At 41.0% G+C, this 144,179-nt stretch overlaps 1 protein-coding gene across 5 annotated transcripts; it reads right to left on the bottom strand.

Annotated features, from left to right (window-relative positions):
* Nucleotides 1–32,206: 32,206 nt before the first annotated feature.
* LPAR1 (lysophosphatidic acid receptor 1) lies at nucleotides 32,207–101,491 on the bottom strand. Of its 5 annotated transcripts, none has more exons than XM_079331667.1 (4): nucleotides 101,194–101,491; nucleotides 76,384–76,549; nucleotides 63,392–64,139; nucleotides 32,207–33,184 (listed from the first exon to the last, which is right to left on the bottom strand). In XM_079331667.1, exons 2-4 carry the CDS (start codon nucleotides 76,438–76,440, stop codon nucleotides 32,883–32,885), a joined length of 1,107 nt encoding a protein of 368 aa, XP_079187793.1. In that variant the 5' UTR covers nucleotides 76,441–76,549; nucleotides 101,194–101,491; the 3' UTR covers nucleotides 32,207–32,882. The 5 variants fall into 5 exon arrangements, with proteins under 5 accessions (XP_079187793.1, XP_079187797.1, XP_079187796.1 ...); XM_079331671.1 differs by lacking the exon at nucleotides 101,194–101,491 and adding an exon at nucleotides 100,849–100,869; XM_079331670.1 differs by lacking the exon at nucleotides 101,194–101,491 and adding an exon at nucleotides 100,584–100,676.
* Between the last annotated feature and the right edge of the window lie 42,688 nt (nucleotides 101,492–144,179).

Here is a 144,179-nt window from a genome sequence, read left to right as displayed (position 1 = left end):
TAAAGCAGTCCTAACTTCAAAGCAGCAACATTGAAGAACAGGAGGGCTTTGGTTATTGTGAAGATGGGGAACTTCCCGTGGCTGGCTGTGAACAGATGGGATAATGTGAGATTGCTACACGGAAAGTGCAGCAAGGCACAGGGCATTCCTCAGCTGAGGAGCACACCATTTTCCTGAGGGATATAATACCAGGTGTATTCTGTCCCATACCAGATTCACTCAGATTTGGTTGAGATTTATTTACAGTACTTTGTTATTTTTTCTTCTGTTCTGGAATACAATGAGACTTCTTGATGCTTGCAGTCCAAGACCCTGAACTCTCCAGACCTTGTGCTCTTCTCAAGGCAAGCAGCAGGATAACCCTACTCCCTTACCCTTTCTCCCAGCAATGCATCATTTTCATCAGATCCCAGTGTCCAGGTAGGTGCCTGCTTGTGGAGCAGGGCAGCACTAGCAAACAAGAATGTTTCCACACCTCTTACAGTCGTGAAGGTTTTACCCCTGCACAGAGCAGCACTATCCCCACCCTGGGTGGGTAACTGACCTGCAATACAGGTGCAAGTCTTTATGGGGTTGGGAGGCTGCATTTTGTTTGGAAAGAGCTCCTGGAGAGGACTGTACAAAATGTTCAGATCAAAACTTCCAGCAATGAAAAGCTACCCAGGTTTGGGTGTCATTACTGGCCTCGATGATGTGTGCCAGGAGGATCTGCATGCCGCCAGGCTGCTGAATGGCTGCATTTCAAGAGAAATTGCTCTGATTTATAGCTCGGTGTCAGTAGCACATTGCAGTCCAGCAGCTGTGGACTGGCAGGGGAATGGACAAGACGACTTGGTATTGGTATGTCTTTCATGTGTGATTGTCAAGTCAACAGCAAAGCATTTTAATGATCTGTCCTCTCATTAATCTCAGACATGAAAAACTGTGACTGTCTGGAAACCAGGTGACACCTGTCTAGACAAAACAATAAACTTTTTGGCGAATCTATTTCACTGTGCACTGCACCACATAGAGACACAACACCAGGATACTTATACATTATGCTGAACAGGATTGCTGTTTTTTGCTAACAATATGGACTATTGCCCCAAGTCTATGGGACAGAAGAGCATCTGATTTAGCTTGAGCGAGATAAATTGTGTCAATGAGAGGGACACTCTGCCTATTTGGAAGCATACCCTGATTCAGCAAGACTTGCACAAATATTTTTCTTGGACAGTTACTATGCAGTCAAGTAGCTGCTACTACACATTTGCCCTTTTTTGCTGATCTAGACAAAGGATTATCTGTTAGCAAGAAGTTTTTAAAAATAATTTGAGATAAAATGCTACATTAAATTCTTACACGTGCGATAACAATATCTCTATCTACACTAAGAAATATTCACAGTTCATCCTTTTGGAACTCTGAGATCCTCTTTGCCTTCACTGGCAACTCTAACTTTACTCAAAGATTAGTGGGGCTGATAATTATTCGCTGCATCTGCTAACACTGAAATGAAGGGGCTTCCAATGATCTTCAAAACAAGGATGCAAAATATCATACACAGGGCACAATTATATTCACATGAGGCTACAGATGCCAAAGTATGAACACATTTAAAGAAAAAGAAAACACAACAGATTACACTACTTCTTATGGGAGAGGCCTGTCATTACATTTGATGATTTCAATGCTTTGTACTACAGTTTTCTAGAGCATTTTTGAGGAATAAAGAGAAAAAAACCCCTACTTTATGGATGTAGGTATAACCTAAACTGGTCCTTCTCTTAGACCATCTGCTGACAACAGCTGGAGTCATGGTACCAAATATCTGTCCTTCTGATACCTGGTTTACTGCTCCTATTCTAAGATTCCTTTGCAGAAAGGCCTGTAAAATCTGGACTCAGATCACAGCTATCTCTTACTCTTTGGTAAAAAAAAATAAATCAAAGAATCAATGAAATCAAAGGATTATCTTTGTTCTGGCCTTGCCATTGGCATGTAACTGGATAAAAATTTCTGTTTCCTTGTAGTTTTTTAGTTTCTCTTGGATAATGCTTATAACACTTCTGAACCAAAACCTGAGCATCCTTTGATGGACAATTGTCTGTGTGCACCTGCAGGGCAAAAAGGATCAGAACAAACTCCCTGTGCAGCTCAGAATTTTGCAAATCACTGACTGTGTCAATGACTTTTGACCAAGTTTGCAGCTGAGAGAGATGAACAGTATCCAACGTTGAAGGGAAATAACTGAAAGGCATAAGGAAAAATAGACCAGATGTCAAGCTCATCTGCAGAGGAAGCTTCCAGAGACTGAAGCCTCTACAGCTGTACACAGTACCTACACTTTAGTTGGGATCGCTAACCCTGAGATCCCATGGTGGCAGCTGGGATTGTATACAGACATTTTACAACTTAAAATCATGAACACCTGTGTTTGGAACCCTCGTCTCTGAGCAAGCCATGGGGAAATATGTGCTGACAGGTGAATGCACACTCCACTGGATTCTGAAGTCCATATCTGTCCCTAAGACAATGCCTCCACTGACCTGATTTGGTTGCACACATCACAGGATCATGTAATATTCTTCCTGCAGATTTGGCAATGCCATAACTTGTAAGACACCAGCACAATATCAGCAGCAGTACTTCTTAGCAAGTGCTCTTTCTGTCTAGTCACTAGCAACCCTTAGTTCCCAGCTTTAAATGATTGCAGCCAAATGCAGTTCTTTCGGTTCCAAACCTTGAAGCCATTGACCTAAGCAGCTGGCTGCCTTGTGTCTTCTGGGGCAGTCTTTTTCCAAAGAAACTCGTGATTCATCTGCAGATGGCTCCCTAAATCAGCAGGCAGCTCCACCCACAGTCAAGAAAACTCACAATCCCAGTGCTTGCTGCCCCAGCAAGGATGTGAACTCCAGGGCTGGCATTAACCTCTCTACATTTTCAGAAACTTCTTGCTGTTTGTTTCAGGCCCAATGCTTGGCTGGGTGGCAAGAAGGAGAAAGACTTATGGGACGCACTGTTCTCCATGGTGGGAGTTTGTGTTGCTGAGACACTGTGATATTGCAGGACAATATCCACAAGGCACCCCAGGATGGGTGTGACTTCTTTTGGGATAGCTTTTCCGTCTTTCTCATGAACACAATTTGTCCCAGCCAGGCAGCAGCAAGCATGTTGACGCTGTTACTGAGTAACAGACATGGTGGGATGCAGCAGGGATAATTTCCTGATCTGCTCCATTTCCTGGGGAAGGAAAAGTGGGGCAGAAGTATAAGACTAATTCTTCACCCTTCCCTGCATTGTTAGTGTTGCTTGCTGGCCCTTGAAGTTGAGCTTCCCATGATTTTGGCACTATCATGAGAAACTGACTTTTTCAGAACACGTGTGAAAATGCCAGCCTCGCTTATGACAACAAAGTTTTTGTAATATCAACAGTTACGCAAGGCAAAGATTTATAACACCTATGCTGCTGTAAATAAGGACAGTTTTGATCACATAACACAGTTTTTTGAGTTGCTGCAAGTTCATGCTGGAGTTATATAAGAATGACCTGTTCTTGACCTCCCCTGGCAGTTTCCCACATGCAATTAGAGATCTTCTGGTGACAAACATGTGATTGGATCCAAACAATTTGGCAAATTCCAGATATAGAAATTTCTGGTAAGCTGACATTCCAAACAGCCTGATGCTGCCCGAGGCACATCTTCCAGATGTAAAATTTTGGTGGCAGACAGACAAAGAAAATTTCCTTTCTCCCTCTTTTCTCTTTCCACTTGTTTCGGAGTAATTTCATAAAAAAAGAGCCTTCTGGTAGCCCCTGCCTGGCTGAATTAATAGCTTACAGCAAGCTCTGGAAGTGCCCTTCCTATGAAGTTTGTCTCTTTAAAAATTAAGTGCATATTTCAATAAGGCAAAAATGTCATTTTTGCCATTTGCCACCTACAGCAGTACAAATTCATGCTATGAGTCTCCCAAGCCAAAATGAGAGGAGGGCATTGGAAGTCCTCTGCCTCCTAATGCTTGCAACACAGCTTGTTTTATGCCTCTTTGTTTTTCCCCCTCAATCAGTGCAGTGGAGGGAGAGAAAAGGGGAAAAACAAAGAGACATTAAATTCCTTGCTAGGTTCCATAGTTGTCACCCAAACCTGCAGTGTTGGGAAGGGGAATGCTGTAACTTGTGGCTCCAATCAGGCCAACCATCAGCCCCAGGACTTACTTGAAGGCCAGTCCAAGGGCCACCAAAAGTAGAATGCCAGCCCAGTCCCATGGGAGACCCAGCTGACAACAGGTGCTGGGACCATTGAGATCACAGCATTGTCAAGGTTGGAAAAGACCTCTAAGATCATTGAGTTCCACTTATTTTACCCTTAGTTTTACCGACATTCCTGAACAAGCAAATGTGTGGCCTTAGAACCATGGTGAGCTGCTCAACAATATTCAGGGAAGCACACTTCTGTCTAGAAATCATTTTCCTAACTCTGTCCAAACAAAGACATCAAATTTACACCAACAGTAGCATAATGGAAATTTTGTGAGACCCACCACATCCAACTCATTATTTAAGGCTCATACAAAATGAGATCATCTGCCTGTTGGTGAGCAAGGAGAGACTCTCTGCTCCTATTGTGAATGGATTGAGAACAAGATACTAATTAATCCCTATTGTGTATTTTGTACGAGCTTCTGAGAGCTGCTATGAAGTCAATAAGTGAGAATACTTAAGCAAGCTTGCCCTAAGGTTGTGTGCTGTTTATCTCTTTCTGAGCACAAAAGTTCATTATTTGACAGAGACTTACCTATAAACATCTGACAAGGAACAAAATCAAAACCCTTATTGCCAAACAGGATAGTTCTCTGAAACAGGTTCAGCCATGTCCTTCACCCTGCTTTGGGTAAAATACAGACAAAAATATTTTATGTATCATTACAACTGTTACATTTGGTGTAATGGGTCTGATCCAGCTTTCATTCAAGACAGTTGAACAATTCCCATTGACCTCCCTTAGGGGATGGCTACACTTCGCAGCCAGCTCTAGATAAGTTAAAGACAAATTTGAACATTCCGAAAGCAATAAGGAATGCTGTAATAGCTGCTTTTCCCTTGTATTTGCATTTAGTTCAAGATAAAAAATGCACCTGAACCTTTATTTGAGAATTTATTTAACAAAAAATTAAGCCCTTAGAAAATACTTTCATGAGCTCCTTTTTCCAGCAATAAAAAAACTTTGTCCAGAGAGATACTTTATAAATCAGTTAAACTGAAACTGTGCTAAAATAGTATTTGGGAAACTGAGGCAGAGGGTGAAGATATCATTCCTTTTTTCATTCTAACATATATCACTTTAATGGCTGTTCCCTGGCTTTCTCTGATAAAGCAGTGACAAATTTCTGCAGTTGTTCTGGCGCACAAAGAATTAATGGAAAAAAATTAATACTGCTGGAGGGGTTGCACAACAGCGAGTTATACAGGAGTAAAGAGTAAAGGGCTGGGAATGTGATAACAGTTTGTAGAGTTCAGGAAGTGTGTGTCTATATTTTAGGGGATGCTGGACTGCCAAAATATGCACACACAAATCACACCTAAAAAATATGCTGCCACAACAGAGGCAAGAGCACAGAATATTTTTTTGGGGAGGAGAATAAAATCAGAAAATCTGTTGACTCTCTTGGCGGCAGGGAGGCCTTGCAGAGAGACCTTGAGAAATTAGAGGGCTGGGCAATCATCAGCTGTATGAAGTCCAACAAGGGACAGTGCCATATTCTGCACCTGGGATAGGACAACCCAGGATTTATAGACAGAACTGGGAACAAAAAGCTGGAAGCAGAAATGAGTACAGGAAAGGGACCTGGGGATCCTGGTTGAAGTTGAGCATGAGCCAACAGTGTCCTGGCAGCCAGGAGGGCCAAGAGTGTCCTGGGGAGCATCAGGCACAGCAGCACAGCCGGGCAAGGGAGGGGATTGTCCTGCTCTGCTCTGAGCTGGGGCAGCCTCACCTCCAGTGCTGGGGGCAGCTCTGGGTGACACAACACAAAAAAGACATTGAGCTGTCAGAGAGTGTCCAAAGGAGGCCATGAGGATGTGAAGGGTTTGGAGGGGAAGCCGTGTGAGGAGTGGCTGAGGACGCTTGATCTGTTCAGCCTGGAGGAGACTGAGGAGAGACCTCAATGCAGTCACAACTTCTTGTGAGGGAACAGGAGGGGCAGATCTCTGCTCTGTGGTGACAGGGACAGGACCAAAGGGAATGGGTTGTCAGGGAAGGTGTAGGTTGGGTAATAGAAAAAATTCTTTCCCCAGAGAGTGGTTGGGCACTGGAACAGGCTCCCAGGGAAATGGTCACAGTGGCGTTTGGACAATGCACTTGAGTGAGTTGTGGGACTTGGGGATGGTGCTGTGCCATTGGTGATGGCCAGGAGATTGATGATCCTTGTGAGTCCCAAATTAACATTCTGTGAAAAGCAACAGTCATGAGGAAGAGCTGGCTGAAGGTCATTTAACAGCTCCTTCAGTTCAGTTCTCCTTGAACGCTGTGTGAGGGAGATAAAACTGACTCTTGGCTAGCTGATATTGCTTCCAGGCAGGGAACAGAAAAGGTTTCCAGCCTTTATTTCATGCTTTGTTTCTGGACCACAGTTCTCTTTGCCTGCACATTTAGAGTGTCTTTGTGTGTGCTCTCAAACTTGTGGCAAGGTCTGCCAACTCAAGCAGTCTCAGGCCACACACAACATCTATGGACTCTTAGAAACAACAGCCTTTGCACATCAGGGCAGGGAATTAGGTCATAAATATTTACAAGGTTGTCAGTAACAGAACTATTAGCAAAACAGTTTTGATCAGAATGGGGCAAATGAGGCTTCAGAATGCCTGACTAATCTAGTCTGGGAGTTGCCCAGAAAAATAATTTTTGAGCATAACTTAAGCAGTTTTTCTCCCCCTGCCTCACAAACAAAGTACTAGTGTACATTGCAGGATGGCTGCAAAATCCAGTTCTGCTCAATATATGAAACTCAAGGCTGTATTTTTTAATTCATTAGTAAGTATACTTTTTTTTTCAGAGAGACTAAATAACTTCTCCCCATAATCTCACATGTTGTTGGAAGCCGAACCTCCATACATCAACTTGATCATGAGCCAGAGTTACAGTTCACACAGCCCTGGCCTCAACTCAGGCCAGTGCCAACAGGAGAGAGCTAAACATCACTCCAGTGTCCTGACTCACTGACCTGCTTCCTAGTGAGAAGACACAGACATGTCTAGGGTCTTCTGCAGGGGTACATGCTGCTCTCACCCTTCTCTTGGTAGTGGGATCCAGGGATGTACCAGCAAGGTGCTGCTGCCTGTGGATGAGTGCTTGGTCCTAATCTCCCTTGGAGCTCCTGCAGACATATCACACCTGCAGACAATCAAACCTGTGAAGGCTATTCTGGCATTTGCCAAAACAAAAATTCACTACTGCAAACTGGCACCCATCCTTGTCTGAAGGAAGCAACTGGCACTCTTGGAAGACAGACTCTTGGAAAAGGTAATGTCTTTGTAATAATTTAAAGAGATTTTTTTCAAAGAGGTCAGGGATTTTTTAGTAGTAATATGGTGTTGATATACAGGAAGCTGTTGGTGTTAGGGTGTTCTTCTGGTTAGGATTTTTCTATTTTAAATGGACCCTGGTAAAAGATGTGAAGGCTAAGCACAATGTTTTGAGCACCACCAGGGCATAGAAAGGAAAAGATGAGCCACAGTGGATGGGTATGAGACTGTAGCATATGAGGAAATGACAGGGTTGATATGATGATCATTCTTTTCCACATTCAAGTCACCTGAGCCACAAACAGAACCCATCTGGGAGTATGGGCTAGATTGGCCTGCAGCAAGCTCAGCAACAGGCATTGAACAAAACTTGGAACTTCTAGTTTGGTGAGAAGTCCACATCTTTGTGAGACCAAGAAAAGCCTGAAGCCTATGTATAATGCACAGAGCTGAATTGTATTCTGTTTATATTATATACAATTATATTTCCAGTTATTTCTCTTCTGCTTCTTCCTTCTCTTCTACTCCTTCCTTTTGGCCCAGTATGTGGCATCAGCTTAGGCCTTTTTGTAACTGGCATATTTTGGGGCAATGCTCTGAGTATATCCCTGGAGCACAGAAGGCTATAATGATTTAACAATGGTATTTGCTAATTAAGCACTCTCACTGAGACTCTCGAAACTATGGTCTACTTTCTTGTTCTCCCTCCCATTCTCCCTCCCTCTACAGGTGGCTATATTGAGAACTGGAGGCACAAAAGGTTGAGATAAGAACAATTTACTGGAAACAGCAGTGAGATAGGAAAATAAACCACAACAGCAACAATACTAATGGCAGAGGGTGCAAGAAAGAGGCAAACGACCCACAGGGAAACATCTCAGCAATACCTGACCACTACCTGCACCCACCTGGCAGGGACCCCTTCTCCTGGGAACAGACCCCGAAACCCTCTTCTCCTGGCAATGATATGAAGCGATATAGAATAATCTCCAGATCCTATCCATGCCTCCTCGTGGCTACTGAAAAAAATTGATCCTGTCCTGGCTGGAAATAGGATTAAAATTCCATCCACATAGACTTAATTTGGGATTAGGTATTAAAGGTAAGCTTTTTTGGAGAGAGCCTGGCTCTTATTTTGTTTTATTCCAGCATTCATACTTCATGTATCTGTGACCTCAGTAAAGTGTGGGAACAGGAATCAAGAAGCAATGGTATATTTGGTATATTTTATCCACTAGGTATTCAAGAAAGTAATTATGTGTCTCAAGCTGTGGCTAATGTTCAAGGAGTTTTTTGGTCAGTACTTCTGCACTTCATCGGATCTATGTGGAAAGATTCTGAAATTCCACTCTTTTTGCTGGTTGATTTGGCAGTCAACTCTCTTCATAGATACATGAAAAGGTGTGAAAAGAAGCAATTTTGTTAACTTTTCTGTGGCTCTTGCAAGACACAGAAATTCAAGGCGTTTTACACCTTTTAAGGTGTACTGGGAACAAAAGGACCATGCCAATAGAAGCTGAAAATCATGAGTCCTGCTTAATTTTTTCTGTCCATGCACTCTGAGAAATTTTTGAAACCTCACTACACTTCCTATCTGCAACCTGCTGTGAGAGAACGACATACACATTTCACTAGGGACCACATGAGCAGCTCTGATATCCAGAGAGATGAGACAAGATGAGAGACAGGCCAGGTGTTTCCAGAGCCTTTCATGCAACAGGAATGGAGGCAGGCAATACAAAATTTCAGATTTTTACCAAAGAGGACAATAGTTTACTTGATGCTGCCCATACTGTCTACTCAAAATGGCTACTCTCAAAAATCATGGTGCTGGCAGCTCTCTTATCCTATCAGATGCTGCAGAGGTGAACATCTGCAGGGCATGTTCATAACATAGCTGAAGTAATGGCATGCAGTTCTCTATCTTCCATGGACAACCCTCCAGGCTGGAGTGAGTCCTAGGAGCATGACAGTCACTGGCACCTCCACTGAAATCTTGTGTTTCAAAGCTGTGAGCACACTCTGCTTACTCTAATCTCATGGTAAATTACAGAGACTGTCCATGACTGCTCTATATGTGGTCAGGAGGTTCTATGAAGATGCTGAATAAAGAAACAGACTCTAGCATGTTCTTTTTACATCTCTTGATTTGTCTTATACTACAAAATTCAAATTATTTGACATAATAATAACATACTATACATAAAATACAGAAGTGGGGGACTGAGACCACAAATTTAATTTGTTCATAAATTTGAAAGTAGAACAAATAATGAAAAATTGTTATGATTAAAAAACTCCTGCAATGTTTTGCAAAAATCAATGCCACAGAATGAAAGGACTCTCTAGAGTGCTACTCCTTCTTTGATGAGTAATAGAAGAAAAAATACCACTAGTTTTAATCAGACTCAGTCTTCTGAAATAGAGATAGAGGCATTTTAAGGTTTTTCCTGAATAGAGATCAGGTCTGTATCCAGTATGTACTTCTTTTCCAGAATTCTTGCAAAGAGAAATATGAGACCATATATGTGAAAGATAAAACTAGATGTCTGAGGAAAAGCCACAGTGCTTGCAACTTTGCATTCTGCTTTGCAAAAATAAGTGGTATCTGTAAGTGAGATATGCACTTTCTTCAAGACATAGAAAATAATTTAAAGTGCTTTTCTGACAGGCTGTAAAAGGTGTATGACTCAATGACTAAACTCTGCCTTTATATTATACTTCAAAATATCACTTTTTCCTCATCGCTGGCCTCAATTCTACTCAGCAAAACAAATAAATGCATGTTTGATTTCAACCTGTGCTCAGACACTTTGCTAGAGCAGTACAGAGCCTTACCTCATGGTAGAATCTGACCTATGCGGTGGCAATATAGGTTCTATTTAAGGCTATATTGCTAAGAGGATACTTTCTATTAAAAAATCTAAGAAATAATGGGTAGAGGTAAGGGTCCTTAGATGACAACCTGGTGTCACTTAAGCCTCATGTCTTCATTCTGCAGCAGTAATGGGCACTGACTTCCCAAAAGAGAATGAACTGGTCTTCAGCCAGTGCTTTTCTCTGATTAAATCTACAGAATGTAGATGAAGCCTGTGCTGCATTTCTGAAATGCTTCCATTACAGGTTGAGTGTATGTAATTTATGAAGTCTCCCACTTTGTCAGCAGGCGAAAACTCAGGAAGGCACAGGAGCCCTGCCTACCCTTTCATTCACATGTACCTGGTCATGCTCTTTCCAACTTCTTTTTTTTTTTTCCAGCGAAGATCCCACATAAATTTCTGGCTGAGGTCCTGCTACAGGTGGGAGAGAAACTCTCCCCTAAAGACATGATCTTCCTGCATTATTCAGTGCAAAAAAAAGTGCCTTTCCCTGTCCAGCTCATAAAGCTCTTGAGCTCCTGCAGTCAGAACTGTGAAAAGAACAAGGTCTTGAAGTCCTTGTTTGCCAGGTCCCATCTGTGGCCAAGTGGTGGCTGTCATGCCAGAGAAGGGTCACAACCTTTGTGACATTACATGCCTCGAAAAATGGGCAGTGTCTTTTGAGCAGAGGAAGTACATTTCCCAGAGGGATACACTATGTCTCATGCCATAAAAGATGGAAGCTGCTGCAGAGCTTTGGCTGTGGAAGTGCTTGTGTTTGCAGCTCTGGATGCCCTCTAGTCCTCAGCTCCCCAGCCAAGGGAGACTTATGAATAAACAATTAAACAATATTGCTGGGGTGAATTTTCCAGGAGTTCCATAAAACACTGTGGTCAGTTGAAAACAAAACAAGGCCCAATCCTTGGCAGCAGATGCTCAGGACTTCAGACCACTGAACTTGAGCTGAGCCAAAATAAATCCCAAGGGGCAACAATAAGTCATCAACCTCCATTCCAAACAATAGTTTCCTTCAGATTATCCACTTCTGTATTGTTAGGGCTTTAGTGTCAAAGTCCTAAAGAAAGCCATCTCTCAGACGAGAGGTCAGAAAAGATTCTACAAAAGTAGTAGACACCTCTTCACCTCTCATAGTGTTCTGGACCACACACTACTGCAAGTTATGGGCATGTCTCCAAAAAGAGGAGAGGAAACTTTGGTGATGCTGCTAGCTACAAACTTCAAAACTTTGCAGCTATTACCTTAAGAAAATAAGTAGTAAATGCCTCCTCTGCAAGCTGTAGAGAGTGTCCCAAGTCAGTATCTTAGGAAAATTGTCTGCTACCCCGTTGCAAATCCTCTGAATATGAAGGCAAAGATAGTCTGTCCACAAACAATTCTGCAAAGGTATGAGTCAGGGAGACTTATATTTGACACTACAGACTACCACAGAGGTTCCATTGATGCAGGAAAGTGCAAAGAAGTGGTTTAAAAACACAGATTGGGCCTCTCTGGGCAGTTTGTGAAACATGGCCATTCAGTTCACTGTAGGCTACAGGGGACCTGAGTGATCAGAGATTAATTGTGATAGGGCAAAAAGCAGGTGAAAGAGTAGAACAAAGCAACTTCCCCATCTAGTTTCAAACATAAGCATCCCTGTTTTTTTCAATTTCAGATTACAAATTCTGCAAATGCTGGTTTGAAGTCTGAGTCTGGAGATACACTCTGAACCATTCTGTAGCTGATATGATTATGCTGGGAAAATTCTAGAGGAGGGACAAGCAAAAGTGCCCAAAAGTCATTGTTTTAAACTATAAATAGCTTCTAATGCAATGCCACAACTTCTGGATGTTTGAGTCTAGAGCTATTGCTAAGCTTTGATACCAAAGCAATTCACTCATTCACTTCAAACAATATGCAACAAGCAGAGTCATTGCTGCTCAAAGATTGTGCTGCCCATCACAACCAGAGACATACCTGTACACCACATGGTTTTAACGCCAACTTTCACATCACAGATTTTTAATGTCTCCACATATTCCCTCACTAGATCTATTGGTTTGAATATACTGTTACACAATATTCATTAAACACGGATAGTTATGTCAAAACAGCCATCCATATGAAATTACAAAATGCTGAAGAAAGAGGCTGCCAAGGATCAAAAACAAAGAGGTGACATAACTGCTTTGTGAAGATCAGAAAAAGCATTTATATATGCATTTATTTTCTTATCAGATGATTGAGTGAATCAGAAACTATATTAAGTTAGTGTCAAAATTAAATATTATATATGATTTTAAAAGATGTAACAAGGTCACATGCACAATGGCAACCTGAATTTCTGGATTTACATAGCATGATTGAGTTAGAATGATACAAAAGTAAAAAGCAGAAAATAAGAAGGAAGTCCTTAGGGCTATTGCAGCAAACCCTGAAGGACTGAAACTTCGTTCTTTCCAGAATGGTGCAGAAATGAGTGTGCTTGATCTCTGATATGTGTGTCATTTTCAGCTTCACGCAAGCTGGGAATATCACAGAGACCTACTGTTTCAATTTATTTCACTCCATCAATTAAAAATATTAATAAAAAAGAAACCAACTATTTTTTATTCTGAATGTAATGAAGACCTGGAGATGTTGAAAATGTTGATGCCATGCCAGAAAGGACCTTATTTCAGCAAAAGGGTCTGGTCAAGACCTGACTTCAAGGTCCTTGGGCCCAAACTTGTGTCTAATATTTATCAAGTGCAAACAGATAACTTCATGGTAGCAGTGCCAAGAGAGGTGAAAAATAACAGGATAAGTTCCTGGTGAAAATGGAAAATGGCTGAAAGTATGTGTGCACGTATCAAATGAATATCTTCTTTTGACTCTTCTCCACCTCTTGCCTAAGGCTAAAATAATTCAATGATCCAACTAACAAGTGGATCCCCACTGTCTTACAGTGACAAAAACCATAGGCATCTTTATTCAGATGGTCTTACTTAAAAGATAAGCCATCCAGGGACAGTTTTTAAAGGCTGTGTTGCAAAATAATCAAACTAATGTATTAAACACCTTAAGAAAATGCAGAACTGGCAAACTTCACTCAGGCACTCACCATATGTTTTCAAAGGCAAACTAAAAAGACACATATCTTCCTTGACAAAAGCCAGCAGCTGTATTGCCACCTGTATGCATTGCAACAAGTCTGCACAAGAATGTCACAGTCAATCTTCTACTTTGCTTTGCACTCTGCTTCTCCTGCACAACACGAAAATGAAACAAAAGGAACAAAGTGAAATTCAGAGATATAAGCAAAGAGTGGCAACATATTGAAACTACATGGACTCTGAAAGGGCAAATAGCCCTATTCCACTGGGCACTCTAACATGGCAAATGGCTCAGGATTTCTATTATTTTATTACAATCAGATCCCATATGAGGGCTGGATCATCTATCCTGAGCGGCTTGCTGCTTCATGCTTTTTAGCCTTTTTTTGTAAAAATGATTTTTTTAATTCCACTTCAGGCTCCTCCTTTTGCTTTTGCTGGTGTAGTTTAGTTTCTGACAGCAAGAGCAAGCATGCTAATGCATGGCATTTAACCATGGTGCAAGCTGGATCTCCACCCAAGAAGCTTGTTGGCAAAATACCAGCTTTCTCAACACATAGATCACACCAATCTGCATAATTTTCCTGCTGATGTGGATGGAGCAGCATCTATGGGGAAAGGAGAGAAGGGAGAAAGCACTACTGTTTCTGAGTTCTTCAGGCCCTGAAGTACTATACAAAGAAAAACTTAACTGACAAAAATAAAAAAACCAAAAAAGCCCCAAAACCAACAATAACAAAAAAAAACCCCAAATGAAACCAAACCAGCAAAATCCATCGTGTTCTCATGTATCCCCATGATTTCCAGGTGCTGATCCATTTAAAGCCCATGAAGACTACAGGGTGATATGTGACCAACTGGGGCTGTGGGAAGTAGCAGGGGCAATGTGAAGCTGACATGTCAGAGGCTCACTTTTCAAGGTTTCTGTGTACAGATGACCCAGACACGGATCATGAGTGACACACAGTGGAGGGGTCTGTGAGCAGAGAGGGGATGCAGCTGGAAAAAAAGCAGAAAAGCATGCAAAACTAGAGAAAAACCACGTTGTGCAGGACCATTGCACAGCCATGCACCCACATAGTGCTCCTGGGCTTTCATGAGAGTAAATAAAGGAGAAGGAAACAGAAAGGGAAGAAACACCAACACATTTCTCAAGACAAATTTTAGCTGAGAAAAAATGATATAGTAAAACAGGCACTTTTCTTTATACCCTATAGTTATATATAAGGCAAGTTGGAGGGAAAAACCTCCCCTTTTATGCTGTCCTAAGAGCACCAAGCACACATTTTCTTCCAAGTTTCATCCCTTGTGCCAAGCTTTGCTCTTAACCTCTCCCTGCCCAAAGTGAGTCTTTCCTTGCCAGCTGAGTCCTTAGTACTCTGCTATGCTAATTCAAGATGGTTACTGGTTAAAAACTCCACCCAGCTGTACAGAGAAAAAAGTGGAAACTAGCTTACCCCCAAACACCTCTTCATGAGGTTTCCACTGAATGTTTTCTAATAACCTGAACTTGTGTGCAGAAAATTTGACTTTCTAATTGTATTACGGGGTTTTTCCTAACTTTGTGAGCCAAGCTATTAAAACTACCATGTTGCCTTATTTTCTGCTCTTCCCTTCTGTGAAAGCAAACAGGTGGTTTTTACTTTACTGCAGAACAGTAAGCACAAACCAGGGTAAATTTAAGAAGTTAGTCAGAGTACAGATACATTTTCCAGGGCCAGGGCAGGTGGTTTTGTCATCTGGAGGAGTGCATCATCTGCTGTTTCTAGTGCCTGGCAGGCACAGGGCCTCACCCATCTTGGCTCTGACTTCTGAATTGCAACTGTCTGAAAACATCCCATCCTTGCTATCTGTCCATGAATCTGAGCCTATTTCTTCTCTTGATGGAAAAAAAAAAAAATCTACTTTTAAAATAACAGGGGGTTTGAGACTGATTCTGCCTTCTTTGATCAGTGTAAGTTGTACTTTACTTGCAGAACATCTCTGAAATCTGTGAATCATGTAATGAGTTCCAGTGAAGCAGAAGCAATGATTATTTGTTGCAAAACAGGGACTTTTGTAACAAAACAGGGACTTTCGTAGACGGAGAAGGGTTAGAAATTAAATATAGATCATAGTTTTCATGGAGACTTTTATAAAAATGGCTTTGAAAAGGTCATTATTAGGTGCTTAATAGATTGCCCTAATGACTGCTAATGAATTTTTAAGGAGTCCAAAGGGTAGTGGGTTACCTCTAGTCTTTATTTATTTCATAGTTGAAATCCTTCATGACATGTTACACATGAAACATTTGAAATCTTGCCTTAACAAATAATAAATATTTTCCAATATAATTTCCATCCAAGATATAACTGGAATTGCTCTGCAGTGCATGATGCCCTTCCTGTCTGATGGGTGGATATTTAGAATACTAAATTTATAGGATAGGTCTATGCTACTAGGATGACTTGCCTTTCCTGTCATCTTCTTCAGGATAAAACTTTATCTTTCAGAAACTGAAGAGTGACTTTGATGGGGTTGTGCTGATTAATAGGAATTGTGGGAGTAACTCTGTAGCAATTTTTCATCAAAAGTAATGGTAGTTATTACCAAATCTGCTAATGATTTCCTATGGTTTTAATTTCAAGGCATGTGACTGCTAGGAGAGATTTGGTATGAGGTAATTTTATTTTTTCCCTTTAGAATCGCTTTGGGAATAATTTTTCATCTTTGCATGTGGTTGTACCACTGCAACGTGATAAAATTCCCATACCAGTTCTTTGCTCAGAAAATTTATTTCTTACTAACAGACCTCTGTGACTAGCCAAAAATTCATCCCAGGACAGTTTCATGGAAAACAGTTGCCAGCTCAAAGAATTTTGATTCATTAACCAGACTGCTGATAGGAACTGGGTTGGGAATAGTCTTTAATGAGCTGTACAAAGTAATGCTGGGACTTTCCCTGTGATTTGAACAGTCTCTGTGTGCATGCAGCCACTCATTTTCTGCCTGTGACTATGCAGTGACCCCATACCTGCCACTCAGACTAGGTGGGACTCTTTGCCTAGGTCAGTTAAATGTTCTTTCAGTCCCACTAAAATCAGTACAATTGGTGGTCATAGATCAATGGGTCTAATAAATGGGAAGATATTTATATTACCATTTATACATCTGTTTTTATTTCTGCTGCTGCATCTTTGTTAATAGCATACAGCTACAGAAGATAAATGCTTATGCGATGCATAAGGGAGAAATTTAATACATAAAAAAAGAAAAAAAAATACCGGGGAAAAAGGGGAAAAAACAGCCAGGAAATGCATATCTATTCTGTGTCTTTCCAAAATCAAACTGCTCCCCAAAGTCCCGACTTTGTTTCCTCCAGCAAGATTATTTCAAGTTGTGGCATCCAGAGTGCATCAGAAAATATCTTGCCTGATTCAAGTCTTCTCTGATGCAAAAGACAGTTTTGTAATTGAATCAGAGTCCTTGGAGGAGTAACCGTCTATTTGTTCGAAAGCATTTTAAAGGGCTTAGCAACAGAGTGAGACAGAATCTCACATGTGACAATCCACATCACTGAGTATGCAGCTGATGAGTTTAACATGCCATTTCTCTGACAGCACAAATTTTCTCTTGCTTTAAGATGCAAGGATAGGCAGAAAAGAGCCTCCCAGACACTTCTTTCTGTAGGGTAGGCTCATTTAGGATAAAAGCCTGTATAATTTTGCAATGTCAAAGCTTTTATTTCTTCCTGCTGAGCAAATCCTGGAAACATATCCTTCAACCCTAACTTAAGGGGTCTAAATTTGCTGCAAAAGTCTTGGTGGTATGCAAGAGTTCTCTGTAAAGTCAGGACTCTGTGGTCTAGGTGACCCAGAAGCATTCAGGAAATAGAATAACTTTGTCCTATATTTATGAAAACATGCAACAGATGTGGGAAACAAGAGGCATATAAGCATATTTTCAGGGAGACAAGTGCAGTTAATTTGTTGAGAGCTGTCATTGGAAGACCACCTTCTGGAGCTGTGTTTCTTCCTAGATTGTGTTAACTGCTTTTGCTCTTCTTACAGCCTTTGGACAAAAGGATTGAATATTCCTGACAAATTGTGCTTGGGACAGTCAGAGCTACAAATGTGAGGTTTTTTCATGAGACTAAGAGTTGAGCTCAAAACAGAGAGATGTTAAAGTTAATGTGAAATGCAAAGTTAAGTGAAATTTTAAATGAAAGTTCTGAAAGATAGAAAATTTGAGCTCATCTTCAGGTTCTGCTCTTGCAGGTAGTATGACACAGAAATAGAAGAAATTTTCTGATGGAAAGTAACCTGAAAGAGTCCTGATCAAAGCAAGTAATCAACAGAGAGTAGAACTGACTGGCAGAGTATAAGTGAATCAGGAAGCACTTGGATGAGAAGCATGGTCAAAGAAAAATGAAGAGATGGAGAGATGAAGAAGGAAGAGCCTTGTGGCAACAAGGCTGAAGCAATCAACATCTCCAGCTGATGGAAAATTAGGAATTCTTAGTTTTTAAGGAAGAGACTTTGCTTCTGCAGTGGTCAAACAAAGTTCTAGCAGCCTGGAGTTAAGTTTAGCAGCCTGGAGTCATTACAAGCAGTGAGATTTTTCCAGACCACCTCTAGACTTCTATAGGAGAAAGGTCCCTTAATACACCCTTTCTTGCAAGAATCCATCCTACAAGAATTTCTACTAATTCCTTGGCCATTATATTGCTGAAATATATATTTTCCAGCTACAGGAAGATACTTGTCAATATGAGCAGACCCAAGAAGTGGGATAGTTTTTTACAGCACATCTTACAATGTCTATGATGCTTTGTGCAGTTTCTTCAGGAACACGTTTTGATTAATTTAAGATCATTTAGAAGATAGACTACATGATTAATCTGCCTGTTCTGGATGCAGAGCTGAGGTATGCAATGTCAGTGGATTTCCATATTCCCATTTCACCACAGAGAGATGGCAGCTGTGGATAAAGAGATCCTTCTGTGCCAGCATACAAAGTTTGATCTGTTTCTCCCAAGGTCCACAGTCATCCTGCAGGGGTGGGATCAATACAGTTCTGTAAAGTGCTTTGAGGCCCTCTGGCATGCAAGAACTTCTTGGTGGAAGATGGTGACATTTTCTACTTGCTTCACCAATGTTTATTTTTTCCTCTGAGGTGTCCCATGATAGATGCCTGCCTGCTTTCCCAGGTCTGCTGGTGGCTCTGATTTCAGTTGGGTTCACAAGCACTTCCTGGCCACTGGTGTTTGGGTTGTGTCAGTATGTGCGTTAAAAGCTATTTCCATCCCATAGTAGTTGATGAATGATACTCTTAACAAACAAATTCTTTGTACTGGTTTTGCTGTTTTCCTCACCTGTAGTGGCATTCTAGCACCAATTTCAGATACAGGGTATTGCCAAATCTTATGGGAAAAGACACCTCTGAAATCATGAGGAAGTTGTTTTAAACAACTGTATGAAAGAAACATTTTCCCGGCTGAAAACTGTGTGCACTGTATTGGAATATCCAAAAGCAGTCGTTCTCAAACTTCTTTGTAGTGACACTACTGCCTGGATCAGAGAGAAATCCTCCATCTATACAGGCTGCACTTTCAGTTTCCATTTCCTCTTTATAGGTCCCACACTTCCCTTTTCCAAAAATTTCTTCCTTCCTACTGTTAACACCTCTCCATACTGTGGATGTTGTCATGACATCCCTTTCCTAGAGCCATCGTTCGGCTAAGTTCCCTCCTTACCACAACAACCATGAGTTCTCATTCACAAAAATAATAGGAAATGCAGTCAGTGCTCCTGACATGTCTGTGCTAAAGTATGATGGATCATTTCTGGAAAGACCTCCAGCAGCCCGTCCTCATTCAACTGCGATATTTCTGTTTACTCTGTCAAGTTTGCTGGTTTTTACTTCAGAGTTTGCTGAAGGCAACTCATTACACAGCTTTGCCTCCTCAGCCCTTCTGCTGCAGCTGGAGATGGGAGTGGCACATTCTGGGATTTGTAAGGGCTGGTGATGTATGGGAACCAGCCTTCTAATTCCTACAAATAATTCTCAGAGGCCAGAAATTCTAGGTTTTTCTAAAGATGATCCATCTTTTTGCCTGAAGCTGTGAGCATTCTTCAGCTGATTAAGATCATCCTTTTTGACCAATAAAGCATAGACCAAAAGTATCCTTGAGACAGTCTCCTATACATTCCCTAAGCTTACCTCTCTCCACACCACCCCATGGCCTCTGTTTATAATAAACATCACAGTATAGTGAGGATTTTCACACGAGGGAGTGAGTCACCCCTCAGCAGATCCAAACCTTTGGAACTGACTCCTGAGAGCTGCTCACCACACCACATGGTCAAACTGAGGTGAGGAAGGAACTTACATGCCATACACTGCATCTGTATTTCTGGTTGTGCTTCTTTTCAGTTTACTTTTGGATGCTGACTTATTTGCTGAAAAATAAATACCTTAAAGAAATTTACTGTGTACCCGTGCAAAATTTATTTTAGGAGGCCATCTGGCTATGTAGCAGATAAAAAACAAGTGAATATCAAACTTAATGGTAAATAGTGTTATCTCAGGTAATTTTAGATTTCTAGTAGACAAACACCTTTGAAAAGCTGAAAAGCAAATACATTTCTATAGTCAAGTTCTATGAACACATTGTTTTAAATGTTTACAATATATAAAAACAACTACAGGAAAAGCAGGTAGTTCTGCTTACTCTGAAACCTACCTTTCATAATATCTACAGTGCCTCCATCTCTTGCCAAGGGTGCCACCATGTTGCTGGGTCTCCAACCCATGCTTGCTTGCTTCCCCAAAGAGGATAAAGTACCAGGGAACAGGCATTATCCCCACTGGATGTTGATCACTACCTGATTTCAGGACTCCAGGTTTTTTTTGACAACCATTCCAGAGTCTGAAAAGTCTCCAAAATGGTTATGCTATGAGTGGCCCACAGCTGCTGGTGGCAGTTTTGGAGGAGATTGTGAAGTAGGGTGGGAATGTTTCTCTGTGCTTGTTTAAAATTCTCAACGGTTGTGATAAATTTAGCAATAATTCTATCTAAAATAATGTGGAAGGGTTTTCTTTGGAAATTTCAGCTTCTGCATAGGTATTATTTCAAACTACAGACTTCATCTTTACCTTTAAAAAAAATCCAAATTATTATGAGGGTAATGATTAGGATAGTAGGAAATTCAGGATCCAGGCCAACACTCACCCAGCTACATGAGTGACCCACACCCATGCTTGTGCCTTCCTCAGTCTGATCACTTGCTGCCACAGAGCTCAGAGTCTTAATACCAGTCATTGGTACAGGGAAAGTTCTCCCTTGTCATGAATACTGGTATGGACTTTGGTCTTTGTTTTTATTTTCATGAGTTTTCATAGATTAGAAAGGCAGGTATAACTCCTGCTTTAAAAGGTATGGTAGAGAGTGCCCAGGTTTTGATCTTGGTGTTTTTTCTGATTGCAACAGGATCATCTGGCATTTCCAGAGAAATGAGACAAGATCATCACCATGTGGGAAATAGTAACACCACTTCCTGTATTTCATCTCAGTAGTTCTGTAAATAGCTTAAAAGATCTGTTTTAGTAGGAATTTAAACTTGTGACAATTGATTTTTCCATGGTATGCCATCTGAAAACAGTGCAAACACGTTAATGATTTTATTGCAGAAGTAGTTCCCACCTGTGCACTGAACATTGCAGCAAATTTGATAAAGAATTTATAAAAAAGAAATGCTATTTTTCTTCCTAAAAAGGGCCACTGGCCTGTCTGAAGAGCATTTGTGTGACCAAATGGACAAATAAGCTAATAAAGTAGACAAGAATTGTGCATTCCAGTCAAACCCCTGGTGTGGTGCCTTCTTTTCTGCTGCCAGGAAGATATCCAAGGACTGAGTGGGTATTGACATGCTGAACATTCTTAACATCCCATACAAATGCTTGGTGCTAGACAATATGGGAAACTCTGTGCTGGCTTCACCCGCTGGAACCATTGGTGAGACTCCTGCTTCCTTCCAAGGCAAGGATATTCCCACCCCAAAGTCCCTGAAATGAGCAAGACTTTCATTGCATCACATTTAGTGTCCTGGGAGAAGGTAGTAGACGTCTGGATTCAATGATATTGCAAAACAACTTAAATGAGAAGGCTTTCATGTGCCCTGAGACCATTAGAATTTCATAATTTCAGTTATGCTAGAAGGAATTTCCTTCCAATAGCACCAACCTTGTCTGTCTGGGATGCCTCATTTACATTCAGTTATGTTTGCACTTGCAGAGGAAAATCCTTTCTGTCTTTTTGTATATTGCTACAGAGAGACAAAGGCACTCTGTCAGGAGGCTTATTTTGGGCAACTCTATTACCTTCCTTCTGAAGTTAATTGTTACTACAAAATTCAGCAGGAGAGTGTCAGGTTGATTGTTTCAGCAAAACAAAGCTGTGGCCATGGCCTTGGCACTGGTGTGGGAAGCAAGGGGAGGAAAGAAATAAGTCCAACTGAACTAAACACAACAGGAAACTGGGGCTGGCAGCTGGATGGCTTGGCCTCCATCCCACAAAGAGTGTGGTGGAAATCAGTCCCAGTGAGCTTGCAGATGGTACACAGAGGGTCAGTTTGACATGGTCACCAGAGCCCTTTTTTCCCCATTTCATCTTAATATTTATGAATGAAAATTCTTGGTTGCCCCTGGAGTATCACAATGCCTGAAAGGACCATAACCCCAGGGGAGAAAACCAGGGAAAATTCAGATAATGTTTTTTCATAGTGATGTGGATTCATGCTCCCATCCAGCAGCCATCTCACCCGCTAGTGAGCTTGATCCTGTAGGTTCCAGCCACGATCCTCCATAATGGATCTCTTGTTAACCTGCTTCTGCTCTAACAAATGCTGCTCTGTGTTTCAGTCATACTTTGGAGTTGAATGTCTCTGCTCCCTGTTTTTCAGGTAAAGCCCATTCCTTTATTTCTCTCCTCCCAAGCACCACAGGCTCCCCTTCAACACCACTCCACAGGCCTACATGGTCCCATTGATTTTCCATAAACTTCCTCAGCAGCTGCAATGGTCTGGGTTTGTTTAAATTATAAACCTGCTGACTAACTCAACTCTTCCAGGTTTTCAGGAAACACAGCCATTTCCTGATGGACTCTACTTCAGCATCCTACTTTTCAGCAGATCCTTTGATGGGTTCCTCATTTACAGGCCTGCAGAAAATCAAGCTTAGCGGCCCATTAGTTTTCTGTCTGTGGTTCAGCAAAGCTTAATCACAAGGAGTTTTTCACCTTTACATTTAATCTATTAATTTAATTTTTTTCTACAATTCTCCTTTTAGTTTATAATCTCGTAACATATATTTTGCTTTCTTCCTTCATTACTACTTTTTGGTGTCCAATTGCTTTCTTATGTAATTCTATCTTTCTTGTCCAAGCTCTCCTCCAAGAATGAGGTAAAAAGATTACCTAACAGCTCACACCCGAGTTGACAGTGAGTCAGTTGGGTGACAGAATGGCTTGAGTCCTTGGGGTGCAGAAATGGCCTCATTTGGTAATGGAAATGTTTTCCCATGAACACATTCATTTATTTCTCTGGGTTCTGTAAAAACACATTACCAAGAGGTATTTCCCATAGTGTATAGCTCATGGTGGAAAGGTAGCAAAGGGCATAAATCTAATGCCCCTTACTGAAATGGAAAACTTAAATACTGAGGGCTAATTGCCTAGTTGTATATAACGTGTGGCAGGGCCAGGCATAATTTCTATGTTCGAATTCTTGGCACAATATTTTATTCATCTGGCTGTATTTTCTCTTTCTTTAGATTATTGCATGCATTTACTGACGGTGTCCTTGGTCTCTGGATTAGAGGCAGACCAGAAGCAACGGCAAGGGGTGGCACAGAGTCTGGGCTGCAGCATCATATCATGTAAAAGCCTTGTGCATCTGCAATGAGCCCCAGCAGAGGGGCTGGGGCCAGAGCCACAGCCCTCCTCAGCACAGTGCTCCACCGCTGACTGTGGGGGAAAATCCAGCCGCAAATGGGCTGGGCATGATTAGGGAAGAAAGAGGAGGAGGAGGAGGAGGCAGAAGCCCACCCAGACTGGTGGTGGGAATGCAAAGGTTCTGGAGCTTTATTGATGGACAATTCTTTGATGAATGACTGGATCTGCTTTGTTTTTCATAGTATGCTTGACTTGCACACAGTATTAACTAACAAAATATGGGGTTTCTTACTAAAATCAAATGTATGTCACCGCTAGTTCATAGCGCACAACATGGCTTCATTGTAAATTTATACACTGTGTAATTTTTTTTTTTTTCCACTCTTAATGGAAAACACACTGTTTTGTTTGGACCATCTCCAGGTGTCTCAGTTATGGAGTTACTCACTGAAGGTGAAGCATGTGGGAGGTTGCTTTAAGAAACATTACTAGTAAAGTCACTTACTCTGAATATTGGCTGCTCCTTTGCTTTATTTGGATGAAGTGCAATATTTTCAAAAGTGTCTGAGCTACTTAAGAGTCCATGGCTTACACCAGAAAAATTTCACTGGCACATGCTGGACTGGATGTGATGTTTTTCCTTCAATGCTTGTAGTACCTTCAGATAGAAATACAAAACACTGGAACAAAGGTGCCTTTTACTAGAGCAGTTTCTTTTAGTTCCTGAACCAGATTTACCTAGACTGGCACAAGACTAACGCAGATATCTTGAAACAAGCTGAGTTGTGCCGTGTCTCCTCTATCAAACTCAGTAAAGTGAACACAGCCACATATTATATATTTGTGCACATTTAAGGCACTTTTGAAGAAAACTGTTTTTTGATTTTTCAACAGCCGAATTACTCAAATAAAACTCGATGCTTCTTCAGCTATGCAAGTGCTTTTTGAAGATGCCAGCCTTGCAAGTATAAGAACAGAGTTCAGACATTAAGATAAAAACACAAAAATGCTATAAAGACTTCCTTTTATACCACTGTTTGCTGGAACATGAGTAGAAAAAGCAAAAAATTTAATTTTAGATAGATGACTGAGATGTTTTTTCCTTTCACCACTGCCTAATGTGCACTAATGAATGAAATGTCTACTTTGGTTGTTACTGTGCTGCAAGAAACTTTTAAAATGCTGTTCAAATGCTATACAGCAATAAACAAATGCTAGACAGAAAGACACTCCATGTGGACTGAAAAAACAGTTTTCCAATTTTATAGAAAATATGGAGACTTTTTTAGGAGCACAAACAGGAGTGTGCATATGTCTTAACAGCAGAAAAAAAGAGATGATCTGAAGATGAAACAACAGCTTACCTCTAAGCATGTTCATACAAAGATGTAGGAATGATGTTTCAAAAATAAAAGAAAGGTCAGTCACCTTTTTCAAACCTTTTACCCAGTCCAATTCAGGAAAATCTGTTTTCCTGATGAGTCCCTTTAAGAAACACCATATGGGCAGCCAGCTTGCCTGAAGAGCATTGCATTAGCTGTAGAGACATATATACAATACTGACATTTTCCCCGACACAAGAATTTCTAAACAAAATAATTTTCACTTGTTAGCATATATTTGTGGCTCAAAATCAGACCTCACTGTGATCAGACAGGAGAGGGGTCTGGAAGGCAGTAGCAGCTGGAGTAGCTCAAATCAGGCACATTTTTGAGTAACTCCCTTGAACTAAGGAGTGTTTACATATTTTGAAAAGAAGGATTGCAAAGAGACACTTGAGGACAAGAAGAATGTACAAACTTAAAAATCTGTGGCAGAACAAGCAGCAAAACATTCAGATATCGTGAACTTTGGAAAAACAGAGAAATAAAAAAACCACAACCTATATCAGTGATCCCTGAAGCATCCTTCAATCTTTTGAGTAGTAAAACAGCGTTTATATAAAAACAGTTTAAATTTGTGCTCAGTGTGGGTGGTAGAATGGAAAGGCTTCTCCTTGTTTCAATTGGCCTTTTGATCTCTTAACAAATTAGATACACCTAAAACAACAAAGATTTTCATCAGAGGCAAAAAAATTAATGCCATGGAAGGGGCATTATTCTTTCCACTTGGACAACAGCCACAACCAAGATTTCTTTACTGAACTTGCCAGAAAGCCATTGAAAGGGTTATAAACCAAATTCTGCATGGAAGGTAGGAGAATCTCCTCTGTGTTGTATCTTTCTTCTCAAAATTTTTCACTTCATTTTTCTCTATATATTGTATTTATTTATTTCCTGTAGAATCATAGAATGTCTTTGGTTATAAAATATCTTTAAGACCATTGACTCTAACCATTAACATATCACTGTCAGGGCTAGCAGCAATCCATGCTCCCAAGTGCCACATTACACATCTTTTAAACATCTCCAGGGATAGTGACACCCTTCAAACATCATTGATAAAGATATTAAACCAAACTGGCTCCAAAACTGGGCCCCAGGGAACACCACTTGTAATAGGCTGCCCACTGACTTTATTTCCACCATGTCCTCCAGGGAATTACAAAGGAACTGCATTTGTGGTGTAAAACACCTGAAGCTTGCCACGAAGATGCTTTAGGCTTTCTGGAGGAGGCACAAAGGAAGCAACACAAATGAGGAACTGCAAGGACTGAGGGGTTACTAGAATGTTCAGCAGGAGGTTGGGCATGCAAGAACTAGAGAGGGAGCAGCAGATCTGCAACCATGTGAAGCCTGAGCAGTTGAAGGGAGAAAGGCTTAAGATAAACATGACAGAGGCTGACTTGTGTTTGCTCCTGCTGGGTCCAGCTCATGAGAGGCAGTGCTGCCAACCCAGACACACCTGCTCTGAAGGGGCACAGAAAGGCACCAAGCAGGGAGGGAGTGCTGGCTCAGGTGATGCAGGGAGGTGCTCTGCAGGCTCTGGACATTGTGGTCTCAAATGTGCTGGCTCTCTGCTCCCAGAGCTCCTGCTCCCTCTCCTGCTGCACGCTGAGGCTGCGAGCTGCGGCGCTGCACGTGCTGTGCATTTAATGTTAACAGATCGCCATATAAACAGTCTGGCTTTCCCAGCAAATGGTGATCCAGGGCTTAAGCAGAAAATCCCAGAGGTATTGCAGTGCATTTTCATGAGACATGATTTATTTTGCAATTGTGTGTTTTGGCTTTCTGCTCATTATGTCCAGCAATCAAGCTCTGTGGGGCTGCTTTACATTACACAAGCATGCCACAGAAAGCCCAGCACCAAGGCATTGGTCTCGAATCACCAGAATCTGGGGGGATGAAAAAACTTGAACATTTCTCATTTTTTACTTTTGAATTTAATAATGCCTAGAGTGATTAGGAACACCAACTTCTTTTTCTGTCATTTTGCTGAAACAGAAATTTGGCTTCCATCAGTGTGTAGGTGATTGGCTTCTCTAACAAAAGGCAGGGGGCTAATGAATCCTTTATATAAGTCCTCTTTTCTTCAAAATGTGAGATAGGATTTAGCAGAAAAATAGTTTTAAAGAGCTGTACTCAAACAGAACTGAAAGACTAATTTTTATTTCACTTCTGCCTACTTCCTATGCAGAACTGTGTGTGGACACATACATTTCTATACATAACTCAACCACATTTGGTTTAGTTAACCTTCTACGGTTAAATCAAAACTGCAGACACATATCTGTGCACAATAAAAAAGGAAAGGAAAGTGAAGAGCAAAAGGAAAAGGAAGAAAGCAGATGGAGAAAGGGAGGAATAAGAAGAGGGAAAAGAAACAGTAAGCTTGTTTTCTCTGTGCAGAAAATGTTTTCTCTATAGCAACAAGATGATGTCTGAGGTTAGATGGTGCAAATGTGGACTTCAAGGAAGGAATGGTGGGCATATAAGAATCACAAACAGAATGGATTAAGCGATTTACTGGAAATAACCTGCCCCTTTGCTGTCTCTGTGTTTTAGCCCTTTGATATCTCCTTGTTAGACACAAGCCTCTGCCTGATACAATTTTTGATTAATTCTCCTCCACATCCAAAAATACCAGCTCCCCGAAAAAGGGTATTTCTTTCACACTCCATATTACACATGCCAAATATTTTATTGTACTAGATACAACCTCCAAACATTTACAGTAAGTGCACTTAGTAACAAAATTGTTTGCCAAAGCTCATTGGCTCTCTCAATACTTTTGAATTACAAACACGACTTTATTTAAACAGGAAAAATTAGCAGATTCCTGAGTCTCAACATACACTTCTGGTTATCAGAATTTTATCACAGGCAAATGGGAACATTTCATGGAGGTTCTTGTTAAAATGCTGGCAGCTATCAGTGTGTTGGAATTCCATGTACCGCAGAAGACAGCAGCATAGTTTAATATCCTTGTACTCCGTTTTTATTGTTGTGGTTTTTTTCAGTTTGTTTTTTTTTTTTAGGTTTTGTTGTAAGATTTTTGTTTTGGTTTGAGTGCTTTGTTTGTTTTCTTTAAATATCAAGGTCTGTTTTTTCTCCTTGATAGATTTAGAAAAGAGAAGCTATTTCTAAGAATAGCTTCTTAGAAAACCCTCTAAGAGAGGAAAATGGAAGAAAAGATAAGGGCACATTTTCTTAAGGAGTTGTGGCTGGACAGGTGTGGGTGTCAGTACTTTTTAAGTTAACTCTCTATTTGAAGTGGCCTTTCCAACCAAATGGTAAAGCCCAAGCAATTTGTCTGAACAAATGAGATTGCTGTTGCAAATCCCTTCCTTGCAGACAACAGTGTCTAGCACAGACTGATGCCTCACTGCAAGAACTGGTTTGAAAGGACATGACAGGTACGCTTGCAATAACAGGAAAGCTCTTAAATGGACCAGAAAAAGGAAAAGCCTGTATTTACCTCTGCAGCAAGTGGAAAAAACCAGCCAGTTTGCAAAGATTATCCTCTGCCAGCTACATCCAGTCTGGCAGTCAAAAGGGACCCAGAACAATGACAGGGACACCTGGGATGGGGTCACACCTCCACAAGGGTGGGGACATTGCCCTAGACAAATGCCTCTGCCCGCTCTGCTTTGCCTCACCTTCCTTCACACAGACCAAAATACAGACCAGGGTGTTTGCATCAAAGCCTCTCCATCTGGTGGTGTTCTTTTTAATCCCACCCGGGAAGAGCAATCTGCAGGGTGGACTTTTCTTTCTTTCACAGAAAAAGCTGCATGTTTTTTTGTCTGTGGATGCCCACTTCAGACAGATCTGGCTGCAGCAGTGTCACAGACAGAAACCCCAGATGGCTTTATAGCAGTAAAGTATGGCATCTGGTAGCATACCTCTGGGGCAACACAAAGGTAAGAAAAAGCTACAAAACCTGCTTCAGAAGCAGAGCCCACTTGAATTTCCCCTGACACACTGCTCCTGGGAACCTGACTTGCCATGGTTAAACCCCTGCCCACCACACCAGTACAGACCAAAAGATAGCCCATGGAGTGACCAGAAAAGTTTCATTTGAGTGCAATCCCATACTGGGACAAATTTATGTTTATATTGAGAAGCTACTTAGCAGAGGAAGAACTAAAACACTGGACATAAGACATGTCTTTTCCTCTTTGACATCCAAGTTACCCAGGCTTAGTTTGCCCCATGAAGATAGTAGGCCTGCCTTTGCCTTTTCCAAGTGTCCTACTCCAAGCCTTTGCTGCCCACTTGTTTAAATGCTGCTACAGCTGTGACTATTTGGAAAAGGCAGGGTTAAAAAAAAAAAAAGGTAAATCTTGTGGCAGCTACTTAAAAAAAACTATGTTACTGGTGCACTATGGACAGAGAGGTATGCTTAATTTTAGGAAAACACCTTTTTTTGGTCTGCCCTCTTTTCTACCTGCCCATCTTTTAGTATCTTGGTCAGGAGCCTGCTTGAAGCTGCCAAGGGATCCCAGAATAAAAAGCTGCTGACAAGAAAACCAATGTTTCAAGCATACATAGAATATATTTTCAATCTTTTATTAAAAAGTTGTGCTTTTTCTGATCAATGGGTTACCTAGCCTGTCTATATATCATGGCAACAAGGAATTAAAATACAAAGGGCATTTTTAAAATTAGTTTTCAGATTTATACTGCCACTGAAAATATATGAAGTAGGAAAACACATTTTCCTTGATCTGCAAATGATATTTCTTTTAATACACAACTCCTTACCACTACAATTGCTGACACAAACACCATTGCATTTGAACTTCAAGAGGATTTACTTGGACCAGAGGCAATCAACAACAAAAGAATTTTAATGACTGTGGGAGGATTATTGGTATTTTAAGAAGTGTTCTAAAACCTTTCGAAGAATTTGAGATAAGTAAAAATAAGTGGGGCAATCTTTTCCCCTAAGTACTTTGCACCATGTTATCACATAGCAGAAGTGAGTTCTACAACTATACATTGAGGCTGGAAAATCTGAATAGAAGAGAAAACTTAAAAAATTTCTGAGATGAAAACAAATGGCTGGGAACCATTCTAAGGACCACAGCAAATAAATCCTTCTATTCCAGGCTCTGGTTTTTATTCTCTTTGCTCACTGGAGCTTTAATTTCATTAGCTTGCAAAGAACTACTCAATTCACAGATCAGATTTCTTAAGGATATAGGAGAAACATGTCAACAACACAAAGCACTAATCAAATTTTTATATAGCAGCCATGGGCAGTGAGTTCCTCTAGCAGAATTGCACCAACAATGTTCCTCCTATTGCATTTGATCTGAAACATTGCTCTCTGCCTTTTAGAAGAAAAACCACCTGTTGTCAGACATGCTCCTGGATTAACATACCTGACAACTGAAATTTAACTGCTGCCAAGAGTTCAAAAGGTTCAGCTTCTTGAATTGCTGAATGCCTCCTTGGGTTGACCAATGAATGTACCTGGACAGCAGTGGCCATCTGTCACAATCACAATGATAACAGAACACCTCCTAGGGCATCTGTCTTCACAAGAGGCCTCTGGACCCACCCATGTCTCAAGCAATGACATCACCTCTGCTTCTAAGTTATTCACCCATGGCTTCTCAAAACCCACCAGAGGTCCAGCAGGATAAACCAGGGTGAATTATTTGCTGCTATTGTGTTAACATCATCCTCCCACCCTATCCAGATGAGATTCAACAAAAGCACGCAAACAGCAGTGAAAAGAACACTTGGAAAGGGCAAACCCCCAGCCCCAAAATCTCCAAACCCTAGAATAAAGTGTCCAAATCTACTTTTGTGGGGATGTTAGGAACAGGAAAAAGTGCTCTTGCATTGGATCTAAGGAAGAAAGGAATTTCAAGCACTCTTTAGAAAAGGAAATTATTTTTCAGATGTCACCTGTCTTTGGAGGCAGTCTTACTCTCTCCTTTCTTCTGTTTACCTGCACTAGTTTAAGTATCAAGCAGGCACTAAGGAAAATTATGAGTGGATTAGCAAGCAGATGCTTTTAAAAGAAAAAGCTCCTACCACCTGTTTTTAGGATAGTTCTTGTGAATAAAACCAAATGAACCTGTACATTCACTTTCTCCCAAATACAGACAAAAAAAAAAAAAAAAAAAAAAGGCCAGTTTTGTTCAAAACAAGTGGATATATTCAAAACCTTGGTCAAATGGCAGTGTTATGTTTATTCTCTCTGCCTATTCCACCTTCCACAGTGTCCACAAAAAACTAGCTCAACAGTTCAGGCAGAATTCAGTTTTACTGAAAACAGTCAGAACTCACTTTATTTAGTGGAGGCAGGTATTGTTCACTTGTTTCTCTTCCCTCTCTCAGCAACAAACTGCCTATTCCAAGCAATTTTATGTTTGGAATCATAAAATCCAAGCATCTCGTCAAATCAAGAGATGGTGAAAATACTGGATTTTGCTGGGCTGACCCTCTACCCTCCTGCCCAAAGGGAGAATATCATCCCTTAAGTTGCATTCCAGTATGGTACAACGAAGCATATATATGTACATGGGGCTTTTTGTTTTGTTTTGTGGGGTTATTTTTTTGTGAGTGTGTGTTTTTTTCTTTTTTTTTTTTTTTTGGTGGGGGGGTGTGGGGGTTTCCCCTGTTTTTTTTTGTTTTGTTTGTTTTGTCCTTTTTTTATAGAGACAAATTATAATGATGAAAACAGTGCCAGGAATTTCCTTTTGATGTATTTTACATTGTTATGAGAACACACAGGTACCTGGAAAGAGGTCCCAAGTTTTTTATCAACAAGATCCCACCTTTGCTCATATTTATTGCTGTTAATAAGTTTTGTTTACTGTCAGTGATTCTTGGCAACTGATATTCACAGGAGTGACATTTCTCTTCAAAAAACTCGTATAAAAAAACACATGCTAACTTAGGTATTTATAACAGTGTATATGTGTGGCTGCTATCTGTAACATGGTCCAGCCATTTGCAGTGGATGACCTTGTAAACCTTGTAAAGTATTAACTTTACAAACTAAAATTCTTAGTAGCCCACTGCTTTTGAAATGAAGGAGGCATCATTTGAATGGTACCCTACAAGTACTGCTCAGTGCAAAAATGCAGAAGGTGTTTTGTTTTCAATTATAAGGAAGGTTCCATAAATACATACCTTTTTTGCCCCATTAAAAATGAGCATGCTTTCTGCCATGAACGAGAAAAGCGTTCCAAGTACATGCCATAAATACAATTTTTGCAATATACCAACCTGACTGTAGCCCTTTAAGAGCCTTAGAGATGTGTCCTACTTTAAGAACTTGTCCATAAAAAACTTGGTACCCCTCACATGTTACAAATTCCATACTGCACTTCAAAGAAGAACCTTATATACATTGTGACTAAAGTACTATTTATTTCATAATCTAAACAAACACTGGAATACAGTCTATGCTTTTCTACTTTCCCGCACTTTACAAAGAGCTTTTTTTTTTTTTTTTTTTCATAATTAAAACAATCTGCATACACACAGAACATGCATTCTCTAACACCAGTAATGAAGGTATAAGAAGAGTCAGTTTCCCTCATCCTCCTGTTGCCTGTGTTAGGAAAAAATACTTTTCTTTTTACTGTAGTTATGACAGTGTGGCTAAGGATACAAAGACTAGAGCACAGTTTTACTCCCTGCACAGAAAATGTTCATCACAAGCATGCTGATGGTGATACATATTACATGTCTATTAAATGATAGGCATATTTTTATCCCCTTTACTCCCTTTTTAAAAATACTAAGTGGCTACATGTAAATGCAGTGAAGCAGGTATAAGCTTAATTAATCAGAGTTGATTCAGACTGGCACCAAGATGCAGCGAAGTCCAACAAAGTCTCAGCAAGGCTTTCCATGGGCTATTGATGACCTCCTCTGCAAAGCAACTACATTCTACTTTTTCAAAGTAGAATTTAAAGTCTTTGCAGCATGGCCAATCCTGCGGATGGGGCGGTCTGCAGGCCTCGGGCCCCCTGACAAAGATGCACTTGTAGTCCATTAGTGTTTGAGAAAGGGTGAGTGGGTTACCTTCCCTGGGGCCGCTCCACAGCATCCCTGCTGCCCTTTGTCGGTCGGGGGCTGGCTATGGCTTCATACCACGGAGTGGTCATTGCTGTGGACGCCGGCCAGGATGGTGTGGTTGAGGGAGGACGCCGAGCGGTCCGAGCCTTCGGTGGGGCCGTTGGCGCTCTCGCTGCGCTGGCAGCAGAGGATCTGCTTGAACGTCGCACTCATCTCCTTGTCCCGGTAAGAGTAGATGATGGGGTTCATGGCAGAGTTGAACTCTGCCAGGAGCAGGAAGAATTTTTCATAGGCCAGGACATTGCACTGGGGACAGCAAACATCGAGCAGCAGCAAGACTAATCCTGGGGTCCAGCAGATTATGAAAGCACCTACAAAGAGAAAAAATGGACAAAGTCTACAATTATAAAAATGCACCATTACTCATCAAAACACCGCAAGAACCATCCAGACAGAAGCAGCAATGGTTAATTTTCTCTTTCAAGAGTGTTGTTCCCACACTCTCTTTTCACTGACCCGATGAGAGGGATGCCTTTCAAAGATCTGTAAATGGTTATGGGCAGCACATCAAAAGAACAAGACACATCCCCAGCCCCCCACCATCTGAAACTCTGCTTGGCAAATACATTTACATTTAAAGTTGATAATGAGGAACATTTTTTCCCTTCAGTTAGAGACTCTGACTAATCAATCCCTTGATCAGGAGAAACAATACTGCAATTTACTTCTCAAACTAATAACAACAAAGAAAACTTTTCTGTGAGTGCTGTGACTGAAGCATCAGTAATAGAAAAAGAGTGGTGCAGGCAGCAATTCTCAAGAAAAAGAAAGCCTGGGTCTTGTTAACCCATTTCAGCACCATTATGTAATGGAAAGTCCTAAACACACATCCTTCTTGCACTGAAATGCCGTCCTTCAAGGGATCTACTTCTTTTCTTAGGGCTCTATTCAATTGAAATTCAGAGGCTCATCATGATTCAATAGTGTCAAAGCCAAAGAGTCTTGCACTGATTAAAATGCTTCCCCCCTCCTTTCTCTGTTTTCCAATGCTCTGAGGAGAACAAAGCCCAGAACAAAATTCAGGGCTCAATGCAGAAATTAAATCAAATGCCTTGTACTTTACTGGGAGTACTGAATTAAAGGAAAATTGTAACTCCTTGCAGGATTAGAGAGGCTTTAAATATAAGCACTGCTGGGGAAACCCTTACACACCAATCATGTCAGAACAAAGACAGTGCTCCTGAGATTTTCCAGGCTGCTTTACTGAGGTGGAAACCAACATCTTATCACCACTGAGCAGGATTGGCCCAGGCAGCAGCAATAAGGGTTTCCCAGCACTACGTAGTGAGCGCTGTTTCAAACTAGTTCTCCTGTCACTGTGGTATTTATTTATTTACATATTGCTCCCTTTTTCCTTCAGTGATGGTCTCCTGCAGGACTAGCAGCAAAGTCAGTTCCCAAAGCACAAAGACTTTTTGCCATGCCTGCCAAGAAGGTGCCAGCAATTTTCCAGCAGTGGTAACCGTAAGCTGTGCAAACACTCTTCTGTTTGGACAGCAAACCCACCTAGATCAAACAGATTTACCAAAGGGGTGTGCAAGCCTGCAATATACACCAGGTGACAGACACTGATTACCAACCAGGAAAGCACACACAGAGGCTTTTTACATACCAAAATGCATCCCTAAACTGAGTTTGCTTGCAAATAATAGTGCCACTCAATGCCCATCACTTTGCTGACCAACAAAGCTCGCCAATGGAAAGAAGCTGGAGGGTGAATTGCCAGCTGCTAGTACAAAGCATTGAACCCTTTCACCAAATTATTTTGTTAGGGTCACTGGCAGCAGTTTGACAGCATGGGGATGAAACTCTCCCATGCTGAGGTGGCATCAAACTCATGAATCCACTTTGGAGCTTTTTTCTGCAGCTCTTTTGGATTTCAACAGTCCTAGAAAAGAGTACTTAAAAATCGTACATGAAACTACAAAACTACCTGTCTTGCAGTGCAAAGAACTACAGGGTTTTTTTGTCTCTTCCTTGTATCTGTTGCCATAAGAGTAGAAAACTGCATCTCTTTATTTGCAGATTTGTCCATTTTGACAAAATCTGCCCCCTGCACAGGAAAGCTCTGCTGAGCTGGTTTTTTTAGAAACCAAGTCAATAATCCAAATTCAATCACTCACTGTTTAAACTGTGCATGTTGTATTCAGCCTCCTAGCTAGTAAGGCACCAGTGGACTTTGTTCTAGCTTTAGTACATATTTTCTTCCCTATAGGCTGCCTTAGGAGAACAACATCAGAGATGGGAACACTCCAGTCATGGGATCTACAGTGAAGGACAAAAGACAATGACAGCATCCTCACCAGGCCTGTTGTAGAAAAATCCAATATGGAAACAATGGAGCTAGCAGGAAAGCCCTCATAGCATTGTTCAAAGTTGCAATTGAAAGCTTCCAATTTTCTCTATTTTCTATTTTTTTTAATCTATTGCTGAGGAGCAACAGAACATACTGTTGGCATAATTTTTGATATGTTAGAAACAGCAACAAGAAGTTCTGTGGTGAGGAAGATAAGATTTTGCTCCTGAGAAAGTCCCAAAGTGATCCAAAAAACCCACATGCAGCCCATTGCATGGAACACTTGTCTTAGATAGAGCTCCTGAGCCTCCCTGGGATCCTCAGTATCTCAGTCAGGTCTGATAATCAGCAGGCTGAGTCTTGATTGGCTGCACTCAAGAAAAAAGTGCACTGTGGTTGAGCAACCAACTGATTGCTCTGTGCACCTCAAGCTACACTGAAAAATAATAAAAACAAAGGTTGCCTTACCACCCAGCTCTGGAAGGAAGTCACTATTGTGCAAGTTGTCACCCTTCTGCTCCTAGCAAAACATTCCCCCATGTTAATGGCTCTGGCAGCTTACTAAGTGCTTCTAAATGGTGACACAAAAATGCCTCAGGTTAGCTCACATCTTATTTAGCTGTTGGTACACTGGAAAATGCTGAGAAGTATCGCTTACAATAAGGCGTGTTTGAGTTAGGTACAAAGGAAAACATAAATGTCAGGCTCTTAATACTTCAGATTTAGGAAACTGCATCTGTTAAACATGGAATTCTTTTTCTGGAAGGAAAACAAGGAGTGATGTTTTTTTTTTTTTTTCTCTTACTTAAAATATTTATTGAAGTAAGCTGGAAGTGAGATTAAATTCTTCCCCTCCCAGGAATCTGTTGTGAATTGACTTCATCAAGAATGAAGATCTAAAAATATCACATTTAATAAAACAGTGACATCCAAAAGCTTCCTGCTGCCATATACTGGAAAGCCTTAAGCATACACCAAAATATTGATGTTTTCCTGCTCAGAATCAGAACTGAGAGCAGTCTGAAGTACAGCGTTAGTAATTTCAAGGTGCGTCTTAACATTTCACAAACTCAGTTAAACCTAAATTACAATGACATACAAAGCAGACCTGTTGCATACAGTGACTTGAATCTTTGTGGATATGTCATAGTCATACCATGTCACTAGAGGAGCCCAACATACTTGGAAAAAACATGCAGACTTTATGTCCTTGGTTGACTGAAGAGCATTTTGCCTGGACAGAGAGACCCTTGCAGTCCTTTGAAGGTAATGGCACTGCAAGAAGCTAAATTAGCTCTTGAGCTGCAGCAGAAGGAACATTCCACAGAGTATGGCCAAGTTCTGTCCTGAGGGTCAGGCCACAGAAGGCTGGGTGAAGATGAAAATCTCATCAGGCTGAGGGTTGAATGGCTGGCCATTAGACAGGAAAGCTTGAGGGAGAAATAGCACATCTTCTTAAAAGATTGAAGGGTCCCTAGAGACTGAGAAGAATGTTTCACAGTGGGGCATATGAGTTACAAAAAAGCATTTATGATCTAATCTAATTTTCTGTGATATGTCTCATCCCAATGAGAAATAAAACTCCAACTCCTTGTGCATTGTCTGTCTTGCAGACCTGTGGTAGAAGTCCACTGGAGGCTCTCCAATGGCCATGATATGGCTACATCACATCTGTCTTGAGCCCTTGTGCATCAGTACAGATTATGTTTCCATGGTAGCTGGATGTTGGAAACCCTTGGGTAAATGAGACAAGGCCTCACTGCAAGGCTTGATTGCAAGAGAGTAAAAACTGTTGTAGGCAGTAGGCATATGAAACCAGCCATGATAAATAAGACAAAAATCAAAACAAAAGAGAAAACAAGTCCAAAAAACAGCAGCAGAAAAGAAAAAGCTACACAGGAATAAACACTGATGAACTAGTCACTGATCACTAGGATACCAGACTGGATGGCTAGTCATGAAACTTCTTGTGTTAGAAGGCAAAGTGTTTCCCAAGCAACACTCATTTATTTTTCCTTTTTTTTTTTTTTTTCCCCTTCTTTTTGTCTTTTGCCTTGGAAAGCCTATGTCTGTGTTTATTCTGTGAACATTTGTTTCCGTCTAACTCAAAAGAGCAAAATAAAAGAAGCACTTCTGCTTCTGCCAAGTCACACACTGCTGCCCTTCAGAGGCTCCAAAGGGATGTAGCTCTTGTCAATGCACACCTATTCTGGAACACCCTTCTTCTCTGCCTTAACCACACTATGTCCCTTTCATGTGCTCTCTTCTATTCATCTTGTGTGTTAACCCTGCTATCTGGCATGGGCCCACCTCACTCTGCAAATTCCTCAGTCTAGGTGGAGTGGAAAAATATTGAAAGAGCCTCTTTTAGGGAGTGCGAGAAGAAGAAAAATCTCTCCCGTGTTTACAGTTTTTTTAAGATTACAGGAATGGGATAAGGAACTAGCATATCAAAGACAGAAAACATCCATTCCAGCTGAAGTGCAGAAACATTTACAATCTGCTGCTGTTGCCCTCCTACTCTTGTCCACCCACTGTCCTCTCCAAATCCCCTCTTGCCCTCAGAGTGGCACTTGTGGCAGGCAGCTGCACCCCCTCTTTTCTGGGACACTGGGAGAGGAAAGGATATCAAGCATCACTGCTATCACTGTTATCACAGCTACCAACAGGGAGAAGAGTCATTCTGCACTTGGTGCAAGCTAAAAGCAATGCTCTGGGAGCATGATTTGTTTTAATTAACAAAGCCATAGCCAAAAAGTGCTGCAGAAGTGCCTGGAATTTGCCACATTCTGATACAATCCCACCCTCAGCAGGGAAAGCCACTGCTATGCTAGCTGAGGTGCAATCTCATTAGCTGCAACACAACTGCACTTCTTCATGTGCTAGCCACCTGTAAACTGTATCAAGAATCCTCCTTATCACACTGAGCATTATCTTGTGCATAGCATGAACAGAGATAAGTACTGCAAGCAATACTGCTTATTTACAGCTACGTGTTGTTTTTCCCTGACACAAATAAGACAGGATGAATGATTATTGATGCCAAAGAACACGAAGAGCATTTATCATGCTGTAAACATACAGTGTGTAGGAGCAATTATTCCAGTTCTAGTCTGAACTAATTTTCCCCAAATTTTGGCAAAACACTATTACAATACAGCTAATAGTCCTTGTTGGGAGAAAACACTGTTGTTGCTGTTGGTTATTTCGCATTTTCTGCTGGAAATAATTAACTTAGGAGTAATATTTATTTCCACCCATGGAATTTTCATGTGAAGAAATAAAATGTGACCACCACATTTGGATCAAATTAATAAATTTAAAATAATAGTATGCAAAACTTGGCAAATTCTGAAGAAGTTCATATATGAAAGACTTGCCTCTCCACCTACAGACTCCAAAAGACTTGAGGAGGATGACATTAAAGGAAAGTCCTTGAAAAACACCCCAGCTGAGGGAGAACTGCCTGCAGGGTACCAGTAGAATGGTCATGTTGAAAAAGGTGCTATCAGAACAGCTTCATTTATTTAATGTGTCTTTATTTAAGGAAGCTGTGCGAATTCTGAAAGAATGAGAATTTCATAGCAGACTCCTTCTGCAGTTTTTGATTGATTGTAAAATGCTGTCTTCTCTGACAAGCCTCTGGGAGACTAACATGACAGGTGCCTTTGTGTTTCAAGTCAAACTTTTATCTGGGGGGGCTGTGTGTGAAAGAAAGAGGAGATATCTCCAAAAAGAAAGAGGGAATAGCAGTGTAAAACAGGAAGTGAGAAACAATGCAAAGGTAAATAAAATCTACATTCATATTCATGCAACACTATCTTACATATACTTCTCTAAGATGATTTGAATCAAGAGGATGTGAGCACATAAGGGAAACTACACAGCTAGAGAGCAGCTGATTATACAAGCCACCAGCTTGTCTTTCATAATACTATATATTATCCCCATCCCTACAGATCTGTGTTCTAATCTCCCAGGAGCTGAGAAGTTCTAAATGTGCAAGTTATAGATAAAACCCTACCCTCAGCTTTATCAAATCTAAAGCCCACATGAATTCCATAACTCACAGGTTTGGGAGATTTTCCAGTCTACTGTACACATAGTTTGCAAAGGGATTTTATTCTAAAATAAAATGTTCTGCTAATATTGCATCAGATGCCTGATTACCTACCTTTTCCACAGCTACATGCACACTCCAACCTCTCGCTGAATCTCATTCTGGGTATTTTAGCTAGCAGGTTTGGCCAGACTTTGTACAAAATAATTGCTGGATTATGTGGGAACAGAGAAATCATGTCTTGCTCAAAAATGTGTTTCCTCTTCTCAGCACGAATTCAGAATGTGTCTGCTTCAAACATCTGTCTTTACCTTTGAAGGTGCACAGAATTTTTTTGGTGTTTAAGCCATGGCTATCTTTGCCAACAAACCATCCCTTCTCTGAGAAGCCCATCTCCTTCCATCTTCATTTTCTTACTACCATGTGCTGCAGGCAGGGTATGCTGACACTCAGACTCCTGCCTTTCCTTCTGGAGATCCTATCTGCTGCATGTCTTCCCACCTGCACACCACCTGGTGATCTCTCCACAGCCTGGCACTAGATGTGGGTGTTTCCAGCACCACATAGTCTTCAAGCACTTTCATATCCCTGCAGCATCTAAAGCTTTGGAAGTTTGAAACAGCAAACAGACCGAAAAGCCTGAGGAGGGCCAGTAACAAAATAAAACTAACTGAAGGGAAAATGAAACTGGGCAGTAGCAAGCCACAAGAACTGATCTGCTTATTTCATGGGTGCTTGCCAAACTCTAGCCCATGTTAACACTCCATGTAATTCCCTGCCTGATGCTTGCTGCCTTGCAAATGAGTGTACTGGTTTTTGGCCAGCTGACCCAGCCTCCCTCAAGTATTCCACAGCTGATACCTCTGAAGGAGAACTCCAATGCTAATGCAAATGGAGGAGACCAGGAGGGTTTCTCAGTTGACATCTTCAAACCAAAGGTGTTTGAATAGTCCTCTTTTAGAACATACTTGTAACGGTTTTAAAGAACAATTTGCAAAGAGGAATGTGCAAAATGCATTCCAAAAATAAAGCAAAAGCTTAGTTCTGTTGCAATTTATCTGTATCCATTTGAATCCCTCAAAACAAGAAAAATGGATTTTTTTTTCCCCTGATCTAGTAACTACAGGAGAGAGATTGTGCTCTGCCTCTCCGCAAAGGGAGAAACTAAGGCTTTTATCTATAGAATGCATTTTGACAAAAACAGGAAGTTATTAAATGCCAGTGGTCAGCATTCCAACTGATTTCTAAATTCATGAAGATATGTGTAGTTCATGTCTGAATAAAAGCTTGGCTGTTGCCAAAGTAATCTAATTGTTTATCTCTGTGTAAAGACAAACAGTAGTCCCCATGGAGTTTCTCTGTTGCCAAAAAGCCTGACGCACAGAGAAAATTTTGGTGTCTTTTTCAATTTTTGGGTGTTCTAGACAAACCTTTATGCTCCAACTTGAAAAAAAAATACTCCTACAGTCTCAAATCAGTGCTGGTAGCTTGGCTGGAAAATGAACACGTAAGCCCAGCTGATAAGGGGCTCCTGGTACTGGCCTCCCTAGGTCACAGGACAAAGAAAAGCAGACAAGAGATGTCTGGGCAAAACTAGATGTAAGAATCATAGAATCCCAGAAAGATCTGGGTTGGAAGGGACCTTAAACATAATTTAATTCTAACCCCTTCTCATGAGAAGAGATGCCACCCACTTCATCGGGTTTCTCAGGGCCCTGTCCCTCAATACATCCAGTGACGGGACAGCCACAACTTCTCTGGGCAACCTTTCCAGAGCCTCATCACCCTCACAGAAAGGAATTTCGTCCTAATTTCTAATCTTAATCCATTCCTTTTCCATTTAAAGCCATTCCCACTTGCTCTGTCACTCCATCCCCTTGTAAGAAGTCCCTCTTCAGTGCTCTTGAAGGCCCCTTTCTGGCACTGAGAGCTTCTGTAAGTTCTTCCCAGAGCCTTTTCTTCTTCTGGCTGAGCAAGCTCAATGCTCTCAGCCTCTGCTCCAGCCCTCTGATCATCTTGGTCCTCCTCTAAATCTGCTCTAATGGATCCAAGAGACAGTCTTTAGCTCATATCTGGCAACCTGATTTCATTCCCTATTCCAAACTCAGCTAGGATTCTCTTTAGGGACCCTGACTGCTCATAGGAATGGCTTGGGACTTCAGGTGAGAGCCATACCTCTCCCTGAACAGCAAGAAGACCCTGCCTGAAGGGTCTGGGTGAGGCTTTCAGGTCCCAGATATGGGGGAGCTGGAGGTCAGCAGGTCTCCTGAAATGTGAACATGCCTCTGCAGAAGTGAAGGCTCACTGCAAGAGGTCGTGTGAGGCAGGAGCAGCACAGCTGGCACCCTACAAGCAGGGCTTGTAGACTGGACTGTCCTCTGCCTGCTTCTGCAAGGTACATTTAGTATGCTTGGGACATCAATGTTTTGCTGCTTTTCTAGGAGATGCAGTTTCCCGTCACAGAAAAATAATTTGCAGCCACACTGAAAACGCTCTGTTCTGTCCACTTTTCCTACATAAATCCATATACCTTCTGTGGCACTCTGCTACTTCCCCAGACTTCTGAGACAGCAGAATGCTGTGCTCAAACAATACAGCATGTTTAGTGGATATCAAACAGCCTTGCTACATGAGATTGTTTAATTGTATTTTCCTTTGTTGTTAAGGACATTAAGTGTTACTAGTATTATGTTTGGATAATGCAATTTAATATGCAAAGGACTGCCTTGATTCTTACACAAGATTAAACTAATAATATCAGAAGAAAAATATGAGAATCTGACAGTTTCCTTAATAGGAATAAAACTTGCTTCTCTTGTGCTAATACCAGACTCCAAAAAGGAGAAAGTGTTACCAAGTGTTACCAGCTCTACCTCAACTGCAAGAAAACGGTGTGTGCTTTTAATTTATATAGCCATACTGCCATTTATCTGATTATAGCTATCTGGTTAAGCTGTAGTAGACATCCTTTGAGGGAATTGCATTAAGATCAGTCACACAAAATGGTTTTCAGAAGCAGAATCCACTCTGACAGCTGTGCCTCTCTGAGAAAATGAAGAGCACAAGCTCCAAAATGAAGTGGGCAACAGGATAAACCTCAATGGATAAAGAAATGCCACTCTAGGATAAATCTCCTTGGAAAAATCTGCTTGTCTTTGGACAAGTTAGTATACACAAGTTAGAAAAGCCTTTCTACTCCTCACCTGAATGTAACAAATCAGGTCACTGCCTTAAAGCGGTGTCCTGGTTTGAAAGGACAGGTGTCTGCCAGTAAGGGCAGAAGTTTCCCTTTGGAATAGAGACTTTGGTTCCACTCCCCTCCCCCAAGTATTACGATTGTTTGAATCAAGGACTCTGAGGCAGAGATAAGGGGGTGGGAATAACAGCTCTTTTACTAATATATCTAACTGTACAAGCAGAAAACAGTAACAGTTAAAATTGCTAACAGAATGAAATAGATAACTCGGTGTCAGTCCCTTTAGATGCAAGCACGCTGTTTCTGTGCTTAGTCCACAGCCCGGATCTGCTGAAGGGCAGGCGGGAACGGAGGCAGGAGGGAGGGGGAGAGGCGGCAGCGGCCACGCCGGTCCCGGGCGGGAACGGGCTGGAGCGGCGGCTCCTCACTCACCGTGTGTGTCCGGGTGATCAGCTGTGTCCGCAGAGGAAGGAGGCTGGAATGGGGCAGATGCAGGGCAGGTGATCGCAGAGGGTCTGGCTCTCCTGTGCTCGGCCGCGTGGCTGAACGATCCCACGCGTCCTCTCAGCTCACCAGAAACCCGAGTGCCCTCCCGGAAGCCTCAGAGGCCCCTCCGGAGCCGTTCCCACCCACCCCTTTTGTCTGGTCTCATCAGAGATCCTGGGTGTAGCCCGGTCAGCTCCATTGGCATGATAATGGGAAAAATTCTTTCAATTGACACAGTAACAGAAAAACACTCAACCTCCAACAAGCGGAAGCAGCCTTGGACAGACTACACATGAAATGCACTACGCTAAGCATCCTGCACACCTCACCTCCCAGACAGTGTTAAGGTCATTCAGACATTATTCAGACTATCAGACCATGAGGGGGGCATCTACAAATGGCACTGCTAAAACACAGGGGAGCAGACAGATGTGGCATTGCGCATCACAGGAGTAGCACTGAGTGAAGAACCACCCATGTTTTGATTGTGGTAAGCATGTACTTGCAGATTATCAAAAGGGTAAATTCTAGGTTTTGGCACTTAATTCTATATGTACCTGTTAAAATTATCTAGATGAGGCCGGTATCTAGGACAGAAAATAGAGGTTTTGTTCTGCATTTCCATACTGTAAAGATTAGACATTATTTAAAGGGATGCAGCTATCTCTGGATCTCACAGATTCTTCTGGATTCCCCATTAGGATGCTTGCTGTCTTGATGCATATAATTTCAGTGTAGTAACAACAGAAGTTCCCACACTTCAAACAATAAATTTAGTGAACAGAACTGGAAAAGTTTCACTGCTGCTGATGGATTCCAAGTGCAGCTCCTCTGTATTTTCTTTTTCTCTCTTTTTTTTTTTTTTTTTTTTTAATTAATTTAACCTAACAGAATCTAGAATCAGTTAGTTCTTTCTCTCAGCATACACACTGGTGTAAAAACCTGGAAATATAGTTACACCCTCATGACTACAAATGAGGACATCCCAGTCTCATCTACTTAGAGGATTAGTCCTTGAAGGAGCTCCTGGGTTAGACAAGTGATATGTCTTCTCCCTATGACTTTTCCCTTCTCCCTACAACTAAGCTTCCCCAAAATCACTGCATTTATTGGAGATTAGATATGTCATTGGATATGTGTTTCCATTGCCTTACAGGGGCAGTCTTCTACCTTTGGGAGTCTGCTTTCCTGTTCTAAATTTAATCTCTGCTAAGAATAATATGGCACCTAAAAGCACCCAAGAATAGTCCTTGGACCGTGTTAGCACCACATCCTTGGTCAGGAGGCTTAAAGATTGCCATATACATAGCCTCTGAAACCACAAAAACCACACTGTCATGCTATTTTTAAGGTTACTCAATCTGCATGTTTCTGAGGATGTGACTCCTTTGACCTCTGGCAGACAGTTTGCTCCAGTGTCCCTATAAAAGACTAGGTTTTGGCTATATATAATAAGCCAAATATATAACAAGGAGCAACAATGATGAAATAAAAAAAAGGCTCTAAGTCTCTTAACTTTTAGTTTCCTTACGCCCACCTTCTCATGAAGAAGCAATTGAATGGCAGCAGAAAACTGAAATAACCGTGCTAAAAATGGGCTGACTCCCAGTCACCTTCATCTCTTCCAGAAGTGTTCATGAGCAGTGCCAGACAAAGGTCATTTAGATCCAGCCCCTATCTGCTCTGCTAGGAAAGCAGGGGGGTTAACATCGGTGCTTTCCCTGTAGCAAGCCTTGCCTGCTGCTTGATTTTGTCCTGGGTTGTCTGCTGCTGGGCATGAGCATGAGTTACCAGTGAACTCTTGGCCTCCCCAATGAGACTGTCACCTGTCTTCAGCCTAAGGGCAATGCCAACTTGTTTCTCACAGTGACACAGAGAAGAATCTGCTGCCAGGGCAGAGCCCATGGCTGTGCTCACATGAGGGCTTCCAATGGACCTGCCAGTGAATGTGCTGCTTCTGTAATGCAAGAACTTCACAACTCTTCCCTTTTAGCACTCTCTGCTTGCCATGGACTTCAGTCCTCAAGTGATAAAGGATTTACATGTCATCCAATGTGAAACCTTTGCCAGCTGCAAATTAAACAATCAAGAATTTTTCAGAAGAAAAATGACAGTTTAAACAACCTTTTAAGATGCAGACCAAGGTGATCTGGCAAAAATGCACGTCACCATTATGTACAGCAGGGTAGAACTCTACTTTTAAAAATAACCACTAATAACAATTCCATCAGATGTGGCAGATAATGATGTACAATGCAGATCACACCAATGGCTGCCAGAGACAGAAAACACTTGTGAAAGCATTTGCTTCACACTCGGAATGCCTGAGACTTCATGCAGACAGTGATGAAGCATCCAGAAAGCAAGCCTACTTTGTTGTCTCATCTGATGGCCCTTATAGCTGCCTAGCCCCCTCTGATTGTTCCTGTGCCATCACCAGGCTTGTCTGTGGAGCACACTGCCCTGACCTCTCCGTGTGAACAGGCTCTAGGTGCAGGGCTGGGATGTCTGCTCCAAGGGAGAGGACAGCACTCAAGCAGGGAGCCGGCCATCAAAGGAACTGTAATTCCACTAACTCCACAAGCGATTGCAAAAACAAACAGTTGCAATTGCTACAGCATTGAAAGCTAGCCTCTGAAAGGAAAACAAAAGATTCCTCCATACTCTGTGGAAACCCACAATAAATACTGGCAAAGTTATCAGTCCTCAAAAGAAGGTCTTAGTATGCCTAGACCACCTACTGTATTGTGTCCTCCTGCTTCAAACAATACAGTGGATGCAGGATTGTGAAATGGAAAACTGAACCAGTGCAGCATCAGTTGTTTTTGCCCGATGGAAGAAGAATCAAAGGAACAAGATTGCTACTAAACCACAAAGACAATTTCCACTTGCATTACATTCAGCACCTGCACATATCTGCAGCTCACCTATGGGGCTGTGGAGGCAGTAAATTGACAGAGTAGCAGAAGGGATAAAACAGGGCTAAGAGGATAAAAAAAAAAGACACCTCCTCAAATCCCTGCTCCCAGCTTTTGTATTGTGCCATGTAAAAAAAAAAATGTACCACACCCAGCACTGCTCAATATTACCAGCACATGCCCAGGAGGTAGAACCTTGGGACACACGAAATATGTTTCATTGCAATGTTAACTAATCAAAGCACTTCCATTGAGTACTCCCCAAATAACAACCCCCTCCTCTTTCAAAATAGTACCTGTGGTCTCATTCTGATGTTTTAATTCATCATTGCTTACAGTAGTTCAACTCAGATTATTTTGGAACGGACATGCTGATATAAGAATCTGAAAGACTTCTGCAGGATTGTGTATTTTTATTTTGTTTTAGCAGATACTTGTAGGTTTGTGCCTAAAGCAAACAGGAAATTGCATGAGATAAAATGAGACCTTCCAGGCAAAAAGGCCCTTCACTGAGGAATTTTTGGGTTTTAAAAAAAAGAAATAAACAAGCAATTAGTACACTGTAAGAAAATTGCTTGCAAAATCCTTCTACTCAGCAAATTAACTGCTTCTAAGAAGTACCTCTGCTGATCTAAACAAAAAACAAGGCTTTTTTCCTTTTCAGAAAAGATTAAAACTCTACTTCCTACTCAGCAATGCAATGAAGGGCACCATTCAGAGATTACTTTATTTTCTTTTAAAATGTTTTAACAATGGAATATTCAAGCAACTCCAATACAGCAGCAATGTGTAAGGAACATGTATAGAGAAAAAACCCTTAGGTAAACTCAGATCTGCTTTTGCTAGACTTAAGTTCCTGGGGATACTTGTTGGCTTCTCCTCATTTTTCTACAGAGCTAAGAACAGTGGCCATACCAAAATCAGACTCGCTAAATGAGGGATGAGTGCAAGGCAGAGGGGCCATTTCAGTGCTGTAAGAAAAGCCCATACTTCCACGCTCCTTCTCTTAAACTTAATAGCCTGGAGATTGAGCACAGCTGTGCCTTAAATAATAAGGAGCTAAACCAACCATCACTGCAAGCTTTCTATTTACTGGGCTCCAACTGATCTGCAAGGTATGAGGGGAGAAAAAGAGCAGAGATGTCTCTGTCCCGGGAATTTTCTAGAAGAGGCATGTAACAAGGGATAAGCTCTCTTATTTGCCCTTCAAAATAAGGAGCGTTCAGTTTCTTTAGTCATCCAGTGACACCAAAAGGACTTTTATTGGCATTGGTGCTCTTGCTGTTGTTCCATCCAAACTCTGATATTGTAATTGTGCTCATTAACTACCTATGAGCATGATAATACATAGCTGTGAACAGACTGACCTACTGCAAATTCATTGATTTCACATATTTTCAGCACATATTTTTCTGAAAACAAGCACTCACTAACTATATTTTGTGTTGTTTGTCCTCCTGTCTTTAATTGCCTTTAGTAAAAAAGGCTCATTAAGTTTAGCCAGCTCGAATCCCTTTAAGAGTGCAGCATTAGTAGCTAAGCTACAGGTGCATAGCAAGTAATGTGATCTGTGCAGGAGTTTTCACTCCCTGTTACTTTAATCCACTTTTTGTGGAGCTCATGTGCGAAGCTGGCTGAGCACTTTGCAGTGTTGGGATGCCATGTGAGTCTCTTGGGTTGGTGAGTTCCATGCTCCACTGCACAAGACATCATCCCAGTTACAACCCAGCCCCCCTTCCCCCTTATTGACATGGCTTTCACATGAACATTGCTCTCCTCCCACATGGCCCATGGCTGGAAAAGCTTGCATCAGTACCTGAACCATGGGGTTTTGTAAAACCCAAGCTGGGTGTGCCTGGGAAAGGGAAAGAATGAGAATGGAGAGTAGTAGTATTGCTGGAGCCCTCTTACCCTCCCCAAACAGGAGAGATTTGCTCCAGTAAGTTACAAACACTGTACTATCTGAGACGGCACTGGATCTCGTATTTTCTCTGTGGGCCAGGGGAGCTCCCTTGAGATAAAAACTGCAGCTGTTGAAATCCACCTTTTTGATGTTCACTGACTTTGATGTGTTCTATGTAGGTGCAATTATGGCACCATGTTATTGCACTTACGGCTATATGTTTAATTCATAAAAGAAACAAGCAAAAAACAACAAAAAAGGCACCTGTAACTGATCCAACACATGGATGCTCTTATCTCTTCCTTCTTATTTTGCATGACAGACTAATTCCCACATTCATAAGGGTTACTTTGTGCAGGAGCTATGGGTTGATGGGAGAGGGCTGAATGCAGAGATCCTCCAAGGATAAGCTATGGCTGTAAAACACTGCAGCTAGTTGTGAAGTCTGAGCTTGAACATTGCTTCAATGCAAGCTTTTTTGAGTGGGAAATTCAGATGTTCACAGTAGATGGTGCAGGTCTCAGGCAAGACCAAACTCATCAATAAGTAAGGAAATGAGTTGGTTTTCTAGTTGCAGTGGACATTGTCAGAACATTTGAGATAAGCAGTGAGATGACCATATTTAGGTGCCACCATGTGAGCACTATCCATGAGCACAGAGAAAGGAAGAGGCAGAGTAACAATGCCTGCACGAGCATTGTATATAATTGCAACAGACACATGTAAGTTTATGGATGCAACTTAAAATGCAATCTTTTCCAGAGAGATGTTGTGTTGAGATGTGTAAGACAGGTGGGAAGAGAATCCCAAGAATTGTTTTATGGCACAAGAGAGCCAAATGTCACTTGCCACTTCTCCATCTTTACCCTAGCTGTCCTTTCTCAATGTATCCAGGGACTCGTGTTTCCGGTGAGCTCGGAGGAGGACGCCCGGATCTTCAGCCCACGCGGCCGAGCACAGGAGAGCCAGACCCTCTGTGATCACCTATCCTGCATCTGCCCTGTTCCAGCCTCCTGCCTCTGTGGACACAGCTAATCACCCGGACACACACGGTGAGCGAGGAGCCGCCGCTCCAGCCCATTCCCACCTGAGACCAGCATGGCTGCTGCCGCCCCCTCCCACCTGCACCCCCCCCGCCTGCCCTCGGCAGCTCCAGGCTGGGACTAAGCACAGAAACAGCGTGCTTGCATCTAAAGGGACTGACACCGAGTTATCTATTCTGTTCTGTTAGCAATTTTAACAACTGCTGCTGTTTTTCTGCTTGTACAGTTAGATATATTAGTAAAAGAGCTGTTATTCCCACCCCCTTATCTCTGCCTCAGAGTCGTTGATTCAAACAATTATAATACTTGGGGGGAATGGAACCAAAGTCTCTATTTCAAAGGGAAATTTCTGCCCTTACTGGCAGATACCTGTCCTTTCAAACCAGGACAGTACTCATGCGTACTTTCACAGAGAGTGTTCTGATCATGAGCAATTCAAGAACCTGCATCTCCATTGCTCATGAAATGACACTGTTTTGTATCTGGCTGTGAGAGCTATTGAATGCCATCAGAGCTTTTCATTGTGGCTGTGAGGGTTCACTAAGTTTACAGTGTATTGCATGGTATTGGTCTACCTGTGAGATTGTAATTGGAGCAGTTCTTATTGAACATGGCTGGATTCAGAGGGCTGCATTGTCTATTTCTGTTACTGTGTGGAATTTTGTTTGACCCAGAATCTAAGCCCAGCCGACACCAAACCCTTTGATATCTGAGGACTAGCTGGAACACAAGAGCGTTTATTTTCCTGTTAAATTTCTTTATTCTTCACGTGTCAGAAAGGTTTGCCTTCCTCCTAATATGACAGAGGTGTCCTTATCAGCTTCTGAGTGCTCTGAACTCTAAGCAAGTGCTCTAGCCAGAAGAGACTGCCACAAGGAGGACAGCTGTGGTCACAGCAATAACAGGTCTCCTGGAACACCTTCACACCAAGGGCACAAACTGCAATATGCATACACACCCTTTAATCAAATGCGGTGAAAATATTCTAACACAGTCCTCCACCTAAATGAAAGAAAAATTCATAAGTGAACCGAGCTACTGAATCATTAACTATTTCCAGATATTTCTCTTACTGATACCTTTCATGTTGGTTCATCAAGTTTCCAAACCTACTGGTAGCCTAACAACTCTTTTCACAGGTCTTTAAAAGCTGGCAATGTGCCTGGTGTTTCCAAGCAGTTTGTGTTTTATTTTCTGAGGTGTGAGAAATAGAGGTGTTTAAAAAACAAAAAAGTACACTACCTACCTTTTCTCGTTTTTTTCAAAGGGGTCAGTCTGTGTCACAGAAGTGGAGGATATGGTTTCAAGCTGTGGCAACAAACACCTCTTACTGCCACGGACTTCAGGACACACATAAGTCCACCGTAAAACACTGCTGTAAAATGCAAAATTCAAAACTGCATACATGCAGATATTTAGGCAATTCTATCAGGGTACTGGAGCCTGTGCACTGTACTATTTTCTATTACAAAAACCCAACTTTTTACAATACTCTCAGAAGCTTTCTGCTTGGGCTGGCATTTTTGTTTGTTGTGCCTTCTTTCTTATGTACATCTGTACGTCTGAGGAGATGCTCATTGAAACTGCTGCATCTGTTAGACATTTATTTACCTTTTTGGTTGGAAAGTAACTGCAGCAAAAAGAGGCAGTGAACTTAAATTTCAAATGAAAAGGATGCCAAGCTTCTCTAAAAAATCCTCTGGTGAGTATAACTTTTTTTTGTTGTTAATTTGGGGGAAATCTGCAGTCAATATTGTGACATGCCATGAAGACATCTCATAAGAGACACTTTGCAAGATTCCCTGAACTGTAGGAATCAAGGGTAATTCTTGATAGTCTGTGGATGCAGGAGACCACTGCAAACTTTGGGGAGAAAGGTGAATTGTTTTAAAGTAAAGTGCATGAAGTACAAAGCTTATGAATGCTTCATGGTCAAAGTTTTAATTTATTTCAGGACTGTTTTCAAGGCCAAGACTAGGTTTGAAATCTGGTTCGTGTCCCTGCTAAGAGTTCAACAGCATTTGCAGAGAAATCCTTGAGTTTATACAAACAAATGCAGAACTTGCGCTTTGGCCAGCCCTCTCAACTCATTTTAAATGCACGAGATTTTGAAGTTTGAGGCACTTCTGTATGCACTGTATCCTAGAAAATTGCTACATCTGTAGCTGTACATCCCTCCCAAAGGTAAATACTCAAATAGGTGCAATTTCCTTATGGATCAAACCTTAACCAGACATTATTTCTGTGCAATCTCCTTTTTCAGTTACTGATGATCAGTTAAGTCCTGGACTTAGGAACTGGAAATGCAAGACAACTACTAAAATAAAATAAAATCTGAAAAAATATCTTTCTGATTTTGAATTTCCCAGAGCATTGAGGAGATGTTATAGTCTTAGAAAGTCATGTATCCTCTGCACCTTTAATCAGTGCATGTGTCTCAGGCCTAGCTGGTTTCTGTGAGCTCCTGTGAATGTGGAGGAAGCAACCTGGGGATATAATCCCCACACTTAGACCCCCAAAATCTCAGCAGCAATAATAAATCAACTTGCACTTGGTCCTGTCATTTCACAAGCTGGTTCCAATAAATTTTTTTTTCCAAGAAAAAAAAAATTTGCTCTTCTTTCTAAGTGTAATTCTTTATACACTGGATATTTATATCTATGATAGTGGTTTGCAGGAAGCTGGCTACACTTCATTCTCTGGAAACAGGCCTGGAATTGCTTTTCTATGCCATGCCACAAGCCAGGACAGTCTGGCAGCAAATCCAGCTCAGAGGCTCATGAGATGGGGGCCACTGCTGCTCCAGGACAGGGGAGTCTCTACTCTGAGGGCCCCAGAACATCCTTTGACAGCTCAGGCTCCCAGGAATTATCCCAGCAGTTAGGCTGGCTGTCAGAGGTGCTTCTACCTGCTAGCCAAAGAGGCACAAGGCTATGCAGACAAAGTTAGAAATAAAGAGAGTAGAGAGATGGGAACAGAGGGAAAGGAGAGGCAAGAGGGTGAAGAATAATAATATAAAAAATTAAAGGCAAAATCTCATGGGAAACAGCATCAATCAGTACTGTGTTCTCTGGAATGTGCTTCAAAGATCATATTTCTGGAGTGCATATGGCTTTATCCACACCTCTCACTCTACTTCCTGGGGTAAGGCCAGTGTACCTGAAAGCTTTCTCCTTTACAACAGGACTAACATGGTGAGTGCAGCAGTCAGGTATTTGATGGGTGAATTGGCAGAAAGTTCATCTAAAGAATGCTATATTACTTATTTCAAGCTATGTACTTTGCTTTGTTAGTTTACTTAACTTGATCCCTCCTCCCCATACAGAGAACCAAACCAAGCTTTTCTGCTGGAAAGACAGAAACCCACACAACACATTTTGTGTAGAACTCTGGCTAACTAGGCAAGGATCAGATCAGTGCTGGACTATTTTCAGACCACAGGGTCTACAGGGACATTACAGTCTATTAACCAATATGTATTCACTTTACCTTTTCTTTTTTGGTGTTTGTTTGTGTGACAACAGTAGGAAAGAAGTTAAGCTACAAAACACTCTGATAATACTCTCTCCTTGTTGAAGGAAGGTAAATATAAAATGCAACTGGAAGGCCAAGCATGCTCACAAGGCTGATGACTGGGCAGCAAGCAAGCCACCAGCAATGATCCCTGGGCACCCAGCACCCTTAAAGCTATGTCTTACAACATGACATCTTTCCACTTTTCAAATTTAGTCTGTTTAAACAGAGAAAGTAGCAACCATTCTACAAACACACAATAGTTTTACACAATATTTTTTTACTCTCTATATACTTAGCTTTTGCTTAGAAAATTCACCTCTAAATTACTCCTTGTACTTCTCTAGAAAAGTAAAAAATGAGCACCTTAAAGCAACTTAAAACAAGGGAAGATGAGAATTATCAATGCCATATGTCAGAACAAGTTCTTTCTGAGGTTATATCAATACCAGAAGATGTGGTATTGATCAAAACTGCTTTTAGAAGAACAAGGAAGGTACTGAATCCAGGGGAGCTTGGCAGCTTTTCATTCTTTTAACAGCTAAATCCCCTCCCTTTCCTTCAGGAGATGACTTCTTTCATGAAGGAAGATATTTCAAAAATCTTAACTGTTCTCGCATATCTATGTTATATTAACAAACTTGTAATCAGATACCAAGCACTTTATTAAAAACAGAAAGACACAGGCAGACAGCTCTTACTCAAACACACAAAAAAAGCAACAGAATTACTCTCTCACTCCTCTCAAACATGTTTCAACCTTTTTTCTTTATGGAAACCTCATAGGCTTTTAATACCAACATCAAGGAATTAATTACTTCAACCACTGCAACACACAGGCTACTCTGCTAACAGCAGCAGATGGTCACCCCCATGGCAGATATGTCTGGGGCAGTTTTACAGACCGAGTTCTCACCTTCCCAGCTGCAAAACTTTAGATCACCCTATCCACAAACTTCAAAGCACTCATCCCTGTTCAAATTCCTCCTGTTGGTGGTTTTGAAATAAAGAATTTTTACTTAACAGCAATTCCTTCTGCTCCAGTACCTCACTAGATAGCGCAGACTGATGGACAACACCAGAGCATGGAAATTAAATACCTCAGATTTACAAATGATGTCACAGCTTCTGAAGTCTCATGACCTTCCATACAACCTCTGAGCCCTTGCTGCTCTCTAGGCATTGAGGGGAAGGGATATGTGTTCAGCAGTAGACCTCTCACATTACACAAGCAGCACACTTGGACACACCATCAGCGTTTCTCCATATGGATACAAGAAAATGCACTTCAGAGACATTTTCTTAGGCTGAGGGATGTAGAAGTGCAACACAAAATTTTCCCAAATGAGAACTACAGAAAAGATGGGGATCTTGTGCTGCAGATGCTGGTTCCAGCTTTAAAGAAGGGTATCAAATGTGTAAGTGTGTAGGAGAAACTTATGGTGGACCAGCAGGGAGGAAAAAAAAAAAAAAAAAGAAAAAAACCATAAAAATATCTCTAAAAGAAGAAAAAAAGAGTGAGCTTGTTGACAGCATCTCCATGAGTATGAAACATGAAAATAGGAAGCTGTTCTACTGCCATCAGAAGAACTCAGAGTCATATCTTCCTTTCAGATTCATATTCTAAATACAATTATTTAAAAAATGCAGAAACTAACACCCTTTTTGATGAATGTTCTTTTCGTGCTGAGGGTAGAACGATGGGAGCATGCCTGCTGTTGGAAAGTTATCAAACACTGCTGACCATTTTCCACTGCACTGATTGGCAGTTGTAGCTCAGGTGTCTTAGCAAGTTTTGCCATCAGCAATAATTCTGATTTGTTGTCAAGAGCCATAGTTTCATTGAAACTATAAAGACCAAAATAATTTGATATTGAAAATCATTATTCTTCTGTTTTCATGGATTACCACAGAAAAAAACAAACCCAGAATACTTAAACACACTGTTCATGTGCAATGAAGCAATGCAGAAGGAGGAGCACTCTTGCACAGAACAGTCTGTTATTGTCAGTACTTTCCACTGGTGGAAACAAACAAGAGTTCAGTGCCCCACTGAATGCAGTTTTACAATGAGACAAGTTAACAGTTGACATTTTTATTCACATAATTTCTGAAGCTGAGGTCTAGCTGTAAATTTGACTTAGCACTTGAGAGGTGTTTGCTGAAACAAAGACAAATGGTATCACAAAGGTGAAAACAGAAGCCAGTGGCTGGACATGGACCTCACTCTTAAGAGTTGCCAAGGATGTATCACTTTTATCTGAGGGGCCAAGAAATATTATCGGGAAAGTCAGTGAACAAAATGAGCAAAACATTTAGAAGCAAATTCTCCGTGTAACTATGTGGTTTCTAGAGTTGTTTCTATGTTATGTTGTGAACAGCAGCCATTCTGTAAAAGCACTATTGTTGCTTCTTCTAAAGATCAGATGAGCTCCCATCTTTCCTTCCAAAAAATTCAAAATTCAAATTTCAAAATCTTCACATTTTGAGAGATCAACAGAACTTGATCATGTGCTGACATTTTACAGTAAGCCCTCTTGTACATGCTGATTTTCAAAATTTCTTCTTGATAACCATTTCTGCCTTGGGTATTCAGCAAAGTTTACCAAGGCCTCTGTTTTAGAGCAAATGTCCCACAAAACATGCTCATCTGAATTGTTTTAGAGAAGCTCAGGTTGATGAGCACCCACTTGTGGATGTAGCACTGCTAAGTAGAGACTGATCTCAGAGCAAGATGGGTTAGCCATTCATTTAGATTTGGTGAGGATTTTCAGTAAGTGACTACCAGTCCTTAGTCAGCCTTTTGTTATTCTACCTGGATGCAAGTGAAAATCTTGGATTCTATTTTTCAAAGTCAAGGTGTGATTTCCAAGCCCTATTATTAAAGGAAAATAAAAACAAATTCTCAGGGCCTGTTGAGAAATATACCTACTTTTGCCATTGCAATTAATTTTTAGAAGCTTCTTTGAAAAAGGACAAAAACCTATGCAAGCAACTAGAATACATTTTTTTAGTTTTTTTTTTTTTTTAATCGAAAGGTGAAGTGCAATAACTCTTTAAGGTTTATCCCTTTCTGGCCACTCCTGGAAAAATGAAGAGAGCTTTCATCTGCCCTTTAAATTTATTTTTTCCATGAAAAGGTAATAAATTACACTGAAGTCAGGGGAAAGACTTATTAAACAAAGCCTCATTTTCATCATACTCAAAAGAATGTATTTACTACAGACATTTTCCCTCTCAAGAATAAAATAAAGCCACATTCCTGTCTTGGGAAATGATGAAAGGTCCTCAAAGTGCATTTTCAAAGGATTCTGAATAAAAATAAATAATTCTTATTCTTAACCGAAGAGGAAAAGGAGAAAACTTCTCAATATATTCCCAAGGGTGAAGCACTGAATGCCATAGGGATACCTGCAATACTTCAGAGAAAAGACAGTTACCAGGGATTTATCAGCTTTAACTGTGGATGCAATAAAATTAACTGAGAGAACTAACTGAAGAAAACAAGCAAAACATTTAGAATGAGATTTTCTGTACATCCAGCCATACTCTGTGTTCAGAGAGAGTTGCCTGGATACAAGGCATCAGTAACTTCTGCTTAATCAAATGGAGCTTGCATGGGCTTGTTTTGGAAAAGAAAGCTACTTATGAAGTTTATGACACAAACAAACTGACCACACTGTATTTCCAGATGCCTTGCTCCCTCATTATTTTTCCTTCCAGCGTCCTCACCAGCCAGTCATTAACAGGAAGAGATTTGGTTTGGGACTACTAGAAAAAATTCAAGAAGATCCACCAGAATTGATTTGTAGGTCAATAAACAATAATAAAAATGATCAGTGACTGAGATTTTGAGACAGAGCACACATAGTACTGCTTTTATTAGCAGCATGAAATATATAAAGCAATCAAGGACATCCTATTGAAAGTGTTAAAATTATGTCACTGCATAATTATGTACAATTTGTACATAGATCCTTGACAAGTTTTCATGCCTCCACTTTTGCAACTGGGAAAAGAAAACCTAACTGATTTTTAATAATTCTTTGTGAAAATTTGTCTTGTTAGAAAACAGTGCCAGACCTGTCTTATATAGTGATCAAGCTGTATCTATGAAGAAAATATAATATAGACATTTACAAGCAAAATATCAGTACACTTGTTACAAATCACTGACTAGAAGTTAAAGTTCTTGTTATCAAATCTGAATGATTTCACAATAAAACTTCCTAACAAAATATGCAATGTAGATATTCATTCGCCTTCATCTCCTGGCAAGCTAAAAGTACAGTGTTACTTGAGTCAATACTGAAATGTCATTAAGATGCACAGGAAAAAAAAAAAAAAAACAACAACAAAACCAAAAAGATAATACATAATACACAAGGCCTGGAAACCACAGACTCCCTACACTGCATGTTTTTTCCTGTAAGGAAGCTTTTGAGGAGCAATCAGAACTACTTGTAAGGGCGAGGGAGAAGAGGGAGAAATCCAAGTAATCCAAAATCCAGTAGGATAGATAAGGTGTGCTATAAATAATAATTTTAATCAAGATTTCACTTTTTTTGTGCAAATCTTTAATGATATGGCTTGAAAGTACTACTGTCACATTGCATCTCCAAAAGCATTTGTTAAAACCTCAGCCTTCCATACAATGCAATAAGAGTTTATCCTTTAAACTCTATGAGTTCTCTATTTAGACTACAGTCCTCAGCAACAGTTTCCCAGTTTACTTGACAGTAGGGTTAAATTCACAGTTTATGCACATTTAAAATATACTTATCTAAAACACTGGGGCTGCACATAACTGCAACCTGTGTGCTAGAACAGAGAGTCATTGATGCTCAGACTTGTATTGCCTGCACCAAGTACAGAGTTTATTGCCCTGTTTTTTCTGTCAGGGTTAAATCAACACACAAGTGACATTTCTGTGATGCAGAGGTCAGGCAGGGTTGGTGACTCTGAACTGGCCCCCTGTTCAGACCACAGGGTTACATGGTTTTATGGTTTCACACTGCACCACTTCCAGAGAAGAAACTGGGAAAAATGCTGCTCTCATCTGAACTCCAGCCTGTTGTTACTGTCCAGTCCAATTATATATGGAAAATACAATAACTACAAGGAAAAACACCTCACTGGATGCTGTTCTTCTCCCCATAAACCACTGCTACCTGGTAGAAGGACATTCCTAAGCTAAGACAACATCCTCAATTTCAGTCATCTCAGGAAAAATGCTGCTGCAAAGCTCATCTCTCTTGATAGCAGCAGGACTCCTCAAGAAGGAGGTAAATAGATGAAATTGTCTTCTTGCAGTCCCTGGGCTCAGAATTAAATCCTGGCTTCTCCCAAAGCTCATCTTATAAGCTGTATTGTGCTAAGAGGGCCTTTGGCGCACAGGAAAAATGTTCCACGGGCAGGGAAGGTCTGTCAAAGTGTGAGTGATACCATAACCAAGCTCTATCCAGACATGATCATCTTCATCTCAGTCCAGGACCACAGTCTGGGCAACTGCTGAAATATATTTTCATACTGTTTAAGGCCAACAAAGGTAAGTGATTCCAGTTAATTACCTGATGCTGCATTAGGGTTATGGAAACAATGACATGTCTATGTCAAGACATCATGTGCTGCCAGTCAGGCTGTAGCATTATTTCATAGTTTTTTTATATTCTACTGATAATCTAGTGCTTTTACTACATGAGAAGAAAAAGGGAGTGAAGATGCAGACTGCACATCAAAACAACCTCTCAGAAAGGTTAAAGTTATCAAAAATACACTTTACTTGCTTGAACAGCGTAGCTGCAGCGTATGTGTGCACTTATGTGTGTTAACAGTTTTTTGCTGTTTACCAATCCCATTTGGTACCTAGATGTGAAAGAAAAGCTACAGTAGTACAAAAATAAGTCTCATGCAATTCATAACTGCAGCAGAGAGGACAGGAAAAAAGCTGTTGCTGAGCAGTTCTACCCTTCCAGATGTTTATACTGAACTTCCAGATGTTTTTTAACATTTATTTCTTTGCTATAGTAAGTAAATAACTTCTTCAAACACAGTGAGAGTCCTTTAAATCAAAATTTATACAAACACAAAGTTTATACAAAAAAAACCTTCAACTTTTTTATCTGGGCCCACATTAGTTTCCCAATATTACAGAATAAACCACATTCCTACAAACAAAGTGGACGATTCTACAGGCAGGAAAGTTCTAAGTGTCTTTTCATTTCCCAGGAACAAAATGGATAAACAATTATGAATTCATTGTTTGGTCTCCCTACATCCTGAGGGCTAGCTGTGGTTCTTGCCTCAACAGGCATGCCTAATTTTGACCAAACAACATTGAGAACTCACCCAACATAGAAGGCTAATCATCAGGATTAGTAAAATACAAATAAGAAGGGCTGTTGGTGCTGTGCTTATTTGAAATTCAGTTATAAACTCTCAGAATAGGATCTCGCAGTCTAAATTCTAAATAGAGGGGAGTGCCCAAAGATGCATATGGAGGTATATGGCAGAGTTATTCATGGTATAAAAGCCAGATGTGACAAATTAGGATGGATATTTAATCATCATTTAGGCAGGAGAAATACAGGCTAGCTTTCCAGCAGCAACATTCCAAACCAGTACTTCTCTACAAATGCAGATATGAAAATACCTGAAAGACCCTAACCTTTCATGACTGATTCTGGGCAAAGGAAATCCTGATCAGAACTAGTTTATCCAGGTCTGGCCTCTGAAATCCTTAATTTGGTGTTTTCACTTCTTCTTAAAATAATAGTTAGATATTGTCATCCATTTTTGGGCCAAACCTGCAACTGGCCCAGACAAATGCTTTCAGAGCAGAAAAACAGTTTAGCTTTGTCTTTAAATGTAACATGAGAAAAAGGGGAGAACAGAAGACAGGATGCCAAGTTTCAGCTGATGGATCTGCTCAGTTTCTGCCTGTTCCCTGATTGCTCATTTAAAGGGAACACGTGGTGGTGAAAGGCAAAGTGTCACTGAGCTGCAAGCCAAACCAGACATGATTTTATGGCTGTGTGCTGTACAGAGATCAGTCCTTCCTTAGTTCCAATGCAAAGGAAAGACATGGTTTAGAGAAAGAGCTTTATGTTCCTTGTCAATTTTGAAAGATTTCAAAAGCAGCCTTGTTAAAAGAAAAACAGGCTTGCTATGAAATCACTTCCTTCTGTTTAAACTATTTTACTCAAGGAAAAAAACAAGAGGGCATTTAAAAAAAAAAAAAAAAAAAAAAAGAAGAAGAATAAAAAAACCCCGTTCTTTGCTTCTGCCTTGTTCCTAGTACTCAGTATGGCCCGCTCTGTGGGATGACGCAGTGTGCCAGATCCCGACCGCTCCGCTCGGCGCTCGCCGCGGCCACAGCCCGGGCACACAATCGCCCCTTGTCAGAGCAGCTGGCACCCTCCCCGCACACGCTGACACAGCTCTGCCTGCAGCTCTGCACCCCTCTGGGGCAGCTCTCCTCTGAGCAAGGCAGCCCGGCACGAGGAGGGCAGGCCGCGTTGGGCAGCGCGCACACAAGAAGCTCTTGTGCTCCCTCCTGCCCCCAAACACAGTGGGAATGCGGACAAGGGAGAAGATGCTCCTCTGCTTGCGGCAGCAGTATGTCTTTGCCCGGGAGTATAGCCAGCAGGACGACTCCAGGACACCCGTTTATGGAAGTTTACAAGTCAAATGAACAGTTCACTGCTGACCAATTCACGATGGGGTTACTTATGGCTGAGCAACATTTTAACAAAAATTCTAACATGAGGAATGGTTTGTCTCCTTCTGCCAATGCTCACAGGCTTACCCAGAATCCCCATTCTGTTTTCCTTTCAGTCCCAGGGTACCTCTCCTCTAAAATTAATTGTCTTCTTCTGTGTAAAGCAGGCTGACACAAACCAGATCCCTTCCCCACTCAGCTGTGGGGTAAGAGAGGAGGGAGAGGGATCTTCAGAATAAACTGCTTTCTCTCCCATCTTCACTTCCTGCCAAAAGTTGTTTCTGCCTCAAACTAATGTATTGAGAGGGATCTTCAGAATAAACTGCTTTCTCTCCCATCTTCACTTCCTGCCAAAAGTTGTTTCTGCCTCAAACTAATGTATTGAGTAATATGTTATTACCCTGACCTGCACCATTAGAGAAGGTAGGAGTTATTTTCCTCCATGTTTTTGAGGTTCACTGATGTAGAAAAAGCCAGATAACGTGAGATAAATGTTCAGCAAATTGCTCCATGCAGCCTAAGACCCACCTTTTCTGCCCTTTCCAAAGCTCCAGTAGATAAACTTGCAGCACTATCTTTTCAAGAAGGCACTCAGGAAGTATGACCCTTAAAATTAAATCTTCTGCTTAGGAAAACTTTAAGCCAGACTTACAAGTAGACTACAGTGATAAGATCACCAGCACACCTGCCTGATCAACACGCTGACCACACTGTTTGCTTGAGAGATATCTGCTGATATTGGAGATATCTGCTGCCCAGAAGTACTTTGAAGTGATGTTTAGCTCTTCTTCAGAACTACAAAAACAATCCTCCCCTGAAGTGCAAATTCAGCAATATGTGATGGTACTCCCCAGCTGATGACAACTAAAGAACATTTCTTATGATGTGCCTAGAAGTCTGGCAACACCTTGATGCACAAATATTTAACTCTCCAAGAGTTTCTGTGGTTGACCTAAAGCCTAATTCTTAACTGCAGTTTTATTATTTATTTATATTTTAAATTAAAAGACTTTATACATCAAACCCATAGCTGCTTCTCAACCTCATTATCTTGCAAATGTGCCTCACAGGTGGTGAGTGAAAGCATTGCTGCTTCATTACACTACAGGCCTATGACTCGTCTAGCTTTCCTCCAGTAACCACATTGCTCAGGAAAAAAAACAAACTGAACCAAAACCCAAAACCTTTGCAAAATAATACCATGGTGGGAGCTACAAAAATGATGAAGAGTATCACAACCTACAAGTGCCTTTGTTTCCCTTGAACAGATTTAATAAAATAATAAGTTGTTTTTTGTAAATGGTGTTTTACACAGATTAGAAGAGACGCTTAAATACAGTGTTTGCAAAACACTGAAGTGCAGCAGTAACAAGAAGTAAGATTCTGTTTGAATTTTGAAGAAACCTTCAACATATGCCAGTTGCTGTTCTGAAAAACCTCGTCTTAATGAAGAATCAGAGGTATAACTGAATTACATCTGCAGCTAAACTGTTTTTTTTTCAGTTTAGCTAATGCCCCTTAACTCCCGGAGTTGTTTTGCTCTTTCTAGAACAATACTTGAAAAAAAATATACTTTTTAGCGAAAAAAAGGAGTCACTTTATATCCTTGTACATCACTACTGCTGTGGCCTCAATGGCCTGTATGTCTTCCCTCTGAGCTCTTCTCACAGGAGAAGGAAGGACAGTGTGGTCACCACCTATCCTTCCTGCTGCATACACAGACCTCTAGTACCATACATGCTTGGGATTACCTGACATTTCCTATTTGTTCAATGACTGTTTACTGCTACAACTCCATATGGCATTGGTAGAATTGCCTACTATTTTCCACCCACTATTATTGGGGGGGGTCTTTTGCCCTTTTTTTAAAAACTCTGAGCCAGTCTTTCACCTCATAGGAAATACTACACTTTGTATTAACAATAACGTTTTCAGGAAGGAAAACACAGGACTGTTACCTGACAGAGGACTACAAAACCCCAATTTTCTTTATATTCTGAACCTTATCTTGCCTTCTGCTATGAAAACCATGGAGATGGGAAGGGACAGATTTTTGAACCACCAGGAGAGACTTGGGAGAGACTTTACCAAATGCTACAGTCTCCCTTGCAAAACTCATAGAAATTTTTCCCCTGAAAAGAAGAGCAGGACATGGAGGAATACATCTTATCAATGATTTAAAAGGTTAGTTAACCACACAATTTGTACTCTAGTTGAAAAGCAAATCACTAGGTTAGAGTACAACATGTAAATTCTTAAACTAACAGGTGAATGGACACAGTGACTCACACTGATTCTCTGCAACCATTCTGTCACCTTTGTGATAGAAAGCACAAGTTACAGCAAAAACCTATGGGAACCATAATGTCAAGCAGATAAATGGGGATACGTTTTGGGCTTTGTGGACTTTGGGCATAACATTTGCATTTATGGACTATATGGAAACCATCTGATGCAACAGGGTTCTGAAATACCTAGAGACCCATGTATTGTACTGGAAGACCTAACAGGTGAGAAAACATATTGGGACAAGGAGACAAGCTGCACCATCCTTGTTGCCTTCAGCTTGCTATCATCTGCAGCAGCAAGGAACAGAACAAACAGCAAAAAAATCACCAGAGAGCAATACTCAGCATTTAGGCTGGGCCTCTGCATAAGGAAACTGGGAGGCCCAGACAAAACCCAAGTAAAACTATTCACAAAATGACATTAAACTCCTGCATCCAAAGTGTGTTATGGTATTTCCTTCATGCCAAGCTCTGAAGCTTAGACACCTCCTGAGCAGTGTGCTGAAGTACACCAGTATCTCACATGCTACTTTCTTGTATTAGCAAATGGTCATATACTGATGTGTACCAAACACTATAGGGCTGAGTACATGCAATCCTGCTTAACACACAATCTTTTTGTGAATAATCTGTAGCCCCTCACTATTCTCCATATACTGGAATTTTGCATGAATACACAGAACACTTTCATGTGGCAAAAAAGGAGATGACAGATACTTCAGTGGAATGCTGACCCTTGCCTGTACTATTTTAAGTTTGAAGCCATTTGGCATCTTCAAAGGAAAAAGGACAAGCACTGCATATAATAGGTTGCTACAAAAAGTTTTAAATGTGCTGCTGCAAAAGTACACCACATTACATCTGGATTTTCACCAGTTTTGTGTTACAGTGCTGAGTGACCATGTTCCATGAACTTCCATCAAAAAGCTTGATAGTCTCAGTGGTTACAGTAGTGAACTCTGGGTATTCTTATTGTCTGCTCCTCTTCTAGCATCTTCCAAATTCTGCTGACTCCCATGAGCTAACCATGCCTTACTGGAATCACCTGATAAGAAACAGAGCAGGGAGAACAGGGTGGGCAGGATAAGCACTTACCAAGCACTATGACCACAGTCTTCAGGAGGCTCATCATGGTGTCCCGATTCCTGCGGGGTCCAGAACTGTGCCTGGACATTCTCATAGTCCTTTGGCGAACGTACCCAAAGATGTGAGCGTATAGGACCACCATGACCACAAAAGTGACCAGGTTGAAAATAGCCCAGAAGACCAGGTAGGAGTCACTATAGAGTGGTGCCATGTTGGAGCAGTGAGTGATATCACAAATACAATTCCATCCGACGCTTGGAATGGCACCCATGATGATGGCCATAGTCCAGATAACCACAATCACAACGACCACGCGGCGGTTGCTCATCCGAGTGTGCAGCTGCATTCGGAAAACGGTGATGTGCCGCTCAATGGCAATGGCCAACAGGTTGGCCACAGAGGCCGTCAGGCTGGTGTCAATGAGACCCTGGCGGAGAAGCCAGGTGCTTACAGTCAGTCTTCTAGTGTTGGGTCCTGTGTTGAACATTAAGTAAAAGTAGGCCAGCCCTGCAAAAAAGTCCGCAGCAGCTAAGTTGGCCATTAAGTAATAAATAGGAAAGTGGAATCGGCGATTGACATAAATAGCCACCATAACCAAGAGGTTGGCCAACATTATGAAGATGCAGACGGTAATCCCCAGTCCCATTACAAGCTTGCTGACAGTGTTCCATTCAGTGGCTAGATATTTTCCACTTCGGTTATAAAAGAAGGCAATGGTTTCATTGTAGTAGCACTGTGATTCACTCATGGCTGTAGACTGAAAGAAGAGGAAAAAAGAGAGAAAAAAAGACCAGAATGACATCAGAACTGAAAACATATGATTGCCTTCATGGATGAGACATACACAAAAAGCGGGGAAAGGGACAGGGAGGGAATATGCCTCAGAACAAATTTATTTTTTCAGACCAAATGGCATTCCATAGCTCACAAACAATTACTCTGAGGAATCTAGTAACAGCAACCAGATTAGAAACAACCAGAAATGGTTCCATCTGCTCTGGGAGCCTGCATGAGTTCTGATGGAGCTGCAAATTGCATAGAAAATGAGATTCTGGCCAAGCAGACCTGCTGAGAGATTCAGTTAAAGGGAAAGGCATGCAATTCATAATTAAGAAAGATTAACTCTGCTAGACACCTTATTTATATTATCAGTACACAAAACTGTTGTTTGACTGTAGCAGAAGAATAATTCTTCAAGGAGGAGGAAATGTGCATTATATTTCTGCGCAGGTTTTAACTAATTTCATTTTCCATCATCAATATTCCTTCCTGTCCTGTCTTAAAATGTGGAAAGATTGTCAGTATGCTCTGAGACCATGATTTACCAGGGATGATGTACATCCATAAAAAGCACTTTTATGAACAATAAAGGAAGTGTGACATAGCATTTCTATGAGCACCAGCCACATTTCCAGGAATGGTTTGAAATACACAATGCTTTTAAATATAACTCACCAGAACTAACTTATTCCAATTTGAAATAGGAGTGAGCCAAGAAATAAGAAAAGTAATATTTGGCTTAACTAGTGTTAAGAACATCCAACCTTATTTCCATATTTTGAATATTGTCATGACTATGTCAGAGAACACATGATTAATTATTTTTGCAGAGCACTCCACTATGAACAGCTAGGGGAGCAACAAACAAGTCTATATTCCACCAGAATATGAAAGTTTTGCATAAAACTGTTGGTTTGTAAGAAAATGCTTAATGAGTTTTCTTTTTCAGTTTCTTAAGGCAAACCTTAAGAAAAGAAACCCCTCTGAATAATATCATGGTTCCTTGTTTAGCATGGGTAAACAACAAAGATGAAAAAAAAAAATTGAAAAAAATCAAAGCAAGAAACCTATGACAAAAAAAGTCTTTTTCTATAAGACCTGCCTTTCCCTCTCTGCTTTCATTTCTCTGGAACTCTATCAGCTAAACTTGAATTTTTACAGAAGCAGGACGAGTTTTAGCAATGCAGGTAAGAAGTCCAATCAAGGGACAGACCAACAACACTGAAAGATGGTAATTTCTTCCCATTATGTTTTGGACAGCTCCAGTTACTCTGCAGGAAGTGCTACAGCTAACCTAACCTTCTTATTGAAAACAAAAATGTACAGAATTGGGAAACAGAATTTGTAACTTGACTCAAGTGAAAATAGTATCTGATAAAGATCTCCTTAGGATCACCCAAAGTTGTTTCTGTTTCTTTTCATTTCTACATTTGTCAAAGCAATTAAGCCAATTCCAATAAAGCAGTATACAAAACTTTCCACCTATATCCTAAATGGACTACATGACATTTAAATTTATGTTAAAGAAAAAGGTCTTTTAAGAAAGATTTTACCTGCAGCCTAAACATTGACCAGAAACATTTGCAGTCCCAGGATAATAAAAAGTTAGAATAAATAATATTTCTCAGCACAGTGAGTATAATACTTTTATTGTTCCTTTAGGACACATCAACCCTTGGGTTTGAAGCCTTTTAGCCTTAATTATTTAAGAAATTTTAAAAGTTCTCATGTAGGATCTGTTGCATATAAAAAAAATATTTACAAGGGACGTTTAACAAATGGAGACCTAGCTACAAGACATCTGGCTCTAATTCTTTGGTTAAAGACCTTGTAGTAATAACAGGTCAAGTATAAAAACCCTTAAGGGAGGGAGGAAGTCATATGAATGAATTAGTGGCCCTTATAAAAGCTTGCCAACATCTGCATTAATTATGTAATGCACAGGATTTTTAATTTCTGTAGGAATATCTGGATGTAGGATCCAGTGATTTTGAATAAATTCTCTTTGCCTGTGTATTTGTCATTCTGTTTTTTTTTTCTTTCAGTCTGCTGCCCACATGTAGTCTCCTGTTCCACTGTTGCTCCTGTGGAAAGAGGCCTGCTACATGTAGAAAAACACATATTTTTAATTCAAAAATTTAAAATGTGTCAGATATTATGATTTTACTTTCTTTTCCTTCTTTTTTTCTTTGTGTTTTGCATATGGGCTTAAAATGTGAATTATTTCTTGATTGTGCAATATTCTTCCCTATCTTTTTGTTTGAAATTTAGCTGTGATGCTGGCTGGAAAGGCTCAAGCAGAACAGAAATGCACTGGATCTCTCAGCACTCAAAGTGTTAACATACCACAAAGGCATATGCAAGCAGGCAGACCCCATCCCCTCTCCTGCCCCGGCAGGAAAAGGGGCAGGGAAGTTTATATTTTAATTTCCTGAAGTTTCACTAAGTGTGTTTCACTGCCTGTGTAAGCCAGATGCGTGGTGCCCGGAGATTTACCTCATCCATTCAGTATATCTCAAAAGAAGTTTAAAACAAACTGAGCTACAAATTGCCCGTGTTAACTAAACCTCTAGGACACATCTGGGTGGAAGAAGTAAACACTGAGTTATAAACCAACAAGACAGATAAAGAAAAATGGAGCAAAAGCAGGGTAAAAGCAAAGTCTCCTCTCACCATATGAAGATGATCCAAGACACAGTTGCCCCAAATCAAAGAAAATCACATGTAAATGGAACTAAATCTGTTATCAGGAGACACAGTTATAACCACAGCATAGTGCACACAGTGAAATTTGGAATCAGGCCTTAATAAACAAAACTCACTCTTCTTCAGCAGTTAGTCATCCAATTCACCTTGGCACTGGCCTTTTCAGGTGCTATTTGCCTGGTTGCCTCCTTTCCTATGTCTGGGATCAGACCACCAGTGGGAACACTGGGAAGAGGAGCCCATGCAAGCTTTCCCATGTTTTGTGCCCGATTCATCTTGCTTCTGCCCCACCTCTACATGGCACCCTAAAGAATAGGGTGAAGATTTGGATCCACAGCACCTCGACCATTGGATAACCTTGGGAGAGGAGCTCATTAATACCTGCCCTTCCTGGGGCAGAGACAGGATAGAAAAACATACTGTCTGCCTGGAGCAGAAGGTGAGAGGGGTCTCTGGATCCTGCCAGCTTCACAGTGAGTGACAGCTCACCTGGTAAGGACTGGGTATGGAGAGATGCTTGGGGTGGAAAATGGACATCAAAAAGTTTTCAAATACCATTGATTTATCCTGCCTAAACAAATCATTAACTAGCACAAGGTGCCTGAAGGGAAGATGATCAGTTTACAAACCTCTCTGCAATCTCAGAGTTTGGGGTGTTCCTTGTTCTGTGAAACAAAAAAGGCAAGCCACTCTCTCCCCACCCCTAGCACCCATGGGTACATGTATTTCTTGTTGAGAGAAACAGAGCAGAACATTATTTGAATACTAAGGTCTGACTTTCACAGCATTTTTCAAACTTGTAAGCCACAAAAAAGAGTCCATATCCAGGAAGTTCCTTAAAAATATCTTAACCCTAAACTCTCCAAACACACTCTGCTCCTCTTTTTTTTTGTCTTTTGCTGAATGAACCTCCACATGCCACTGTTTTCTTACCTAGAACACAGAGAAGATGAAAAGCAATTAATTTTTCTAATATTGGTGTAGTAAACTAAGACTACAAAACCATAATAGCTGCCTTATATCTTTACATTTAGTAAATGTACCACTGCTTTCCACCTAGGTAAATATCTTAAGTTTACCAACATACCAGAAAAACTTCAGGGAGCTACCAATCTCAAAATCCCCAAAGAAGAGTACAGATTAAGAATATCCTTAAAATAAGGTTAAGCAAGTAAGCATAGGTATAATTCAATCAATATGTAAATACATCAACCTGTAACTGCCAAACGTGAGGTTTACGAAAGTAAAGCTGCAACAGATGAGAAAAAAAAAAATCCAGTTTGCAAAACCATTGTCTATTATCTAATGAAAAACATAGACAACTTTTCAAAGTGCAGAACATGAAAGAAAAGCTTTAAAATAAAGTAGAAAAGATGTGTTTCCTTTAAAGACAAAAGTAGAATTTAAAAAAATCATGAAGTCACAAGACAAGGGTCCTGATTCATACATATTTTTCATCTGCACAGTGAAAGTATTAAAGCCTGTCACCAACACAGAATGGCATCTCCTCTTCAGAATTGCATCTCCCTAAGTAACCGTTCAATGGACTTAAAGATAAACTTGTAAAATAACATGGGGTGGTTCTGTCACAGCAGGTTACTTCATTTCACTAGATTCATTCTACCCCTCACAAAGCTGACAAAACAGGAGGAAATTAATCTCCCTGCAAGGGGATCCCTTTAATGCTATTAAAAGATCCTAAAGCATGAAGTTACTTAAGGATCATATGGCAACAACTAGAGCATCCAATAATTTTTAGGATGTTTTTGTAGCAGACTGTATTACTACAGAGTCTCTGAGATGACAAATATCTCAGCTACTAGAAATTCAACTGAGAATTTCTCTGTGTCCTACAGCTCATACAAGGAAATGCAGCTCAACATATCTGGGTACTCAGTGTATTGAAGAGTCACCAGCAACAGTGTGAAAAGAGGCAGTTTTACTCATGGAAGGTATAATTCATGAGTGACACAGATCCCATTGATTAACTATGATTGTGACCTCCACAGATTGGCTATAAAACCAGGGAGATTGCTGACCTTCCAAAATTTTGCAAGCAAAATTATATTTAAGAAATCAAAAGCTAGAAGAATTGAAAAAAAATTTAAAAAAAAGTCAGAGTGACCTCATCCATCCACAATTTAGCCAGCAATTCACACGCTGCTGTACTGTTGCTCCTTTTCCATGGATCCAGCATTTTCAGATGAAACTGAAAATGTGTCCCTCACAAGTACTACAGAAATGTTCACAGGAAATTTTTCCAATAGAGGAGGAGATGAAGACTGCTTGAATCAGGGGAGAGTTCTACATGATCACACCCTCATATAGATTCTTAGACTCACTTATTTATGTTGATTATTAAGGATTTATTTTTTCTATGCCACCCCATCTCTACTTCCCCAGGTCCTCTCAAAGGGAGATCCCCACTGTAATGTTGAGATATTGCAAAAATAATGTAATTTTCTGTGGTGCTCATAGAGCACATTGAGCCCAAATTGGGTACTTAAGCCCAAATGTTCCATACAAAGTACAGAAAGAGCTTCTGCAAAGCTCATAAAAACTTCCTTTCCTTTGGGGTAGCTTTCACAACAAGTTGATCTTCACAAACACTAGCCAAGCATGGGCACAGGCTCAACACTTTGTGGCTTTGTTAGAGACACAGGAAGACAATTATATTCCATCATCTCATTTAGTGACTAAAATATTCCAACTCTTATGCCTTCAGAAAATGTCTTTGCCATGATGCTGATCTGGCTGCTCCACTATCTTGCCTAATTCACTCCCAGTTGCCCACCTGCCTTACCCTCAACCTGAACATCACAGACAGACATCCAAACTGCAGTGAGTCCCTGAATGCTGCTGTGAGGATGAGTGCAGTTCAGAACAAATCTCCACTTGGGAGGGGTTTTCTGGAGAATGGTGCAGCACACAGAATCCTATCTGTGCCCTTCAGAAGCCAGATTAGAAGCAGCTGGGGGAAAAAAAAAATCTGCACCTATAACATCCCAAATGAGTTCTCCTGCATAATGATTTACAATGTGCATCCTTTAGGCCCAGTTAGTAAACCAAGCTGGGAGTTAATTATTTGCTACAGTAGCTCAAAGACTGCAATTTTATGCTGAAAAGACACTGTGGACTACACTAGGGTTGCTTCCACCTACAGAGAACACCTCCCTTGCAAAAGCAAATGACCAAAGTGAGCACTTAGGAGAGTTTAGCCTACAAGCAAAATGCTTATGTCAATAAGCATAGTAGATTTCATTTTGTGACTAGAAATAAGAGACTTACAGATGGAAATACAAAGACCCTTCTGGGTTTACAATAGCAAATACCATTTTTTTTTTCATTAAATATATGTTAGATAATTTGGGTTTCTTTTGCTTTGATATATTGAAATATTTGTGAAATATATAAACAGACTATAGACAAATCTTTGTCTCAGAGCTTTAGAAACAATGGGTTCTCTATAACTAAGTTGTTTACACATTACTAAGCAGTTGCCTTTAAGGCAATATTTTCTACTTTAAACAAAATGGAGATGCATTCTGAACCTCCAGTAATCTCATCTAGTAAAATTATTCTTTTAGAAAGGGTACTGGTATTTTAGTTTTCCCTATGATGTCTGTAACTGGGTGGATTGATTTCTAATTATAAATTGTTTTTTCCAGACTCACCATTTCCTTTTGTTCTCTCATTTGCTGTATTTACCACCACCAGAGGCCTGTTTTGGTAACAAGGCTAATTTGTTTATTCAGCTGAAGGGGGACAAAAAAATCCACACACTTGTTGACTGCAAAAACTTGGGCACCAAATCCAAAATGCAAATTGTGTTGTGCTTCACTGGGGGAAGGGGTGACAACAGCTGTGCCAGCCCACAGCAGCCTGTTCTCAAGCATATTATGAGAAGGATAACCTCTCTGTAGCAAGAATAACTTAAATCTCTTCCACTCCAATTCAAATAAAACAAGGAGAAAATAGAGATGTATTCAATGGCACAGAGTAGGAGAAGTGGTTTTTGGCTTTGGCCATGAAAAGCCATTCTAAAGGAAACTGCTCTAGATTTCTCTTTGGAACAGCTGCAAGTCAGTTATTTAAACGTACTCATTTGCTTCTATTTGACTGATCCACTGCTGGCAAAAGCAAAGAGAGAATGATGAATTTTTGTTGTTGTCTTGTTTTAAGCATTTCTGAGGCACTGTTGGAATTAAGTAACTGGAGCTCAAATGATTACTTCTTCAAAGCTTTTACTGCAGAATTCATCTCATGCCATTCACAAAGAGAAAATACTAATCACTTCAGAAAATACTTTCATCAGCATGGGTCATCACTTGTGATGTTTCTATTATTATTTTTTTGCAAATAGCAAAGCCCTCTGAGATACTAAATGATTCTTACAGAATTATTTAACATTGTTTAATGCATTATCAGACTAGTCAGGTTTCTATGAGATCATTTTATTTATCTGTATTTGAGGTATGAAGTCATAACATGTATACAAAATACCTCCAAATTAAAAATCAAAAAGTTCTGTTACATTTTTATTTCTCCCTTTTTAAGAGCAGAAGAGCTTATATAATCAGAAATCACTAGATTGTGATTTATTGTGCTTAATTTGAGATCTTTCTTGCCTTACAGTGAAATCCCATGGCAAAAGCGTATTTGGGAATTTTTTTGTTTCATTGACTTCTTTGACATTTTGTGAATGCTGTCCCCTAACTATTTTCTATTTCAGATCACAGCTCTGGACAGGTAAACTACCTTGACACTTTACACATCCTTCACCTTTACACATGACCAGGATGCCTGTGCTCTTAATAACCACTTTTTGTGTCTGGTAACAAGCAAGATATTGGGGGTGGAAAAGAAGAAAGGAGATTTGAATAAATTTGTGCATTGGGAGAGTAAGAAGAAACACGACCGCTGCAAATGTGTGGAATCAACAGAGGATTCTAGAGAAGCACCAGAAATAGGTCCTGTGTTGACACACTAGCTGTAAGAATATTTAAGACAGTAATAGCCATTTCACATCTGGTACCCAGAACTGACTTTCAAAAACTTTTCCAAAATGTGAGCCTTTTGTTATCTGACTCAGAGGATAAATCTTGGGAAAATACCATTTGCCACTAAATTAAAAAGAACTTCTCTTATTGTGGTGCCAAGATTGGAGTCCAAGCAAAAACCTACCAGAAGGAGCTCTGGCTTAAAAAAAGGTCCTGCTGAGGTCTCAGGGATTCTCTCCCAGGGGAAATAATCTTGTTTGCCTGGTGCAGTCAAAGGAGTGATGATAACCAGAGGAGTATTTATTACTGCCATGTATAAGCATGTATGCATATACATATACAGGTGTATATATATATATATATAATATATATGAAATAGACAGTATTTACTTCGGAGTCTAAATTTACTAAATGTGAAGGAAGCCTACTATGCTGGCAATCCCAAAAGAAAGTTTTAAGATAAAGATAAAAAACCCCAAAGAAAATTCAAAGTAAAGTAACAAAACTCTTCTTTTTGCAACTAAGATGCCATCTAGCTCATGCAAAAGGCATGCAATGTTACTTCCAAGTTAAAAAAAAAAAAAAATCCTTCCTTAAAACACTAGTCTCTAAATTACTTCTGCAGCACACTGTGGCATCTCCTCAATTTCAAAACGCAAAATTATGTCCTCGGGGGGGGGGGGGGGGTGGTGGGGAGATATTTTAATCCATATTCTTTTCTAAACTGTATCCAAATTCATTCCAAACATGAAAGACAAAAGTCAATGCCCATGCAGTCCAAGTATGAAAAGTGCTTTACTTCAATATTTAATCTAGCAATTGTCTCTTTACATATGTATCTCACTATGTTCTTGCCCATTAAAAAGGTCTTTCTTACTCTCAGAAACATACAGATGGCTCCCAGCAGATTGTCTGGAGATGTTATTCTTTCACATCCGATTGAAGACTTTTATCAACTGTCATATCCACAATGATTTACTGCAATCTGTGGGAATTTGTGCAAGCATTTAAGTCTTCTCATATAGATACCAATTTTGAGCCTACTTTTACAATATGAGGATGAGAGAATGGTATTTTTTTCTACCATAATCTCTTATACTGAGATACTAGTCTTTCCTTTGCTTCTTGTTGTAATTTCTTTTTGGCTCTCAAATCAAATCCCATCAAAGCACAGTTTCTAAAACTTGAGTATGTAGGAAGACCTCTGCATTACTAACCAAAAACCAGAATCATCTATTTATTTCTAGTCTTAATGATGTAATTCCAGACAGAATTTGTTCAGCAAAAACTCCCTGCAGATCCAGGATACATGAATTTATTCAATGCACCAGAAAGGTGACCATGCTGATCATCAAGTCCTCTAAAAGTGATAGATTTTCTTCTGCTCATTCTCATACTACAACTGCTGTTATTGTCCTCTTGGGAAGGCATTTGTCCTGAGCAACAACCCTTAGATACACACAAATATAAAACATGCTGCAGTCAAGCAAACTACATGACTGAAATCTCCTTGGAACAGAGGGTAGTGGCTGGATTTCCATTATGGTGAGGGCTGGCAAATTGGCTACATTGGACTACTGCCACAAACACACCAAAGAAAAGCTACATACTCAGCATGGTAGAGGCAACAACTGTCTGGCTGGAAACATACTCTGTAAAGCATTGCCTCTGCTTGGAAGGAATACCAGCTCAGGCCTTGAGAGATGCATTTTGTAGTGACGTGGATTGCTAGAGGGAACCAAATCAGACAATGGGATTAATTTTCAAAGAAACTTCATGAAGACCCAGCAAAGAAACGGCACTGAGTGGATATAACACATCCCTTATCATCCGTGATCCCCTGGGAAGATTCAGAGGTATAATGGACTGCTGATGACCATGTTAAGACCATTAGGTAATGGGCCATGGAAGAAGCATTTAGCAGAAGCTATTTGGCTGGTTAACACTGCCCTCGGGCTGACTGCCCCGGTCCTACCCAAACAAAATCCCTTCACACTGTGGGAGGAGATACAGTCCCTGCACTACACAGGGAAGTGGCTGGGGAAGTCAGTGTGGTTTCTCCTCTTCACTAAGGCAAATGCATTCGTGGGATTGTCTTTGCCCAAGGCTCTGGCTGTACTTGGTAGGCAATGATTTGGTGGGTAATGCAGAAGGATGGGGAGACATGGTGTGTGCCTCAAGGAGATTTAATCCTGGGGCAAAAATATACTGTGGTGTAAGTTGTATGTTGCAGGAAGTAAAGTAGCAGGAGTGACATGAACTGATGAAAGATTGATTTTGTGAGAAGCAAGAAGAATGCAGTGACAACCTAGGCCAGGCTGGTGTTAGTGTCTAATGATCAAGTGTACCACTTCTCCTGTCCTTTCCACTCATCCTGATGGATTGGAGATCTGGAGAGATGAAGGAAGCCATGAAACAGGAAAATAACATCTATCTGTGAAAGCACAAGGGATAGTAGTTAATGAAAATATGCGTTTGGTAGAGAGATGGTTTAAGGATGTAGTTTAAGATGACTGTGTGTGTAAAATGGGGTTCTAGTCATGAAAAATAAGTACAAAGGAACAGTCAGAAGATGTATGAACTATATGGGATATGAGTGTGACATAAATGGTATGGAATAAGGGGTGGAGATTATATTGGGTTTGGCTGAGCAGGAGCTCATTTCCCCGTAAGTGCTGCTGCACTTTGCACAGGTAGTTGGAAAGGTGCTGATAACACACCAGTGTTTCAGCTGCTGCTGAACAGCACTGGCACAGCACCAGCACTGTCTCTCCAACATTCCTCCCTCCATCAAAGGGGCTGGGGGTGGGCAGCATCCTGGGAGGGGACACAACCAGGCCAGCTGAGCCAAACTGACCAAAGCAATATTCCAGATAAAATAGCTGAGGGAAGGCAGGAGGAGGAATGGAAGGCATTAGTAATTTTACAGTGTTTTCCTTCCAGAGCAGCTGCTCCACATGCTGAAGCCCTACTTCCTGGGAAGTGGCTGAGCATCACTCACTGATGGGAAGCAGAGATTGATTTCTTTTCCCCTTCACTTATACACACAAAAGCTTCCACTTTTTTTATTTTTTCTCCAGTAAACTGCCTTATCTCTACCTTCAAGTTCTTCTCCATATTATTTTTCTTTTCCTTGTTCCACTGGGAAGGGGATTGATAGAGCAGCTTGATGGGCAGCTGGTGCTCAGCCAAGGTTAACCCCTTATAGTCATACATAAAGAAAGCTCTGAAGAGGCAACCTACAAAGACATGGGTGCAAATGTCTGGTGATGGCCTGCAGGAACCTGTCCCCAGAAAGGGAGAGGAGTCTGGCAGTAGCTATGCAGCCTGGGACACAAGTATGTAGCATTCACCTCCTACCAAGTATTCGGCTGTGCTGTAAAGAAACAAAATCCTTCTGGAACCTTAACAGAGACTCAAAAAGCAACAAAAATACACTAGTCCTCCATTTGAAACACAGGAAGAAGAGTAGCACTAGGAAGTTTCTCAAAAGTAGATTTTGGATTTAGCTCATATCACATCATCACCCAGTAGTGGACACGTTTTTTCTTAAATTCACAGAGCCTAGGGATCTTTGAAACATGGAACTTCTCAGTGCATGTTGCTGAGAGCTGTAGTTTTATGAGTTAAAGAATCTACAACAAACAACAATAACAAAAAATAAGCAAAATAAATATTGGATATCCAATTTTCTGATAATTACCTTAATTATTTTGGTGTCTTTTCCAGTAAAAGACACAACACACATCCTTAAATGTTTTAAGTTGTAACAGGCACTTGAGTCTCTATGAAGTCAAAAGGACTTTCAAAATGCTTTGCTGAAATGAAATCTTCACTGTTATGACCATCTCTTTTTCTGTTTGTAGTTTTTACTTTATTAAGATACTCAAGTATTTGGTGTTCAGTACATGAAGCTAAGATATCACTTTTATAAATGGGTCTGAGACACACAGTGGTTTCATGAAAGCAAGATTAAGATGTTAGTAATGCTAAATGTGTTAATTTTATTACTGCTTTTCACTTAAAACTTTTCTGATAACACTGAACGTGAAGGTTCCTTTGGTATTATTCCAAGTTATCCACATTACAGCCTCTATTTTGTATTTATTAAACACAGTAAAAATCAAGCTGTAGTGGAGTGATCACTTACATGGAATCATATTTTGCCATATATTTTCTTCTACAAATGGTGGTATATCACAGCAATGTCGTGTGTCAAAGTATAAAAATACTCTCAGTAAGTGATGAGTGTCCTTATTATAGTATTTCCAGAAAATTCCCCTGATGACTCAAAATGAGACAGGAGAAGAAGCTAGGATTCAATGAGGAGATAAGAATGAGCTGAAGATGAGACTTGCTAGAGTTTCATCATGGTCTACTGTGCTGGTTTTGTATGAATTGAGTTTTAGTGAGAAGGGAATGAGCCCAGCCAAGAAGTGATGTTCTCTTCAGAGAAGCTGCTAATAGCTTCCATTATGCCTGGCAAATGAAACTGAAACTCCCATATCTACTCACCTCAATCCCCTCAGGCTGGGACATGGACAATGGCACCAAATCAGTGGGGATATCCATGGTGGCTCAAAACGCCCCTGCTATCCTTGCACTGCTCCTCTGCACCAGCAAGCTCTTGCTAGGAACACAGAAGCCCTTCCTCAGACTCTAGTCATACTGACATTTGTTCCTAATGGGAAAGGAAAAAAAAACCTGTTGAGAATAAGAAAATTGGGTAGGCAGTCAAGACACAAGACCCTGGACTGCTGCAAAACCAGTCTGAGTTTGTACAGCACCACTTGCTGACATAACCACTCACAATAGAGGAGAAGTTTCAAAAGGCATACTGTAATTTGATCCAGAACAGGAAAAAAAATCGTTTTACAAGACAAACTAGAACTCACACAAACTGAAATTAGCAAGTAAGCTAAGGCACAAATTGCTTTGCTATTGCAAGGAAATATGGTCACCTGAAGAACACTGGAATTGTGCTGACATTTATGTCCCCCACAACAAAAGAAAAAAAAAAAATCGCCACAAAAGAATATTCACAGAATTACTTGCTGGAATTCAGGATATATTTATTCCCTCCATTCAGTGATCACATAAACTTTATTTCTTTGTTAAGAAAAACAACTTACACATTATGACTTAAAAAAATGACACCCATTTTTTCCAGGAAGTAACAGATTTGGAGTTTATGAATACACTGAACTGTAAAATTTAATCAGCTTATTCAACAGAATAAAGTTATCTCCATACTTATCAAGTTTATCAAGATCAGTCCAGCTTCCACAGATATGCTCTTTTCTTTTTCTACTCATGTGCAAAGAAAACAAAAATGTAGAGGGAGAAATCCCTGTAAATGTCCAAGATATTAATCCCATTAAAAAATTCTACACTAAGACTACTGCTAGCTTTTCCCCTTAGCCAGACCAGACATATACAACACAACCCATAAATTAGTCACCACAGAAAGGATTTTGGAGAGACACCTACCACTGTCTTAATCTATTACTTCCTATTCTGCAAGTCAGGCAGAAATCTACTTGTGTAAAGTGCAATCAGCATCCAATAAACATATCAGAAATTACTCCAAACTTCAGTGGTATTTTTAAACTGAGGCCATGCTATAGTTACACAGACTATGCCAGTAACTTTCCTGGCCATAAGTTCATTTTTTCAAAGGCAACACTTAGCAAGCCAAGAAAGAACAGATAAGTGTTGCAGGAAAGTTATGCTCCACATGCTTTTCTGATTCAGTTATGTTTTTTTTTTTTTTTGTCTTGTTAATTTAAACTCAGCATTTGCATGCCACTGTGGAAATTATTTCTCCTTCTTAAAAAGCATCATCTTGAAATGCTTGCTTCACATTTCAACACATCCCCACATGCCTTACGTCACATGTAGCTGTCTCATCTTCCAAGCTCTAGGATCACTTTTTCCATCTTTATATAGCTTTCCAGTGACTCCTATTCTTTCCTACTCAGTTCTTGCTAGTAATCTTTTATTATTTCCACTCCCTGCTCCAAATTTCTTCTCCTATACTCATGGGGAGAACAGAAAATGGAGACATAGCCTCTCTCCAAGACAATTTTCACAAAGTAAAAGAACAAATGCAATGTTTAGGCTTCCTGTTTTCTTTCAAAAATGAGAGTTGAATTAATTTTCTGAAATTCACTAATTTTTCTATGGACAGATGAGGGAAACCGCACAAACTTGGAATTCTGACTTAGGGAAGCTTCTGCATCTTGAGAGTGATTTTCAGTAAAACTCTATCAACAGCCTGAAAATCCTCAACCAACATATCTCATCGATGTCTTGTGACCTGTTGCAACTGTAACTTAAATAAGATTTAAAAAGACATTTTTCCTGTTCCTCTCATGACATGCTTTTAAAAGTTCCACTTCACCTACTTTACCACGGTTATTATTAGTTTCTTTTAAAATATTTTCTCTTAATCCTGAAATGCTGCCACTTTTAGATAACGGAAGTGGGAAAAAAATTACAGTTGAAGCTGATTTTATGGAATACTGTCTAAACCAAAACCAAAGGTATGCTTAGAATCCTGTTTGTCAAACAAAAAAGAGAGAAAACAAAAATTTTTACTAGGGACCATCATAAAGAAAAAAAATACCAAAACTGAAAAACTAAGAAAAAAAAATCTGAAGTCTGTCCAACTTACAGTGTAAAGTACTAATTGATGTATAGGTCCTGTAAACTTATCAAAGAAAATAAAACATTTGAACAGCACATAAAAAAGGTGAGAAAGCATGAAAAAGGTCTTACACAAATTACACACTTCCTGATGTCACATCTGAATTTCTGCCATCTGAAAGTATTGTTTTGGCATCACTCACCTCTGGCAGCCTTCACTAAACAATCCTGCCTGCAGTTTATTCATTCAGCAAATAAATGAATTAACCCACCATGGCAGCCTCACCAGTCATAAAGAAAAATTAACACCATCGTCCAGGGAAGAACAAGAACAATGACTTGTCCTGCTTAGCATTTCATTTTACTACTTGTTGGAGAGATAAGTAGCACAACTGCTGTCCTGAGTTGAGATAAGAACAATTTACTGGAAGCGGCAATGAGGTAAGAATATGAACAGTAAAAGCAACAATACTAATAAGTATTTATAAAGAAAGTGATTTACATGCAAAAGTGCTCAAAGGCTGACCTGGTGCCATGCTGCCCCTGAGACAATGAATCATGTGTTCACAGACCCTCTGTGCCTGTGTTTTTCTTCCAGACTGCAAGCCTCCCCTCTTTCTTGGAAGCAAGATTCCCTTATTTCCAGCCTCCTGTGGTGAAGTGTGTGGCATAGAACAAGCACCTAGGCATGCCTACAGGGCTCTAAGTTCTGACCCCTCATGGCTGCTGTGAGAAAATAACTCTGTCCTGGCCAAAAAAGAAGCCCTATGCACCCCTTATTCTATGCCATCTACATCATGCCCCATTTCTATACCTTCCAACTTTACACACACACATACACAGATACACACAGACCCAGGTATCATTTCCATAGTCAATGGCCATCCCTCCAAGATGTCTCTTGTGTTCATGACTGTGGGCTCTATGAAGAGCTCACATCTGGTGTATCTGGAGCATCCATTTTCATTGTCCTTGGTAGTTGTGGCATATAGTGGCAGTGTCATCCAGCAAGCAGTATTATTTAATTCAGCATTGCATACTCTTCTTATTCAAAAAGCAAATCCTTTTGTGGTACATACCATGTACCCATCCCTCTGCATTACCCACCAAGTGCACTCAGGTCCTTCAACAAAAAGAATCCCATGGATGGGTTTGCCTTTTCTTGAGACAGCACTAATCCAAATTGTCTTCCTTACACATTTCTCATATGCACTACTGCAACTTTATCCCTTTCTACCATGGAGGTTTGGATTAGCCTGGGCTAGTTCAAATCATAGGGCCTCTAATACTAGAGCCTCTAGTGTTAACCAGCCAGGTGGCCTTTGCTAAACCTTGATGCCAATGTTTGAAGGTCCCACTACCCATTTTAATATAGTTTATGGAAATCCACTGCACTGTTCAATTTTCACAGACTGGTGCATGGCAAACCCACTCAATCCTGTGTTCTCTGGACCAGGTGTCTATTACTGAAATAACTCCCATTATCTGACTCAATTCTCTCAGGGGTGCCATGCCTCCAGAGGACTTGCTTTTCCAGGCCCAGGATGGTATTCCGAGCAGTGGCGTGGGGCACAGCGTAGGTCTCCAACCATCCAGTGGTGGCTTCCACCATGGTCAGCACGTAGCGCTTGCCCTGGCGGGTCTGAGGCAGTGTGATATAGTCAATCTGCCAGGCCTCTCCATACTTATATTTGGACCATCGCCCCCCATACCAGAGGGGCTTCACCCGCTTGGCCTGTTTGATGGCAGCGCACGTGTTACAGTCATGAATAACCTGAGAGATGCTGTCCATGGTTAGATCCAGCCCTGGATTACAAGTCCATCTCTGTGTTGCATCATCAGAGGCATCATGGGCCCACTGAGCCAGAAGCAAATCTTTTTGCCAGTCCAGATCCACCTGAGGCACTTCAACTTTGTCAGTTCATGCACCTGTCTGCTGTTGCAGTGCTCTTCACAAACCTGACTCTTGGGTGCATGTGCATCTACACACTTTTACAGCAACTCCTCGACCTAGGCAGAGATGCCTTGCCATAATTCAAAAGTCCAGATATGCTTCCCTCTGTGCTGCCAATTGTCATTTTTCCATCATTTCAGCCACCCTCACAGAGCATTTGCCACCATCCATGAATCAGTACAGAGGTAGAGCACTGGTCACTTCTCTTATTCAGCTATATCCAAATCCAGCTGAATGGCTTCAAGTTCTGCAAACTGACTTGATCCATCACACTTCACAACTTGCCATATAGGACTCTGTACAGCAGCTTTTCATTTTTGGTATATCCTTAAGATGTGGCACAAACTGCCAACATCTCATTTTCAGGTAGCTGATTGTATGGTAAGGTCTTCTCAGCACATGCCACCCCTACTTCCTCCATCTCTTCTGATGATAATCTGAAATTTTTGCTTTTGTACCAGTCCATGATGACTTCTGGTGATTAGGATTTCCTATTTGAGTTTGCTGTGTGATCAAGTGCAACCCACTTACTCCACGTAGCATCACTGGCATGAAGTGTTGAAGGGACTTTCTCTTTGAATATCCAGTACAGCACTGGGTAGCCAGGGTGCCAGGAGAAGCTATACTTTTTGTGCCAATGATTTCTGAAGCAGATTGATCCCCTACATAAGCTGCCAGATATGCTTCTTCAGCCAGAGTGTAGGATGCCTTGGATCCTTTTTATTGCTGACTTCAGAATCCCAAGGGCTGTCCTTGAGTCTCTCCAGGTACTTACGATAGACTCCAGGGAGGTCCATTCTCCCTGACTGTGGTGTAGGGCACACTTTTTACTTCCTGTTCCATCCTGACTGGTCCAAGGGCTACAGCATGAACAATCTACTGTTTAATCTGTTCAAAAGCTTGTTGTTGTTCAGGATCCATCTTGAAATCATTCTTCTTCCATGTCACCTGATAGAGAGGGTTTACAATCTCACTCTTCTGTGGAATATGAATCCTTCAAAAAACCACAATGCCTAAGAAAGTCTGTGTTTCCTTCTTGCTGGCTGGTGGGGACATAGCTAAAGATCCCTTGATCTTACTTCACCAAAAACTGGGATGCCACTAAGGCATAAGGACAAGCCAAACTAATTTAAGCTGTTTAGAGGAATATATTTAATGCAGGTATCTCGGTGTGTGCACTGAGCTGAACTACCTGCATTTAGTATATTCCTCAGTGGAAGTGTTATGATCTTTACAATTTCCTTCTTATTCTGCCCTCTCTCTGTTCCATGTGGTGCTGTATATGCAAATGAGGACAATCCCCTGCACTCTCATCAGTACTTAAAAGAGCTGCAAGAAGGTAATAGCTGTGATTCAGTATTGGGCAAAAGAACCAGAAAAGAAATAAAAGAGATTTCCAGACAGTTGGTACAGCCCATTGTTGTACACTTGCCCTAAGATTCTTCTGAACAACAGTGAGCAATTTTTTTTCCACTTAATGAGACTCCCTATTATCTCCCCATCAAATTTCTGATGCCTCAGCAGATGTACTAACAGTTTGGAAGCTAGCACAAAATTAACAGTCCTAGTCAAACTTTGCTGATAGGGTGTGCTTGAGTACGCATATTTTACAGAGCAAATTCTGTACATTGGTTGGTATCAGCCTGACTCTGTTACCTGACACCCCTCTCCAGAAAGCAGGATAAAGAGTGTGATCACAGTCACTATCTATTACCATGGCATCAAGTACTGAAATAGATCTAGTATATGGCACTGACTAAACATGTTCAATAGTAGTGATTGCAACTAATCAGCAGACCTTTAGAACAACTACTGTCTTAGGTACAATGTAAGATGCAACAAAAGTATGTATTCTATCTAGTATGTATTCTATTTTCATAAACAGTTAAAAGCAGCTTTCTTTATCTTTTCCATGACACATCCCTGATGACTCCCTCCCAGGGACATCTTCTGTTAATGGGTCATCAAGGTCTTGCTGCATGGCTCAAAAATTTACATCATCCCATTGTGAGATGCTCCGCCCAGGGGGAGGAACCAGGCCTTCCTGCCTGGATATAATATGAGGTTTGGAACACAAGAGCATTTACCACTGGATTCCCAGATGACAAGAGCTCAACAAACATCACTGGAGAAGGACCAGACTTTACTTCACGATCACCACTTGAACAGAAGCACATCCACCATTTAATTGGACTGCTATCACCACCCTGACCAACAAGATGTCAGGCTGTATTCTGACTGACAGTTTAAGCCAGTGTTTTCCACCTTTATTTCCATTTTTCCTGTTAAATTGTAGTTCTGACTTGGAATCTCTCAGTGGTTCTCTATCAAACTGGTGCAACTACCGATAAAATGCACAAGTTAAAACTGCTCTTACCTCCATCCCAGTGAAGACCAGTTCTACAAATATGCCTACCCCCAAAGCCTTCCTTCTGTTTCTAAACACTGGCCAGACTGCTTGAAAAAAATAGCAGAGCTATAGCTTATCACCCATTTGGAAGCTCTTCATAAAAATTAATAAATGCACTCTGAAAATGGATTTGTGAACTATTGTTGAGGGGTCGTGGAAGTCTGGAAGGGGAGTGCCAGAAACAAGGGACAAGCTCACCACCTTTCCTGTGCTGGCTGCACCACCAACCCCCCTGGAAACAGTTCCTGCCAGTAAAGCCAGACATTTCTTTGGGTCTAACTTCACTGTCTAGAAAAATAGCATGGAATTTGCTAACATATGAAAAGGTTCAGACACAACAATAGGAAATCTGTACCTTGCAAATGCTGAAATGAAAACAAAACATAACCAAAGCCCAGAATAAAACATATCTGACTCTGCCCTTTCCCAGTATTAAGTGACAAAAATTACAAAATTAACAGAAGTCACAACCAGCCCTAAGAAATGGTCCAGAATTTTAAGTTTAAGAATAAAGATCAAAGACAGACTGAAGGCACAACAAAACTGAGCTTATTTGTTCACTTCTGTAGAAGAAATTGAGACCCTCACAGGAAACAAGGTGAATTTTTCATGCTGCTGTTGGACTAGCATGCTATATAGAAGCAAAAGCTCTTACATATGCACCAAAGACAGGCAATAACTATACAGAATAAAATATGCTTGTATAAATAATACCTCATACCCAAAACACAACACATATATTTATCTAAACCACAACTGAAAATCAGTTTATATCTAGAAACATTTTTCCATCAAAACCCTGTCCCTGCAGAGGAATGCCCTATGGACCTAGTAATTCCTTTGCAGTTGTCTATACGTAACTCACTTTGACATTAAATGCTAATTCCTAGCAGATATTGTTTAAGAGATCAGAAATTTTTTTACAGTCTGAGAATATTAATCCAACGGCATCAATTTCTATCCAACCACCTCTGCTCACAGAACTCCTGCTGTTGATGAAGCACTGCTCTGTTTGAGCACAAACACATCCAGAGCAATTTTTAAAAAGGATCCTTTTCCAACCTGACACAATAAATGAACAACACAGAAACTGGCTAAACAAAACATCATTAAAGCTTAGGAGGGAGGGAAGGAAAGGGAAGGAGACCAGCAACAAGAGTAACATAGTGTTTTAAATGTTTCACTGTCATCAAAAAATGACATCAATAATAAATAAACAGGAAACTACAATGGATAGTTGAGTTGGCTGGCCCAAACCCCAGAACTGGCTGGTACTAAACCTTCTCTCATGACCTCACGCTTTGGTTTTATGCAGCAGAACAGAATTTTGTAGCAGATCTGCAGAAGCACTACCAGAGCTGCATTCACAGGATATCCTGTGCCATGGGGATGGATCACAGGAGGGCTGTCAGTGAGCCCAGCTGAGACAGCCTCCTGCCTAGGCACTGAGAAAGGACAGGAGAACAGCCTCCAGAAAGACCACCAGGCAGCAAGTGCCATCACCATCCACCATTTGATCTCCAGCAGGCTGCCTAACCCATCTCAAAATCTCAGGGGAGACCAGGGTAAAGTGGCATGGACAGCTCAGCAGATCCGATCACAAAAATGGCAGTATCCTCTCCTGGTCATTGGACACCACTCTCCTTTTATCCCATGCACATAATCTGTTTTCTGGCTTTTCTCTGTTTTTGTTTGATTTTTTGTTTGTGTGTGGGGGGGTTTTGTTTGTTTTTGTTTTGATTTTTGTGTGTGTGCATTTTTGTAGGGTTTTTTTTTTCTTTGTTTTCAGCAGTCTGAGCACTCAGGATTTTGACAACCAGAAAAACAGGACAAAAACACTCCCCAAGTTACAGATCAAGCCCAACCACTGACCATTATCAACAGGTAATGCCTACACCACTGTTGTCCTTTTGGAATGACAGTGCCCTAAACAATTGCCTTGAAAATGATTCAGTGTTACAAAGATATAACAAAGGGTCAGGGATTTCATTACTACTATGGTTCAATGCAAGTAATACATCTACTTTTGTGTTGGTATGCCTGCTTGGATTGCAGTCTGTCAATCAAAGCACACATTCAGTTTAATATTAAGTGCAACCACCTCTTCAGCCATGAGCAGCATTAAAAGCACAGCAGCGTGTTCACCTGTGTATCAGCTTGAAGATTGCTTTACTTAAATAGCATCAGCTGGCCAGAGCACTCAGCTTTTATTTAAACAAATCAAAACAAAATAACAGACAACACCTTGGAAAATTTAACTTCAAGACACCCAGGTAACAGAAAAATCTGACTAAAAAAAACCCAAACAAAAACAAACAGAGCAAACACGAGAGCTCACTTAAAGATCAAACTAAAATGCAGAAGCCCCAAAGTGTATTACTAACCAGAAGAAAAAAAAAAATCCAAAACCAACTCACATTTCCTATCTTCCCTTTTGTCTACCACCAGATCACACCTGTACACCTCAATGACTTTTAGACTTCTTAAAAGCTGCTGCAGGGAAGATAGCAACTTCCTGGGGCTAAAAGTGGCTTCCAGTTTCCATTACCTCAGTCTTTACTTTCAAAATAAAGCTGTTAGCCTTTCATAGGTAAGGAAAAAAGATGAAGATTTCAGTAGTGATGTGAGGCTAGAAATTTATTTCTATACAGATTTTTAAAACTACCCTTAGATTCAGTAGACTCTTCCACAACACAAGGTTCCATAGAGATCTCAACTCTAAGTCATTTGCATTCACAGTGCAGTCTGTTCCTCAAGAAAAAAATCCCAGAAAACGTCAGTTCAACCTCTTTGAATAGAAGCTCTGTGGCTAATCTAGGGAAGATCATTGTTCTGGCCTCAATAATACGAGTACTACAAGATTGCTGTTAAGGCTTCCCATAACTGAATACAGTCTGCAAGTTCAGCAAAACACCCCAGGTGGAAACTCCTTAAACCAAGCTAAACAGTTTCATGAACTCTGCAGAGGGAGTATTGTGTGAAACTGTCCTCTTTCTCCTCATTAGGGAGATGATCTGTCACCTTAATAAATTTTCAGGCACTGAATTAATTTACAACAACAAAATAGTATCATCATACAGTTGGACTGCCTCAGGGAAATCATCTGCTGTCACAAAAGAACAAGGTTCAGGAAACATATCTTCACAGTGACCCACCAGGGCAAACTTAGAGACCCCGCCCACATCTCCAAGTAAAAGTAGAAGAGCAATCTGAAGGTACAAAAGAACAAAAACCTCTCAAAAACAGATTTTCAATGAAGGCAACCAAACAAACCAGTAGATAGTAGATAGTACAATATCCTTAAGCCTTTATCTTACAGGGAAATCTTTACCATATGCCATTCTAATTTGTCGCATACCCCTCTTGAGAATGACAAAAGCAGATTGACCACAGTCATGCACTGAGTTCCACCAAAGGACAGACAGTTCAGGAGTCTGTAATTCAACTACATGTCTACCTTTCACCTTTGTCTGAGGTTCAGCCCCAGAAAGGACCTCCAGGTGATATTAACTGAGTAGATTATTCCTGACATTACAATCATTCTTTCAGGACTTATTTTTGTCCTGGAGTTGTGTATTTTGTTATTTGGGGGGTTTTGAATGGAGAAGAAAATGTCACATTTTAGTAAGTGATAGAAAGCATACTGTGAAAGGATAAACCCATAGGATTTGGCATTGGAGCATGTAAAATCATAACACATTCACCCTAAGTCATATCAGTTATGATACAAACTGGACTCACATGAGGGTTGCAGCAGCACCTCAGGTTTCTCTGCATACTGATGAAAAGAAATTTACCAAAATAAAGGGAAAACAAAGAGACACACTTCTAATTTTCTATTAACAACACAACCTTTTTTTTTTTATTTTTTTGCTAAAACTGCCGTGACTGTGCTTTCTAAAACTGAATCATATTCCTTTTCCTTGCTAAACAAGGGATACCATTTTCTCTGCTATAGATTGAGGCACTCAATTTCATTTGCAGTCAGACAAAACTTCCACTTATTTTAAATAGTTGTCCTTTTCCAGAATCCTTTCCATACTTCCCTGACCTAGGTCAGTTTGCACCATCCTGTGCAATTCTCTCACTTGCCAAACCTCCTTTCCTGATTATTTTCATATTGTATCTATTCCACACCCATCTTATGGGGAACATTTTGTTGCCATTTTTCTAAACCCAGAACGATATCTCATCTTCTCTTTAAGCCTCCCGCTTCTCTGAAAAGCTGAGCTTTGTCTGAACACTCAAAAAAAATTCTGCATGAGTTCCTCAGTTTTCTCATTTTCCTGCACCTTGTCCTTTAAAGCCAACACATCAGTTTTCCCGTTACTATCCAGCAACTTCAGAATTATTTCAGTAATTTTGTAGCTTCTCCTAATGACTTCCATAAGTGCTTGCTTAAAGATGATCATTCCTTTGCCATTCATTAAGGCAGGAGAACTTCTTCCCACTCACTGGGGCAAAAAAGTGAGCATCTGCTTTAATGCAAGGGGTGCTGGCTGATAGATGCACATCCCTAGGATGTATGAGGAGCTTCCTCAATGAACACAATGAACAGGCCAGTCTAAAATAATCACACCAAACCTAGGTAACAGACACACAAAAATTGCTTTAGAACATTTCTGCTGGCCACAGCACCCTCTTCAAGAAACAACTGCAGCAGCAGCTCCACAATGATTTTTTTAAATTGGTAAATACTGGAACAGTAAGATATCCTTGAAAGCTTTAATTCTTGCATTTCAACTAAAAGCAACATGAACCTGGAAGACTCCAGAATAATAATTCATGCAATCATCTAATTTCAACATTAACTCATTGCTTTAAACTTTCAGAATCACAAGAAAATAAAGAGGAAAAATACAGCTAGACACCAACTCCAGAATAATAATGCCAATCTGCTCAGGCTTACATAAACAAGTCACTACAATATGGATGGTCTCTTATAGCAGAACCACAATGAAGTGCTGTCACATAACTGTATTTTCAAAATATACACTTTCATCATACTAACAATATAGTACCAAATACTTCTAAATGAAGTAATTTCAAAACAGTTTCTGAAACTCTTTTAAAATTGTTTATTTCTACTGACAGACATGAAATTTGAAGCAGTTAACTAAGAGGCAGAACAGTTCAAAGTAAAGATGGATAGCTCACAATTCAAGATAACTGTTGCCAGCACTGTGTGCACATGTGTGTATAAAAGAAGTAACTGTGGTGGGTGCTTTTGTCCTCTTCTGTTTCTTCTGTTATTAAAAAAAAAAAAAGGAAAAAAAAAAAAAGAGAGAGAGAAGGAGTGACAGCAAGGAGCTGCTCATTAAAATTACTCTGAACACTGGAATTGAAAGGGTAATGAGTAGAATTTAGCTCCAAATATATTCTCATTACTATTCTGTTAATCAATATCATTAAAGAAGATAACAGTGGGCAAAGACTTTTGCATCAACTTTATTAATGACATAGACACAGGGATAGAGTGCACCCTCAGCAAGTTTGCAGATGATCCCAAACTGAGTGGGGCTGTTGACACACCCGAAGGCCAGGATGCCATCCAGAGGGACCTGGACAAGTTTGAGAACTGACAAGTTTGAGCCCATGGGAATCTCCTGAGGTTTAACATGACTAAGTACAAGGTGCTGCATGTGGTCAGGATACTCCCAATATCAACACAGGCTGGGGAATGAACACATTGAAAGCAGCCCTGCTGGAAGACTGGGGGATGCTGGTGGATGAAAGGCTGGGCATGACTCAACCATGAGCACTCCCAGCCCAGAAAACCAAACACATCCTGGGCTGCATCCAAAGCAGTGTGGGCAGCAGGGAAGGGAGACGATTCTGCCCCTCTGCTCTGGTAAGACCCCACCTGGAACACTGCATCCAGCTCTGGGGTCCCAGTGCAGGAAGGACATGGACCTGTTAGACTGAGCCCAGAGGAGGCCACCAAGATGGTCGGAGGAATGGAGCACCATAGGAAAAGGCTGAGAGAATTGGGAACTGGAAAAGAGGAAGCTACAGGGTGACATAATTACAGCCTACCAGCACTTGAAGGGAGCCTTCAAGAATGATAAAGACTTTCTACAAGAGCATGTAGAGACAGGACAAGGGGCAATGGATTCAAACCAAGAGAGTGGATTTAGATTATATTTTAGGAAAAAAAAAATTCCTGTGAGGGTGGTAAGACACTGGCACAGGTTGCCCAGGGAAGGTGTAGATGCCACATCTCTGGAACTGTTTAAAGTCAGGTTGCATGGGGCTTTGAGAAACCTGATCTAGGCAAAGTGCCCCTGTCCACAGCAGGGAGCCTGGAACTAGATGATATTTAAGGTTCCTTCCAAGCCATTATATGATTCTGATTCTAACAAGGTATATATCTCTATATCACAAATCAGGATGCTTTTCTTTGACTACCACTCCTCAGCAGAAAAGGCAGCAAGAACTTAATCTTCTCAACAACTTACAAAAAGAATTTTAGTATTTGTTTCCAAGAAGAAATAACAAAGAGATGCAATTACATACTGCCATGGATCAGCAACAGAGGCTCCACCTGTACACTTCACATTTTGTTTTAAACTCAGAAAAGTCATAATAGGCTGTCATTCTTCTGAAACAGGTTTGCATTTAAACATTCAGGTAATATCCCTTTGCTAGATAAAAAAAAGCCATCTGGATCATAACAAAATGACACAATTCTCTAAGCAGCTTTGAGGGGGCCCAGCCTTAAAACAAATACTTCCTTTTTACCCCACATCCACAAAACAGATGTTCAATCTTCAGACAGAATAAACTACCACAAAATGCAATAATCTGGAAATGCTGAAGCCAACGGAGTTCACAATTAAGCATGTCAAACCCCAAATCCCAAATTACAAAGGCACCACTTCAATATAGATCTACATGCACCACAACCAATGATACGCAAACAGGAGTTTAATTTAGTTAATCTGAAAAAGAAATTTGCCAACTATTCTCCCCACTCCTGAAAACACATTAAAGACTGTAAGGGAAAAGCTTAAATAGTACAGGCCACCACCAATGCAGACACAGGAACAATTTATCAACCCCTCAAACCAGAAATAAGTCATGCCCCTTCTGAAATTTATGCAACATCTGCATTGGTTCAACTGACTGTTTTCCAGATACTTTCTGCAGTGCTGTATTTTGCAAAGTTTGCCTGAATGAAGTTTGAAAGAACTTAGAATTAACAATAATAAGGAATTATCTTAATGACAGGATTTAAATTCCCTATTCTCATGTCACTGCTCTTTCCCAAGGCCCACAAACAAACTTATCTAATGGACAGCAGTGACCCAGAAATAAGATATTACCTTTGTTCTTGTCAAAATGGAGGGGGAGCAAACCCAGTAGCTGAAAACAACAAAAATCCTGATGTTGACAAATGAAAGGGAATTACTTCTTGTCCATCATGCAAGTATCTGGTGTGCTCAGAACAATACACCCAGAATTTGTGAATCACTGGTGTAAAATTGGGGCTAGTTACTAGTTTCTTGGCAGAGCTCGACAGGTTTTCCTAGTCCTCACAGTCTGCATCATGCTCCTTGCTGTCTACAGTATGCCAATTCAACTGGTTGGACATTTTGTGGAGCAGTTTTTATGGGTGATCAAGAAGTAACACACTCCCCAAAATAACCTGGGAGCAGCAGCAGCTGCCAGGGTTGCTTAGTAGAGAAGTGCAGCAGAGTACTGGGTTTGGCCTTGGGTATCTTATGCTGATCATTCTTTGAATTCAAGATTTATAAATGCAAAGCACTACTCAAATATGCCCTGAAAGGAGAGATATGAAGAAAACACCAAGACTTCATCACCTTTCCCTCTGACCCTTCCCCATTCAATTACCAAGTGACATTTAAAGCAACTTAGGCTGCTGCCTATCTGAACAAGCAGGTAAATACAGAGGATTAGCTCACAGCTTGACTAATTCACTTTAAGAATTGACTTGGATTAACTCTGAGTTGTGTTTAGCAGACAGGCTCTTGGTGCATACAAGAGGTCACATGAATTAAGTAGACTGTTGTAAATTCGTACCATACTTCAGTGATTATTCAGCTTCTCTGACTCGGTCCTCAATATATACAATGCCCAACAGAAACAAGAAATAATTCAATCAGTATTCGGGAGATGCTGTAAATTCAAGTGAAAACAGAAAGCCAGGAGGCAGAAGGGAGTTGGTGTAAAAACTGAATAAAACCAAAAAACCCTATCTTCTAAAATAAGCGATGACAGAAAAGTTAGTGTCAAAGCACTATCTAGACAATCTCGCCCTTTTTTTAGATAAACTCCTTTTGCACCTCTTTCAAAGAGTAAGAAAGGCAAAAAACCAATCCTATTGGACTGAATTACAACTGAATATAAATAGATTATTCTTAAAGAAAAAAGACAGGAAAAACTAACTAGCAGTTTGTCTCCAGCTTTTCCGTTGGAATTTGGTGCACATTAGCATGGGTACAAACTTTAAACACAGACACACTTCAAAGCCTCCTTCAGACAGTTTTGTAACAAAAGCATAGGCCATAAAGCATTACTTGGGAACCACTAAGACTTTTTTGTGACCGCACAAATAAACTAAGAAGTTCAAGGGATCCAGGCCACAAAAGGAGAACGTACTGAAATCCACCCACAAACCAGATTTTTTAGGCATCCCACAACTGCACACACCAGCTGTGTCCATGGCACCAAAGCTTGAGGCCCATGCACTCTCTGTGTCCCTAGCACAGGGCACTCAGGAATGCTGGTCTGACTTCAGCCTCCCACTACTGAGTAGCCTCTCTGAGGTCAGCCAACCTTAGACTTCCCCCTACTCCACTCTCAGGAAATCCCACCTGGAGTACTGCATCCAGCTCTGGATCTCTGAACAGAAGAATGAGTGAGTGCAGAGATGGCCATACAAATGACCAGAGGGCTGAAGCACCTCTCTTATGAAGACAGGATGTGAGAGTGGGGGTGTTCAGCCTGGAAAACTCAAGGTTCTGGGAAGGCCTTACAACATCTTCCAGTACCTAAACAGGGCTTACAAAAAAAGCTGGAAAGGGACAAGGGTATGTAGTGATAGGACGGGGTGTAATGAACACAGAAAAAGGCTATATTTAAATTAATATCAGAAATAAATTATGAGAGTAATGAGACACTGGAATATGTTGCCCAGAGAAGCTGTGGATACCTCAACCCCTAGAACTGCTTGGAGCAGCCTGGACTAGTGGAAAGTGTTCCTGTTTGTGGCTGGAGCTTGGGACCCAGCTGATCCTTAAGGTCCCTTCCAACCCAAATCATTCTATGATTCTATATAAAAATGCCCTACGGCACACTGGCAGAACTGACAGTGTTTTGGAGAAGCCCAATGCCTACTACTTGGTTAGCTGCTGCCTTCAGTCTTGCAGTAGCCTTCTTCCAGGGATACTCCACTTAACCCAATGGGCAACAGTGCCAGTCAAGAAGGAAGAGTAAAGCACCCTAACTGAGTAAATCCTCAAAAGTTTCCCACTACAGCAATACTGGCACCCCCCTCCAGTGGAGACACAGCTCATACAAGCAGGAGATGACATTTGTAGGGTCTTGAGAGAAAAGTTAATCAAACCACAAGAGGAACAGTCAGGGGTACAGAGCACAGAATGACTTTGGCACAGTTTCAGGAGGCAGATACATGGCAAGTGCACATTCGGGTTTCCTACCAACCAAGAAATGTCACCTTACCTTGCTCCAAGAAAAGTCAGTATTTCCCCTGCCTCCACTCCTTTCTCACAGGAAGCATAAAGGTGCAGGGTGTGGCTTCTTTGCCAAAGCTGTTCCTGCACTTTCATGTCACACTTCTCAGGGAAAAAAGTAACTGTTTTCACCTAAAAACTATACCAAAGATCCCCTTACAGAGTATTCATAGGATATTAGGAACAGTTTAGAAAGAAGAACAGAAAAAGCTGTAAACAAGTCCCTCAAACAAAACTTCGTCACAAAAATTTGGGCAACTGATTGCTAGAAACTTTGTGGAAGAGATGTTGGAGATGGAAATATGCAAGTTCATGGCATAAGTGTTTGCTCAAGCAGATTATTTTTAAGGCATTTATGTTTACTACAATCATGTAATTCCCTCCTGTCATCAGATTGTCATCAGTTTGCACATCTCCTCCTGAATTCTTTCCTCTAGGCTGAACCTCCTAGGATGCTTTTGCATGTGAAACTTTAGCAATCCAAGGAAGGAAACAGAAACAGCCTGGACTTCTTGGTGAAGCAGGCACTAACCTATGTTATTCCTATCAGCTGTGTACAGAATTGAATAGTTCTAGAGAGCTATTTTTAGTCTATTCACTAAATACCAGGATTGTTCTGATTATAGGAATACACTGAAGTCTCACTCTGTTTCCAGTCCCACTAGCATGGGCGTTTGAAATAGGATGCTGTAACTACTGTAAACAAGAAGCTAAAAGACTAGGGGAGTAAACACTAAATTCAGGAAAATCTTCTTCTATTTGCAAGGCTTCTACACACAGAAATATACTGCTCTGAGGTAAAACTTTCAATGGTTCCATCTAAAGGAGTAAAACTATCCACATTATGTTGCTAGCCACATGGGGACAGCTCTCAAAGCCCTGCGCAGAAACCATGTCCAGGGCACTCAAAGATACCTGGCTTATTTCCCAGAATTGCTCTCCATGTATGACACTTTTTGGGAGGGACAGCAAGGAAAAGGAAAGACAGAAAGACCAATAAACTTGATAGACATTTATAATGGTATCCTTCAAGTACAAGTCCATTCAAGATGATACTCCTTGAATGCTGGGTAGCTATCCACACATCCCTCTCCCTGAAGTTGTTTGTCTCACTGCTGTATCTCAGGGAAAAAAATGGTGAATTTCATTTCCTTGACAAGAGTAATGAAGGGGCAATGACCTATTGATGCACTGGACTTGTGTCTGTGAGAATGTAGCAAGAAATTGGGAAACACATGGATAAAAACAGCTGAAAATTCCAATGAATTCTTCACTGAGAGCCCAGGCTTTGCTCCTCAACCTGACCTAATGATTATGTGAATGGTTAACATATGCTCAAACCACACCTAGTACATCCCAGTGTTACTGTACAGGACAACATGCTAGTTCATCCTGGCTAGACAGAAATGCCTGGAGATGCTCCCAGATGGATGCAGGGAAGGTTTAAGTTATTCCCCTGTACTGATAATTTGCCTATACCACATTCAACATTTTAGCAGGAGCATGTACACATTTGCAAAGACACCTTGCAAGGGCAATAGTCAGTGACATGCAACACAGAATTAATAGAGTGCTTTACTCTCCTTTGGGATCAACAAACTTATCATCACCAGTCTGAATCTACCTTCTCCACCTAACATTCCTCAACCAATTTCCCAAATGCCTTTTTACTTCAATAATTAGTTTTATGTATTCAAAGTTAGCATGCAACTACAGAAATGCGCACAAAGTTTATTCCTATCAGCACAACCTTAGGCAAGGTAGTCAAATTTCTCCTTTACATCCTACACTACAGCTTCACTACCACATGAAACCCTTTCCATTCGTTTTAAAACTACTGATCCAGTTCCTACAGACAATCACTGAAAACACACCTGTCACTGCATTGAAACAACATGCCAGTTATGCACAAAAGTGCACAATTTACTTCAATTAGTTGGAGTATCAATGAAAGAGCTCAGAAGTGTCCAGATAGAACATCAAGAACAGGTACAAACTGCCACCATTTGCTACTTCATATTGAGCTACAAGTAACTGTAGAAATGGTTAGTAACACAACCATGAAACCTTGAAAGCTCTAGGACCCAAGTTGTGACACCATTGTCAAAGTAAGAGATTGTGAAAACACAGTAACCAAACCACAATAAAAACTAACCCCACCAAGAGAGTCGTGAGCAACTAATGCAGGCACACAAACCAAACAAATATGACCAGAACAGTGACAACCACAGCCTCTCCCAGTGCAAGGCAACACCCAGGGGCAAGGTGGCCTTCTCCTGACACTGCCACTGGCTTGAGGCACCAACCTGCAGTTGTCCACTGAGGTCTCCTGCCACAGCCATGCGACTGGCAGCAGCTGCAGCTGGAGCCACTGCGACAGCTTGCCTCTCCTTGGTCCAAGGCAGCAGGAGGGTGTGGGTGCTCACCATCCACGGGCTTCTGTGCTGACAGCTGAAGGGAGGCTGACTGTGTCACTGGTGGCATCCCAGAGCCTTCGCCCTTCCTTCAGCTCTTCCACCTCACTTGACGCCAGCAAAGCTGATTCAGAATCGAGCTGCAAACAAACGTGCTTTCTTCTGCGCAAACACCCTGGCTGTGGACACCCACATCCTGGCTCAGGGAGGCATGCTGCCTTTCACATGTTGCAGCTGTGCAATGCTACCCCAGCTCTCTTGCTCTGTCACACAAGGCAGCTTGAGGCTTCAGGACACTGCCCATCAGATCTGACAACCACAACAGGTTAAAAACAGACTGCACTATCAAAGACTAAACATTTAGTGAAATCCAGCAGCTACAGAGCTTTTATCAAAACCTCTTTGGAGCAGACAAAACAACACTTGCCACACTTGAGAGCTATGCAGCCATGAAAGCTTGAGAGTTTATCAGTCTTTCTCCTTTCCTACAAACACCAACCGAAAGTATAACCACCTTAAAAACAGGTGTGACCTGTACATCATCTCTCTTGACTGCTTGAATTCCAGTAAGTCCTTGCTAGAGTTCATATTCAGCTCACTGCTATTAAATAATCACCCACTTACTCATAGAAGATACAAATTTCCCAGGGCTGTAAACACTCAATACACATCCAACATTTACAGCTGTAGCTAAACTTCTTCTTAATAAAAATATGGATACACTATAGCTATATTTTTCCAACCAGGGTGAAAACAATCATCCTCAAATGGCAAAAGAAATTCTAAGAAAACTTTCTGCTCCCATAAATAATGTACCAGCACTATTTCAAATCTGCCACACACACCCTAAAAAGACAGGCAGGAGGGAGGGAAAGGGGCTTGCAATGAAAAACAGTATGCATTTCCTTTGCCAGATTTTTACTACTCTTACAATCTCCAGCATTCTGTACACAAAGATCTTGCCTTTGATGTCAATCCAATGCTTTCAGGCTTGCTCCTGCAAGCACTGCAACATGCAATACATTTTCTAGCAGGCAAAGAAATGGATGGACTGCAGAAAGTGCCTGCAAAATCCATCCTATTCCAAAGGTCACTGTGGCATGCAAATTCCTACAGAAAATCCAGAATGATCTGAAATATGGCAACATGAGGCCTACTGAACTGAGGATTATCATATATGGCTATCAAACTCACAGACATCTTCTTTTCAGCAGTTTCAAAAATCCATTTCAGGCAGGTATTTGCCTCTTAGTCACAGTCAGAAGCAAAACCAGAAAGAGAATATTGGGCTCTCATATTTATCACTTCTCTATTTTTGAAAAGAAAATGAGAGGACCTCCAAATTTTATTTCAAGTATATCACATGGAAGACAAAAGAAAAAAAAAAAAAAAGCAGTTCCAATGCCTCTGGTGTTAAAGAAAAATAAAATAAAGATAATTCATTTGGCACAAAAGTCTACATACTGTTCTCAGCAATACTGTATCTGTACTCACAAAATATGTTTCCTTTTAAAAGACATCCAGCCTCCCCACTTTTGCAACTGAAGGTATTTCTTGTGCCACTGATCTACCATCATTTCAGCAGCAGACCACGTCACAATGTAGGAGTGGGAAACAGCAAGGCACAGCACCTTGCTCCTATTTCCCCAGCAGGACCAGCAGCCAGACTATTATCCATTATAAAGTCCACCATCACCAATCTTCAAGGCACTTGGAAGCCAAAACACTCTGCACACATCCCAGGCCAGAGCCCTGTCCAGGCTATTTATCCTGGGAGTGGCTTGAGGAGGAGGGATGTGGTTCCCCCTCTCCAGCTGTGCTGCTGGCAGGGGCAGACATGCCTTGCCCAGACTCCTTGAACTGCAGCAGCCCCTCAAGTCTGTGTCTGTTTTTGCCTGCCAGAACCAAAGGGAGAAGATCCACTTTCTTTTTAAGAAGAAATACATCTTTACTTCTGGGGTAAGTGAACCAGAGCTCTCCTCTTCACTAACCTAACTGCCTACAGCATCAGGATCAACAAGGAGCCAGGTCCAGTAGGAAATACGTACAGCACTGAAAGAAACACGGTCAACAAACTGTTCCAGGCTATGCCTATCAGGAAATTCTGGACACTTTGCCCTAATCCAAGCAAGGCTGTTACACAGAACCACTTCTTTGTCAAGACCTTATTAGAGAAATGCCATGGTCATGAAGTTGCCATGTGAGATGGGGACACATGTATACTATCTAAACCAGTACCAGCACATAGGCTCTTTTCTTTTCTGGTGCTCAATGTTGCACAAATAGAAACAGTACTTTCAACTATTACAAACATCAGTCGTTAAAAAATGAAAATTGATCCTAGAGTGCAACCTTCAGCCAAACAATTACCAAGATTTTGCAAGTCAGATGTGCTGTTATGGGAGTATGGAGTGTCAGGCAGTCAAGAAACACCAGTGGAGGAGAGGAGGAGAGATCTGAGTACACATATACACGCACTTCTCAGAATTCTCCTCTACTTCCAGCAAAAGCCAATCTGAGGCACCAGACTTTCAAATGTTCAATGTCATATGTACCAGTTCATCAATGAAAGTGCATGAATGCACAAGCAATGGTTCTGCAGGTTTAAAAGAAAGTAAGCTTGAAATATAAATGAAGAAAATCAAAATTCAAGTTCCCTACATGTAAGTAGAACAGCAGCTCTCATTTCCTTGACAGAACTTTCTTCTGCCCTGGGAATAATTTTATATTTCTGTCAAAGCAACACATCAGTCTTACACCTGATCCAAAGTCATTCAGTGCCAATACAGATTTTGCCACTGATGTCTATGGGCCATGGATGAAGCCTTAAGCTTCTGCTCTAGCTAGAAAGAAAAATCCATGAGGGAAAACATGAAGTAAGTCCAGCCCTAATGCAGCACTTCTGAGAAGTGCCACATCTTTACAGTATCACCTTGCAACACTTGGAAAAGTCAAAAACACATGGGATGCTACATAATCACTGCCAGTTGAAGCCATTACTGCCTCAAGTCCCTCATGATCAAACATTTCTGCAGAGCAGAGCTCTCCCTCCAAATTATCAAAACTTCTAAGGCAAAAAATGAGGACTATACATAAATTGAAAGCAGTCTTAAAGAAGATGGGAATATGGAAAAAGAAAAGACACACTTTATTTTCTCAAAAGTTTGTTTTCTTTTCACCCTATTAAAATGACAGAAAAAATAAAACAGCCCATTATGAAAGATGAAGCAGTGAAATTCACAAAATATAAAAAACTATTCCACTAACTAAAGGTGCTGGAGAGATCAAATATTGATTGCCCTTGCCCTTCTTTCAGTAAAATAGTTGTATGTATCTTTTCCCTGTCATTATGTGTAGCAGCCACCCTTCAAATATCCCATTTAGATGGATTTAAGCTGATTTTAAGTGTCCCTTAAATTGCATGCACTTTTCTTTCTGAAGGGGAGGAAATTTGCACTTATGTAGCAAATTCTAATTTTGTGAGAGAAACAACAGCAAAAAGGACAACGGCCACACAGTGCCTCTTCCCACTCTCATTCTTCCACAAATCGTTGAGCATCACCAAGACCATAAGTGACAGCCTGTGAAGAGGCCCCCCCTCTGCCCTGATGGCAAAAGAGCTGCACTCAATTTTCCTCTACATCCATATTAAAAAAAAAAATCCAGATACACAGCAACAGTGCTCAGTAAGTGCTGGCAGGTCACCACCTAGAGGTGCTCAAAGCCAGCTCTTCTGACATCTGGAGAAGGCAGCTCACCTCTGAGAGTGCTCAAACAGCTGGGTACTCAAAGGGAAGATGGTGGTGGTCTCCTAAAGGAATAAATTGCTCAGAAGAATTACTTGCTTTTTGATTTAACCCTCTGAACATGATGCAAAGTGAGATCAATATGGAAAGGCCACTGAGAAACAGCTAACTATCCATTAAAGTGTTATTAAGAGCTCATCATAGTGATATCAAAGTGAATCCCATGTATGTACAAAGCAGAGCAAAACACTCTTTCTTCAACAACCTCTCCTGGATTCCCCAAATAGTTAAACTGTGTGACACTATAAGATCAAGCTGAAGACAGATTTTTATTTTTCTCCATTTTGAAGCAGAGAAGGAATTATATTTTAGTTACAACCGTCCAGAGCTACTGATGAAAACCACATGACCATAAGGTATTTTTGCTCACAGTGATAAGATTGTCTGTTACTCACACGTGGAATTCACATATTAAGGCTGGGTAAGCAGTGTAGCACAACTTTAACTTTGCATTTTCCATGTGCTTCATCTCAAAAGCTGTTAACCTTTCGACCCTCAGTATTTGTTTTGAAGAGCAGAGGAAGAGAAAGCAGATACCAGCCAATGTTTTCCTCTCTTCAACCAGGACTGCTACTGCTAAGTTCTCAGAACAAGGTTTGTAGCAGCCAAGAGTCTAACTACTGCAATCTGTAATAGTGATGAAGACAACACCACCCTGATCATGAAGCAGTGCTTCTCAGTATTCCTAAATAACATTTTCTTGGCTATTTGCTGTACAAAAAGGAAAAAAAAACACTGTTCATGTACAACTGCACAGGAAGAGATTTTGTCAATCCATTCTGGAGCAAAACAGCGTTTAATTTTGTGTGGTTAATATTTAATAAAAACAGCAGTAAAACACAGGCCTATCAAGTTGCTTTGTAAGTCTGAGCAGATATCAGTTAAGGAAAGACATGCGGCACGCCTATAGCCAGTAATAGCAAGCTGCAGGGCAGAGCTTCACTTACGCCTGTGCACGCAGCCTATTGCTTCAGTCACTGCTGAAATTGCCAGAAATATTATTTTAGTACTTCAGTATAGCCTATCCTCACACAAGAGTAACAGGCTGCAAGGCACACAGTCCTGGCCGCCAAATTGAAACATGACTCCCAGACCTGAGAGTGATTCATTTTAGACCAAATGGTACAATACACCAAACCTGACCTAGCACGCAAAAACTTTCTTTGAAAAGATAAGAGTTGCAGTAGTTCTTAGCAGTAAAAAGATTGCAGCTGCCCCAATTTGCCTTGAGACTTCAAAAAAACCTCCAAGCAAGTAAAAAATCCACCAACCAACAACAATGAAAAGAAAGACAAAACAAAAAAAGAAAGACGAAAGAAAAACATAAAAACCCACGGAAAACCTACCCAAACCTGGAGCAAACAAGGATGGAGAAAGAAGAAAAAGAAAAAAAAAGAAAGGGGGGATTTAGGCAACTTCTAACATTCACAGATAAGTGAAATCGTGAAGGTGTGAGCTTGTTTCACAGAGATATCCCCAAGTAAATTAAATTTAGACATTCCAGCATTTTTGTGATAATGAAAACTTTTCATATATTTCCATAGGAAGCAGTTTTTGGGATGGTTCCCACTGTGGAGCTATTTAAAATGAACATAGGAAAAAAAATGAGAGGAAGAAACTTGGTCCCTCTGGTTCCACCTCTCTCTTCTCACTTCAGTTTGCTAACGGCTTTTGTCCTCTAGCTTCCCTTCTCTTCCCCCCGCTCCCGGTCTTTCTCTAATAAATCACAGCCTTATGCTTGTCATTCATCTTCTCCCTGTCCTTTACCTTTGTAAACACCATGGATACACCGACGCTGCTCCCATCGGACTTGAGCAGGCTCTTCGTCCAAAGGACTAAGGAAGTTAGGAGAGAGAGGTGGCAACTATTTTTTTTTTTAATCAAGGGCTTTTCCCACTGCCTTAATTTGGTATAAATAAATCCAAAGATATTTCGGGAGGGGGGGAGGGGGGAGCGCGGGGGGTGGGGAAAGAAGGAGTGAAGAAAGAGGGAAAAAAAAAAAAGGGAAAAAAAAAAAAAAAAAAGGGCAGACCCAAAGTAAGTTCTGTTAATGTTTCTTAATCAAAAAAGTATCCATCAGTTATTGCAGCCAGCCCCGGAGACGTTAGTACAGCAGGAATAGCAGCCTGACCCGACGCCTCGAAGGCACTCGAGCCCTTTCCGGAGGAGTCTTCGCCGAGAGGGGCCGGACCGGGCGCGCCGCCCGCACACCGCTGCGCGCCGCGGCACCGAGCCCGGCTTCGGCAGCACCGGAGAAACAGCCGGAGAGGAGGCGCAGAGCCCTCGGGGACTGCGGAGCGGGCACCTTTCCGCGGGCGAGAACGCAGGGACTCCCGCCCGCTCCGCCCCCGGGCCCGCCGCGCTGCGCTGCGCTTACCTGCGGGGGCTGCGCGGGCGCGGATGGAGGGAGCGCGGCGCCGCCGCCGGCGCGCACAGGGACGGAGGAGGGAGGGAGGAAGGGAGGAGGGGAGAGAAGGAGGGAGGGAGGGAGGGAGGGAGGAATGAGGGGTGGTGGGAGGGACAGAGCGGGACAGAGCAGAGCGGAGCAGAGCAGAGCGGAGAGGAGCGGGACGGGACGGGACGGGACGGCACGGAATGGGGAGGGTAAGAACGGGACGGCACGGGCTGGGCTGGGCTCCCTCCGCCCCCGCTCCGCTCCGCCTGCGCGCTCGGCCGGGCGGGACCCAGGTGCGCCCGCCCCGCGGAGCCCAAGGCTGCCCGGCCGGCTCCGCTCGCTCTCGCTCCCGCAGCGCGCAGTGCCCAATGCCCAATGCCCGATGCCCAGCGCCGGGTATCCGGTGCCCAGTGCCCGGTGCCGCCGAGCTGCCTGGGGGGAGCGCCTGGGGCTCGGGCTGCCTGGCGCTGTTGTGCAGGTGTTCTGGAGCAGCCACGGTGCTCGTCTGTGAAACTTTGGAATTTCTTGCCGGCGTCGGCTAGAGCCGTTTGAGAGCCCCAGCCGCAGGAATAGTAAATTTGCAGGACCAGGGAGCACTCATCCTTGGAAAGGGACAGAGTTGTATAACAGATAGTTTTCCAGATTAGAAGAATTATACAAAACCAGGCTCGAATTACTTCTTCTTCCCCACCCCCTACCCCCTGTAAGTTTTTACTGTGAAACAATCCGGTTTCATTGAATTGCTGGAGCATCTAGAGGCCACTTTTGCATGTACACTCATCAAGTGAAAAGACATATGTTGTACATACAACACTTAGAGTTCAGTTGCTATTGCTAAGCATTTCTAACCCCCTGATTTCTAGGAACGTAACCAACAGCCATCAGTGTCCCCAGCAGCACAAAAGCCTATTATAAGGCACCAAGACCACTTAAAGCACTCGTATTTCTCAAGTTATAAGAAAGCAGCAGAGACAATTCTCAAGTCTGATCTTTGCTTGTATGGCATCAAGATGGTGATGGCACTGTCTGCTATAGCTACTGGCAACATCTGCTGCACCACAGGTATGGTAATTAACACATTTTTTGGCATAAGTGAGAGCAGGTCTCTTGCACTCATGGCTGGTGAGGTGCTTTCTCTTTAGGAAGAAGTTGTCACCACACACACTTTGTTTTTGTACTCAGCATTGCAATTCTGCTCTGAGACTGGACTTCAACATGTTGAAAAGTTTTGTTAAGTATTCCTCAGGCTGTTCAATTTGGAAAATGCTGGATTTCATCTTCTATCTGTTCAAAGCAAGCTTTGCAAAAGGTGACCAAATAACATGTTCTGCTACAAGCTTTAATAGATGGTTTAGCATCTATACACCAATTATGGTGGCCGGTCGTAGTAGCTTTCTCACCTATGCGCAGGTCACATCCAGGCTGGACCACTACAGTCTTGAAACAGTGTGCTCAAGCTGCAGATGTCCTCCCCTGGTGATGGAAAAGGGATGACATACGAGTCACTGATTAGAGAGCAGGTCTTCAAAATTGGTTCTTCCCATCCTGTGGCAGTATTTCTGCTGTAGTTGCATTATAAACCAGATTTTACTCATCTTTTTGGAACATTAACTGTCTGTACGTCTACAAAATCTGTCCTGTCCTCAGCCAATTGCCCAGATACCATTTTAAGAACCAAGATTAACTTGAATGCAATCAAAGCTTCAAGCAAAGGGTGATCTACAACCTCAGGCATGCTGGAGTCCTCTTCAGTAGGAGAGTGCTTGCTGCTAAAAGCTACTGCATCTGAAAATTGTAAATCACCACTGCTTAACATCCCTATGGTTAGTAAAAAATTGCTCTAGCTACCAACTCCTGAAGGAAAATAGCAGAAAATACAGTCCTGAGCTCATGGGGAAAAGCTGATCTGTGCATGAGATGAAATTATATGAAGGTAAAATTATTGCAAACATTCTAAAGAAAACTATTTTTGAGTCCACTTTTAGTGAAGAGATATAGTTTAAGCAACAATGTGTTTTCAGTTCTTTTGTTTTCTGTTAGTGACTTCAGGCATGCTCACTCAGCCCCATAACATTGACTTGTCATTTCGTCAAGGATAATGTCATTAATTCTCAATCAACCACTTTTGGTCAAAATAGAAAATACAGGGAATATCCAGTAAATCTTAAAAACAGGCAAGTATTGAAGGGCCAGGGAAGATCACGTGGTCTGAGACATTTAATGAATGTAACTGCTATGAGACTTGGCTGTGGTGCTCTGTGGTCTGAGACACGTTTGTGTAATCACACACAGACGTACTGAATTGCATTAGATAGGGAAGTGGTTTTCACATCCTTCAGTCTGGAAAAACTTCTGTTTCCAGAACAAACCATGTAAGTTCCATGTGCTCAATTTAGGGAATTGATTCAAATCGTAAGTATGTTTAACATGTGCAGACATTGATATTGTTTAATTCTCATCATTCATGCAGTTTCAACTGAATGGCTGCAAGATTAGTGATACAAACCCAGAAAAATTAAACATCTAATTCTTCTTCAATCTGGGCCTGGAAAGTATCTCTGGTGTTTTTAATTGAAAAAAAAATCTGGGAATTTACACTTAAGATGTTTCTTCACTCTGTCACTTCTCTATGCATCATACTCTGGTGTGGGTAGCAATGGACAGTTTCATTTTGGATTGGAAATGTGCTGAAATTTTCAGTGCAGTGGTTGCTTTGAATGATCCCATTTAATGGGATCACTACTAATTCCTGTGGAAAAAGATTGCATACTTCAGCATTATCAGATAGGAATAATTGTAACAGTATTTTCACTTTTTATTGATCAGCTTTTATTCCTTAGAGTCCGACCATTTGTAGTAGATTGCTAAAGCATGTGTACATTACAAAGAATAGTTCCAACAATTCACAAAGAATAAAGCTCTGGAGTTTGACTTTTTGCTCATTTGTTACATGCATAGTCTCTGAAGCCCAGTGCTCACATGCTGGGGACCTTTGTTCAGAAGAGGATGCAGAGGAATCTGGGCAAATAACATTACCTACAGTTATAAAACATGCTGTTTTCCAGGGAAACTTTAGACAGACCAGAAATCTCATGGAAAGAAATCATCCCTATCCATAAAGCTATGTCACCTTTGTTCTGTGGCAGTGCTTCTGCCTTGTTTCAGTCTCCTTGGGGCTCCTGCTATGATGCAGCAGCAGTGTATGATGTTCTCTGAGCCACAAACTCCTCTAAAACCTCTCAAGGCAAAAGAGCATCTTCTTCCATGGGAACTCTCTCTCTCTCCCTGGTTCAGCCTCTTGTTGTCTGGACCTGGGGATATCCCAATACTTCTGAAGTGTAGCAGATTACTGAAAAGTGAATGTGACCATAGTGCTCCTGGAAGCCAAGCTTTGGCTCTTCATGACTTTCTAGCCATGCCCAGCCCCTAGCAGCAGGACTGCAAGGCCAGGATTGAAGGAAAAATGGGTGCCCATGGGTGCCTAAACATGTCGAGGATTAGGAATATAACCCCAAAAGCAGAGGAGCCTCTATGGCAAAATCTGTGTCGGGTCAGGCTGTTTAGACAATACGTGCCCCAGAAATAAGAGCAGTGTCTGTCCAAGTGGCCAGGGCTCAGGGGTCTTTGTGAAAGAAAGTTTGGGGCTGTCCCATGTTGCCCTGAGGTGACTGGATTAGGGTTTGTAAGATGCTTCATTGCCGGAGATGCAAAGAAGATCAGTGCACTTGTGACTAGCCCAGCAACAACTCATACAGAACCATAAACCTCCGTGCTATTGTTCAGGGTCTTACAAATCCTGTGCTCTGGACTGCATTAAAGAGAGCTGATGGCTGTGTGAAGATATGGGGTTTGTGTAGGACAGGCATGGGGGCAGAAGGTTGCCAGGAGGCTCCTGGAGCTGAGGGTTGTGACTTCACTGTGGTGAGGGAGGCGAGACTGTGAGGAGGAGCTATGGTTTTGGGGTGAGCACAGGCTCAGGGATGGCTGCAGGTTCTGTGGAGGGAAGGGAGGGAGGGGAGGCTGGGCAGGCAGCTCCCATGGGATGGCTGCAGCACTGGACACTCCTACGTGTCCTTCAGCTGTATGAACACCTGAGTTGGAGCCTGGGGCTGGGTCACCACTGCTCTTTAGGGAAGCTCTGCATTTATGCTGCCTGAGCACTGCTACTCATTCAGCCTTTTATTTTCCAAGTTGTTGAAAGAACATTTGTTTGTAGGGTGTTAAGGAATGAGTGGATAGTGAATGCTGTTCTGATTTGTCTTTTCATCAAGCACAGGGCTCTGGTCTGACATTAAATGACTGAAATGCCCCTTCTCATGAGGATACAGGGAAGCAAGGAAAACTTTACCTCCAGCAAGTGCAGCGGCAGCCATTGGGTCCGTTGCTCCAGAACCTGCCCCTTTGGCTATAACTGCAAGGTCTAATGAATATAAAATCCTGCTCCAACAGTGATCCTTTGCAAATAGAGAGCATCTAAAATCCTAACTGTGCCACTTCATCTTGAACTGGACGATATCCATACACCAATAAATTGAGTGCCATATTCCTTCACAGGATTAAAAAATTGAATTGCTCAGAAAAAGTGACATAGATGCCTCTGTACTGTATATATCTTTGCACATCATTTGGTCTGTTTAAATGCCAGGTCTTACAAGGAGCTCCTGGAATGAGTCCAGCAGAGGACAACGAAGGGGCTGGAACATCTCTCTTACAAGGAAATGATGAGGGAGTTGGGCCTGTTCAGTCTCAAGAACTGACAGCTGACAGGGGACCTCTTCAATTCTATAAATATCTGAAGGGGCAGTGCCAAGAGGAGGAAGTCAGGCTTTTCTTGGTGGTGCCAGTGGTGCCAAGCAATAGCACAAGAGGCAGTGTACAGAAACTGATGCTTGGGAATTACCACCTGAACATGAGGAAGAATTTCTTTACTCTGCAGGTAACTGAGAACTTGAACAAGCTGCTTGGAGAGATTGTGGACACTCTCACTGGAGATATTCAAGAAGTGTCTGGATACAATCTCTTGCTGTGTGCTCTGGGATGACCCTGCTGAACAGAGAGGTTGGATCAACCCACTGTGGTCCTGTCCAATATTACCCATTCTGCTATTCTGTGGGCTTTGAAAAGCTGCTGGAGCTATCATCTGAAAAAAGTAAATTATGTCAAGTGACAAACTCAGTGCTACATTTAAGAGACGGCATTTCCTACTAGTGTCTTAATGTTTTTGTTTTTATTGAAATAATATTTAACCCCTTCTCTCTTTTCTAGGGCTTCAGCAACAGAAGTGACTAAAAGTTTTCCAAGGGGTGCCATATCCACAATGGGATGACTAACACACACATGAACCCTAAGGGAAAATATTTTGGGACTGAAGCTTTAGCTGACCAAAACTGAAAAAAACCTCAAAATCCCAAAACACAGAATAGAGCCTGTAATACTAGCTGAACAATAAAGAATTTGGATATATTTAGTTAATGAAAGCTCTTGCTGGAAGGTAAGATTGGGTCATTTATGTCTGCACAATAGCAGCCCCAGTGTAGAACATATGAATACCAGATGGCTGGAACTGTTCCATTAATGAACGGATGCATTCATTGTTCTGAATTTGGTTTTGTAGCTTTTTGCTTATAATGATTTGATTGCACCATTAAAAACCTTCAATAACCTCAGAATTCCTCAGAATGCAAAAGAGGAGATGCCTCTGTCCCCACTTTCCATTGACCTGCAGGTGTGCAACCTCTCTGTCAGTCAAGCTGGTGAATATATTTCATGCTGTTTTCTTAGTTCTTCCATTTAAATAATGTATACAGGATCTATGCACAAAATATTCTTCCAAGGCTCAGGAAAATGCATTCCAGGTGACACTCCATTATAGTCAACATGGTTATCCCATGGTGGATGTGTAGGAGAAAAGAAAATCATAGCTGTTGGTACGTAGGGAGAAATTCCTACCATACATGTGCAAACACAGGAACAATGCCAGGAGATACACTAGGAGATACACTTTTCCTCCAGAGCAGATGCCTCCTTTATTAAACGTAATTCCTATTGCAATAATCTTTCCAGTCTCCAAGCTTAATTAATGGACAGTCTAAGAACCCACTTATTGTGTATGTTACCATAGGCAGATTAATTTTTCTGGCTTACGCAGGTCCTCTGTAAACTTTCCCTCTGCTTCAATACTCAACTCCAACACTGCCTCTATTTTCACTGTGGCTCTGCAGGCACTTTTTGTCACAAACAAAAAGGTGACAAACATATTTCTGTCCTTTGTGGCTCATCAGTGATCCTCATGTCTGAATAGATCTTATGGGACGGGGAAAAAACAACAGAAAAATCAAATCTAGGATATTAGAATACAGTAGTGAGCAAAGGCTTTTTGTCAGAGTAGGGCTTCTGCTGTACAGAAGAGGCTGGAAAGACTCCAATTCCTTGTGTCAGAAGTGACACCAGGTCTCTTATTTCTTATTTTACTTCCATTTCCGTCCATTTGAGTTTGCACTAATTAAGACTAAAATATATTAAAAACCCCAGAAAACAATGAAAAACAAACAGGAGGGAAAAATGGAAGCAGACAAGTGTGAATGCAGACTGCTCACCACACTCTTGGAGGCACGTTCTTCTCTTCCCTGGGGCTCCTCTGACTCCCTTTTTCACCTAGCTCTTCCAACCCCCTGCTGGTGTTGGTCAAGATTAGTTGTCTCTGATACTGCTTTTTGGGGCTGGGCCACACTGAGAAAGAAGCAGATGTGAAGTGGAAGGGGGAAATTTCCATGTCTACCCTCCTTAGCCCAAAGGCAGGAGACATGGATACCAGATAACAGAGCTGGAAGTCCATTTTTCAAAGCACTCAATTTCCCTAAGAAGAAGATCCCAGATTTTTACTGAGATGCTCTGTGGGGGTTGCTTCTGAACTTCAGCATCGTGTCTCAGGGACAGTAAGGACAGGAATTTTCTCCAGCTATAAGAATGGCATTCACACCATCTCATTACTTGTTCCACAGACACTGTTAGGGTTAACATCAACCTGTAGGTGTTGGGTGCAAAAGGAAGCTACAGGAAACCCTTCTGTGTCTTTCTGGAACAGGGGAAGGGGGCACTCTGGGGCACTTCCAGATGGAAAGAGTTGTGTAGGTTTGGATTCAGTTTCCCACCCAGAGAGAGTAAGCTAGGATGATCGAGTTACCTGCAGGTTTTTCTCAGCCCCACAGGAGCAAATCCCGTGTAACCCAGCTGCTGCACTCTTAGGAGTGCTCTGCGGGCTGGCTGCCACAGCCCTGCTTTCCCAATCAGCTGCTGCCGTGCACTCCCTGAAATGCCCCAGCTCTGCCTCACAAGCACAGAAGAAAGTCTTGAGGTCAGTTCAGCCTTGTTAGTTAATAATTGAAGGCCTGGTTGCCTGCTACTCCCTTTGCCATTTAGGGCTGAATCATTGCTTGTGTTTACAATCCCACATGTAGTATTTGCAGCATTTGTTTGCAATTGTTCTTGTAGCTCCTTTGTGTTTCTTTCACTGGGCAGGCAGAGTAGGGGCTACATTGGAAAACATGTAGATCGCCATTTGTTTAATGCCAGCAAAGTGAGGGAACAGAGTCCCTGACCTCATCAGCTAAAGCCATTTTAACCTGGTGGAAATCTGACCTCACATTTTTAAAAGATTAGAAAAGATAAGCACACTTTTCTTGGTGGCGCATCTACTTTTTTGACCAGCTGCCAGAAGTTGGCTGGCTTGGACTGTGACTTCCCAAGATTTCTAGATGCCCAACTCTCCTTTCTTTCAGTAGGAAAAAGGTGTTCAACACACATGGTAATTTCCATAGTAACTCTTTGGAGACATACTTGCCCTGATGGTGACCTCCTCAGCACTGGGAGAAACAAAAAATAGCTCCAGCTCTGGCTTTTGAGCTGTGCCGTAAAACAAACCTGGGGCCCCATCAGATTTTGGCTTTTAATTTTTCCTTTTAAGAGCCTCTCAAGCAGCACAGAACAGTCATCCAGGAGGGGCAGGCAGGAGGCTCAGGAGGGCATACAGCCTGTTCGGGGCCCTTAGTGGGGCAGTGAAGTCAGGAATGAGAAAAGCAAAAGTAAAGGAGCAACAACCAAGTGCCCTGTGTCATCATTCAAGTATCAGAAGGGGCTGAGTGCAACAAAGGGAGCAAAAATGGAGGAGGAGAGGTGTCAGGCGCAAAGCTGAGATGTTTCTCGATGTGTTTACTTGTTTTATTTCTCAGTACTCAGTTGGTAACTAGCAGCTTGTTAATTAGAAATAGAGTATATTGATTCAAATTTCCTGTCATAGAACAGGGGTTTTCAGACCATGACAGAAATAAGCTGTTTGGTAAGTAGAAGAATATGGGCTGCTGATACGTATAGTTTTGTTGATGGTAGTAATGGATATCAAGTTGGTCAGGACTAGCAATATTCAATTTCAAGCCCTTGCTCTACCATGGCATAGGATCTTCAAGAGAAGAGCAGGTATATATTTTTATGGAAAACAAGTTTTATCAGTCATCAATTTTGAACACAAAGGATGAGTAGCCAAGGCAACCTCTGTGGCAGCTATTACACTCGTGGTCAGACTTAATTGCTTTTCCCTGAGCTTCAAATACAGAAGTACATAATATATTGAATGAAAAGGGCCAGCTTAATTGTACATCAATCTGAACAAGAAACATCCTGCCTTCCAGAAAGTAATAACTGTGTTAAATGGAAGGGAAAAAGGTGTGCTGTATTACAGGAACAAGGCACTGACCTTTACAGAGGTTAACAGGCAAAGTACCAAATGGAGATTTTTTGTTCATTAGGAGGAAACATGAGAGTATAATTAGAAACAGGCCATGCTAGATGGTTTTGTGACTACTACTATTCAATAGAGTAGAATAGATGAAGGTACTGACTAGTTTTGGGATTGAATTAGCAATCAGAAATTCAACAGTGAATGATTAAAATGGGCATTAATTTTTTCCCCATAGGAATTAGGAGACAAACCCGTAATTGAGAATTTCAGCCGAATAATGGTAATTTTTGTGAAGATGATTTAAAAATTATTTTATAATTAATGAAGAGGAACATGCACCATATGAATGATCACTAAGTGGATGCAACAATCAAATGCAATAGGAAATCTTTAATATATCACCTGAGACTGATCTCTTCAAATTGTTCTGGAACCTGTCCACAGAAGATCCTGGGTCAAAATTCAGTCTCTAGATCATAGACTGAAGTCTGAAAACAAAGATTTTTTCTTTCTTTCAGGTGGATGCATGTGGCCTGTGAAGGTTAATGGGAGCTGCAGAAGCATTTGCCCTATAGGGAAGTGGAATTAAAATCCCACATTATTAAATTATTCAATGAGAAATTTGATCTTTAGCATTTACAGAGATATATTGAAATTTGGAGTTTTTCCTTCTCAGCAAAAACTCTCAAAAAGAAGTTGCAAAATGCTGAGGTTGAACAGGAAGAAATAGGTCAGGGTTCAAGGTTGTTTGTCTCTATATACTGGGAGCCTTGAATTGCACACACTTGTGGCTACTTCCTTAAGCTATGTAATTTTGAGGCTTCACAAATCTGCCCTGCTAAGACTGTTGTATGTTAAAACTTGTTCTAGTTGGGAAGAACTTCTCAAGCCATGGATTTAACCCAATCTCTTGGTCAAATAAATGACTCCTGACTCAGGTGGAGTAAGGCTTGAATCACTGGAAACAGCAGTATTGCTGTGCCTCTGTCCATTTGGCTGACAAAGAAATAAGCAGGAATAAGCAAAAATAATCCTTCTCAGATGAAATCCTCCAAGTACCATTCTCAGTTACTGATCCATCATCCCAGCAATGCATCTTACTTTCTGACATATAGTAAAAAAATACATATCTTTGAAAATTGCAATGACAAAAAAAAAAAAAAAAAAAGGGTTTCCTTTATGTGACTGCAAAGGATCTGTCTTTCTTCTTCAACATGTGTTTGAGAACTATGCTGGATGAGTCAAGTGCAGTCCACTTCTCTGGGCTCTTCCCAAACAAGGTGAACACTGTTGCATGTCAGTGAATCTTCTTGCAACTCACATAAGGTGAGCTTATGTAATCCTGTAAGCACTGAAAAAGTGAAGTTACCCATTGTGTGAGAAATGGGAAAAATACTGATGCAAATGATTTTAGAAAATATTTACGAGAGGACTGGCATTGTGTACATTCTCTAACTTTAGATAACAATCTGCACAATGTGCTATGTAAGCCTTTTAATTACTGTGATTTATTATTCCTTCCTGAACTTTGCTAGGATAGCTTTTATATTTGTCACAATAAAGAATATATTCTCAGCCAAACTGTTCTGTTATTCTCTTTTTCGTTTTGAACTGTGACCCATTCTTTGTTCCTAGTATGATTCAACCAAGATTTTGCCTACTACAGTAAGTGCAAGTTTACTTTTTTTTGGAGAGGTGGTACCTATAATAAGAAGAAGACCATGAAGTCATTCCCACAGCTACCTGCATAACTTGCATTAACTCCAGAAATCAGTAACTACCACAAAGTACAAAGGTCATATAGGCAATGATGGGTTAATGTTTGGGGTCAAATTCAAATTCTCACTGTCAGTAAAGGGCCAATATAATTTAAGTACCTTTTATATGAAGATGTCCACACCCACTGTCTGGGTGCCTATGTAGCTTGGCCTTTGACTCCTGTTGGTACCTGAAAGGAGTGTGACAGAACAATATCTCCCATGTTCAAAAGAGGAGTACAGCCTTGTATTTTAGCACATTCACAGGAAGCCTGGAGCAGTGCACTCCTTGTGACTCAGGACTGGTGGTTTCCAGATGCTCTTTTGGTCAGTCATTCAAGCGAGGACTGCGCACAGTGCTGCTCCTCAAATTGCTAAACTCCTCACTCTGTTCATCCAGCAGAACAAATACCCGTGCTCCCTGGGATGAAGCCTGAGAATAAAAGGCAGCAGGACTTCCCTATTCTGCTTCCTACTGAGTCAGTGGCTTGGGCTTTGTTACACCAAAAATTTATTGGCTTTACATTGCTGGCAGTACAAAATACTCTGAGTACAAGAAATGTATTAGCTCTCATAGTAGGTATACTGCCTGTGCAGAGCAGAAAAAGTTCCTTTCATCATCCTAGGCACAATGAGAACCTACCTTTCTGTACCACAGCATTCTAGTTTCTACTCTGCCTCCAAGGGTTTTATCAAGAACAGTGAATCTACTTCTCTTCTACCCACATATGTATTTTATCTGGAGCAGGATTATCTTCAGGTGGATAGCGAATGGTTACCTGTAAAAAAAAAATATCTGTTTTCTAAAAGGCCACCCTTCTTAGAAACTCTCATCAACATGGAGTAGTGGAGATTAGGCTGGAGGGATAAGAAGTGGAGGAGGAGGGTGCCATGTGCAGCTCTGAGCATCCCTGCGCTGGGCACCTGCTCCAGTCCAGAACAGCTCCCAGGATTTCTGGAGCATGCCAGGGTCAGAGGTTTCACAAAGAGTGTCCCTCAGAATATGGAATGAAGGGTGAAGCCTTGAAAACTCTGAAATTAATAACTGCAGTCAAAAGAATATAGATTCTCTTCTAAAATGTTCCATTGAAATGCATCAGTGCAAAACTTGGTCAAAGCAACAATAGGGATTTGTAAAGTCTTTGAAGTAGAAACCAGGCTTTGACCGTCTTCAGAAGAGTGAAACATCAGTTTTAAGTGGAAAGCACAAGTGCTATGGTTTAAAGCAAATAACAAATGCAGTTGGTGCACACCTACTCCATACATCTTTAGCTGTTTGATGCATGTGACTCCTGGCTTGGAGTTATGACAGAAAAGGTACTTTGATATAGAGTATCCTTACTACTTACCACATCTTACCACTGACACAGACATTGTCCTGGTTTCAGCCTGTGCTGCACACTTCCAGATCTGTATAAATTGCCATAATGACAAATAGCTTGTTATTGCCTTAATGACACAGACATGAGCTGGAGTTCCTTGATGACATCACAGCCACGAGACCAGCCTCGCTCTGCCAGCTGGCACTGGGAATGTCACGCCTGACTTTCAGTAATGAACGCAGGATGTGTGGTGCAGGGCCACAGAACACAGAGGAAAAACAAAAGGTGGCCAATCTCTAACAGAAACAAATCCTATGCTGGGATTTTGAAATTATCATGTCACAGATTGGAACTACTCTGTAAAAGCTTCACCCACCTCTGACTTGCTGGCTCAAGGGAGGCAGAACTGCAAAAAGTCAGGAAACCACCAAATAAGCACAGCTGTGATGCATAAAGTTCCCCTTCTACTCTGCAGCAAATCTGAAAGCAAGCAAACTCTGAACATTCCTCCTCTTCAGGTCCATAAAACAGTTGACATAAGGATAGCTCAGTGCTGGGGACAACACCAAAGGTGCAAACCTGGCTACCAAACCCTCTTCTGACTCCACCACTGCCAGTGTGCTGCTGCCATTCAGAAAAAACTGTGCTAAGGAGATGCCTTTGGTTGAATCATATGAAGTGAAAAGACTGGGTATAGAGCAGACATGTTGGAAGGCTGTGTGATGTTCTGAGATTTTAGAGTGAAAATTTATTAAAAAGCAAGAAAACTGAAGTTGGCAAAACCAAATGTCTAACATAATAATAATAATAATAATAATAATAATAACAATAATAACAACAGCAACAATAGCAACAATAATAATAACATTTCCTTTTGTTTTTAATATAATTTCATGGGTTTCGTTATTTCCTTTTACAAACAACATTATCTGGAGAACAGAAAATAGCCATTTAGTTCAAGAATCATGGTTCTCTCCCATCACCTATATGGTACAGGAATGTGGAGGCAAAACAAATGACTTGTGCTTTTTTTAAAAAAAAAAAAAGTTTTGACCATGCCTGGAGACCTCACCTAAGATGAATGTTTTAAAAGTAAGCATATTTCTCTTTCATTTTTCTTAAAACTGCAGTCATCAGTAATGCCATAAATCTCTCCTGCCAGCAGTAAAAGACTTGTTTTGCCCTATAGGCATGACTGATTTTAGATTTTATGTTAAGATTTAATCAATACATGGTTTGTGTATCTGAACATTTTAGTGAAAAAAGGTAGGCGGCCTTTCAAAGGCTGAGGTAACTGCTTGAAGCAGAAATGTACATGCTAAAGGACACACATTCCTCCTTCTCATTTGGGTCTCCTTTCAAAGTACACTGACCTCCTTTATCTGTGTCTACTTCAAAATGCCAGTCAGTTTAGTCTGTGAAAGAGTCTTCTAGCCTAGGTCTAATAAACACCTCTGTCATACTGAATATCTCTTGTAATAAAAATCCTCCAGTTTGTTTACAGACAATAGCACCTTCTTGTGTCTTTGAGAGGTGTGCGCTGGCAGAAACAATGAGTACTGACCTTGATAGAGGGGATTATTTATCAGTAGGTGTGGGAAAGCCATAGCTATAAATATGTGAACAAGACCAAAGCATGGCAGTGTTAAAAGGGTTGTGTCTATGCTGAACGAACCCCAAAAACCCAAACTCAAACCCACTAAGAATCTGACATCCTCCATCCTCTGCTCTTTTAATTTTAAACTGTGTAGCCCTTGCCGTGTGCTGTCAGTGAGCAATAGGTTGCAGGAAATCTCTTGTGAGTCATGGCTACTGAAGTGCTTGTTTCTTGCTCACCTGCCTGCTTACACTTCACTGCATTTTCCTCCTTTGCTGGTGAATCTGGAAACTCTTCCTACTGCAGCAGCACCTCTCCTGCCTCTCAGGCTCCAATCAAGGGGATCAGGATCATATTGTGTCAGATATGAACAGATATTCTTACTTTTCAATGCTTTCACTCTAAATAAGCAGTGAGCAGTAGACAGGGAAGAGGTACACTGCCCATTAAGGAATGAGGGACTTAGTGATTTGCTCAAAAGCTGCCCGTGTAATTGTTGTCAGAGCTAGCAATTGAAAACAGGATCCTGGAACTCCCAACTACCAGAGTTAAGAAACAAGTCTTGTCCAAAATTTGCCTAGTTCTGATTACAGAAAACGAAAATATAAACAAGTCTTGTCCAAAATGTGCCTAGTTCTGATTACAGAAAATGAAAATATATTTTAAAAATAAATTAATAAATCAATTACTTTTACGATTAATATGTACCAAAACATGCACCAATAAAATCCCTACTTTCTCAAATGCAGATTCTATGTACAGACACACACGATGAAGAAATCAGAGCTTAAGTGAGTGAAGTCTGGCTTACTTATTTGAAAGCGTGTCTGTTTACATATGGCTGAATTAGAGGTATTATGTCTTTGACAACATACTTCATTAATTTTTTGGTACAAATGCATCTAGACCACGATCTCCAATGCCTGTCTATTACTCTGTTTTTCACTGTTTAAACTTTTCACCTTCCTGCTGAGCTCCTAATGGAACAGTTTTTTCCTAATGCTCTGGTTCTGGGGTAGTGTTTTTAGCCTATTTTCTTTTTTTTAAGGTCTGTGAAGATTGTCCAGCACTTCAAGCAAAAGCTTTAGTAATAAATATATAACACCAGGACCAATCCCTTTGCCCTTCCTCATTCTGAGGTTCCTCTTTTGATTTCAAGAGCAGAATCAGCTGAGCAAGATACTACTCAGCACAAATAACATTGGCAGGAGGACCCACAAAGCAGAAACAGAAGTCCTGTCCTTCAGCCAGAAGGCATTATAATTTCTGTGACGAAGAAGATCATGTTGCACTTTTGTTCCTACAGTCACAGTTAGAGGAACAGTCAGTTCTCAGAAATACATGATTTTATTTTAAGGAGTATTGCATGGTAGAGAGCTGGACTAACACTGCAGCTAGGCTCCTGCAAAGAAAAATCAGTTCATGGAAAATGCAGAGTAGATGTAGTAATGTAAGGCAGAACATGTACTAGAAAAGAAAGACAGTGCTGCAAAAAGCTCCTTCTTTATTGAGGTATGGATTGACAGAAAGGAGAAAAGGAACACTGGAAGAATAATTTGCATTTTCCAGACACAGCGGACATCAAGTTGTATGTGAAACAACGGCATATTGACCAAGTAAGCAAAAACTGGAGAAACAGAGAGATATGGAGGACTTCTCAGGAAAGAAAAAAAACCACAATGAAAACTCCTGCAAAGCTCACTGGAAAACTCCAGGTGTGATATGCCTAAGGAAGCAGACAGAGCAGGGAAATGCAAAGCAAAATAAGTATGTGAAAAGCTATATTTGATCGAAGTAGAAACTACAGAGAAGTGGTTAAATGGAGGACTTTCTCCCAAGTGACAATCTGCAAAAGAAGAAAGGTTGAATTGAAAACAAAGATGCAAGACATCCTCAGATTTGGGTAGAACAACAAAGAAAAAAAAAATTAAAGACACTGGGCTTCCAAACAGGGTTAGTTCCACCTTAACACAACATCCAGTGAAATGTGGGAACTTAGCCAAGATATCATTAATATCACTCTAATAGAAATGTCAGCAATACAAGCTGCAATTGAGAAGATGAAAAAAAACAGAGCAGCAGTCAAAAAAGTTATAGCACTAATGCTATGTGACATCCACAACTTAAAAGAAACTATGGCAGAGCTCAGCAGTGATGCCTGAGAAAGAAGAGATCCCTCCAGCATACTGAGAACACAAAATTATTATCAAAATGCTCCAAAATGGGATTGCAAGAACCATGATGTCTGGAAACAAGTTGTAAACTGTATCTAATCTCAAAAGTTTTCCACAAGTGCTGCAATCCGTGAAGTAAAAAGATCGGTGAAAGGGCAGTTTTGTGATCAGTTTGGGTATACGCTTAGTCCTGTACAGTCTAGATACATCCACTTAGCCTGCTGTAGATATATGCAAAACAAATCACTGGCCTTTAAGCTTCCAAAATATCTTGAAACAATCTTTATTATTGACTCCTTCAGTCCTAGAAAAGCTTGCCTGCTGTTATTCATAACAATAAGGAAAAGTCAAGTGCTGCTGAGAAAGAGTAAACAGTGATTTAGCATAAACACTCCTTAAAATGTGTCTGCTTTTCCTTTTCATTGGTATCAGGAATTTGTCATGGATGGACAGTGTCAGTGTACACTGACAGTATTAATCCTGTGTGAGTGTGGACACTGCCTCTTCACTTTTGACAGCACAAATGTCCCTAGGTAGAACTCATCCTACATTGTGTCATAGTGACCAGTTTCTCAGGAATGGTCATAAAAAAGGAGTTAGATCATAGAGTCATTAGTGGGAAAAGACCTCTATAATCATCCTGCTGTAAAGGTAGAACCACCATCATGTTCACCACTAAACCATGTCCTCAAGTGCCACTACCACACATTGTTTTAAACATTTCCAGGGATGGTGAACTTCACCATTTTCCTGGGCAACCTGTTCTGATGCTTTTCAACCATTTCAGTGAAGAAATTTTTCCTAATATCCATTCTAAATGTGATGCAACTGAAAGCCATTTCCTCTTCCACTGTCACTTTCTACCTGGGAGAAGAGACCAACCCTCACCTGGCTACACACTCCATTCAGGTGGTTGTAGAGGGTGATAAGGTTTCCCCTGAGCCTCCTTTTCTCTGAGTTACACAGCCCCAGCTCTCCCAGCCATTTCTCACCAGACCTGCACTCCAGACCCTTTCCCAGCTCGTTTTCCCTTCTCTGAACATGCTCCAACACTTCAGTGTCTTCCTTTGGGTCCGTCTACAAGGGGCCCAAAACTGGTGACAGGACTCAAAGTGTGATCTCACCAGTGCCAAATACAGAAGGACAATCCCTGTCCTGGTCCTGCTGGTCACACTATTCCTGATCCAGGCCAGGATGCCACTGGCCTTCTTGGCCACCTGGACACACGCTGTCTCAAAGTCAACTGGATGCCAACCAGCACCCCCAGATCCTTCTCTGCTGAGCCCCTTTCCAACCACTCTGTCCCCAGCCTGTAGCACTGCCAGGGGTTGCTGTGACCCAGGACCAGGACTTGGCACTTGGCCTTGAACTCATCCATTCAGCTGGTGTCAGCAGCCTGTGTTTGCATGGTTGCACTCCACATGCACATGCACCATCCACATGATGGCTCTTTGGAAGGATATATGCAAAAAAAACCACCCTAAAATTTCCAGTGTTTCTGGCCAAGTGATGTTATGCTATGGCTATAACCTGTGATCACACCTTTTTCATGTGCTCAGCATTTAGTTGTTCCCTGAAGGGGTGGATCATCATGCATCTTCTAGTTCATTGGGCTGCACATGTGCAGAGCTAAGCTCCTGAATGCTTTCAAGGGCCTCCGGGAGAAACTAAAGGGCAGACAACCATCAGAATAACACATGCAAGCTACATCTTACTGTCCTCTCCTTATCTATGTACCTCATAGTAGGCTGAATGTATTTATCTTGAGGCTGCAGCACATATCAAGTTGCTATCACTGTGGGGAGTCCTGTAACCCCTCCTTATTCACATGACAGACTAATTTTCTGGTTATAAAATATTATCAGATCCAAGTAAGACTTAAATTGCAGCTATTGTTAGTTGACTGTGTTGTTTGCATTCCTCTGTCAGAAACAATGGAAATGTGTTTATTCTCCTGGAGGATACTGTTAAAAATCCACTTCCTGATTTTTTTGCCACAAGTCACTGGCAGGTGAGCTGCTATAACTTCATGATGGCTCCTAAGGCTCTCCTCCACCGCCTTTTAGCCAGCTAGGCTACAGAGCACTGTTGTCATGGATGCAGTCCTTCTTCATCCATTCCATTCTTTTTCCCATCCATTTTGCAATGTGGTATAGTTTTGGGTTTTTTGTAAATTTACAGAACATGTATAGGATGATGCTGCTTATATTCATTTTGAGTGCACCAGGTTAGCTAACTTCTTTTTAACACACTGGTGTTTGAAGTCCATAGTTTTGGGGAAAGGTTATCTCAGACCTTCTGTTGGTGCTGTTTAACACTGGAACTCTAAGTCAGTAGCAGGTTGAGATTCTTGCAGAGTTTGCAGGGTTTGACTCAAGGAAGTGAGAATTCACTGCCTACTCCAATATGGATAGGAAACATTTACAGATGCTCCCAGCAGGGTCTTCAAAGGGTGAGGCAGGAAAATATGTGGTGAACATGTGGGCTTCTGTGGGAGGTGGTTCTGCTTGATGGATATTTTTCCTCTGTCAGCTTGTGATACAGACAGCAGACCCTGAGGGAGTAGTGGGATCACACCTAGGACTGAAAGCTCTGCTTGTGCTGAAGCAACAGGCAGAGCTGCCACTGTAAGCATTTTTATTTCCAACACTCATACCCTGACTGGCTTTAGTGGGACAAACATGGTATTGCAAGGAAAGGTGAGCACATTCTGTAATGGATATTTCCTTAGCCATGAGTCTTTTCATTTTATGGAAACTTGTCAGCAGAGGGAGAAAGAAAGGCAACTCCTCCTGCTTTGCTTCACTGCTTTTTACCAACTAATTATCACTTATATGTTGCACTTGTATAACAGACTATCCCAAAATTAATTAAATCCTTCCAATCCTTAGAACTCCAAACAGTTGGGTTGCTGTATTTAACCATTGTATTTAGCCAGTCAGTAGCGGAAGGAAACTCTTGTTTAGAACAGAAAATGGTCTGAATTTTTCAGCCTCTCCTTGTATCTTCCAGAACCCAGATAATTAAAGGAAAATCTCCTTACAGTTTGCAAACAGAAGTCATATAAAGAAGCCTTCTGCTTGTTCTTCATGTAAATAACTCCACAAGAGTCCCCAGTTTGTCACTCCTGACCCTGCACTGAACATACTGTGCACACAGGGTAATTTTATGTCTCTGGCTCATCCCGTGAAGAAACAAGCCTTCCTTTCTGTCTCAATCTTCAGCTCAAAGAGCAAAGCTCTGCCTATTGCATGCATGCAAAATTATTTCTGATGTACTGGCATGACCTCAGCAGCTTCTGCCCAGCAGATTTGCAAGGAAACTCTTTCCAAGACACTAGGTAAATGTGAAAACTGCTCATGCATCTTAGGAATACTTTCTTTAGAAGATCAAAAACTGGGAAGGTTAGGAAGAGGTTGCTAGTCATTAGCACAAAGTTTTTCACTCAGTGGAGTGCCATGTGTCCCTTATGACATATGTAATTATCCTCCAGCAAAGAAGCCATCATTTCTTCTTCCTTTCATCTACTAAGATGGATAGCACCTTAAGAGCATGTGCATCAGCCAAAATTTTTTCAGCATTCTCAGGACCTAGAAGATGAAAACAAGCCCAAACTTCTTCACGCACAAAGAAGTTAGAAGTCTGTTTCTCTGGATATTACTTGTTTCAATGATACAGCCACTTTAGTATTAATTTGATTGATTTAATGAACAAAGTAACAAAATCAGAACATCACAGACTATGCTGAGTTGGAAGGGACCCACAAGGTTCATCATGTCCAACTCTTAGACCTGCACAGCACCAAGAGTCACAGCGTGTTCCTCAGAGCACCTATTCTGCAGCAAAGTAGAAAAATAACTGAAGATGGGTCCTTGTTGTTACCAGGGGTGGCTTGTGAGTGCTGGATAGAGTGGAAGCCAATAAAAATTAAAAGTTTTTTCACTAAAGCATCCTGACATGAGTCTAAGTTCACACTAGGAACACAGCTGGGAGGAATGGAGATAACATTCTTTAATGTTCCAGAGGGTAATCATATTCCAAGCAAAAAAAGGATGGAATAATATCTGGATAAAAATTCCTCAGTAAAGGACATCATGATACTGTTCAGGAACTGTGATATTCCAATATTTTGCATCTGGGCAACAATATTTTTCATGTACTGAGAAAATAAGACATGGATGAAAGTGAAACACAAGACAAAGATGGTTGCCACAGGAAAGGGTCATGAGTAAGAGTGAGCTCTATGACTTCAGCATGAATTATGAGCAGGTCAGAGGTAGTAAAAAGAGTAACAAATCACACTTCTACAAATACTTTTCATGCCATTTAACATTCTGCTGCTTCATAATTCCACGAGGACAGGGAGAAATTGCAAACATGCAAATGTAGCAAGTTTCCATATGACTTCAGCAGTGATTTGTATATGGTCTGGAGTAATCTGCAGCCTCAATACATTTGAGTTGTGTTTGGAAAAGCAGTTAAATATCCAGATGCCTAAAAGGATCCCTTAATACCATTGAGAGAGGAGTGATGCTAACAAATCCTTCCTTATTGGGCTTTTCTATATAGACTGATTTGTCTGGAAGCACAAATTGCTCCTGTCTGAAGGAAATAACTCCCTTTTCTGTCTTCATATCCCCATCTTGAAGTTACTCAAAAGATTAACAAAACAGTAAGAGAATTCCAGAATTTGAGCATGGGAAATTTCTGAGTAAATTTAGTTTCTTCTTTCTGTTAGAAGTCCAAATCCCTCTAGCTCCCCAGACACTCTTCATCCAACATTAATTCAAAGTCTTGCCCAGTCTGAGGTACCCTAGAATTGCAGCCTTTATCTAAGAAACACTTTGGAGAAAAAGTGCTGAGAAAACTGTTGGTATGGATATATACTCACAATCCACAATTGAGCAGCTTCTTGACTAATATATAAAGCTATTGCCATGCTTTCCATTTACCCCTAAAAGCCCTAAAAAACAGAGTTCCAGTCACACTAGATGCTTTTGTGAAAAAAAAAAATGGTGGTGGTTTATAGAAAAATAAAAGATTTGTTCCATCCAAGTTGTCTTCCCTGTGTGGATGGCGCAAACCTTTTCAAAAGAAATAGCTTCTACATCAACAAACCCCCTTTGGGTTTGTCTGGACTCAGGTGGATGCTAGTTGCAAACTGTGAGGGGAGCTCACAGGGGAGTATCAGAAAAATTTCCTCTGAAGATCCAACCCACATTTCCCATGTCAAGAGGGGAATAAAAAAGCACTAACAAAAAATTGTGTTTTGCTTAATAAAGGCATCAGTTATATAATAAGAACCAGTTTCAGGTGATAAAGAGTTAAAAGTTTTGGTTTATCATTGAGAAGTAAAAATGGGTTTCAGGAATAGGAAAAACCTGTACTTTAACTTGCTGTGTCACATGGCAAGGAACATAATTGTTTGCAGAGTATGCAAATCCTGGTGCAACAGAGCTCCCATATCTTAGCTAAATATAAATGTAAGGTAAATTTTGAAGTCACAGATTGTCAGAGAGGCAACTAAGAGCAGTTTGCTCTGCAAATTGCATGCAGACACATCATAACTATCTTAATCATGTTTGCTTTGGAGTCAGAAGACAGCTCCAGGAAACATAAAGCAAGCACTAGATCCAACATTTTTGGGAATTTCCCCCCCTTTTTTTGATTATGAAGCTGTGTAACTTTGTCTGCTACTGACGATATACTTCACCAAGAGCAAGTTCTGTCCTTACCAAGGTAGAAATTGCCATCCATCTGATGCAGTACTGCATTAAGGTCTAGAGAAGTGATGTAGGGAATTCTTTATGGGGAGGACATAGTGTGCCCATTTGGTGCTCCACAGTGTCCTTGGGAATAATCCATGGGTCCCAGATATGTTTTTAAAAAGGGAATTTTGCCACTATGTGAGTTTTTACCTTCCTGGATTTCTCATGGCAAACAACTCATTCTCAGATAGAAATTCACTGCTCTAGAAACTGCCACAGCTTAACTTTTGTGGCTTTCTTAGAACTTCTTCATTTTATATAACTCAAATGGAAAGGCAAATTGAAACATATGGTACTAAAAAACAATTTACTCTGAAGGTGTTTTGAGACTAGTCAACAAAGGGTGTTCAGCATAATCTTCTCTATAGTTCAGTTATATTTCTCAGCCCAAACTTTTAATCTACGGTTCTGCCTTCCCTAAAATATCCTTACTATTGTTATTCTGGTTGTTCTTTAATTTACCTGGACTAACACTAGACATAGATTCTGATGTAACACAGTGATACCCAATGAAATCTCTATTTCTGTCTGTTGGAAGCAGAAATTCACTGTTGTGCATTTATGCTTGCTCCTTATTGCTGCCATAAATATCACTCTAGTAAAGTAAAATAAATCCTATGGTAAGTATTGCACGACTTGAAGTAGTATCCTGTAGAATGGTATTTCTACCTCTTCTGCTTGAAGGATTGTTTTCAGGATAATCCCAGACATGAGTACAGACTGGGATAAGAATTCTTTAAGAGCAGCCTTGTCAGCAGGACTGGGGGGTGCTGGTGGATGAAAGGCTGGGCATGACCCAGCCATGAGCACTCCTAGCCCAGAAAACCAAACGTGTCCTGGGCTACATCCAAAGCAGTGTGGGCAGCAGGGAAGGGAGGGGATTCTGCCCCTCTGCTCTGCTCTGGTGAGACCCCACCTGGAACACTGCATCCAGCTCTGGAGTCCAGTGCAGGAAGAACATGGAACTGCTGGAGGGAGTCCAGAGGAGGTGACCAAGGTGAGTAGAGAGATGGAGGACCTCTGCTATCAGGAGAGGGTCAGAGGGTCAGTGTTGTTCAGCCTGGAGATGAGAAGGTTCCTGGAAGACCTTAAAGTACCTTCCAGTATTTAAAGGGGGTTATAAAACACAGGGAGAGGGCTTTTACAAGTGTAGAGAGTGTTAGGGCAGGACAGAATACAATGACTATATCCTCTTGCTTCAGCTTCACTGAATATAACCCTTATCTTAACCTTGCCTGATTGATGAACAGAAGACTGAGAAGTTTTTTAGAAACTCTACAGAAGAAATCTACTGCTCTAAACCTTTGAGGAGGGGCGTGGGAACATATCTGCTTTTGCCAGGGATATTCCAGAGCACCTCCACATGCACTATAGAGCTGACTTGCAGGCTTGTCATTTGTCAATTTTTCCCAGTCTTTTTCAAAACTTTCCTGTTATTTTCATTTGAGTAACTTTTCCATTTTTTAAATGCCATGTTTTCCTTTTGAAAGCTTTTTTTTCTTTTTTTTTTTTTAAATCTTACAGACCATGAAGGGTTTATTTTGCTTTGTTTTCTTTTGGAGCAGTGGTACAGAGTTTACTTTGGCTTCTAACTCCATATTATTTAAAACTCCCTGTCTGATTGTGGGCTTCTTGTCTCCCTTTTCTCTCCTTTTTGCTTTCCTTTCCCTTTTCCTTGCCTTGCCCTTCCCTTTGCCTTCCCTTGCCTTTTCTTGCCTTTTCTTGCCTTTTTCTCCTTGTCTTTTTTCCCTTGCCCTTTTATTTGTCTTTTATTAATTTTTTTGTCTTTTCTTGCCTTTCCCTTTGTTTAAATATTTCTAGTTGCTTTATGGTTTGCTTATCTTTCTGCAGTTCCTCTCTTAAAATGGTGCAGCTTTGTATTACATTTCTTTGGCATGCTCTCTTCTTCTATATACTTAATGCTAGACTTTTCAAATGCAGTTCCTGTTCTAGTTCCTAATTCTGTTATTGCAAGACCTAATATCTTGTTCTGTGAAGTCTATTGACTGGCATGCTGATAGCTTCTTCCTGAGCCCTCTTCCTAAATTTATGCTTGCTCTAGAGACAGAGATACAAAATCTTTAATTTTACATTGAAAAATCTAATATCTGCTCTGATAAACTTAATGTGGATCTGCTTTGCAGTGACACACTTCATTTTGCTCTACTGCCCTGACATTCACAAATTGAAAATTAATCTTAATTCCAGACATAATTTTAGCAGTGACACCTTCATTATTTCACTGATAAACTTAATTTTGGTTGTCCCAGAAATACTCTATGATTCATTTCTAAAGAATTGACTTTGAAAGATCTTTACTGGAAAAGATAATTGGGGAACACAGCAAAATTATTAAAGTTATTGAATACTAATATTTAATGAAAAAATAGCCAGAAAATATAATTTTATGTACAAAAGGAATTGAAGCTTAGTAATTAAATTCCTAGAAGCTTCAAAATATGAAGAAAGATGAAGTTATTCTATTAACCATTGCATCTTTTCCTTTTTCTGATAGGAAGCAGGGGTCTCAGTGTACTTGCTGGTAAGAAGCTCAGCATGCAGTGAACCTGAGGTCTGAAGAATATTTTTTCAGATGAATGGAGGTTTTTAGCTGTCTGATCATTATTACTGATTTGTTTTACCATAAGTGGATATATGTAATTAGTTCCTCCTATTCCTCATCCTCATGGCTGGTCTCTTCTTTGTGCTTCCACTGCTTCAGCACCTGAATAACTGGTGATTTGCTCCCCTACACACTTATGAGACCATGCACTGCTGTGTTGACTCCTGAGTTACTTTTCAATGGTTACAATGGAGATTTTTGCAGTGCAAGTGATTGTTCTGTTGTATGCTTCCTGTCTTGGACAAGTAAATTCCTTTGAATGGCTTTCAGAAGTTACCATCAGAAGGGATTCTGATGGCCCTGTAGCTTTGTGAGCAGGCACTGAGGAAAAATCGTCCAAAAGAACTTCTCCTCATAATTTAGTTGCTCTTTGCCCAGTGTTTTCCTCTGGTAAACCACCATGAAATGCTAAGGGACCTTGTTTTGCAGTCAGCTCCCTGCAGCCAGGGAACCATTACCTGAGTGCTCCAAAGATATTCCCTGGGTATCTTGATGATTGTGCCTTCATTTCAGGGTCTCCTTTGTATGTGTGGTATGGCTAAAGTTCACAGTTTTGAGTGGTGAAAGCCCAAAGCGACTTTGTATTTGGGTTTTTAGTAATGATTGGTGTCCAGATAATAAAGCAGTTTAACTGTTGAGACAGAACACTGTCTCCACTGAAGCATTACCAATTTGGCAAACAGAACACTGCATTGAGTCAACCTCAGTTATCTTTTCCTGTTTGATATTCAGTACTGATGGGCTCAGGGAGGCAGCTACCTGCTTGGTGCTATGCTTTGCCAAATAATCCTTGGAAAGATCACAAGCTAACAAACCCCTGACATTCTGTTGACTTTTCCAGTAGGATTTCAGGAAGGTAAATTTGAAAAATTTGAAGTGAGAGTAACTCAGTACTTCCAGGAAGCAAATTCTCTAGTACCACTTGTATACTTACATTTTACCTGCTGAAGGGGGTTACTGGGAGAGGCCTGGGACCATTTATCCGTTGTTTGCTTGCTTTTTGTTTTCCAAAATGCTGGACTATTGAGATGATCTATGAACTCAATGTCCTCCTGCTGTGTTCTTTTTCTGTCTTCACAGTTTCAATATATTCCTCATAATAAAAATTTAAGGACAATTACATGTCTTTCAAAACAACAAGACATCAGCAAGAGGCAGTTCCCTAGTGTCCAGCTCCATTGTGAGCTTTCAGACTAAGCCTTGTCTTCTCCCTGAAGCTCTGGGTTTTTCCAGTGTCTAAATTTATTTAAAAGTGGATTTTTTTTTTTTTGTTTTGGGGTTTTTTTTTTCCTTTTTTTTTTTTTTTTTTTTTTTTTTTTTTTTTTTTTTTTTTTTCCCAGGGGTGTTTAGTTCCTAACAAGAAAGCCTTATCATATTTACACAGTCAGATGTATCATCCATGACTCAAAACATGGAAAGTCCTACAGTAAGAGAGCTGACCAGTGTTTTCAACATGTTATTTAAAAACAGTATTTATTGTTTTTGTAGATTTTGGCTACATAGACAAAACACAGCCAGCTAAAAAAAAAATCTGAAAAATGTTTCACAGGACTTAGATGCTTTCCCTTCTGTGCCTTGTTTCTGGCTACCAGGACTAATTCACAAAACATATGGCATCCTTTTTGCTCTGGACACCAGGAGGTACACCAATGACAAACTGTCCCTGGGGGTTTTCTAGACCTCCAGACACATTCCTGTAGTTCTGCTAATGCAATAAGTCTAATTTGTTCCAAATTGGGTTCCTCTTAATGCTACTGACTTACTTTCTGTTTCTCTTCTGTCATTACTGTACTCAGAAACCTTCAGGTTTACACCTTCCTTAAGACAGCCCATCATTTCTTTGCCCACATGAAATATGAATATTATTTCAGCTATCTCCTTCAGTATAATCATGATGCTCTGATTCTATACCAACCCTATAAGAACACTTACTAAAAAGAAGAAAAAGAAGAAGATAATTAAACAAGCAAACAAACAAATAAAACATCCATTACAGGATCCAACAAAAGTTATTAGAGGGGAAGGCAGCCTAAATATTTTTTTAAAAAGAAAAAACTCTTGTGGATGCTTACTTCAGCATTTGTCTTCTACTGGCTGTTCAGTGGAGATGCAAAAATGCACCCAGACAGGAAAAAGTACATTAAATCACATAGGTTAAGCATGAAACCTTCCTGTGACTGTTTTTGTCTATTCCATCAGGCGTTATTGTAGGTCCTGTATTGTGGCATTGGGGGTGGGGGTTATGCTCTGGGGTACTTCAGTGAGCTGGTCTGCAGAGCTGTTCTATTTATTTATATTCTTGTAAATATCTCTCTGAAATGGTGCAGAGCTAGCTAAAATTAAAATCATATGTCTTTCCAGTTGTAGCCAGTCAATGAGGATAAAGGCATTCCTGCATCCCATTAGAGGATCCTTGTGGTATTTCAGACATCTTGAGGTTGCTGTCATCAGGCCTGTCCCTGTTAAAGAACTCTGTAGCCCTGTAAAAAGCTCACCCTTACAATTGTCATTACTGCCATACTAATTGCCTGAGGAGCTAGGCGCTCTCTTGCTCTCACACCATGGAACAAAGGCTGCTCCCCTGCAAATAACCTCTGCTGGAAGGCTGCTAGAGCCTGGCAGGCACTCCTGCTTCAGTGGAGGCTGCCATGCATCCAGTCTTGTGCCCAGAACAAAACCTAAAGAGTGAAATGCACCAGAAGGGGCAGAGAAGCAGGAGGAGCAGGCAGCAGAACTTGTGTGGGTTTGGACAGACCAGTTTGGCACATGGTGTGAACCAGTGAATAAACTACACATCGGGTATTAAGCACATATAACCCATATATTAACAGTCCCCACAGAAGAGAGGGGGAGGGAGGAAGACCTTGAGACAGGAGGACACAGAGACACATAATGTCGTACAACTCCCTCTTTTAGCCCTATTCCATGAAATTGATAAGTTTTCTCAAACTCTACAAGAAATTTCAAGTTTTCAAATGTGCTAGAATCATCTGGTAAATCACCTGCAGTCTCATTTGCTTACTACCACCAGAGAACAAAAATTGCTTTCATTTGCAAAATGATGTATGACCAAGCAATTGCTTATGGTTATTTCATGGCCACATTGCCCTTCCCACACACAGAGCAGCACTGCAGCCTGAGTCCTTGCACCACTAAGAGAGGTCTTGTGTGTCTGACACATCAGCAGCTCAGGTCACACTAGGTAGCAGCTCCTTTGTCAGTGTGGCTTCTGTGGCCTTCAATAGCAGGGCAGAGATGTTTTCACTGCAGCCTTGGACCCTTGCTGTCCACTCTGCAGACAGGTAGACTAAAACGGGTGAGACAATGAAGAGTTCTGCCATACTCACCTCTGATTATGGCTTTCCTGGCAAAATTGGAAGATGCACTGAGATCTATGGCCACTGAGATCTCTAGGCCATTGATAAGGATGCAGGGTGGGTGGTGTGAGGGAGCAGAGCTTCCCTGCCTCTAGTTCCAAACAGCATGACAACTATTTCAGAAGAAGCAGTCCTCGGCTTGAACACCACTGCCAGTCAAGCTTGTCAGAAGTCAGCTTTTAGCCATAAAAACAGGAGTGAAGAAGAGCCTCTCTCCTAGTTTTCTTTCCAAAATGTTCTGTTGAACCACAGTTCTCTGTTTACAGGTGAGGATAATGACTGCTGATCTGATATGAAGTCACTAGCTGCAAGAAGTAAGAAAAAGTTATTGTAAAATATAAATAAAGAAGAATTTTTATTGAAGGGTGTGATGCCTCCTCCACATTTTAACTGAGGAATACAGTTTATATTCTAGAACAGAAAAATGTTCCTTTCTCTTATTTTAAACACATTTTAGGTTTTTTTCCCTTTTTCTTCCTGTTTGAAGGCTTTTTCTTACCTCAGCTGCTGCAAGTATTCAGTGATTTTTTTCACCAGCCACTATTACCACAGGTAAACAGATGCAGTTAAGAATTTCATCAAATTAAAGTTGCAAAGCAAATGCATAAGTTCATCTTTCATCCTGTATTTTGCCAAGTCTAAACAAGAGAGTACTCTTGTGAAAGTAAGCCTGCAAAACTGAGATCACAGAGAAGGAAAAACCAAGAGCCACAGGGACTGCAGATTATACACAATATTAAGGATAACAAGCAAACATTTAGAAAATTATGTTAATTTTTAGAAAAATATAATTTACTTACAAACTTGGGTTGTTTTTTTTTTATTTGAGGTGATAAAAGTTATGTGTTACCCTTTGTGCTTTTTTAAAACCAGATTATAGAAGAAATTGTTTTCAGGGAACAAAGTGAGAGAATTAGCTGCCTTGTGAGGATCTTGGGCCTCGGTAGTCCTTGGAGGTAGAAATAACACCTTCTGTGGGATTTTTTATTTTTCTGGTGCAAGGGTGACAGGGTCACCATCAGTAGGCAGGAGATGAAAGCAAAGATATATGGGGAAAGGATCTCAGGGGAAAAGGAGAAGAAAAAAATGGCTTCGAAATACAGCTCATTCCCAGACTGGAGATTCTCACATATGTATTTTAACTTTGCTTTCTGGAAGTACAGTTTGCATGAAAAATGCTTGTGCCCCTGTAGCGCTTGCTTTGCACAGACACTGTTTTCTGAAATGTAGCTTCTTCTTTGCTTTCTGACGTGTTAGGATCTAGATGCCAGAAGTAACATACTCCTGAAAGGTGGCACTGAACACTATGCTATACAGAGCATATATCTATATATGCATATATGCATAATGCATGTATGGCATTATGTCTAAGAACTAAAACTACAGTTCCTGCAATAAGGGCTTAAAAAAAAAATTAAAAAAAAAAAAAAAGCTTTTCACTTCACTGGAAGCAAAGAACTGTACAGCTGAGAGAGACCTTGATGACAGGAATCAAGTTCAAACTGCCATATGCCCAAAGGCTGGTGATGTTTGGATGAAGAACCTTTCATGGTAGCATTGCTACTGCAGTGAATACTGAATTTGGCACCATATGCAACACCAAACTCTCTCAAATCTCCTTTGGATGCAAAACCCTGGGCTGGGCATATCTCTGCTGACCATCTCAGGCAAAACCTGAGGATATCGAATTTGGGCCTGGTGAAACTCATGTTGATTTCTGCCCTCTACTGGGAGTGAATCCAGAGGCACTCACACAGTGACAGCAAGCTGGAAATGCAGTTGGTGATAGAGAAATATCTCCTTGCACACACACAGGTGATGCTTCTTTTATGCTTTTGTGACAGTTGAACAGTTTCACCTGTTAAACTGCTAATTTGGATGTTGATACAGGAACTGAAGTAGTTGTGGAATTGTAGGTATGAAGCACTTTTGCAAATGCAGGGAGGATTTTAAGAACATGGGTGAAGAATAAAAAACCCCAAAACATCACATTGAGTAATTTTTACATTCAGTAGTGCAGTGTAAATTTGTTTTTTTGGGCCCTAAATAAGTGTTGTGGCAGTCACATGTGGGTCACAGAAGCAAGTACCTATCCTTTCCTGCTAGGTTGGCATTCTGGGGACAGCTGCCACAGGCTTACCAGGGATTGCCAGACTTCTTCTAAGTTATAGCTATCATTATATGGCTATATTGGCTTGTTGGTACATTGTTCTGCTGAGAACGGAAGACTGTTTTTTTAGAGAGCTCTGGGAAAAAAGGCAAGTTAATGTGTTCATGAGTAAATAACTGTGAGAATATAGATGAAATTATGAATTACACTGTGAAGTTAAATAGAAATGAATGGAGCAATCACAAGGAGAAGACATTTGTATCAAAGGACAAGAAAGCATGGTATGGTGCAATTATGGTCTCACAGTATGGTCAACTCAAGTGAGAATTTCAGTCCCGAGACTTCACTGATGACTCCTTTTCTTTGACCTTATAGAGCTTTGCATTGTAGTGAATCTAATTAAAGATCAGTATCTAACTTCTGGCTCTTTCTCACTCTTTTCTGTATGTTTTTTCTACCTAAAATGCTGGACCAGTGTTGCTTGGTGGGTATTTTTATCTAAACATTTAAATCAATATAGAACCTCTGTAAATGGCTAAATAAGAGGTATGGACAGTCTTTTACTTCTAAATTCATTAGTTCTCCTTTCACTGCTTGGAATAGCTCAAACAGGAGAGATGGGGCAAAACCAAGCCTCTGTGTTTGAGTCTCGCTTGTATTCTGCTATTTTGCTTTTCTTTTCTTTTTGTACCATTTCTACCCATCAGCCTAAGGAAGCATCATACACAGAACAAGACTCTGGGGTTCAAGAACAAGTATTCACTGCAAAGAAATTTTCCCAATGTAAGGAGCTGCTGAAAGAACAAAGATGCATTTTCTTTTTTAGCTTCTAATCAAAGTTATGACTATTAATATATAAGAGGATTTGTGTCCTAATCAGCATGTGGTATGTAGTATGCTGCCAAGCAGAAGAAAATAGCAGAGTTTTGCATTTGAGAGTTTGAGTTGGCATTTCATGGGTTTTATGGAATCTTAGTGATATCCTGCTAATTACCGTGTCGTGCCTTGAACAAGCTACAAGTTTTCCCCATTTTGTTAGCCTGCCTTTCATTCTTTGTGATTCCTCAGACTTCTTTCTATCAGCCCTTGCAGATGTGAATTCTCTTGCAGGAGTAGTGGAGAATTTCAAAGCAATTAGGAGGTGTGTGGTTAACCTTCGGGATTCTTCACAACTGGTGTCACTTAACATTATTCTAAACAGCTTCAGGGTAATTAAGCCAGTACTTCTGTTTTTCTGGCTTTGCTTCTGCTGCTTGTAGGTTTAAAATCTTAATTGGAAGCTTTATGTTTTCTGAGCTGGTAGCAGAATACCCATTCTAGCTCTGCATGTAAGCAATGAACGAGCTGGAGAAGTAGTCAGGGAAACTTCTGAGACGGCTTGTGGAAAAACTTCAGGCCCAGCAGAAACCCACAGGATACTTTCCAAAAGCAAAACCCCAATAAAGCCTCCCTGGATTCGTGGTCTGATTTGATTTCTTCTCCTCCAAGCTCATGCAAGCAGGAGAGCTGTGACTCAGTGTGCCGCAGTCCCAGTGGATCTGAGTTGTGCTCTGAGCTCCTCTGCAGCACCAAGCTGTGCTCCAGTAGCAGCCTGTGCCCCCCAACTCCACTGCAACTATGTGCTCTCACCATCTCCAGGGGTGCCAAATGCCTTGGACGAGCTGGGTAATTTTTACCCTGTTCCCAGGGAGGGAGGGAAGGAGGGAGGTGGCTGCATTGCTGCTCCAGATACAGCTTCACCGCCTCCAGCGAGTGCAGATAAAGGGTCAGCCACTGTCTGTGTGAAACACAGGGAGGGGTGTTTCTCTCTGTCCCCTATTTCAGGCCAAGGAGGGAGTGTGAGCATTTCACAGCCCTGTGCCCAAACCTTTGGTCAGCAGCCAGCCCCCTTCTCACCAAAGTGCTGAACATTTCTCACTTATGCTCCCCGCACTCAGCTGCTGCTCCAGTACTGACACAACCCAGCTTAACCCTGAAGAGGCGACACTGCCTTGTTCACTTCAGCTTGCTTCACCCCATCTAGAACCAGCACTGACCTTGCCAGCTTTGTTATTTTCTCTCCCCACTCTCCACCTCATCCCAAAAAGGACTGGAGAGGAATTCAATTCCAGCTGTGCAGGGAAAGAAAGTGAAAAAAGCAAAACAATTCACAGTGCAGTCAAATTTCAGTAGAAAGATGACGTTGCCTTTACTAAATTGTAAATACAGATGACACGCTGCTCTTTTATGAAGGAATGGAGAAAGAGAAAGTGTAACTCCATCAATATGAGTGAAGATATCTTCCATATCATGAATTTAACAGCATTTCACATTACATTATGGTGAATGCTTAGCCCAAGATCTAGAAGACGAAAGGGCTGAAGCAGGAGGAGATTGTCGCCACTTCTGAAAACATCACTACATCATTAATAGACTCTTGGGCAAAAACTCCTTTATTGCACTGGGGTTAGAGGAAGTTCAATCTTAGGAAGATGGGACTCAGACAGTGACTCAGGATATAGCAGTATCATAAGAAAAGGGGGCTTGTGGAAAGGTGTATGCTGCTCATCAACAAGAGGAGCAAGTAAAAAACTGCTGTGCACTTCCAGTTGTAATTTTCACCTGAATAAATGTAGAGCCTAGTTCATTGTGATTTATACTGAGCTTTGCCCTGACCTAAAAATTATGCCTTTTTTTTCCTTTTCCATGTTTCAATACATGAAAATTCAGAGTACAGCTAGCCCCCATTTCAACTAGGCATTTCTCTCTACTCCTTTGTTAGGATCTACCCTAGCCCAAAGGGTTCATGGCTTACCATCATGCAGAGCTCAGATTCCTAACCATTGTTTCAAGGCTATTTGAAGGACTTGGAGTGATATAATTTCAGTCTAAACCTTTCCTTCTTGTTGCTAAACTTGGACTGCCCTTCCTCATCTTTTTGCTGCTGCCAATCTATTGTTCCATGTGCTTTGTGGGCACCTCTATCCTGCTCAGGTACAGAGACATTTCTGTAACACAGACGTGAGAAGTGTTCATAATTTTTTATGCTGAGTTCGGTGTGCAAGTGCAGACAGACCCTAATGGCCATGGCTTGACTGAGTGTGTGGAAGCCACACACTGGCTCTGAGGGCCACCCTGCCTTTGCTAGGAATCCCTTCTACCTGTGTGGGGCAAATCTATTTCTCTACTTCCAAACAAACTTCCTTTCTGTAAGGCAGCCCAGTTGCCAGAAAACCATGCCAGTGGCCGTGGCTGAAATACAAGAGTGTGATCCTCTCTCGGGGATTTGCTGCCTTCATGTTGCACTCCAGCTGTGCTTTTGTGGCAGATGACATCAGCAGCACCCCTCCAAGATCAGCGTATAATGTTCTCAAAGCAATGCAGAAACTAATTAATTCCAAGTATGCCCTTAATCTTATAACACAGCTTGTTTATGCCTTTACTTTTGCACATGCAGGAACCTTCTCCTTTCTCCCCATCCTAAGTGGTGATGAAGTAATTAACATTAAATAAATATGCAATGTTGTATGTATTCCCTACAGACTGTATGATATTTTTGCAGTGTGGCTCTCATTAAGATCAAATGGGCTAAGGGAATTGCAAACCTGGCATTGAGTAATAAAAAAATCATGACAGTTCTTGTGTAAGCCAAAGCTTTTAAAGAAATTTACCACCAAATCCAACATTTCAAAAAGTGCCCTTTTTTTTGACATGTGCAACTACAGCACTTCATCCTTTCACATCCTGACTGTCTCACACTAATACAAACTAATACAAACTAATAGGAGCACCAAAAAATCAGAAGACATCAGTCCTGCAGATTGTGGGTCAAAGCTCTACAGAGGTGGTAAGAAATATTTTTAGAAAATTCAGCAATTCCTAGATCACATAATAAAAAAGGATCCCCACTGAGACTACATCTCTTTTTCGGCTTGTTTTAGATCCAGATCCATTTGAATAACTTTTAGGAAAAGTTAAATATCTCACAAAGGTGTTACATCTGTTTTCACACAGTATGAAGTGGATTTGGTTAGATTGATGTATTTTCACCAGAAGAACTCTGAGGTGCTATGATCCTTAGCTGATTGCCAGTGGTCACGAACCACGTAAGTTTTCCACATTTTCTAGAGTAAAGTGAACAGCCCTGAGCCCATTTCTGCTCATTAAGATTTTTCTTGAACTTCACAGGTAGCTGTAGCACAAGACTATGCATTGCTTCTGCCCTTGTAGCCTTCATGATGATATACAGCAGTGGGCAAAAGTGGCTAATAAATATGCTCCAAAATTCAAATTGAAGATGAAAAGAAAAATTAGTATTTTACATTACTGTAGGGGATTTTTTTTCTGTGTTTTTTGGTTTTTTTCCCTGTCAAATGATTGTGTTTCTCTTGTTCATCCTCCATTTCATGCAGCTGTTTGCTTGAGGCTACGCTGAATGAATGAACATGAATGAAGCCCCAGGAAATGCATTTTTACAAGGTTTCCACTATTCAAGGTGGTGAAAAAAGCTTAAAAATCTGAGTAAAGCAATTGCTGTAGGGTTAGCAACTGTAAAATAAAGAGAAGGGAAGTCACTATATTCCGAAAGTTGTTGAGAATGTTTTCTTCTAATCTAGCTGTCCTGAGGCTTTTGTTCAGGATTTTGTGGTGTTTTGGAGTAATGTCTGCTGCAGCAGGTTGGATAGAGTGACACTTGAAAAATTTGGGGAGACCAAAGGAACAGAAAACTGGCATCTGCTGTACTTACCATCTAGTGTCCCTTTCTCTAGCCACTTAGTTAAGAGAGCCCATGTGTGAGGCCACTGATTCCCTCCCAGTGCAAAAATGGCTGGAAGGGCACCCTTCCACATGAGCCTCTGTTAAGGGATGTGAGGGGTGTGCTTCTGGCCTGGTGCACAATTTAATTAGCAATGGAGTTATATTGGTGTAACCATTAGCACTGATTAAGGAAAAAGAACTCTGGGACTGTGATGGTGGTGGTGGTGGTGGACTGACATCATGCTGATACCACGACAGGTAACATGCCTTGATGGCAATCACCTTTTCAAGAAAAAGTGTTTGACAACCTCATCATCCAGCACTGGTCTGCAGTAATGAGGCACAGCTTTGTGGAAATTATTGCAACTCTTGAATTTTTGGTGGGTTTTGGTTTTGTTGGGTTTTTTTGATTCCCAGTTTTTGTCATGATGGGCAGCATAATTTGCCAAGGACTTGTTTCATTTCCACCTCTTGTTGCATGTACTCCCAGGCTGGGGCTTTCCTTTAGTCATAGTGACAAAAATGTTTTTGGTTGAGTGGGAAATTACCACTGAGCACAGGGCAGTCTGATCCCACAACTGGCACCATTGCCCACAGAAATCTAAAAGTAACCCCAGGTACACCAAAGGTTTCTGTGTGAGGCAGTGCAGAAAGCCTCTTTCCTTTGCATGGGATTTACCAATACCCTAGTTAAAAAAATACACTGTCAGATGTTTTAACTACAAGACACAGCCCAAAATCACAACTCTTATACCCAGGTAGATGATGTAGCATCTGTCAGCTTTGTAAGGCTTGTGATCCAGCTGTGATGGCAACCACCACCCCACAATCCGTTTATGAAATGTTGCATCCAGGAGGATGAATAGCAGGAGAAGTGGGAGCTGTGTCACCTGTGGATCTGGAAGTGACCTCTCTGCCAGTCACAAGGAAGCAAGGGTCTAAACATCTGATGTGATTAGCACCAAAAAGCATAGCAGGGATTCAAATGGATAATAACATGGGCAATACGTAAAACATTTTTGAGTACAGTGGATGCCTGTCTGGGTTTAATACAATTTAAGGAGCAGACATTCCAAAATTATTTACCATCCCTTTTATTTCTAACCATTCCTCTTTTTACCAAAAAGGAAAGAGACAAATATAAGAAGATGTAAGAAAAACAAACAAACAAACAAAAAAACAAAAAAACAAAAAAACATTTTACTAAAAATCCCAAACAAATAAATAACAGGCAAAGTAACAGAGTTACAGAGTGCCTCTCCCTTGGCCAGCCTGACCCTGCCACTGCTGGCACTGTGGTTCCCAGCATGCTAGAGAAGGGAAAGCACAGAAGAAAGGTGGCCTGTCCCCGAAAGGCGCCAGCCAGGGGGGACAGGGATCCACAGAGATCGTGGAACCTGCCTGGAATAGTTCAGGGCTGCCAAGTTCAGCCTCTTGGGCTGCTGCTGCTGGGCATCTGCTTGAAGCAACCCACTCAGGAGCCCAGAAGGAAGAAAAACAGGCTTGTTCCTTGCACCATCCCATCTTCCTCACAAGAATGAAAGGTAAAAGCAAGAGAGCTCCTGCCTGAGCAGCCCTGACTTTAAAAAAGGTCTCGGCATTTCCCAACTTCCACAATTCCCTGTCCAGCCAACAGGTCTTAAAGAGGCAGCAACAATTTTTGGCATATGATATAGCACAGGGACATATGAAATACAATAATATTTTGAGTTAACCAGTACGCTCCCAAATTTGATAAAATGTTCATTGCATTCAGCAGTTCAAGTGCAGATCTAAGCAAGCTGCATGGTTTTATTGCAATTCTACCCTTATATTTCTATTCCAAATCCATTATTTTATGAAAACACTTAAACAGTTATCACACAAATTATGTTCAGTCTTCCAGAACTACAGACAAAGCCTAGGTTATGCTGTTTATTTTACTTCAGCTAGGCTTATGTCTCCTTCCTGTTTTTTTTTTTTTTTTTTTTTTTTTTTTTTTTTTTTTTTTTGTGGGGGGTTGTTTGTTTGGTTTTTTGGGTGTTTTTTTGGGGTTTTTTGGGTTTTTTTTTGTTTTTTTTTTTTTTTACACTATTTTTTTCATTGTTTCCTTTCTGAAGTGCTATCAGGCAGGCTTTCAAGCTAGAGTTGCTGTAGTTAAAATGTCTTGGTATTTTTCAAAGGAGGAGTGTGTGTTACCATGCTTGGCCAGCCCTTGTGCTGGGGCACACCTGCAGTACCAGCAAGCACTCAGGGGATCTCCTGTGGTGGGATGTGTCACAGAGCTGAGACCAGGCTGAAGATTTTCCTCTTGTTAACATACACATACAGTATCAAAATGCTGCTGGCATTGATCATTAGGTCAACAGACAAACCCCATATTTTTCTTCAAAGAAAGAGACATGCTATGAGGCACCCCAGAAAATAGACTGATACTGCGTCAGTCAGCCTGACTGATACTCTAAGTGACTTCAGTGCGCGTTACTCAGGTCCATTCTTCCATTTCTGGGAAACATCATTAACTCAGTAATAACAAGTAAGTTCCATGTCAGCATTCTGTGGCACAGTGATCACTGTTTCCAATGATTCACTCCTGGCAGGTAAGTATTTTGCAAACCCCTGTACTCCAGCTCAATGCCATTGCCTGTGGTTTCATTATCTGCTTCAGGTCAACAATGGGCAGACCACAGTGATACTGGAAAGATATTTGGGCCATTTAGAAACTGTTGTATTTGGTTTGATTCACTTCTTGCTTGGATTGCAGATAATAATTGCAGACCTCTGCCCTTCTGTGCTGGAATCATCTTCTGCCTTTTCCATAAGAATGAATTATTTTGTCCAAGGCATGTGTAGTTGTTGTCTCTCCATGCAAAACACACAAAAACAACAGAGTGGTTCTAAAACATTGCACAATTCATTTACAGAGTGATATCAGTCTGTGACGTTTGGCTAAGTAAGAAATTCTTAAGGAAAAAAGCAAAAAAAATATAAAAATACCCCAAGTTTGAGCTGCCAGTAAATCAGTAATGGATGAACACTTTTGCTGAAGTTCAGAGTCAGCATCTGAAGTGGATTGAACACAGGCCTGTTGTTGGAGACATAGTTTGTGCCCTTTTCAAAGCCTGAGTTGTGCCTTGCACTGCTGTGATGAAAAACAATTAAGTAAGCTTGGTGGTTCCTGAAGTTTCCCATGAAATTTTTTGTTTCTGTAAAGCTGAGCTTGTGGTGAATCTCAGAAATCCTGGCTCGATAAGGGTCGTAAGGCTGAAGTAATTGCTGATTGTAACTTTCTAAAAATGCCAAGGATAGAGATTATTGAAGTTACCAGCAGCATTCAGTTACATTGTAAATCCAGATCACTGAGCTCTGTCTAGAAGTTTCCTGAGATTTCTGAGCAAATGTCATAACATTAAGGACTCTGATAATACAATTTCAGACAAATCTGCACACTAGTGGTGCTTCTTCATCAAAACATGGAATGTTTTGTCCTCCTGTAGACACACAAAGTATGCCCCTAAAAGAAAAGGGAGGCCACCACAGGGATTGCAGAGACCAGTCACTTCACAGGGTGCCTGACAGGGTGGAACCCAGAAACACCACAGCTCTGGAAAATCTCCTGATTTATCCCATGGACATCTGTCTGCATTTCATGATGCTAACCAAAACTTTGCTGTCTTGGAGGCAGACAAGCACCACTCCTAGCTCTGAGAGAGTCTACAGGTTCCTAGTCTGGTCCTGACCAGCAATTATCCAGCCTAGCTGGGGCTGCTTGAGGCTCACTGGGCTCTTCTCTGCACAGGCAAGACAAAGCTGACTACAGCTCTGTCCTCTCATGCTTTGCTGCTGCAGCTCAGATTGCATGAGGTATTTCTTCCCCACTCTCCCAGATCCTGGGTCTCTCCCCAGCTTTTTGAGATGTGGGGTTTCAGCCCAACCAGCTGCACCTTCACTCACTCTAAACATCCTGGTTCTTTGTGACACACCCTGAAAGTTCTGAGGAATCACTGAGGGAAAATACTGCAGTGGCATGGCAGCTGCTTCCCTACAAAGCAATGAAGCCACAATTTCCTTCCTACTGCCTCTCAAAGCCACTCCATCTGCTTTGCTAGGTCCCTGTTGTACCTCATAGGCAAGCTTCATGTCTCAAGTTTTTAGATGAAAATGAAAATTATTTCTTTCTGATCTCCTCAACACAAGCACAAAATAACTGATGGCTGTATCATTTGTAGCCTGTTTGAATGTTTATGTGCAATTGCACCTACTCTAAATTAAGCACTCATAGTTGTCTGCAGGAGAAGCCACGTAATATTTTCAAACTTTCTTGTGGCTTTTCCTTGTCTCTGTCTTTCAGAAAGTGAGAAATGCACATTCCTGCCAAGGCTTCCTGAGCTTCAAGTAATTTGAGGGATTTATCCCACAACTGAATCTGTTTAGTTTGAAGTGTCTTTCACTGTTAACACCTTCTTCAACCTCTCCTGAAAATGCTTGCATATATTATCTTCTAACTGACGGTGCAGTTACACTGCTTTGCTTTTATGGAGGGGAAAAGAAATCATAGCTGTTTGCCAAAAAGACTTTAAATACACTCACTCTTCACACAAATAGGGTCACTAGACCTTGTAGGTCCAGGTGAAGGTGTCCAGGAAAAGAAAATGATTCAGTAGTTTTAATGACAAATAGAAGGTAAGTATCACTGTCAAACCCATCCTTATCTCCAAAGGGATGTCTCTGACTACAAATATTCAACTTTCGTGACCTCTTCCTTCTGCCGTTTTTGTAGGTAAACAGCTGTTTCCAATTACTCTGCAGGAATGCTGACCCCAGGATGGTGCAGAATCAATGTGGCATATGAAACCCACAGCCTTAAAGAAGGGAAGGGAGTGTCCTGCAAAGATCATTGAATAATGATGACTAATGGCCCATTTCTAGGTACATGATCTATCTGGAGACATTAACTGATCAGCTCGTGTTCTTTCAGCTTCCCTCCTAAAACAAATGTGTTGCAGAACACAGAAGCCACTGGACTGGGAGAATGTATGCTACACTAGTACAGTCTTCCCAAATCTGTATTAAAAACAGGAAAAACCCCACAATCTTCCCTACTTCAGAAACGACTGCCTAGAGGCAAAAATTAATCCCTTCCGTTTCTGTGTCCCCTCCCGGCATTAAGAGTTCTATAACCTTGCTGACATTACCTTGTGCCACAGACATAAAATGTCTTTAATTACGGAAATGGAACATTAATTCCCATGCATGTTAACTTCTAGTCTATTGTTGGTTTCAGACATGTAGAGAAAGCTTGTGTGCCTGTCACCTGATCTGTTTTTTGGTCAGTAGTGGATGTGTTTGTCCAATAAGAGGTGCCATTCTTCCCAACAAACCTTGCACTGTCAACCACCAGCAAAGTCACACTGAGGTAGCACATACTTAGCAGAAGTGGTTCCAAGCACACACAATTATGTGAAGGGCAGCTGGCTGGTGGGACATGCCACACATGTTTAATATATGTGGGAATGGGCTGAATAACCAGAAGGAGGAGTGATATTTTTTTTTTTTCTTGCATGTGAAAATGAAGATCTTACAGGTGTAAGTTACATTATGAATCATTGGTTTGAATTTGCAGTTGGAGAGGGATGCTCAGAAGAGCAAAAGGGAGCACTTTTTCAAAACTGGATGAGCCAAAAAATTCTCATAGAGATTATTTCACAAATGGGAAAAAAATGTAATGGCTACTTTACATCTACATGTTCATTTTTCCTGTATTGTTTCTCATTTTCAGAACAAAAGTGCATATGTACAAATTTTAATTACTTGCAGGCATGAAAACTACCAAGTGACACAGGAGAAAAAAACAGCAGGTGAATTTGTAGAATAAGAAAATTAGGAAAAAATATTTCTGTCTTTGCAGATAGTATATTAGCTAAAAGATAATAAACCAGCTAAAGAACAGCTGAGAAATCCTTTACAAAATTTTGATATTTTACCTCTGGAAGATCCAGATGCCTTGGGAGGCTCCTGACAGCCTTCCCACAGGATAGATCATTGGTGCTCAGGTGTTTGAGCTCTGGAAACACACCCACATCCAGCTGTCCCTTCTGAGGACATCACGGGTCACACAGAAGCTTAGTAATGGACAGGCACATTTCATGCAACATCATCATCATTCTGCAGTTTCAGAAAATCTGGCTTGGAAAGTCATGCTGAATCTGTCCACAGACAATTGTTCTTTTTTGTAACCATCCTACCAAGAGAAGTGTAATCTAAATATGGCCCAGATTCATAAATGTACAGTCTTTAGGAGAGGTACACAGTTCAACAAGTTGGCTTCAGTGAGTTTATCAGTGGTTACCATGAGCTACCCTGTAAAACAACTTAAGAGGAACAGACCATTTCATTGGACTGCCAGCTTTCTATTTTGAGCCATGGCATTTTATCAACTGCCCAAGAATTCATGCAGTGTCAAACAAATGCTACCAGATCCAAGCAAGTGATGATCAACCTTTCTCTGAATCAGTTTCAGGAGACCATAAAGCTCACAATCATTCTCAGAATAAACCTCTGGGGACCAGAGGACAAACTTTAGATGAAGCCAGCTCCAATCTTATCCTAAAAGGGCTGTATTTTTTCTGGAGTGACTGTCTCTGACCAATGTTTAAACACAAAAGGATGGCACAAGAGGTAGTTTCCAGTCTTTGTTGCCTGCATGATAACCAAATTCAAAGCAGTAATGAAGAATTATTTTCTTTCAACACATGGGCAGAAAATGGTAAAGGCTGTAGTGCAATGCAACAGGCATACAGTTGACAGTGCTGAGGTTCTTGACTGCTGCTCTTAAAAGAAATTTTGTGACGTTGTTCATAGTCAGCACAGAGACAGTACAAAACCATTCAGAGCAAAGCAGGCTGAGACTTTTACTGACTGCTCTTGCCTTATCTTGGGTGAGAAAGGCAGCATGGGTCCTGCTGCCCAGACCCAGTATTCCCACCATACTTCTGGTCTGTCAGTCTCTTGGTACAGGATGACAGCTACCTTAAGGGGATGAGAAACATTTTATTGTTTCAAGCTTTTCTATTGGGTAAACACATGATTTCCCAACTAATTCCAGTGAAATCTAAATCTCTACACAGGCATAGCAATGCTGCTTCCCTTTTCAGGGTGTTCCTCTTTGCCAAAGTAAAATCTCCCAGGTGTGGCTCAGAACAACCTCTGACTTGTCTCATTCTCCCCTTTTGCCCTGTATGAGGCACTTCCCTACTTTGCCACCTGTGCTCACAGCTAGAATGCCTGGATTTTCCCACTTAACAGGGTAAATCTCCTGTTATCAGGGGCAAAAATATTTTGCTTTCTAATAAAAATATTCCAGTAAGATCCTTTTTGCAAGCTTTCATTCCTTCACCTTCCTTTAAGATTGTCCTGCCTCAGGGAATTCATCATTCCAGAGCCCTTCTTGTCCCCTGAACCTGACATGGTTTTCCCAAAAGCCAGACAGATCCCTGAGCTCAGAAAGGATGCGCAATTCATGGAAAGGAAGAGGTGTTGTATGTCCAGAGTCTGAAGTCCTGTGTGAATGTCAGCAGTGGCCAGTTTGCCATATGACTTGGGTAAATGATTATCTGCTTTCTGGTCACAAAGCTCAGTTCAGCTTCAGCCCAGAAGATATTTTTGCTGCTAAAACCAATATTCTGCAAAAAATAGAATTGAATCTTAGCTATAAAAGAATTAAACATAGTAAGAAACATCAGCTTGTCTTGGAAATTAAATGTCATGAAAGAAACCATATTTCAGTACATCAAAAAAGTGTCATGGGATACTAATTTCATCTTTATTTTGGAATAGGGGGATGGGTTATTTTACTTTTTCTTTCATTACCTCCCTTTCCCTCCATTTCTTTTTTGTTGTTGTTGTTAATTTTTTCATGGATGGAGCTTTAAAAAATCCATTGTGATGGCCAGAAAATCCTGGTTTTGGCAAACCCAATGGCTTGACAGGGCAGCACACACGTGACCCAGTTTCACAGACAGCTTTGTGTCTCTTGTTTAATGGCTTGCAAATGAGTGCACATGAAGAAAAACAGAACCCAGTGGAGTATGAGTAATCCAGCTGGGAATGCGCTTTGTTTGGGGGATGCAGAGAATTCCTGCTCACAGCATGCATCACCCACGCTGGCAGCCAGCAGCAAGGGACTCCCTGGCCCAGGCAGGACGAAAGCTTCTTGTCACATGGGGCCCAGTGGAGGACTCACTGGTTTTGTTGGACACAAATGAGGGCAGGGTACACAAGAAACACAACTTTCCTCTCATCTCCTGCTCATCTTCTTGACTTGCATGTTGTGGGCTTGGCTTTTTGGTTTTTTTCCCCCTCTGGAGGATCTGAATTGCTTTTTACCCCCTTGAGGACTTAGAAGGTTTTTTCAAAGTTTATGGAAACAGTAATGGCATCTCACCAATCCTGGTTCTCATGTATCCACCTTGAAGCTTAGGAATTGTCTTGATGCTGTGGAGGCTAACCTTCATATTAATGTTAGTTAGTTCATGAGGAATTGGAGTTCTGGCTCTCTGCATGATAAAAGAGACAAATTTGAGATCTCGCATGTACATAGACTTTGGTATGTGTGTAGTTTTTTCAAGCTCACAGATTATATGTTTAAAAGTAGGCCAAGGAATATGTCCCCCTTGCTAGAAATCCCCAAATATTTTTATCTGTACAGTACACCACTTGCCTTCTAAAGAAAACATTGTTTGCATAACAAGTCTATGTTTTAATTTTTAGACTTAGGGTTCCTAGATATTA

This window comes from Erithacus rubecula, assembly GCF_903797595.1.
Source record: "Erithacus rubecula genome assembly, contig: SUPER_Z_unloc_6, whole genome shotgun sequence".
Taxonomy (NCBI): domain Eukaryota; kingdom Metazoa; phylum Chordata; class Aves; order Passeriformes; family Muscicapidae; genus Erithacus; species Erithacus rubecula.
The sequence above is the reverse complement of the archived record's forward strand: the minus strand, read 5'-3'. Positions and strand labels throughout refer to the sequence as shown.

Coding starts and splice junctions, on each gene's coding strand:
- LPAR1 (XM_079331667.1), bottom strand. CDS start 76,440: ATGGATATCCCCACTGATTTGGTGCCATTGTCCATGTCCCAGCCTGAG. Junction 64,140..76,383: donor CCCAGCCTGAGGGGATTGAG/GTGAGTAGATAT, acceptor CTCTTCTTTCAG/TCTACAGCCATGAGTGAATC. Junction 33,185..63,391: donor GACTGTGGTCATAGTGCTTG/GTAAGTGCTTAT, acceptor TTCTCTTTGTAG/GTGCTTTCATAATCTGCTGG.